At 36.3% G+C, this 143943-nt stretch overlaps 3 protein-coding genes across 3 annotated transcripts; 2 read left to right on the top strand and 1 right to left on the bottom strand.

The window, feature by feature from the left end:
* Positions 1-32968: 32968 nt before the first annotated feature.
* LOC129256729 (creatine kinase, flagellar) lies at positions 32969-41086 on the top strand. The gene is made up of 3 exons (XM_054894895.2): positions 32969-33033; positions 34250-34327; positions 35520-41086. The coding sequence occupies exons 1-3, from the start codon at positions 32993-32995 to the stop codon at positions 38926-38928; spliced, it is 3528 nt and encodes a 1175-aa protein (XP_054750870.1). The 5' UTR covers positions 32969-32992; the 3' UTR covers positions 38929-41086.
* Positions 41087-76410: 35324 nt separating this feature from the next.
* On the top strand, positions 76411-87145 carry LOC129255343 (creatine kinase, flagellar). Its single transcript, XM_054893706.2, has 2 exons — positions 76411-76422; positions 81042-87145. Exon 2 carries the CDS (start codon positions 81166-81168, stop codon positions 84397-84399), a length of 3234 nt encoding a protein of 1077 aa, XP_054749681.2. The 5' UTR covers positions 76411-76422; positions 81042-81165; the 3' UTR covers positions 84400-87145.
* Positions 87146-90304: 3159 nt separating this feature from the next.
* LOC129256730 (NUAK family SNF1-like kinase 1) lies at positions 90305-141460 on the bottom strand. Its single transcript, XM_064096076.1, has 5 exons — positions 140465-141460; positions 136027-136092; positions 97871-97990; positions 97264-97396; positions 90305-95558 (listed from the first exon to the last, which is right to left on the bottom strand). The coding sequence occupies exons 1-5, from the start codon at positions 141458-141460 to the stop codon at positions 94429-94431; spliced, it is 2445 nt and encodes an 814-aa protein (XP_063952146.1). The 3' UTR covers positions 90305-94428.
* Positions 141461-143943: the final 2483 nt, after the last annotated feature.

Here is a 143943-nt window from a genome sequence, read left to right as displayed (position 1 = left end):
TATGGCGAGACATGAATCCGTGTAAGATTCAATACACATGGCAGTCTAATTTTTCTCAAAGCAGAATAGATTTTTTTCTAATATCCAGCTCATTGAGAGACTTTATTGATGAATGTGATATTATGAAATATGGTTATCGGAGCGATCATTCGGCAATCAGTATCAAAATAAATAGATTGGTTTCAAGGAGAGGGCCTGGATTTTGGAAATTAAATAACTCACTGCTTATGAATGAAAGTATAAAAGACGACATAAAAACAACAATAACAACATTTTTAGAGGAAAATGACATATCTGATGTTACAAAAACATGGGAATTTTTTAAATATCATATTAAACAAAAAGTAATCACAATTTCCAAATATGACAAAAATGAAAGAAAACAGAAAATAGAAAAAAAAGACAAAAAACATTGATTTTTTTAGACGATTATTACAGCAAGATCCAAATAATGAAGAACTAAAAGAACGTATGAAATGTGAGGAAGCTGATTTGATAAATCTTCATGAAAGTTACATTAAAGGAGTAATGGTCCGCACCAGAGCATTATGGGTTGCGGAAGGTGAAAAGAATACTAAATATTTTTTTAACTTAGAAAAAAGAAACTTTAACAAAAAACTTATAACAAAACCTTTTGTTGATGGAAACCTGATAACGGAGCAAAAAGATATCCTTGAGGAAGAAAAAAAATTCTATGAAAATTTATTCAAGTCAAATGACACTGCTTTAAGTAACAATGAATTTTGGGACAAAGAACTGAACTTACCTATTTTAGAAGAAGACTTAGCTATGGTTTGTGAAGGCGCTATTACAGAAATTGAATGCTTTGAAGCTCTGATGTCAACGCCAAACGATAAGACCCCTGGGTCAGATGGACTTTCTGCTAACTTTTACAAATGCTATTGGAATGAGCTTAAGGGTATTTTATGTAAACTGTTTAACAAATGCTATAGCGATGGTGAACTTTGCTCTTCTATGAGACGAGGCATTATAACTTTGATCCCTAAGTCTGGGAAGGACACAACACAATTAAAAAATTGGCGACCCCTTTCTCTTTTAAATACTGACTACAAAATTTTAGCAAAAATAATAGCAAACAGACTAAAAAAAGTATTACCCTCGATAATTTCAGCAGACCAAACAGGATTTATGAAAGGGAGATATATAGGAGAAAATATTTGTTTATTATTAGATATGTTGGAATATTGTAAGGAAAATAAACGACCTGGATTAGCTTTTTCAATTGATTTTGAAAAAGCCTTTGACTCCATCGAATGGAATTTTTTATTTAAATGCCTCGAAAATTTTGGGTTTAAACAAGACTGTGTAAGATGGATTCGAACCTTATATAATAATATTGAAAGATGTGTTCTTAATAATGGATATTCTTCCCCGGTTTTTTATATTGAGAGAGGGGTAAGGCAGGGGTAGCCACTATCCCCATATCTTTTTCTAATAGGGGCCGAAATTTTAGGGGCATTGATAAAACAATCTAAAGAGATACAAGGGATTCAGGTTGGACATAAAGAAATACGATTAAGCCAATACGCAGATGATACAATCATATACTTATCAGCTACGGAGAAGAATCTTGAAAATTGTTGTTCTTTCCTAACTTATTTTGGAAATATATCAGGTTTAAACATAAACATAGAAAAGAGTAACGTAATACGGCTAGATAGTGCTAAAAATAATAATTTCAAAGAAAGTAAAGTTAAATGGGTAAAAGACGCATTCTCTTACTTAGGAATAAAAATACCTGTTTCTGATGAATTGGACATATACCATTTAAATTTTGATGATAAAATACAACAGGCTGACAATCTACTGAAAGTATGGAATATGAGAACGTTATCATTAGCTGGGAAGATAACTGTCATCAAATCTCTAATAATTCCAAAATTTGTATATTTATTTAGCATTATTCGAAATCCACCAAAACATTTTTTTGATTCTCTCCAAAGTAAACTTTTTCGATTTATTTGGAGTAATAAGAAAGATCGTATAAAAAGAAAAATATTGTATAACGATATAGGTGATGGTGGTTTGAAAATGATTCATACAGAAACTTTTTGTCAGGCACTGAAAATAGCTTGGGTCAAAAGAATTTTAGACAAAGAAAACGAAGGTAACTGGAAGATGTTATTTTATATAAATATGAATAAGATAGGCGGTGATTATATTTTACAATGTAACTTTACAGGTAAAGATTTGGATAAACGCTTGAATAATTTTTGGAAAGATGTTTTAACTTCATGGTCTCATTACAGATACTTCAACCCAGTTAAATATAAAGATATTTTTAATCAATCATTGTGGAATAATTCTTATATTAAAATAGACGGTAAAACGATATTTTTTTAACAATGGTTTGAAGCAGGTATTTTATATGTAAAAGATATTATAAAGAACAATGGACTATTTAAAACTTTTCATGAACTTCAAGACGACTTCAATCTGCCTAAAAGATGTTATTTTGAATATTTTTCATTGATTTCTTGTTTTAGAAAAGAATGGAAAAATACTTTAAGATCAAGTGTTACAAATGATGAATCTGACGATGTAAATAGTTCAAAGAGATTTATAAGTTATAAGAAGGTAACTAAATCCTGCTATTTAACGCTTATAAAAAAACATTGTTTAGATATATCAGATACCAACCAGTGTGAAAAATGGTCGAAAGATTTGAATGTAGATCTAAGTCTTCTGATCCAATGGCAAAATAGATTTTTGACTACTAATTGGGTTACTTTGGATTAAAAAATCAGAATGTTCCAGTATAAGTTTATTCACCGTCGTATATCAACTAATGAGTATTTATTTAAGATAGGTGTGAAGAATTCACCATTGTGTAATTTTTGTAAAACTGAACCACAAACGTTGTTACACTTATTCTGTTTATGCCCTATTGTTTCTAAGTTTTGGACGGAGGTAAATACTTGGTTGAATTTCCACAATATAAGTTTTCACAAATTTTCAAATATTGACATATGTTTTGGTGTTCCAAGTAAGTTTCAACATCTCTCAAACACAATAATTTTATTTGCAAAATACTTCATTTTCAGAACAAAATGTCAAGAAGGACAACTTTCGTTAGCTATATTCATAAATGAGTTGAAATTTGTTGAAAATGTTGAAAAGTTTATTGCTTTCAAAAAGGGCAAGGAGATGCTACATTATAAAAAATGGAGACCTTTTACTAATTTTGAACCAAGTTGAGACTTGCTTGTATTTGTTATGTATTTTATATTTTATCTTCATTACGATGAATATTGATGTATATTGATGTATCTTGTTGTACACGATGAATATTGTACATATATTTTGTTTTATTGAAGCAATAATGATTCCAAAAAGAAAAAATATATATATATTTTCCCCGATCGGCCGCTCGAACATGATTTTTGTTTGTTTCTTTAAAGGGGCAGTCCTAATAGTTACTTTTTAGCTTTATTCTTATAAATCAGCATAAATGTTTATCATAATCCTTATTCGCGCGCGCAATTTTTTTGGGGAAAGTTTATGTATTTTTTCCTAAACTTTGAACATTCTAGGCAATTTTGTTATCCTGAAAAAGATGTGTATGCAACTAAATAATTACTACGAACACGAAGCGCGAGCAGAAATTTGTGATACACGTTTTTAACTGATCGAAAAGGTCGGCCTACCTACTGCTTGCAGTTGGCCATGAAGACATTACAAATTTCAACAATCAAATAATGCGAGCGCGAAGCGCGAGCTGAATTTTTTTTGACATTTCTACATAAAGAATGGAAAATTTTATTCAATATTTGTAATCGTGAACAGGATAGCTATATAACTAAACAACTGATGGAACAATTTGAGATTTAAACCTAAAAACGTACACTCTATTCATGTTTTGCAAATCATGTATGGGTAATAGGGGATCTTCATACATTAATAATGCGAGCACAAAGCGCGAACAGAGATGCGCGCGTGTTTCAGACTTAATCCTAGAATCTATGCATTCTAAATACATCTTTTATCATGAAAATCAAAGCGAGCGTGAAGCGCGAGCATAAAATATTTGATATTCCGATCTAAAAAAGGGTCAATTTCAGCTGTAGTATTTTCAAGCATTTGTGTAGGAAAATTGTAAGGTGGATATGGGTCGCACCTAACAAAGAGCTGATATTTTTCATTATTATTACCCTTAAGCTTTGACATAGGACCGGGACATCCTTAGGACATGATGACTATCTTTCTATATCCTCTTGCTAAGCGCGAGATGAAACAAAAGGGACAATTTAGTTATTTAATGCATAATGAGGGCGCGGAATTAATGCGAGCGCAAATCGCGAACCGAATTTTTTATAAAAATGTCTAAAAAGTTTTGATAAACTGTCATGAAAAGGGAATTTTAAGTAGTTTGTTGTGTAAACAATATTGACATTACTCGATCGCCAATCAAAATGCGAGCGTGCAGCGCTAGTTGATACGTTTTGACAATGAGACCTGAAAAGGGATATTTTGAAAATGTTATGGAATACAAAAAAATAATAAGTACCTGGTAAATCAAAATTTGCGAGCGCGCAGCGCGAGCATAAAATGTTAATTTTCAGACCATAAAACTGACACTTTTACAGAGTACTAAAAAAAAAAACAATTTTTAAATCACACAAAATAATGAGAGTTCGATTTCCGAGGTGAAATATGTTTTGTATATTGACTTCCAAACTTGATATTTAAGCTCCATATTAAACAAGTTCTGTAAATCACCTAACAGGCATTGCGAGCGCGAAGCGCGAGCGAAAATTTTATGTAGGGACATGAAAATTTTTCTTTAATTTCCAAGTCTTCCCCTCATTCTAATCTTTATTTAAATTTAATCGCCTTCCTCCTCTTCTTTTTCTACTCTCTTTTCCTTTTTTTTCTCTTTCTTTCTTTCTTTCCCTTTTTTTCTTTTTTTTGCTCCGCCAATTGGGGGGCCCGGCCCGCGAAATTATTTTTCCCACCGAGTTCTGGACCAACATATGAATATTCATGACTTGCGTCTTCGGATTAAGAGTACGCATGCGCGTGGACTTTGCCTCGACCAGTGCCGGTCGTAAGCATTCACGTTCAGTTGCTCAGAATGAATTAGCATCGTCAACTTACCGGTACCCTTACATAGTTACATAGGCCTTACAGGCTTAGATCTATATATATATATATCCAATTCTTAAACACTTATCAATCTAGCTGCCATTAATGGCAAGACATGTGCTAGGCTAGGGCTAGCTTAGGCTAGCGCATTAACTTTACCTCAAATCTGGACCTGTCTAATGCCTAATACTAATAGTAATAGCCGACTAATGCCATGGTTAACTTCGGACCGTTAAATTCCGAAATTTACGTTTGATTTTATTTACCATGGTTTAATATGTCTAGTCCGTATACAGAACCAGTCCTAGCTCTAAAAAAAACAATATCTTAGTTCTAGTCTAGTCTCTAGATCTAGACTCTGATCTACGCTGTATCAGCATGGAACAACTAGTGTGCCAAGGGGGGGCAGACTGCCCCCTGACGATTTACAACTGATCCAGGGGACAGGCCCCCCCCCCCCCCGTTGAGAAGCCAAATTAATAATTTGTAATGTCAAAATGCAACCAAAAAAGACTTATGTGCCCTCTTTTGAACGTGAAGATCTTTTTTTTTTTTTTTTTTGCTTGTCAACATTTTTTCAGCTAAGAAATCCTTAATTTGGGGTGAAGACGGGGATCAAGATCACTGACGTTAGTTTGTGCCTGACGTTAGAATACGTTCCATGCACTGCAGTGGCGTAGCTAGGATTTTTTTCCCTGGGGGGGGGGGCACTGGGGGGTCCTTGCTTTTTCAGGGGGGGGGGCACCGGCCATTTTTTTCCGGTGTGTGTGTATGTGTCACAAGAGCGGATCGGACTTTCGCCAATAGGGGACGGGGCCCGAAATTATTTTCACCTATGTTTTCCCCGATCAGTCACTTCTTAGTTTTATTCTTATAAAACAACATAAACATGAAATAATCTCATTAGCCTTATAAAAAGTGTGAGCGCGAAGCGCGAGCGATTTTTTAAAAAATATTATGGGCAATGGTATGTGTGATCCTGAACAAGATTCGTATGTAACTAGATGGTTACTGCAAACGCCAAGCACGAGCAGAAATTTGTATTAACTGTTCTAGCATTATCGAAAAGGGACCTGTTAAGGACTGCTTTCAGTTACCCACGAAGACGGTATATATTTCAATAATGCGAGCGCGAAGCGCGAGCAATTTTTGACATTCCGACCTAAAAAAATTGTCATTCTAAGCACTTTTTGTATTAATAAATGGGATAGGTATGTAACTAAACAATTAATGCGAGCGCGGAGCGCGAGAGGAAGAAAATTGAGATTTTAGACCTAAAAGCAGGACACTCTATTCATTTTTGTAATCATAAATAGGATATAGTTAATTGGATATCATTAATAATGCAATCGTGAAGCGTGAGCAGACAATTATTGATATTCTGATGTGAAACTGGATAATTTAAGTACATTTTAAATAAAGAACATGCAGGCTATCGCGCATGTTTTAGATAATAGACCTAGAATCTGGGCATTCTAAATACATTTGTTTAATGGAACATTATGGAATACACGTAGACATTATGAACCTGGCAAATCAAACAATGTGACCACGCAGCGTGAGCTTAAAATGCTGATATGTTAGACCATAAAACGGACATTTTACAGAGCACTTAAATTTGTAAATGAAAAAAAAAATAATGAAAACTCGAACGAAGTCCGAGCTAAATTATGTTTTGTATATTGACTTGCTCCATATCAGCCTATTGAGCAAGATATGAATCTCATCGAACAGGCAATTCTGGCGCGAAGCGCAAGCAAAAATTTTATATAGTACTAACATGAAAGATTTTCTTTTCAAGTCTTCCCCTCACATTATTTCATTCACTCGCCTTCCTCCCCTTATTTTCCTCTTCTCAGGGGGGGGGGGGGGGGGCACGTGCCCCCCAGGCCCCCCCCCCCCGTAGCTACGCCACTGATGCACTGGCGTACCTAGGATTTTCCAAAAGGGGGGCAAATTTTCGAGGATATTTCTTCCGCGAAAAAATGTGACAAGCCCCCCCCAAAAAAAAAAAAAAAAAAATCTTCACGTTCATTATTAATTTGGCTTCTCAACCGGTGGGCACGTCCCCTGTATCAGTTGTGACTCGTCAGAGGGGCAGTCTGCACCCCCCCCCCTTTGATGCACTAGTGGTTCCATGCTTATACAGCGTAGATCAGAGTCTAGATCTAGAGACTAGACTCAAACTAAAATGATTTTTTTTAGATCTAGGACTGGTTTTGTATACGTACTAGACAAACCATGGCAAATAAGCTAACATCTGTCTAAACCTAATTAAACGTAAAGTTCGGAATTAACCAACTCGAAGCTAACCATGGCATTAGTCGGCTATTCAGTGTTGTAGCCAAGGCTCAAACCTCCAAGGCCAAGGCCAAGGCATGGAAACCCAAGGCCAAGGCCTGAAAACTTCAAGGCCAAGGCATTTCAAACTTACGATATACAGAACAATGAACTAACAATACTTAGGCGGCAGACATCACACATGGTAAAAAATGTATGTGAGCGAGGGGACTGAGCGAGAAAAAATTTAACCTTTGTACATTTAAAACAAAAATAATTTCATGATAGAGACATATTAAAATAATGATATAGTTACCTGTGTACACATAATCCATAATTTTTTTAGGCAATTTTCATTGCAATAATTATTATTACCACGGTCATCTGATCCTGGCATTCTCAACGTATGTTTTTCTCCACTCCCTGGGACAGGGGCAGCAGAAAATTATTATTGGGGGGGGGGGGGGTCAACGCCAAAAAGGCACTCATTTATCAAAATGAGTTTTTGGTGCAAACAAATACGTGTATTTTCAAAATGAGATTATGAACTGCGTGAAGTAATTGTGTGTTTTGTAGAAATTAAGTTGAGCAAAGGCTTTATAAAGTGATTTTTAATTATAAGATAGATATTTTGATTTAGGTTTTACTTCTCAGCGGCAAAGCATAGCGAGCAAGCGGTTTTGAAAAAAAAGTTGTAAGACTTGATTTATGGTCAATTATGGGGCTAATCATTGTTAAAAGGGCATCCTTGCGCAATGTTGCCAGCGCGAACCACCAGCTCAAACTTCTTGACATGTCGTGTAATAAGACATGGAAATTAAATATTCTGAGCTGGTTTTGTAATCATGAAAAAGATGTGTAACTATAAATAACTGTACGCTCGCTAATTTTTTTTTATATACTCACCAGTAAAGGAAGCAATTGTTTACTGCATTTTAAATAGGATACATAACTCACCAATAAATATAATGCGAACGCAAAGCGCGAGCTCAAAAGTTTGTGATATTTCAACCTGAAAACTGGACATTCTAAGCATTTTTTTTTGTGAACGGGAAGAGAACGAGTACAATAATTGATGCGAGTGCAGGAAGCGAGCCAAAATTTTTTGATATTCCAACCATAAAGCAACATTCTATACATTTTTGTAACCATGAGCAGGATTAGTACTGTACTAAACAAGAATTCATGCAAGCACGATTCAAAATCTGTGATTTTCGAGCCTAAAATGTATTATGTTTTATTATTAAAGAAGGTATATTTCTTTTTTAAAAAGGGCATATTTCATTTGGAAAAAAAAATCCTACAGGGATTTTTTTTTTTTGGGGGGGGGGGGCAAGAGAGCACAAAGCGCAAGCTAAAATTTTCAAATGCTTAAACTGAAAATGAGTCATTTTTAGGACTTGTCAGTTTTCATATTTTTTTCTGCTTACAACCACTTTTAAATTTCAATTCTCATTTCTTGTATCTTCTACACTTATTTTACCTTAAACAACAGAATAAAGAATACTAACAAAATAAAGTTATATTCAAAAGGATATAAAATAAACAGGGTGCACCCCATATCCTTAGTTGGGAGAGGGTAAATCTTAATTATTTCTTTAAACAGTTAATCAATCATTAATTATTAATACTTATTGATAATATTGATAATTATTAATTATTCAATTATTATTTTTCATCAATTATTATTTCTTGAAACCATATTGACACAAAACAAATACGTTGTTTATTTCCTTGAAACTGTAGAGACATGAAATTCACTGTTGAACGATATATTATTAAAAAGAAGTAAACATTTTTTCCCCTTTGTTTTGTCAATCTGACCCAAAACAAATATACAATTTAGAAAAGAGATAGAGAGAAGAAGTTCCACCACCAAGAATAAACTTATAGACAAGGGGAGAAAGGGAAAGGAAAAGATGGAGTAAATGTGAAATTATTTTTTAAACAATCTATCGCAAAATTAGCTTTTCCTATATAGAAAGAGGGGGACAAATTTTGTTCACTTGCTCGCTTCAATCGTTTTCTTCTTTTTTTTGACAGAAATTTTGCTCTATATGCCATGCTTGGCCCCTCAAAGTTTCTGGCTCATCATGCCATTGACATAACCTATTTGGATATGACAAAATTGAAGACTGTGTTCAAGTTTACCAAATCTTTTCAGAATATCATTCTTGTTGGCCAAAGAAAATAATACAAGGAAAATCCTAATGGAATATATATCAACCTTGTTATCGTTCTTTAGAATTAGCTATGTTTAAAGTATGAAAATTGTTGTCAAAATTGCAGTCAGATATCAAATTTATTCTTGTCATCAAAGCACTATTATCTTGATCATGATCATTATTATTTACTGTCATTATCATCATTAGTCATGATTACAACACATTATCAATACATAATGCTATTTTTCATAACTGATGTATTCTTTGTTTGACAATTCTTGATAATGGTGACAAAGTCCCCAAGGCCAAGGCCCTCTCAAGGCCAAGGCTTTGAAAAAGTAGTCCTTAAGGCGCCTTAAGGCCAAGGCCGAGCATCAAGGCACTACAACACTGATTAGTACTAGGCATTAAACACACTCTAAAAACAAATCAGTCAAAAATGACTGGTTAATAGGGTCAGCTGGGAGCAACTGTTATTCTAGTCATATTTGACTATTTTCTAGTCATATTTTACTAGAATAGAGTTATTTCTGACTAGAATATATGTCAGAAATGTGACTATCAGTGATTGCCATATCAGTTGCTCCCAGCTGACTACTGGTCTAGTCAATTTGACTGATCTGTTTTAAGAGTGCATGTCCAGATTTGAGGTAAAGTTAATGCGCTAGCCTAAGCGAGCCCTAGCCTAGCACATGTCTGATTGCCATTAATGGCAGCTAGTTTAATAAGTGTTTAAGAATTGGATATATATATGTATATGTATAGATCTAAGCCTGTAAGGCCTATATGTAACTATGTAAAGGTACCGGTAATTTGACGATGCTAATTCATTCTGAGCAACTGAACGTGAATGCTTACGACCGGCACTGGTCGAGGCAAAGTCCACGCGCATGCGTACTCTTAATCCGAAGACGCAAGTCATGTATATTCATATGTTGGTCCAGAACTCAGTGGGAAAAATAATTTCGCGCCCGGCGAGGTTCTGAACCAAAAGCAGATTAAGTGTAAACACGGTAAATAAATACAACGCTGGATCCGTGCGCTTACAATTACGTCACAACTGAGCCACCATGCCCGGACTGGCGTTGCGAGTAGGATCCACACACCCTGATAGCAAAGATTGACTTGCCTCAAGAGATTCAGAACTTTCCAAGGAATTCTGTAGAAACAATCTCAGTAGAAGAGGTGATGGTGCTCCAAGGCCATACCCCAGATATTCCCGATCTTTCGTTGGAAGAACGCGAACGCTTATTTACGACGTTAGTTGATTTTAGAAGAGACTTTTGGACCCGTCGTCATGGTCTTAAAACTCTGTCCTGCAATGCAAATTGTGTGGCATGAGATTTTTTTTCGTTTCGCATCTGGAACGGAAACATTCAATTTGCGTTTCGTGTGCAAAATTCTGGTTGCTACTATGGTAACAGCGATATATCCGATTTAGGACGACTTTCCAAATCCACATTTTGGTTCCTCCCAGAGCTCGAGAGGCCGCCCGGGGGCCCACTTTCATTGAAGAGTGGATACCAGGCGCAACAACGCGTAAAAAGGGAAAGAGTGGGTAAGTACGTTACGTATAGGCCTATGTAACGTTATAAAGGTGTCAAAAACGATGATTAAAATACTGAAAAAAGGGATATATTTCCAATACTTGTAGGGTTTCACAAGCCAAATAATTGTTAAAAGATGCATTTTCATAATCTGGAAAAGACTTGCTTCCCTTGTTTAGGGTACTTTTCGAAACCCCATGGTCGTGCCTGGTATCCACTCATCAATGGAAGTGTCCCCCCGGAATTTGAATCTAACCCCCCATTTCTGGGGAAAGTAAAACATAATACCCTTTACATCGTGTGCTAGAGGCGTATCGTTTGTGTAGAAGGAGTGAACAAAAGAAACAAAAGAAACCCGCATGCAAACGTATTGCATACGCTGTGTACATATGCGAAATGGGTTCGGCTAGAGAGGTGATCTGACCCATGGAATCAATTGCCAGTCATCCACCAATAATCCACATTAAATGCAATATCGATTCGATGGACTGTAATGATCTATATCTAAGCCTTAATTTAGTAAGTTTTTCCTCACTCAATATGTACTCGATTTGTTTGAAAACCCACTTTCTTATCCATGTCATATTCTATTTTAAGTCCTGCATTTCGAATATCTCCAGCCATCAGTCGCAATACATGCATGTATGGCGCGCGGGTGTCGCGGGAAAGAATTTTGCACACGTAAAGCAGATCTGTAGGGCCTGTAACCCCCCTGTAACACAAATCTTAGCATTGATTGTAGAACAGTTTTCTACGTTTGATTCTATTGACTATAATGTACAATCAATCTTAAAAATCAAGTGTATGATTAAGCGTCAACTTTTGTGTTAGGGGACCCTAATTATTAGCGTCCGTGATGATTGCGAAAGGTGGCAAGTGTCAAGTCCGAGGAGTCTAAAATCCAAGATGTATTTTCCAAACTGGACATTGGTGACATAAGTGTAGAGGAGAGAAGTAGGCTACAATCACTTATCACACAGCATGATGAAGTGTTCAGCAGGGGAGATCATGACATGGGGTACTGTGATAAGATCTTACATTCAATAAAGACAGTGGATGATACTCCAATCAAGTTGCCTTACAGACGGGTTCCACCAAGCCAGTGGGAGGCAGTTAGAGATTTCTTGGAAACGCAGTGTTCAATTGGTGTTATCCGTCCAAGTACTTCACCGTACGCTGTTGCCATGGTTTTGGTAAAGAAGCCTAATGGAAAGATCAGAGTTTGTGGTGATTTTCGACTGTTGAATGCAAAGACTATCAACGACGCACACCCACTCCCACGAGTTGATGAGTCATTAGAGGCATTGAAAGGAGCCAAGTACTTTGCATCCTTAGATCTGGCACATGAATTTTGGCAGTGTGCTATTGAGGAGACTGATACACCCAAAACTGCATTCCTAGCTGGTCCTTGAGTTCTCTTTGAATACACTCGAATGCCCATGGGTTTGTGCAATGCCCCTGCCACATTTTCCAGGTTAATGCAAGCTTGTCTGGAAGATGTCAACCTACAGAGTGTAATAGTCTACCTGGATGACATTCTGGTCTTCGGCAGCACTTTCGAAGAAACCTAGGATAGACTAGATATGGTCTTGCATCGCCTTCATGCATTTGGACTCAAGATCAAGCCAGAAAAATGCCACTTAATGAAGAAGGAGGTTAAGTACCTGGGCCATGTTGTTTCTGAAGCAGGAATTAGTACTGATCCAGAGAAGGTATCTGTTGTCAAGTCGTGGAAGATTCCTATGACGGAAAGTGAGCTGAGGTCATTTCTTGGGCTAGCCAGTTATTATCGCCGTTTCATACAGGGCTTTGCCTCGATAGCGAGGCCTCTTCATGCCCTCCTGGGACCCACCAACAGGCAATTGGCCAAGAAGAAAAAGAACAGTCATGACAGTCGGCCATTTCAAGACAAGTGGACGGATGATGCACCCAAGCCTTTGAGGAAATGAAACGATACCTTACATTTAGCCCACTGTTGGGATATCCGGACTTTAAATCTCCCTTCATTGTTGAAACTGATGCCAGTTTTAGTGGACTAGGTACTGTTCTGTCACAGAAACAGAAAAGCAGGACGGTAGTCATAGCCTATGCCAGCCGCTCCCTACGGCCAGCAGAACACAATGATGCCAATTACAGTGCTATGAAGTTAGAACTGTAGGGACTGAAATGGGCGGTTACAGAGAAATTCCGGGATTATCTACTTGGAAACACTTTCACAGTACTTACCGACAATAATCCTCTTGCCTACTTAGACACCGCCAAATTAGAAGCCACGGAAATGCGATGGGTTGCGCAGCTTGCTCAGTTCAACTTCAAGGTGCAATACCGTTCTGGACGAACCAATCGTCATTCCGTTGCCTTGAGTCGCAACCCTGCCCCATCTATTGGCAATACCCTGGAACAAGATGAGACAGATGTCTTGTCTCACTTGGTGACAAGCAGTGAACTACCTCAAGAGTTGAAGGTTAGGGTGGAGGAATTGATGAAAGAAGCTACATCCACACAGATTCACTCAACTGTGACAATTAACGAAGTGAGAACCCGATCTAGCAATATCAATCCTGTTGGATGCCAATCTACTCTTCCAGGTTTCACTCATACAGATATCTGTCGGCTCCAGGAAACAGACCCAGACATTGGTCACCTTCTTCGACTAAAGAAGTCACTGCAGAAACCTAGTGGAAACGTTCTTCACTCACTGCCAAAGAATGTAAGACTCTATGTTCGAGAGTGGGACCGCATTATCTGCATTGGCAAAGTGTGGGTCCGGGAAGTTCAGTTCCGAGATCAATTTGTTCAGCAACTTCTGCTCCCTACGTCTTTGAAAGGAAGAATCCTAGAAGAGTTACATGATAACCTTGGCCATCAGGGAGTAGACCATACGCTTTCTCTATGCAGGAGCGGCTTCTTCTGGCCAGGCATGTCAACAGATGTAGAGAGATATTGCCAAAACTGCCATCGCTGCCTGTTCGCCAAGGCCAAGCCCAAAGTCCGCCCACCTATGGGTAGTATCATTGCCAAGAAGCCACAAGAAGTAGTAGCAATTGACTTTACTGTATTGGAGCGCTCATCAAATAGCTTTGAGAATGTTCTAGTGAATACAGACGTCTTCACTAAGTTTACCCAAGCCATACCCACCAGAGATCAGAAGGCTTGGACAGTGGCTGAAGTCTTAGTGAAAGAATGGTTTGTGCGTTATGGTGTACCAAGAAGGCTCCATAGTGATCAAGGACGTTGTTTTGAGGCTGATATCATACAGGAACTTGGTCGTATGTATGGAATCAGAAAGAGTCGTACCACCCCATACCATCCAACTGGTAATGGGCAAGCGCAGCGATTCAACAGGACCATGCACAATCTTCTCAGAACCCTGGAAATTGATGAGAAACGGAGATGGAACCAACATATCGCTGAACTTGTCTTTGCTTATAATGCAACACCACATGCAAGCACAGGATATACTCCTTACTTCTTATTCTTTGGTAGAGAACCTCAACTTCCCACAGATCAGCTTTTCAAACCTCCAAGCCAAGGTGAGAAATCAGCTAATATAGATGAGTGGGTGTCTAAGCATCAGGGTCAGCTAATGGATGCTTGGGAGAGAGCTGCCGGGAACTTGGAGAAGGAAGCACGAAGACGTCAAGAGATCCAAAAGATTAGTGGAAGGGATGTCGAACTTGAGGTTGGCCAGAGAGTGTTGCTACGACAGCAAGCTTGGACGGGAAGGCACAAAATCCAAGACATTTGGCAAGGAAACCCATACATCATCCGAAAGAGACTAAACCCAACTGGACATGTATATGAAATTGAACCAGTCAATGGTTCTGAGAAAACCAAAGTGGTGAACAGAGCTGACTTATTGATAATTCCAGAATCAATCCCAGAATCAATTGAATTGGTCCCTCATTCCAAGCCTGGGACTCTTCCTACTTCAATGTCCAAGTCGAATAAACCGGATGATATCCCTATGTGCAATGGAATGTATAGGCGATATTGCCCAGGCTCTCAACCACTCACAAGCCCCACCCTCATTTCCAGAAAACGATCAGCCTGTAGAGGAGCCTGTTTTAGAAGATGGAAATGAGCAGTCACAGACCAAACCGTATGAGGCATTTCTGACTCCCATTCATGACCCGTTATAAGATGAAGAAACCGTCAATGAGGAGGAATCACCCTTGTCAGTGAGAATGAAGTGCCACAACCGGAACAAGAGAAGCCGAGGTCTCCCTGTCTTCGAAGGTCAACTCGCTCCACGGCGGGTAGAAATAATAGTAAGCTTTCGATTGTCTGCGACTGCAACGTAGTCCTAGTTCACCGGAAGTGGTGACACCGCTCGTTCAGTATCACGTTCGTACATTGATGAAAACAGTTTCGATTTAAGCCGACGTACCCGTACCAGGCCACAGCATATACCAGCGTGATAGCGAGCGGGCCGTGGGCCGATGCTCGGCAGGAGAATCAGGCGTAGCATCACGCTACGAACCAGTGGGGCGACTGTGGGTGCAACATTTGCACACTTGCGCAAAAAGCCGGAAAAAAAACAATTTGTTTGGAAATAGAACATCAATTACCTATCGGATATGTAGTGTCTGAAAACAGGACACGCTAAATGTAATGGAAAAGCTGGTAACAAGCAGTATTTTGCAGTTTACCAGCCCTGCTGAATCAACGAAACTCGAATGTTGATGCGGCTTCATTCATTTTTGCTAAGCTTGGATGATGTCATCATGTACGAACTGGCGCTCGTTCGAGCACTATGACACCGAACGTCAAAACCCTCAAATACGAGTCACAGATTTGGGCAGTGAACGAGAAGGCTCGTCACAGATTACTTCGCGCATGCGCAGCGCTCCCAAAATTCCTTAATCTCGTACGTCCACATGGCTCGTCACAGAAAGGTCTCTAATAACCCATATAATCTTCCGAGATCTGTTTTGAGCGAAGGGATTGACCTTACATCAAACATTTCAAGTCTATTCAATGTATTCTGGTAACTATATAGTAATGGATATTGGAATTTATATAAATAATTCATACTTTGTAATTATTAGGTGTTTAAAGGACAAGTCCACCCCAACGAAAAATTGATTTGAATAAAAAGAGAAAAATCCAACAAGCACAGTACTGAAAATTTCATCAAAATCGGATGTAAAATAAGAAAGTTATGACTTTTTAAAGTTTCGCTTAATTTCACAAAACGGTTATATGCACAGCCTGGTTGGTATGCAAATGAGGAGAGTGATGACGTCATCCACTCACCACCGTATTTCTTTTGTATTTTGTTATATGACATAGGAAATATTCTAATTATCTCCTATTTGTCAAGTAAAACAGTGATTAATTCCTCCCTGAATATGTGGAATTGGCATTGTTTAATACTATATGATTCAGTAAAGTCAGTCCCTATGGTCAAATCTGTAAAAAAATGAAATATTGTATAATTCAAACAATAAAAAACAAAAGAAATAGTGAGTGATGGACATCATCGACTGACTCATTTGCATGTCACTGAGTTGTGCATATCACTGTTTTGTGAAAAATAAGCGAAATTTTAAAATGCCATAACTTTCTTATTTTACATCCGATTTTGATGAAATTTTCAGTGTCATGCTAGTTTGATTTTTCTCTATTTATTCAAATCAACATTTTGCTGGGGTGGACTTGACCTTTAATTTTGTTGCTGGGACAGCAACCATTTAGCAGGGGAGAATGTAACAGGTCAGAAAAATATATGTACAAAAGAGAGAGAGATATATTTTCTGTGTGTGTAAAACTGATCTGTTGAGAAGGTCCCTGAATGCATTATTATACAAATAATGCATGCAGCCGAGTGCGTTAGTGGAAATGCAGAGCACGCGAAGTTTCTTTAGATAGGAGTCGCACTGTGCACGAGCCGCTTGCGGCGAGTGTCCAGTATGCTCCATCTGAAGAAACCGAGCTTTCTCTGCATTTACTTTTACGCACGACAGAGCAAGTGCATTATTTGTTTTATAAAATAGCAACACAGAAACAATTTTTTTAAAGTTACAGTACAGTTTTTTTGGACTTCTACCGCACTGGTTTGCTTGAGCGTGCAATGTCAATTTTCGTTGCACACCTTTTGCACTACCGTGCAGTGCACAAAAAAAGTTGGATGTCATGTGACGCGTATTGACCAATCGCGATGCTTGAAATAATACAGCTATTTTATAATTTGTTTTGTCCCTGAAAACATTGTATTGAAGTCATCCCTTTCAATCAGAAATACTTCTGAGGAGACCCCTTCAGGGAAGTTCTCCCGTGACCGTGCATGGGTCAGTGAGGGTGATCTTGGGATAGCTTTCTTGATAGCTTGCTTGAGATGACCAAATGATATGCTTTTCACACTGCATTTCCTTAACCCCATACTATCCTTAACCCCGGACTATCCTTAACCCCATACTATCTTTTTTTCGATTCACACTGTCTATCTTAACCCCATACTATTTGCTTAGCAGGGGTTAACGCCTTAACCCCGGGCAATCACACAGCTCATAAATATTGATGATTTTACCATACAGAGCGCGATTAACGTGCAATTTCGACTTCTGTGATTGGCTAATGCTTAGCCCCACTTTTGCTTAGCCCTGTTTTGTTTCACACTGCATCTCTTAGCACCGCAATTGTGGTGCTAGCACCACAATAAGCCGGCTAACCCTGCTTTTTTACAGGGCCAGATAGTACCGTACTATTTACCGTGCTAGCCCACTTTGCTAAAACGTAGTGTGAAAACGAAGTGGGCTAAGCTTAACCCCGGGAAATTGGTGGGGCTAAGACTCCCCCTTAGCCCCACCAATTTCCTGGGATTAAGGGGAAAAAGTGCAGTGTGAAAAAAGCATATGAGAGGGAAAGAGACTGACCACCCTCTTGCTTTGGGGAGGTCAAGATTTTAGTTACATTTTTGATGATCTATTTGACAATGTTTGAAGGTGGTTTGATTGGTCTTCAGACTGTCAAAAGCTGTGTATGGGTGGTCGAACCCTTGATTCGTCGACGATGCTATGTATGCCGTGACTTTCAATCTGCATGTAGTGTTGTCCTCCTTGAGAACTCGAGAGGGGGTTGATCTACCCCCAAATTAAATGCCACATAAACTTGTATATGACTGTATCATGCGTCATTTATACCTGCTGTCACAGTAAAGTAAATGAAATGCGCACCAATTGCCGATGCAGAATCGGCTTTCTGTTTACACGTAGTAAAAAAGCCGATTCTGCATCGGCTCGCGGTTCTGAACCTACTACTTTGGTGGTGCAAAATTGCCGGTTCTAAACCGCGAGCCGATGCAAGTTAATCGCGTTTACACGCTATGAAAGAGCCGATGCAAAAGCCGATTAAATGTAAACACGGTATAAGTGTAAACACGGTATAAATCACAAGTTCATCCATCGTGACCTCAGCGCGCAGAGTGTAAAATATGCGCAGATCATGCGGCCGGGCCGCGCGTTTCCGTTTTACACCCTGGCGAAGGCATTTTCCGGAAAAATAGCCACAAAGCGACCAGTGAAGAGTCTACGTCTACGTTTGTTTACATAATCAGCTGGGCGCGCGATCCAAATGCAGCTGAGCTTATAGACCAAAAGCTTCAGTCTCTGTATTTTGGTTGTTCCGCTGAACTATATACGTTGGCTTCATGATTTATTTTTTTTACATTATCGCACATGATCGTTTATATGAATGAAAACGAATAATAGCTAAAATATTGAAAAATAAAACTCATATAAGTACTTTTTTTCATATTATATCTATCCTTATATCTATCATTATCTGTCTATCCACTCTCTATGTTATAAATCAATATATGGAACTACATGATATATCTATCTGTTAATTTGTCTATCTACTCTGTCTCTCTCATTCTCTATCTACCTATCTATCTGTCTATCTATCTATCCATCTAACATCTATATATCAAATTCTCTATATATATCCATCTGTCTCTCTTTTATTTCTCTCTATCCATCTATTAATCAACTCATATGCAATATCAACACTGCTTCGACTTCCTTCGGGAGTCTATTTCGTCAGCTCTACTTTTCCCTTTTTTGTGCTCGATTCGATTCAATTACTACTTTATTTACTTTTTACCATTGTTAAATGTCTTGTATTGCATAATGAGTTTTTTTTCTGAAGGTTGCCTCCTATTCTCTTTCAAATTCCACCTCTTGTTTTCCCTTCTCTTTGTCTTATCCCAATTTCTTTCCCTTCTCTCACCTCTTTCTTCTTAATCTTTCATTCCGCTTTTTCTTCTTTGATGACACTTTGTAGTACTTTTGGCCTTTTGTATTTATTTATGATACATTTCTTTTTCATCTGTATGAATTTGTATTGTATTTGATATTTATTTATAATGTTTACTTTATATTTTGTTATGATTCTATTTGTATGTAAACATTCACTTATTTCAGTCTTTGACTGCTTGTGATTGTATTTTGATAGTTTTTATTGCAATAAAATCCAATATAGATATATATATATATCTCATATTCTCTCTATCTATCCATCTGTCTGTCTTTTTCTCTCTCTCTGTTTCTCTCTATCCGTCTATCTATCTCTCGAATTATCTCTATTCATCTGTCTGTCTGTCTCTCAAATTCTCTCTCTCTCTCTTTCTCTCTCTCTCTATCCATCTGTCTGTCTTTTTCTCTCGATCTCTATCTATCTATCTTCTATCTATCTATTTATTTATCTATCTCTCAAATTCTTTCTCTATCTATCTATGTAACTACAGTATCTATCTATCTGTTAATCTTCTCTGTCTCTCTCATTCTTTATCTATCTAACATTTATCTATCTCTCTCTATTTCTCTCTCCCTCCCTCTATCTATCTATCTATCTATCTATCTATCCATCTGTCTTGTTTTCTATCTTTCTCTTTTTCCGTCCATATATATATCTATCTATCTATAACATCTCTCCCTCTCTCAAGTTCTCTCCCCCATCTATCTATCTATCTATCTTCTATCTATTTATCTATGTAACTACAGTATCTATCTATCTGTTAATTTGTCTATCTTCTCTGTCTCTCTCATTCTGTATCTATCTATCCATCTAACATCTACCTATCTCTCAAATTCTCTATTTCTCTCTATCTATCTATCTTCTATCTATCTATCTATCTATCTATGTAACTACAGTATCTATCTATCTGTTAATTTGTCTATCTTCTCTGTCTCTCTCATTCTTTATCTATCTATCTAACATCTATCTATCTCTCAGATTTTCTATCTCTCTCTCTATCTATCCATCTGTCTGTCTTTTCTCTCTCTCTCTCTCTATTTCTCTTTATCCGTCCATATATCTATCTATCTATCTATAACATCTCTCCATCTCTGAGTTATCTCCCCCCATCTATCTATCTATCCATCTCTCTGTCTTTCTCTCTCTCTCTCTCTCTACTTCTATCTATCTATCTATCTATCTATCTATGTCTCTATCTATTTATTAGTCTCATATCTATCTTTCGGCATCTAAGTGTATCAATCCATCAGACTTCAATTTTCTTTCTATTATATATATTTGTTTATTTTGATTTTGTCTGTCATTCTATTCATTTAGTTAATAATTTATATTCAGAAAAAAAACTTTTTCATAACTTTTCATAAAAAAACGTAACTGCAAAAGCATGTTCTGATTTCTCATATGACTGCTCTCTGTACATGAAGTGCCGAGGAACTCTATGCTCTGATCAGTAACTGTGCAGATTGCATGCGGTGGTGTGGGACTCGCCTGTGTCGCACGCTGCAACGGTATACCCGCTGCAACCAGCGACGTGTGTAGACTCTTCACTAGTCGCTTCGTGGCTATTTTTGCGGAAAATGCCTTCGCCAGGGTGTAAAACGGAAACGCGCGGCCGGGCCGATCGGGGAAAACGTTATGTCCCCCTCAGGCCTCCCGCATTCGCAAAAAGCTAGATCAGCCCGGGGAGTAACGGAACTGATCATGAACTGAAAAAGGTTCACTCTTTTTAATTCGGATTCCCATCAGAGAAAATCCTGTCTACGGTCCTGGACTTGGAGTCTTGGGGCAAAATTCGTGAGGGAAGCGAGAGAGACAAAACTAGTTTACCCTTTTAATGGAAGAAAAGCTAATTATTTTGTGACAGATTTTGTCAAAATAATCATCCCCTGTTATTTCCCTTTCTTTCCTTTCTATTGTTTTTATCATTGAATATTTAATCCTATTGTAATCTATTCTTTTCAATGCCCATATTCTATATTATAAGTTGAGATATTTAATTCATGTATATGTGAAGTGCATAGAGACTTCGTGTATTATGCGCTATAGAAATGTAATTTTATTATTCTTATTATTATTATTATTGCGTGAATTCAAACATAATTTTTATACTCAATAACTTCAGACATCAATCTTTATACCGAAGCTGACTCAATAGTTCATGAACCAACTGGCACTACAACCTTCTGAAATTCAATAATAATTAATTCAGTAGACCTAGTCACCGGCTTAAATGTTTTACCTTGTTACTATGTCCCCAGGATCAGGAAAGAAACAGCAATAAATTTGAATAGGCTCTTTATATTTGCTGTTCGCTTCTGCACTTGCCCCAATTTCGTCATAAAAGATTTTATTGTGACGTTTTCACTCGTGATAATATCGTACGTGAAAAAAAGTTGAAAATATCAATAAGCTGAGCTGTCGATGTCACTGGGAAGCAGGGTAACGCGTATACAGCGCGTACCAGTATATATGTCACGTGCTTGTGTTGTGGTTGCCATGATAAACATCATCAGCAGCTGCAGTAAATTGACGATCAGGGAACAGGTCAGGGCTCTCATCACATTTATAATATATTGATCAAGGAACGGCGAAATTTTCACATAATTATCTCATTTTACGTATGGATTGTCAACAGTGAATGAACAATGGGATGTGCGGTATCTTCTCAACAAACCACAGCCACAGGTATGAAAATTACATAGGCCTAGGCCTAGTGTAGATCTAACGTTGATATAAATAATACGCCTAAGTTAACCAACCTATCGGTACGGTAACGGTACCGGTACCTAAGCTAAGACTAATGCCATATGGGGCTTTGCAAGAAACTTACGATCAATTGCAAGTCAATTTTGTTCCCGAAATCAAGCATATACCGTGCAATTAATTGCAAATTTGTGATTGATTGCTAATCTGCTCCATGAAACAAGGAGTGTAATCTGATTTGCTGTAGTTTAAAGTGATCAATCAATTGTAAAATTGCAACGGAATATTTGCGATTGATTGCAAATATTTTCTTGCAACACCCCCTAACCTAACTTAAGTCACCTAGGCTAGACTGTTTTCAGTTGTGTATAACGTTACTCGTTAGATCCTCTAACGTACGGTATACCCAGTGGTTGTGTGTCCGGACGGGTTGGGTGTCCGGACACATGACTTTTACTCTCAATTTTGAAAAGTTTACAAGCAATGTCTTTAATTCTTTTTAGCACAGAATATAAGAAAATATTATAAAGAACAAATATTGATGGTGAAAAAAAACTATTCAACCTATATTTTTGGTTTATTCCTGAGATAAAAACAAGGCTTCATTTCTGTTACGTGTCCGGACACCCAACCCCCCATCCTACTTAGATCTTCTAACGTTAGCCTTAGATCTAATAAAGTTAAATGTTCAACCAGTTAGTTGCATTAAAGTTGAAACTAACATTTGCTACCTTTGGAATTTGGCATTGTTTTATTGACATTCACAAAGACCGAAGTCGAAGACGGAAAAACAATGACGAGGCCAATTGTCAATGTTAATTTTGTTATTAAGATCCAGATTCCAGAATAAAAAACAACAACATTAAATGCTTGCCTGAAGAAACTGTGAAGCAGGGCAGGCCGGCGGAGCGAAGTTGAAAGTGGGGGGGGGGGGGGCACAGGGAAAAAAGGGCACTAGACCTTCGGATCTAGGCCCTATCTTAAATTTTTTAAACAAAGAAAAAATGACAAATCTAAAGCGGCGTAATGCCGTAATGGGCCATAATTTTGAGGGGGCTGACAAGAGAAAGGCCTAGATCTTTGTCGTATCATATGACTAGTACTAGGCCCCCTGTTCAGAAATTTGACATTTTTATAACGAAAATCAAATTTTGTGATAGATTTTGACAATGATACTAGATAGTTAAGGGAATTGTGTGATAAACGTCTGGAGCTTTTTAAGTAGATCTAGATAGATCTAATGACTTCATAATCACCCTTACCCATCATGCCCATACTTGTTTTCCACCTGAATAGGTGTTAGTCCGCTTAGGGCTTAGTATTATTGTTGTCATTATTGTTATTATTATATTACTTTTCTCTCCAAACTTCCCACGTTTAATCACTCTTTCTTTAATTGTCACATTATGAAATAATACTATGTCATTGTTCTCCCCTTCCTCACTATTCACTCTCGAGGCTCTCCTCTCCTGTCTCCAGTTTTATCCTTTCGATATTCCTTAAACTTCTGCCCTCTACACTTTCTTCTCTCGTATTCTGTTATGCATTCTTACGTATTTTTGCACGGTATAAATTGTGGTGTGTCCGGACAGGTTGTATGTCCGGACGATCAATTTTAGAAAGTCATTTGGAAAAATTTACAAGCGAAGTTTCATCAATTTTTAGTACAAAATGTTAGGAAATATCACAGAGAACAAAATATAAGATGATTACAACTATTGAATTCAATATTTTTAGTGTAATCCAAAGACAAAAAAGAAGGCTTCAAAAATATAAAGTGTCCGGACACCCGACCCCCCATCCTATATGTTTCACAGAATCACAGATGATCTATGTCTTACAAGCTGTGCTTTCTAATACTCACATCAGTTCTACATTTTATTTACGGTATTGTATTTCATCGTTACTTCATTGATGACATACATGTTTAATGGTTTGTAGAATTGAAATAAAAATATGAACTTGAACTAAACATTCAATTGTATAAACTTCCACTTTGGTTTTTGATAGATCTAGACAACATCATGTATCCTGTCGACTTAGACTGTACTGCTGTATGTAGATCTACTTCAGACAGATTGTCTAACTTAAATCTGGATAGAACTAGACGATTTAGCATCAATTAATTAATCTAGATCTAGACAATTTGATTTTGTTATGTCTATTTTATGAGATCTAGATCTAATATTTCTATTTTTTGAAATTATATATCTAACGTTAGATCTAACCTTAGCTTAAGGCCCAACATTAGACTGGGGTTTTCGTTTTGTGTAGAACGGAGAGTATATTACTAGGTCAATCGCTAGAATGTAAATATTCTATCAAATTGCTTGACTTTTAAAGGCTCTAAAGATCTAAATCTATAGGGTATAGATCTAGGCATAAGTATAAGCCTAAGATACTAAGCACATGGCTGATGGGGCACACAGCCGGCCCGTGCCCCTCCCCCTTTCAGAAGCAAAATCAAAATTTGTCATTTAAACTGCCGTTAAAACAGAAGTGCGCCCCCCCCCCCCCTTGAAAGTGAAGACATTTTTTATTTATTGTTATTTTTTTTGCTTGTCAAATTTTTCTTCGGAAAATGTGCCCCTTTTGGAAAATCCTTGATCCGCCCCTGATACTAAGTACGATTTTAGTGTAGATACATTGTACTAAAATGGTGAACAATCATTTTGTTCCCTTAAATCATCAACCAAAAACTTTCAGGAAATACAGATCATGTGTGGAAAATCAATAAACTATAAGTAAATGAGTAAAAGCACGGACATACCGATATCTCCATGGTTAAATCACGGAGGTACGCACAAATAAACTTTTTGAAGATTCTTAAATCGTAAACTGTTGCCCCCCCCCAAAAAAAAAAAGCATTGTGCGTCATAATGGTCTTGCAAATAATGTATTGGTTTGTTAGTATGAACGATGGACGTGATCAACAATATACATAGTCTATATTTACTGTATGGTAATGAAGAAGTACGAGGCATTCTTGAATTTAAAAAAAGTTGATATATACATTACAGGATTATGTTCTTTTAAACCGATTCTTACCATGTTGACTAATCAATATTAGTTTAATATCACTTTAATATTTAATGAAGAAGGAACTACTAACGGAAAGAGGAAATAACGTGACAGCTTCAAGTTTAAGGAATCTGTAAATCGACAAGAAGATCAAGATATAATTTTCTTCAAACTATAATAAATTCATCGTTCAGATCTGGACTGTTACTTTTATAGTTGATTGTGAATTATCTTCATGACATGAAAATTAAAGAGCATAAAAAGCGCCTTCTCCGCATAAATATAATTTGATTATTTTGTATTTAAACAATTGGAATAAAATGAACCAAGCCAATGAACAGAATTATTATATTATATAATATTGACGTTATCTATCTGATTTACCCCAACCTCTTTGACTAATTGGATCATTTTATTGTAAACATGATAATTTAAGGACGTTCCACAGTTAAAATGAAGTCCTTGTAATTTTAACAAAATTTTGCAGAGTTACTTTGGTACCGGTATCTATGCATTATGAAAATGCAAAAAATAATATAGGTCCATGTGCTTTTTTTTTTCTACGAGACTTCAAAGTCACCGTATTTGAATGATAAGAAATACTGCCCAATCAAGAGAATTATGCATCTCTTAGACACCACGAGAAATGAATTTAAATCATCTTTACTCTGTCGATATCTCGTCAAACTTTCAGGATACGTAACTAAGTGGATACCAAAGTAGAAGAATGTCTTTTAATTGGCAAAACTCATAGAGATATATCATTATTATACATCTCTATAGCAAAACTATATCTCTTTGGAGTTGGCAGCGCCCTCATTTGGCAAGAATGATGCATAAACTTAAAAAAAAATCTTCAAAAGACGTGAATCTACTCGATAATTAAAAAAGTATAGTTTAAGCAGCACTTTATTCAAAATCCAAGTCATTTTCATAAAATTCGGCAAAATTGTGGAGGAATGCATTGCTAAGGTGTAGGGAAGTGAAAAAAAAAAATGGGGTCCATGTGCTTATTTTACGCGAATTTCAAGCCAAATCGCAATACTTTGGACGCGTTGGCTTGAAATTCGCCTAAAATGCGCCGAAAACATGCAAAAGTCTGTTAATACCATCTAAAATGAGAATGGTTTCGTAGTTCTGCTCCCAAACATTAACAAATCTATGTCATTTTCGTCTTACTCTCTAGATTTTGAGAGTAGTTTATTCTGAAGACGTTAAATGATAAAAAATTTGGGGTCCATGACTGTGCTCGTTTTTAAACTATCCGTTTCTAAAGTGTTGCGAGTTGGCTTGAAACAGCAATGCGCCGAAAACCTGCAAAATTATGATAATACCGTCCAAAATGTCTAAAATACGCATGGTTCTGTATAGTTCTGATCTCAAACATTCAAAATCCATGCCATTTTCATCATACTCTCTAGATTTTTAGAGGAATATATTCTGAAGACGTTAAAACATTAAAAATAAGTGGTTCATGTGCTCGTTTTTAAACTATCAGTCTCCAAAGTGTTGCGAGTTGGCTTGAAACATTCTAAAATGCGCCTAAAATGGGTAATAGTCTAATACCGTCTAAAATGTCTAAGATACGAATGGTGGTTCCGTAGTTCTATTCCCAAATATTCAAAATCCATGCCACTTTCATTATACTTTCTATTTGTAGAGGAATACATTCTGAAGACATTAAAACATTAAAAATATGGGGTCCATGTGCTCGTTTTTAAACTACCAGTGTCCAAACTATTGCGTGTTGGCTTGAAACAGCCCAAAATGCGCCGAAAACAAGCAAAAGTCTGATAATACCGTCTAAAATGCGAATGGTTCCGTAGCTCTGCTCCCAAACATTGAAAACCCATGTCATGTTCATCATACTTTGCACCTAGATACTTTAGCACCTGATTACATGGGTCCTTGTGTTGATTTTTTGCTATAGAGTTTCAAAGTTCACCCAAGTAAATGTTCTTAAGAATTGCGCATTTAAAAGAATTTGGCATTTTTAGACCTCACGAGATCACAACAATGAGTTTAAAGCTCTATTACTCAGTCATAATCAATAAAACTTTCATCAAATTTCCCAATAAAATTAATAATTGTATCCTTAAGATGGATAATTTATTTGTATTGCTATTTGTTTGCTCTTTTAAGTCTAACAACACTCTCAGTTCTTAGAATTGCGCAAAAGATAACATAACTCAACCTCAAAATGTGAAATTTCTAATTTAATTCAAAATGACAGTGCATGTACTATGGAATCCATATATTTCATGCTACGTTAAACTGGATGAATAAATCAAATTAAGTAAAATGGACTGCAGTCCCCTACTACACCCAAACACAGAAAACGAACAATATGACAGTCCTTGTTCAGTTAAAATAATGTGGATATATTGGTCATCAGGAATCAACAGAAACATGATGAGTACATTGTTTTGTCACGGGTCAAGGTCAAACGTCATTTAATAATAATTTAACGATAAAAATCTATCTTGTGTTCATTCTAAAAGTATTCAATCTAATCAAATGCATTTTTTTTCATTTATTTTATTTTATTTCTCGACCAACTTATTACACCTCATGGCGTTTTCTTGTATGAAATTCAGCTCGATTGTGCCCAAGCTTGTATTCATTCATTAAAAAAATATAACATTACAGCCTAATCCAGGGTCAAGCTTGCACCAATGGAGGGAGGGGGGATTTAACCACATTTCCACCGATCCGCCGCTCGAAGAGCTAAATCTGGGGGGGGGGGGGTGATGGGAGCGTCCCGAAGACTGAAGTTTATGTATATTTAGCTTTAGTTTTACAAACAATATCATAAGACTTAGATGAATATTGCTAGCGTGAAACGTACGCTGATTTTTTTTTTCATTTTAAAATAGTGGCGTATTTTACCAGACAATACGAGCGCTAAAAATCCGAGCTGAAAATTTAGATATATAGTATACTGGCCTGGATTTTTGTTGTCAAGTACTGTTTGCAGGGACTGATGAAGAGGATATCTATCTCACTAATAAAAAAAAAATGCGTGTGCGTAGCACGAGCTGAACAATTTTCTTTTATTCAGAAATGAAAACAGGACACTTTTGGTACTCTTTGGTTTGGTTTAGCTGTTATCATGTCCATCATGTCCATGATCAGTATCTCACTAGATAAAAAATGCGAACGCGAAGCGCGAGGTATATTTTTTACTTTTCGAACCTGAAAATTAGATATTTTAAAAACTATAATTTCTACGCAGGAATTAATTAACAGGGTACCGTATGGGTACTAGTATTCAACCTGGCATAATTCAAAGATTTTGACATATTCCCCAAAATATTTAGAAATAGGGAATTTATCTTAATTTCATACCTTTGTTATTTCCAGGGTAATCTGTTGTCGATATTTTCTTTGTCAATCTGTTGACTTAATGCGCGGAGGATCGAATTATGCGGCGATGGCCTTTTGCACTGAATGGTACTAGTATTCAACCTAGTGAGGATTGATAGCAAATCTCAAAAGGGTTTAGATTGCTAAATTAGATCTAGATCTATGTAAGTCTCTGGCTTTGATTAATTCCCTGTTTGGTCTCATCTCAAATGGTCTAATCCATAGTCGGATGGGACAAGGGCAGATTGAGAGACAGGGCCATCTTTCATCGCTAGGTTGAATACTAGTACCGACAGGTTGAATACTAGTACCAAAATCCGTCGCTGTATAATTCGATCGCCCGCGCACACAGTCAACTGGTTGAAGAAAAAAATAACGGAAAAAGAATAACCAGCATTTGCTCTTGGAAATAAGAGGGGTCTGAAATTCAGGTAAATTCTATATTTCTATATATTTGAGGAAACTCTCCAAACGGGTTGAATACTAGTGCCCTTACGGTAGTATCTCACTGATCAAATAATGCAAACTCGCAGCGAGAGATTAATATTTAAGACCCCCAAAAGGCACATTTTAACCGTCTCTCCTAGTATTAAAATATCGTATTATCAAGTTTCAAGTTCGGTTTATTTCTCCTCAAGAGATCAGATAAAATACATAATACATAAAATAGACAATGCATGACAATGTATAAAATTACAATGTACATCAAATAAGTTATAGAAAATGAGTAGGGAGATGGCCGAAAAAAAAGGAAGATACCTTGTAATAGACCAACCCATTACAAAAAAAAGGAACTTAACATAAAATCACGGTTGCAGGTAACACTAGAGATCATATCCAATATCATATTCAATAGTTCCTGGATTTTTGTTTCTTCTATTAAATGAACATACATGTAAACATTAATGAAAAATAAGATAATTTTGTTATTTATGCTTTATGAAAATATACATGTACATATACGAAAAAGTCCCGCTTATACTCTACTTATTCCTACTATTTATACAGATACATGTACATTATATGTCTTAGCAACGTAGAGGTAGTGAGAGGGGCACACTATTATCCCTGATAGCATTGGTTATTCATGTAAGACACTTTTACTCCATGCCAATTCCATTGAAATGGGTCCAGCTTGTCACTTATTATACATATATCCATTGAGTTATTATCCATGTACTCTAATGGAGACACTCGGATGATGAAGTTCTCAAACTGTAACTTCATGATTGGATCATTAAACCTGTCTTTACTCAATGGAAGGGGGGTGGGTGGTTACTGGTTTGTTCAAATGAGTGTCGATGCTAATGTTTACGAGACTGAACTGAGAGATCTGAATAGGTCTCTTTTTATCTCCATTGACGACGGCACACCATTATTACTGTTTGTTCATTGTCGTTGCAATATGAATATTTTTATGAGAATAAACAACGTCGCTATGGACGCGTAGATAATGTCATGTAGCCCCACACGAATATCAATAACAATCATATCAGGTTAGGAATCTGCAGAGCAAAGAATAATGGTGAACAATTTACAGTAGTAGTTTCAATTGAAGATAATAAAATACTAATAAGCGACTGTGAGAGCGACTGTAACTGGCAGATCAATGGGGTGATTTACAGTCATGTTTAATAGTGACTTGTCTTTAAAAAAAGGAGATGACAAGCCGATATCATATGAATGTTCACACACCGGGTTTAGTTTTACCATGCACCTACATGTACTTGTTACAAAAAGGAAAAAATTGAGGGGGGGGGGGGGTTGGGCTTTAAAGGGAAAGTTTACCCTGACTTAAGTTTTAATTAAAATCAGGGGAAAATATTGTTTAAGGTTTGATGAAAATCCGCCAATTTATACTTCTATTACTATTTATCACTGCTACTACTACTACTACTACTCTACTCTACTACCACTCTACTACTACTACTACTACTACTACTACTACATGTACTACTACTACTACTACTACTACTACTATTACTACTACCACTACTACTACTACTACTACTACTACTACTACTACTACTACTACTACTACTGGTACTACTACTATACTACTACTACTACTACCACTAATACTACTACTACTACTACTACTACTACTACTACTACTACTACTACTACTACTACCACTATTACTACTACTACTACTACTACTACTACTACTACTACTACTACTACTACTACTAGTAGTAGTAGTAGTAGTAGTACTACTACTACTACATGTACGAGACAGACTGAAAATATTGATAAATGTATAGAGTTAAAAATTCTACAAGTAAAACACTAAGGCCCGTATTCTGAAGTCAGGTTTAACTTAAACTCAGGTTTAAAGTTGTGGTTTAAAGGACAAGTCCACCCCAACAAAAAGTTGATTTGAATAAAAAGGGAAAAATCCAACACGCATAACACTGAAAAGTTCATCAAAATGGGATGTAAAATAAGAAAGTTATGCCATTATAAAGTTTTGCTTCATTTTCACAAATTAGTTATAGTCACATCCTGGTCGGTATGCAAATGAGGGGACTGACGATGTCATCCACTCACTATTTCTTTTGTATCTTATTATACGAAATATGAAACAATGTATTCCAATTTTTTCCTCGTTGTCCTGTGAAAAAAAGTTTTATTCCTCCCTGAACATGTGGAATAAGCATTGTTTAATACTATATGATTCAGTCAAGTTGGTCCTTACTGTCAAATCTATACAAAATGAAATATTTTACAATTCAAACAAAGAAACACATAAGAAATAGTGAGTGATGGACATCATCGAGTGACTCACCTAGTTGTGCATATCACTGTTTTGTGAAAAATAAGCGAAACTTTAAAATGTCATACATAACTTTCTTATTTTACATCCGATTTTGATGAAATTTTCAGCACTATGCTAGTTTGATTTTTCTCTATTTATTCAAGTCAGCATTTTCCTGGGTTGGTATGGATAGCCAATTGTTACATAAATCACTAAAGGTAGAAATATCATATTTCAGCTCATTTGGCTCTCAAATCATTCATAATTGTCTAGGAAGAATAAATAGATTATTGTCTTCACCTTCGATGAATCAGGAAAGAGCACATTAAACATAAGAAACGTACAACTTTATAAGAAAATTTTGATACTTTTGGCTTCCCATACTTAAACCACAACTTTAAACCTGAGTTTAAGTTAAACCTGACTTCGGAATACGGGCCTAAAAGTTTTATCAAACTATGATGAAAAATAATGAGGTTAGTGAATCTTAAAATTCGACAATATTTAAAGTATATCATTTCAGTACGAGTTTGACAAAGTCAATATTTCCGACAGTTACCACAGTAGTCAGATATCTGTGCTTCTCGGTCAGGGAAATTTTATGATCTATCAACTTGCTGAGTGGTCATTAACGGCAGTATGAAGTTTCTTCTTCAAATTTACTTTGAATTTGATTCAAATAATTCCAAAATAACTTTATATTTTTATTGTCTTTTTGGTCAGAGATAGAAAATACTTAACTTGATATTTATTTATAAACTTAATGGGAAAACGAGCAGATTCTGAGAGGACTTTCTTTGTAAACACTGATTGACATACATGTATGCTTCCATTATTGTTCTACCATGTCTGCATTTACAGCACAGTGGCCCGAATTCCCAAAGGTGGTTTTGGAAACCATGTGCTGAATGGTTTATGCAGATTTCCTGTATAACTTTCTTTGCGGGGTAATAAGCTTAAATAATAATAATGATTTTCACATCTTTGTTATATCGAAAATAACGAGCAAAAGTTAGTATTTCCTATTTCAAACACCTTTAAAGGTCAAGTCCACCCCAGAAAAAATGTTGATTTTTATCAATAGAGAAAAATTAAACAAGCATATAACACTTCACATTTCTTCAAAATCAGATGTAAAATAAGAAAATTATGACATTTCAAAATTTCACTATTTTTCACAAAACAGCTATATGCACAACTCAGTGACATGCAGATGAGTCGATGATGTCCCACACTATTTCTTTTGTTTTTGAATTTTACAATATTTTAATTTTTACAGATTTGAAAACAAGGACCAAATTGTCTGAACCATAGAGTGTTGAAACAGTGTTCAGGGAGGAATAAAACTTTGTTTCACAGGACAACGAGGAGAAAATTGGAATACTGTATTTCATATTTCGTATAATAAAATACAAAAGAAATAGTGAGTGGGTGACATCGTCAGTCCCCTCATTTGCATACCGACCAGGATGTGAATATAACTAATTTGTGAAATTAAGCAAAAATTTATAATGTCATAACTTTCTTATTTTACATCCCATTTTGATTAAATTTTCAGTGTTATGCTTGTTGTATTTTTCTCTTTTTATTCAAATCAACTTTTTGTTGGGGTGGACTTTTCCTTTAAAATTATTTTAGTAGATAAAACATCCTACGTTACCATTGGGTCAATATAATATGTGTAAAAACATTCAATCCTATCACTCTCTTGATTTACTTATATTTCAATAATTGACGATAATTCTGATTAATTTTCTTCAGCACCAGGTGGTCAACCGGCTGCCGGAATGGAAAAGAAAAACTCAAAGTCAACACCCGCTAAGAACAAGTAAGCTAAAATATTTTATTATATATTTCCCGTATGACTACTAAATTATATTTTTGTAATGTGATGAGCGACAACTCCTGTATGTAAAACGATTTGATAGTATCATTCTTTCTCTCCTTCCCCTTTAATTTGATATACAAGTACTTAAAGGTGCACAAATGAGTAATTATACACAGCACCCCCTTGGGTGCTTCTATTGTACCAACCCTTTGCGTTCAAATTTGAACCCCCCCCCCCCCATTTCTTAGTGTGTACATCTTTAATGTATCTAGGTTAAGTTTTTGTTGAGGTTTTGAATATTATCAGAAATTATGTTGACATATTTCATGAAACTTGGACAAAAAAGTGTCCAAGTATCACGGATCATTTTACATGAGTTTCAGGTCACATGATCAAGGTCACAGGTCATTGAAATCTTAACCAAGGTTAAGTTTTTGAAGTATCATAACAGTGATAGTATAAAGGCCTATTTCATTAAAATCGGACTTAAGGGTAATCAAGTTTTACCGACCATCTGACTTGTCATGCAGATAACATGATCAAGGTCAAATGTCAGTTTGGTTCCACAAACTTTGACCATGCACGTGGAATCAACATCAAAAACTTATCTAACATAGGGTTTTGAATTTGTAAGATAATTTTGCAAATATAAGTCAGTATTCTATATTACTGTTATATAATGGTGATCATTTATCGGCAAATGGACGAGTGTAGTTTCAAGACACTGCGCAAAGATCAAAGGTAATTTGAGATCAGCGAACCTAGGATTTCATTATCAAATGAATAAGTTTTTTCTCTCTCTATTTGAAAAATTATTTATTTATGCTATTTTCAAAGTCAGCATCGCTGCTATATTAAACTGAAATACAGACGAGACTTCCGAAGGCGTTTCACTTTCTTTTTGTTGGGATTTATCAAAATGTTATAATATTTTAGTCATGCAATGTCTCCTCTTTTGTGCATGTATTGCAATTGATCAAATGTTGTTTCCCCACTTTTTTTAAGTTATATGATTTTAACAGATGTGGATATTTTTTTGAAGGATATAACAGAGAGTCCATGTTAACACAGAGAGAAATATGATATTGCGGAATTGTGAATTTATCACCATAACGTTAAATCTGAGCATTTTAATGTCACACATTCCAAGATGTGAAAACACTGATTTTTTTTTTAAAGAAAAGCGGATGATTAAAAATATCTTTTCTTTCTTCAGGCAAACACAAGAAAGCAAGAAAGATGAACTTGCAGGAGCAACCGAGGAACTTACCAAAGAAGCAGAAGTAGATGTAGTGTAAGTTTTCAGTTATCACGTGGCATCATAGTTTATCTACTTTTTAGGAAGAACCCATCCCCCCAAAAAAAAAAATTCATTAAATTAATTTAATAAAAGGAAAAGAAAGAAAAAAATGAAATAAAAGGGAAAAAGTAATAAGTAGCGTGTTATCCTTTTTGTTATTTCCCTTTATTTTATATCTTGTAATTGCCTGGACGAAAAGGTTAAATCCACCAATATGGACAAATCTATGTCCATTGACTTGCTAAGTTATAACAGTAATCATGTTAATATGCGTATACTGTAATAGATCACTCCGAGTGTATCGCAAGATGATTACTGAACCTCCTGTTTGGTTATGTTCAAAAGCGGCCTTGCTGTCCGGGCTAGCTGGGTATAGCTTTTCAGATGGAAATAATTCTGTACTATAAATATTGTGGAACCACCGCATTGACAATACATTTCTCGTTCAAACCTTCTATTTCATGTGGTAATTTAATTAGAACTGCATACATGTAGAATGTTCATGTAGAATATTCATGTTATCATCGCTTTATTCCTATTGGCTACCGATGGTCAGTCTCCTTGCAACTTGATGAAAACCAATATTCTCCTAAAGTTTTGAATTACCAATCAAAATTGTCAGGCTTGTTTTCCTCCAGTAAACCCATCCAACCCACAGTATCCAAATATAATGATTCAGTGTTTATATCTTATTATGCTCTTATATGCCAGTAACTAATTTATATATGTTGATTGTTATTAATGACATTTTTATTTCCGTTTGTCTTTGTAATGCCCTATATTCATTCATTCATTCGGATTGAAAATTAAGATCTGTTTAAACAAGGGTTATTACTTGTATTACTTATATGTAATATGTGCAACATCCCACTCTTTATCTTCTTTGCAATGTATTTCGACCCAACAGATTATACAAATAAAGCGTATGATGGACTAAAATACGTGCAGTCTTTAAGTATTGCAATACTGAAAATTAGGACTAAGAAATTAATTTTTCCCCTCAAGAGATCAGATAAAATACATAATGTAAATATTTCTACATACATAAGTTATTTTATCATCTAGTAAAGTAAAACTGATTCAAAGTAAGGAAGTAAATGTTACGTTGTTTCTGTATTTGTTTTATTTCTCTAATGCTTCTGGTGGCAAACCGATTTGATTGTAATCCCTTGTTTTTATTTAACAGACCGGATTCCAATTACCCCGACCTTAGCAAGCACAACAATTACTTGGCAGAGTCTTTGAGGCCTTCTATCTACAACAGAATATGTAACCTTCGGACTCTCTCTGGTTACTCTGTGGATGAATGCATGCAGACTGGTGTGGACAATCCAGGACATCCTTTCATCAAAACTGTAGGATTGGTGGCTGGAGATGAAGAATGTTACGATCTTTTTGCTGACCTCTTTGATCCAGTTATTAATAAAAGGCACAATGGTTATCCTCGAAACGCGAAACATACGACTGATCTTGACCCAGATCATCTCAAAGGAGGGGATGACTTTGATCCAAACTATGTACTTTCATGCAGAGTTCGAACTGGCCGCTGCATTAGAGGTTACGGCCTTCCACCACACTGCTCGAGAGCTGAACGACGAGACGTAGAGAAACTGGTGGTAGACGCACTGGCGACTCTAGACGGTCCTCTGAAAGGCACGTACTATCCACTTACAGGCATGACAGATGAACAGCAGGAAAAACTGATCGCGGACCATTTCTTATTTGATAAGCCAGTTTCTCCATTGCTTACATCGGCTCGCATGGCCCGTGATTGGCCTGATGCAAGAGGAATCTGGCACAATGCCGATAAGAACTTCCTGGTTTGGGTCAATGAGGAAGATCATACTCGAGTCATTTCCATGGAATCAAGCGGCAACATGAAGAATGTATTTGTACGATTCTGTAATGGTCTCAAGAAAGTTGAGAATGCGCTCAAATCAAAGGGCTATGAATTCATGTGGAATGAACATTTGGGATATGTATTGACCTGTCCATCCAATCTCGGTACAGGTGTACGTGCAGGAGTCCACATCAGGATTCCTTTTCTCAGCAAGCATCCTGGATTCGAATCCATTCTTAAGCATTATCGTCTTCAGAAACGGGGAACAGGAGGTGTAGATACAGCATCCACTGATGGTACATTTGACATCTCAAACCTTGACCGTCTTGGCACATCCGAAATACAACAGGTTCAATCGGTGATTGATGGTGTCACAAAGCTGATTGAGTTGGAAAAGGCCTTGGAAAAGAAGAAAGATATCGGTAGCAAGATTCCTCGCGACCCAGCGATGGTTCGTGCAGAGCAGGCAAAAGAAGGATATCCAGACTTATCAAAACACAGCAATCATCTCGCCCACTGTCTGACATATGATATTTGGAAAAATCTCAAGGACAAAAAGACACCGAGTGGCTTTACTCTAGATGGTTGCATTCGAACGGGAGTCATGAATCCCGGTCATCCCCACATCATGACTGTCGGAATGGTTGCAGGAGATGAAGAATCATATGACGTTTTCTCTGACATCTTTGACCCAGTGATTGATGCACGACACGGAGGTTACCCTAAAGATGCTGTCCATGTAACCAACATAAATCATGCAGATCTCAAAGGAGGAGAAAACCTGGATCCGAAGTATGTACTGTCTTGTCGAGTTCGCACAGGACGCAGTATTCGGGGATATGGTCTCCCTCCGCATTGCACTGTGGAAGAGAGAGCTGCCGTCGAGAAGATTACGACAGGAGCTCTAGATAAATTCGATGGCGAGTTGAAGGGCCAATACTATCCACTGGAAGGAATGTCCGATGAAACACAAACACAATTGATAGAAGACCATTTTCTCTTTGACAAACCAGTTTCTCCTCTTCTTACAGCCGCAAGAATGCATCGTGATTGGCCCCAAGGAAGAGGAATTTGGCATAACGACAACAAGAACTTCTTGGTGTGGGTCAATGAAGAAGATCATATTCGAGTAATCTCTATGGAGAAGGGAGGAAACATGAGAGCAGTCTTTAAGCGATTCTGTGAAGGCTTGCAAAAGTTTGAGCAGATGATCAAGACGGATGGCAAGGAGTTCATGTGGAACAAACATCTTGGCTATGTACTTACTTGCCCTTCTAACTTAGGAACCGGGCTACGTGGAGGCGTCCATGTCAAAATACCTCTTCTGAGCAAGTATCCAAGATTCAATCAAATCCTAAGAGCCCTACGTCTTCAGAAGAGAGGTACAGGTGGAGTTGATACTGCCTCAACTGATGGTACCTTTGACATCTCTAACCTCGATAGACTTGGTTCATCAGAAGTACAACAAGTTCAGTTCGTTGTTGATGGTGTTGAGCTTCTCATCAAAATGGAGAAACAACTAGAGAAGGGAGAGGACATCTTTGATCTCCTACCAGAGCAATGCCGCCCCAAGGCACCAATAAAGCCTTTCAGTTCTGACTACCCTGATTTCTCTCAGCATAACAATTGGATGGCCAAGTGCATGACGGAAGAAATTTACAACAAACTCTGCAACTTGAAGACAAAAGGTGGAGTTACCCTCAATGACTGCATCCAAACCGGAGTTGACAATCCTGGACACCCTTACATCATGACCGTTGGTTTGGTAGCAGGAGATGAAGAGTGCTATCAGCTATTCGCTCCTCTCTTCGACCCGGTTATACGTGCTAGGCATGGTGGATACGCTGTTGATGCCAAACACCCGACCAACCTCAATGCAACCGAACTTAAAGGTGGAGAAGATTTGGATCCTGACTTCGTTTTGTCATGTCGTGTACGTACTGGTCGTTGCATTCGTGGCTTAGCACTCCCACCATGTTGCACCAGAGCAGAGCGTGCAGAAGTAGAGAAGATTACAACTGAAGCATTAGCAACGCTGAGTGGACCCCTGAAAGGAAGGTACTACCCTCTCACCGGTATGACAGATGAAGAGCAAGAGAAGTTAATCGCTGACCACTTCCTTTTTGACAAACCCGTATCCCCACTATTGCTTTGTGCCAATATGGCACGTGATTGGCCACAAGGTCGCGGTATCTGGCACAATGATGAAAAGAATTTCCTTGTCTGGATCAACGAAGAAGATCATACTCGAGTCATCTCTATGGAAAAAGGAGGAAACATGAAGAGGGTGTTTGAGAGGTTCTGCGATGGCCTGAAAAAGGTTGAAGAATCCATCAAATCCAAGGGGTACCAATTCATGTGGAATGAGCATCTTGGTTATGTGCTGACCTGTCCATCCAACCTGGGCACAGGACTCCGTGCTGGTGTTCATGTGAAGATCCCTTTGTTGAGCCAACAGCAATGCTTTGATCAAATCCTTGATCACATGCGTCTACAGAAGAGAGGTACAGGAGGCGTAGACACTGCCTCAACTGACGGCACCTTTGACATTTCCAACTCGGATCGCATTGGTTACTCGGAAGTCCACCTTGTCCAACAACTCGTAGACGGTGTCAAGCTCCTCGTAAACCTCGAGAAGGCTCTCCTGAAAGGAGAAGACGTCAACGGTCTGTTGCCAGAGAAGCTAAGAGCAACATGTGAAACAAAGGAAGATCAAGCACTTCCGGAAACCCAAGAGCAACAGCAAGACGAATAGTGACTTATGTTTTTTAAACGTCATCCATAAACTAAATAGCATAAAAACTGATTTCCACAATGAAAACTAAAGATCGATTTGAATGTTTGGTGAAATTTTCACCCATTTTTTTTTTCATGTATATTTAATTACTTGATGTGAGAAACCAATAATGTTAGAAACTATGACTACTTGAATACATCAGGTTTATTGACCAATTTCTCGTAATACGAACCAATTAATAAATTCATCTTAATTACTACCTGTAAAAGCATCAAACTGTATGAAACCAAGTAAAGCTTACTCAAATACAGTTCAAAGTAAATGTATATTGACTATGTCATAAAAATTTAGCATTAGTCATTTCAGTCTCATAAGAAAAAGTTATGAATAAAGGAAGGGTCAAGTATAAGTAAACAAGCACTGGATTTTAGGGGAGAGGGAAAGAAAAAGAGGGAGATATATATTAGAAGAGAGGGGAGAAAGAAGAGGGGACATGACTACCTTACCATGTGCCTATGGATAAGCTGACATTAACTTACCAATTTAACCGGAACTTATTTTGCTTTCTACGATCCTGGTGTTTTATCATAAACAGCAGCTGCCTATTACTGGTTAAATAGGATGGTCTTATGAATAAGGATTTCTCGTGAGTTCTATGAATTCTGATGCTGGATTTTCTTCAGGGAGAAAAAAAAAACAGTTTGTTAACCGTACCTGGATTCTATATAGATATTTTATACTGCGATTTTAATACATATATTTCTTTTGAAAGATTTATCTAAATTTTAAGTTAAAATTAAAATTAAATTTTCTCCCTGAAGAAAATCCAGCATCAGACTTAAGGCATTGAAATATTCAGACATTTAAACTAACCAATAACTTACAGATCTAAAAAAAAAATTAACAGCAAATGAACACAGGGGAACGACAAATTTAGAAATATGACTGTTTGAGGCACTAGATGCTACTGACCCAACACACTCACCTGGATTAGCCATTTCGTTCAGCCTGTATAATATATTGGAGCGTTGTGGCCCTTTGGGCATGTTGGGTTAGTCTCCGGACTTTATAGAGGATTGTGGGTTTCGAATCCCTGCCATGGCGTAATTTCCTTCCGCAAGAAATTGATCCACAATGTACTACACTCAATCATGGACCTATCCACGACCCAATCCAGGTGAGGTAAATAGGTACCTGGCAGGAATTTATACGTTGAAAACGCAGTGCGCGTAACAGCTTCTCGACTAGAGAAAGGGCAATAATGCTGCATTACGGTAGAGCGCGTAGAGACCTCGTGTTGAGCGCTATATACACAAGTACCGGTATAATCATTGTTATATTCGAGATATGAGTGAAGTAGGATAGCCTCTGAGAAGGGAAGCTCTTGAAAATATGTATGTATGTTGGCCATCGCATCGTAAACAAATCTCCATCGAACATGTCGAGATTTTGGCCAATGATGGCAAATCTGGAGCTTGAAAGAATTCATTTAAGTGACAATTTTCGCGGTTATGAAAAATTAACTCATCAAAAGACGAGGACTAATCTCCCACAAGCATATCAAGAAACGAGTACATTGCCAATGTTACTGGTCAACATCTGCAATTTGGAGTCATTATAACCCTTGAATTGAATTTCATGGAGACGAATAGACCGCTTACCAAAGTATGGACATTTTCAAGATTGAGGCACAAACATTACAATCGCAAGCAGCTAGCCTAACAAACACCTGGAAAACGTCTTCATATGGTAAGTATCTGTATAAAGTGTGGAGACCACCCCCCCCCCCCCCGAAAAAACCCGGAAACACTCGTTCAAATTGACAAAAGAAAAACCCCAGTAATTACGCTTTCTTTGTGGAATATTTATAATGCGTTGCCCACAGACATGTATCAACGATTTGACTATGGAACATCTACATCATGTACATGTACGCTCTAAAAACACTGACAAATTTACCCAATATTAGTTAAAAAGGGAACATGCATGTTTGCTGGGTAATTTTGTTTTACCCCATATTGGTCAAAATGCATGTTTAAGGGTAAATTTCAACACGACATTGCGTAAAATTTACAAAATATATGGTATAAATATATCTTTTTACCTAACCAATGTTCCCATTTTACCCAATATTGGGTTAAACCTTTTTAGTGTGTACATGACATATACCAACTGTAATAAAAAAAAAAATAATAATAATAGTGTACAGTGATGCATAGACATAGATACCCAATAATTGTATCATCATTCAAGTCTGATAACTTCAAGTGATTTCATGTTTTATTGGGTCCATGACATTTGTTCCGGCAACAACTGTTCCTACTGAAAATACACACATTAAGCCAAATATAAACCCAAACTTAACTTCAAAGCTTATCCTAATCTAAAAAAAACACAAATGCCAGTTGTGGTAACGATTTAAATGAGTTGAACAGAAATGACTCCAAAGTGTTTATATTGTTTATCAATCACAATTGATTGAATAGAATGCATAAAAATCATAGATTTTAAAGAAAACGGAGCATAGCTCTAAGAAATGAACAAACTTGCTTTTCACAAAGTGTTTCAGAAACGAATTTTGAATTCTTTTTTTTCACACCATGGGCACTGACGAAGAGTGTGACTTTGCATTTGATTTATGAGAGCTATGCTCCGTTTTCTTAATATTGTTATTTCATAGCATTATATAGCATAGCATCATATATATATATATATATATATATATATATATATATATATATATATATATATATATATATATATATATATAAATATATATACAGTATATGTATATATATATACATGATATATGAAGATCGCCGAAAGCGTGAAACCGACGGTAGCAGACCGAACTGACCAAGGTATGAATATATATATTGCTCTGCCCCGGCATTGAGCACTTTTGGAAACCTCAACCAATCCCATACCAAGTGGATATATATATTATATATATGTATATATATATTGACAAAACTAGCATGGTATTGCATCCGATTTCGGGTCTTTTTACAGGAAATAATACATTGTCACCACTCAAATGTTTATCTTTGTAATCCCCAGTGTGATCACTTTTCATTTTAGATTTCATGATTTCATTCACAGTTGGGTTTATGTTTAATCGAACTTTGGTCCCGTCTTAAAAAAGAGTTGTGATTGATCCAATCAACCTCAAGTATATGGAAATTCATCAATGCCATAACTTTTCCTACGAGAAATTGTCAAGAAAAAGATATGAATATATAAATAAACATATGATCTAGAAAACAATTTTAACAAACATGCACTTTATATGTTGACGATGCTGGCTTTCCGTACCTGTGGTTAATGAGATCAATTGCAATTCTTTGTAAGAAGGGGCCCAGATCTATACCTACTATGATGTCAAGACAATTGACCTTGATATTTACAGACTTTCCCATGAAATCACTGTTTGCTGCAAATACATTAATTTACCTATAACTTGTTTAATCCAAATCCTCAAAGGATTCTGAACACAAAAAAACCAACACAACCCTAAATACAAGGGGCGGACCCAGGATTCTCTAAAAGGGGAGGGGCATGGGCCGGCTGTGCCCCTACCTGGATCCGCTAGTGTTAAATACCACCATTTAATTTTAGAGAATGTTGGAGGATGGGCGATTGTCTTAAGAGCAAATATCGCGCTTAACTGTTTTGGTTGTCGCTGATTTATTTAAAATCTTGAGAAATGCAGAAAATAATCGACTTATCTTATATTGTGAAAGAAATGGATGAAGAGAACAATGGTAGGCGTGGTGGGTTTTGAACAATGACAAGCCGCCATGCCATAAGGCCACCGCGCACCTTACGACCCGACTGGTCTGCGACTGAGTGAGGGGAGATGTGACGTCACAGCTCTTGTCAGCTTGAGAGTCGCAGACCGGTCAGAGACAAGTCGCAAGGAAAATCGTAAGAATTTGACATGTCGATTCCTTATGACTGGATCGCAAGCTCAATCCAACTTCCATCCAATCAGATAGCAAAGTTGCACGACGCGTATATGATAAACAACGCGCATACGCAGTAGTAAGCGCACTTTCTCAGTTGCCGCTATGCCAAAAAGCGCATGCGTGAGTCGCAGACAGCATGGTAGTCGGATCCTGGTCGGATCGCAAGGTGTGCGGTATCGAGGCTTACCTTGCGATTCATCTCCCCTCACTCAGTCGCAAGCCAGTCGGATACCAGTCGGGTCGTAAAGGTGTGCGGTGGCATTTAAGGCCACCGCACACCTTACGACCCGACCAGTCGCCGACTGGCTTGCGACTGAGTGAGGGGAGATGTGACGTCAGCGCATGTCAGCTTCAGAGTCGCAGACCGGTCAGAGACAAGTCGCAAGGAAAATCGGAAGGATTTGACATGTCGAATCCTTATGACTGGATCGCAAGCTCAATCCAAATTCCAGCCAATCAGACAGCAGAGTTGCACGACGCGTATATGATAAACAACGCGCATACGCAGTAGTAAACGCATTCTCTTTGTTGTTATGCCAAAAAGCGCATGCGTGAGTCGCAAATCGGATCGCAAGGTGTGCGGTGTCGTGGCTTTGGACTGCCTTGCGATTCATCTCCCCTCTCTCAGTCGCAAGCCAGTCGCCAACCAGTCGGGTCGTAAGGTGTGCGGTGGCCTTTAGACACAGTACACGTATGGGAAAAATTTACAAATGTGAGTAATTATACATGTACAACAGCTTTTTGTGAAAGAAATGGATGAAGAGAACATGTTCAAAATCCACCTACACCCGACAAAGGAAAGTATAATCGGTATAGTGTCAAATATCTGTTTATCTGACGGTCAATCTGATCGGGGTCGCCCTTGCCACTTACCAGTCTCTGTGTTCTAGTGGTTAAGGCACCGGGGCCGGCGGCGTTCAAAGCTGTGGGCCCAGGTTGGATTTCCGGCAAAGACATTTTTTGTCTGCATCACCAATTTTTCCAAAAGGGCAGATAGCTCTGGGGAACAGTTACGCCTCCCATTGTTCTCTTCATCCATTTCTTTCACAAAATATTTGAATAAAGGAGTTGCCAAAGCTGTTGTACATGTATAATTTTTCACATTTATATATATACATATATTATATAAACATATATATATATATATATATATATACAGTGCGTCCCAGAAAAAACGAAACAGAGATTAAACGATGATTTATCATAACTTATTCACAAATACAATAGACAAACGACCTACCATTTTAAAGCTCAGAATCTCTTCTTTCAGCTGATATCACTTAGATTATTCCTCATTCACGCATGAGTGAGCAAAAACAATTTGAAGAATGGATACCAAAAACTCATTTGGCGGGGGGTATCTGAATTTCAAAAAGAAAATCACATGCCTAAAAAGTTCAATATCTGCTCTTTTAATTGATACCTTAATCACAAAAAATGGTCAAGAAGTAAAAAAGTTATGGTCCCTCGAAACAATGCTTGTATTTCCATAATTTCATTAAATAACGTGTTTTCACCGGTTTCCCACAGAAGCTATCGCATGGTTAACAAAAGACTTAATGCATGGCTGATCGTCAACAAAACGGAGCGTCGAGTGAGTTTGAACGCTAGCCTGAAAAACCTCTTTATTTTATGAAATTATTGAAATTCAAGCCTTATTTCAAATAACCAGAACTTTGTTATTTTTTGACCATTTTCTGTAATTGAGGTATCAAATTAAAGAGCAGATATTGAACTTTTTAAAAATGTGGTTTTCTTTTTGAAACCCAGATACAGCCCGCCAAATGACTTTTTGGTATCCCCTCTTCAAATTGTTTTTGCTCACTCATGCGTGAATGAGAAATAATCTAAGTAATTTTAAATGAAAGAGGAGATTCTGAGCTTTAAAATGGTAGGTCATTTGTCTATTGTATTTATGATTAAGTTATGATAAATCATCGATAAATCTCGGTTTCGTTTTTTGTGGGACGCACTGTATATATATATTGTTCGAAACCCACCTTCACCCGACAAAGGAAATTATAATTGGTAAAGTGCCGAAAATCTGTCTATCTGACGGTCAATTGGATCGGGGTCGCCTTAGCCACTCACCCGTCTCTGTGGTCTAGCGGTTAAGGCACCGGCGTTCAAAGCTGGGGGCCCGGGTTCGATTCCCGGCAGGGACATTTTTTCGGCATCACCAATTTTTCCAAAGGGTAGACAGTTCTGGGGAACCTTGATTTAAGCTACGCCTACCATTGTTCTCTTCATCCATTTCTTTACAATATTTAGATAAAAGAGTTGCCAAAGCTGTTGTACATGTATAACTTTACACATATATATATATTTATATATATATATAAAATAAATTAAATATTAAACTAACTTTATATTTTAGTTTTCCTTTTCATTAAAAGTTCTCTACGGTATCAATAATCATGAAAGGAAGTGAATATTTGTTGGATTATTGTGGGTTTGTATTCTCCAATTTGCGACACTGTTGTCAATTGAATCGTGAAAACGTATTGGTATTATTGCCATAATAGAAACAGTCTCTTTTTTTTCAAGCATTCCATACTGTGTATGGATTTTGTTCAGATTAACTTTACAGTTTGTGTCAACAACATGCTTGGACGCCAACTAAATTATTATGGAGTCAAGGAAAGTGCTACCTTGTTATTAGAATGCTTACAACGATATGGATACATTTGAATATCATGAATGTTGGGGATTATGGATACATGATATTGTTCTGAAATATTTTGTCAAATTATCATTATATCTGACTGGTGCAATGAAATTAATCATTTTTTATAATGGAAGATTTATTTTCATCATAGACTGAAATTGTCCTGAAATTGAAAGCACAAATATGAAACAATTATCAACACATATAAAATATACAGTAGGCCTATGTATTTTCGAAATATTCGTATCATGAAAATGAATTCTATATCTAAATTTATGGGCAATTTACAATAATGATAATAACGATAGATTATTCTTTTTTATACAAGGTTAAGACGTCTCTCTTTTACGATAATCGGGTAGCACTGCTAGATTTATATGCCAAGGTTGAAGAAATGATATGCATTATATCATACTTACTGCTAGAAATTAATTTTGAAAAAGAATTATCTTTAAATCAATAATTAGGAAAGATTGTACATGTGTGGAAGCAATATCTTAAAATTTGGAAATTATACATGTACATGCATTTGTCATAGACCCTTTATCGTAAGCCTGATTAGACAACTACAGAATATAATACGAAAAAAAATCAAGGATTTCTTGAGTCAAAAGTAAGTCATCTAGATAATTTATCTTAAACAATGTAGTTATGATTTTTCAGTGAGCTCTTCACATGACTTGTGTATGACATGGATAAGATATATTTTATGTGTGGTATATGAATTCTTGTAGAACTAGTATTTCAATCAGCTATAGAGGCGCAAATCTAGGTTTTATCAGAAGGGCTGCATTTTGTCCCAACTATTTGACCACCCGCACCCCCCCCCCACAAAAAAGGTCATCACTGCGATTGAATGCTACTGTATTTTAATATAAATTGTATAAGATTTGATGTGCAGTTTCAAATTGTACATTGCCTCTGCTTCAGAATTGTCATTTGAACATGAATATGGAAATTGCTTTCAGTTTTTAGCATTCCAGTCATCAAATCAGAGAGAGGATTAAGTCGATTAAACTTGTCGCAGAGCCCTTTATTACAGAGTTTGGCCAATTCATTTTCATTTGCCGCTCTTTCACACGGTAAAAAAAATCGTAATTTGAATGATGATTCCAGTGAAAAATAAGGCTAATGGCGAATATTTAGCACGTGTGAAACCAAACTAGAACATGATGAGAATCATGAACGCTATCACAGTCAGGATTACAATAGCTATCATCCTTACAATGATGATTCAAGATTCACGTGTGAAAAGGCCCTTGGTTACCAACATGGCGCAATTTCTTTTTAAAATTGGGCTTGCCTAACAAAGCATTATGCGCCATGTTATTAACCCATTGAAATGGCCAAACTCTGGAATAAAGGTTTGTGCCTGTCGAGGGCCAGCTGTGAATGCTGAGACGTTACCGCGATTCTCGCATTAAAATAATTACCATCAACTTGTCAAGAGAGCGAGATATAAATCTGACCATCTCGACAAGTTGATCACGTTGATGGCACTTTAAAGCTTCCGTGTATCATAAGCAATATTCAGGATGTATAATTCGAAAGAATTGCATTTTGTAAAAACGTCCTGCAATTTCACAATATTCCAGCCGCAGCCAGTCGCACAGTGTGGGGCGAGTTTTACTGTTTGGATAATACTTTATATTTTCATTTTTATAGTGTGCGTGTTATTGTTTCATGATTGTGTTTGAGAGTTTAGTTTAATTTCTATGTTTTTTAAAGAGGAAATAATATGTTTGAAATGGTTTTAGAATCAAACTTTGTTTGAAAGATACAGGACATTGGTATTTTGTACTTTTTCATTAGTTTTGTTTTGCTCATTATCATTACTGAATGCAAAGTTTAGATGTTTTTATCTGTCCTTGTCATGACCTACTGAAAATGTGTCATCAGCAAACACTAGACAGATTTTCGCAAAAAATTGTCCGCATCTCTAGAGATGCATGATGAGGATGGTGCATTGATCCCACCACTCTCTTCTCATGTCTCCTCCCATCTAATCCGTTATAATATTTATCTTCCTTCAAAGGGGTACTCCAGGCTGAATTTTTTTTATTTTAACATAATATCACGTAAAATGAAACATTGATAATTTCATCAAAATTGGATGAGGAATAACAAACTTACTTATGACCATTCAAAGTTTTGCATTATTTTCTGTGAACCAGGGCTTTGTACCTCCTCGTGAATATGCAATGAGCGAGCTGATAAAATCACCTTCTAACTATTGAAATTTACTTTGTAACAGGAGTCATGCCTTTACAAAATATGTGTATAAAAAATGAAATAATTTGGATTCTATGTTTATAAAATAAGAAAACGGAAAGTGGGGACATGGTATCACCAGCCTATCTACTGCATATTCATGAAGGCCGGCATATAACTATTTTTACAAATTATTGACAAAACTGTTAATCAGATTTCAATGAAATTTGAAGAGTTCTGCTAGTTAAAGTCCAATATATTTCTTTAGATATATATTCAGCCTGGAATACCCCTTTAATTCGTTTATCTTACCCTCCCTTTTCTCAACCTTATTATTTGATTATATTCAACTATTACCTCGAACACCACATCCAATAATCACGATAATGGTATTAACTCAGTGTCTCGGTAAAATAATATATGTTAAAGGTGTTTTGTCTAATATATTCATCTTATCAATATATAGACCTATATGTTATGTTCTGTAAATATTAACCTTTCATATTAATATGTTGTATTTATACTCTAACCTTTCCAATACTTTTCATCCCATTTCTAATTGTGGTCGATTTGCTGTTTTTTTTTTTCATTTGAAGAAAAATATGCTATATGTCGGAGATGAAATATAATTTTCATTTGATGTGAGGTTTACTGTTTTGGTTTTCCTTCTGTAAAGAAAATATTCAATATATTTTTTTAATGTGAAAGTAGATGTATGATTTTAAAATAAAGCTAGTTCGGCTGTGATTACTGACCGGTCAAACACTCGAATTAATTTAAATCCTAAATTTTAAATGTCAAATTATTTGAAACTATATATAGGCTTTGAATTGTGATATTTCGGGTCTAATTACAGATTCAGTGTCTAGTCAGTAACCATACTAGCCAATCTGGATTTATTTGATTTTATTGATGAAAGGGGGCCTATAGCAAAAATGAAGAATATAATAGAACTACAGATGTGTTTTGTCGTTTTTTTAGTCTCGCCAAAGTTTCATGTTTACACAAAGATAACATGAAAAAAAAATCCTCGAGAAAACTTCACGTCTATGTTTATTATTTACATTTTGATACATGATTATATAATGATAACCCCGTTTTCCTCACATCCTCCTCGGATTTCTTCCTTTTCCTGTGTTTCTTTCATAAAATTTTGCTTTTTTTTTACATTTAGATAATTTGTGTCTCCCTCCTCTCCCTTCTCCTTCTTCCTGTTCTTTTTTTCTTTTTCACCTTCTTCTTTACCTTCTTCTTCTTATTCTTCCTCTTCTCTTATTCCTTCTATCTTGCAATTCTTAATGTCTCTATTCTCTTAGTTTATGCACTTTAATAGTGCAGCTGAGATAGACCAATAGAGGTCTACTTTTTCCCACTTATGTTATTGTGTTCTATTGTGTTTGAATTTTATACCACGTTCTTTTCTTTATCGTGTTTTACCTTTAAATGAATGAGTTGTTGAGATATCATTATGGTGATGGTTTGTAAGTAACTAAAATAAAACCACCAAAATTAGCATTTTCATATGATATCGATTTGTCGTTATTTGTGATTGAAAACTTTCAGAGTACTTCTTAAAGAAGTTCTTTCAGAGGAGACTCGATTGCGATACCGGCGTTACTGCAAGTAAATGTTGAAGTATTTCACGACGTAAAAAAAAAAGTGTAGTTATGTTTTTGATGCCTGGGGATGATTCCTTCGACCAACTGTATGATGTAGAGTTGCATGTGAGTGTGTAGTGGGTGGTAGGTTGCGTGTATCGTTAGGTGTGTGCAGTGACGTAAAGAGCCAAACATTTAGGGGGTACAGAATATGGCATGTGGGGCAACTTTTAAGAAAAGTTGCGATAGAAGCGAACGAGCAAAAAAATTGACCCTATGAAAAAAAAGGTGCCTTCGAATCCTCATCTATATGCCTGGGTGTATGTATGTGTGTCATATGATTATGTAAATAATGTGAGTATTAATGTACACATACCACCCTTCCTACTTTTCTATTTTAAAAATGTTGAGAGCGATAAAATTCTGACTTAATCTCATCATTTAATGTATAACTATAATGTTAATTGTTTACATATTGTTGTTTTACTGTCAAAATTGAAAGAAATACACCTTGTTTACATGCATGCATACAACACAAAGAAAATATACATAAGTCAACGTGCCACAAACACAAGTGGTGACATACTATTACTAATTCATCCATGATTATAAACAAACTAATTACAATACTATATGAGGTTATTAGAGAATAAGTATTCAGTATTATAATTACATTTTGGAGCGCCTTTAAAACTGCTAATTGAATAGAATTTTAATAATGATGAGGATGATGATTAAACTAACCATAAGTTTTTATATCATGTAAAGACTATCATCACTTTTTCTTTACCTGGAAACGGGTGGGGATGATTTTACACAACATCCTCACCTGGATAATTTGACTCAAATGATTGCATTATTTTGTTTGTATTTTTTAACCTCCCAGGAAGACACACACGATGCTAAATAAAAGATATATATATACATACATCCTGAACTCTTTGTACGCCAGGTCTGTAGGACAAAGTAGTTCCCCGGGCGATCAAAAACCTCTATTCAACATTCAGACTTATTTCATTGTTTGGAATATTGAGAAGCGATATTTTGATAATATGAGCTTTGTCAAACCATTTCAATGTTTATGACAACAAAATCATAACCATGGACGCGGGTCATTGTTGGGTCCCTGCATACGAAGTATAAGCACTCCCATAAGTCTCAACTTATATCTATATCTATATGCTGCCCACTCCCACTTCCCCCTCCGTCACCCTCTCCCTCTCTCTCTCCCCCCACCCCACCATCCTGGCTCTCTCTCTTGGTTTATGCCAATTTCATTTTATTAATTTGTTTATGATAATAATAATGGCTGGATATAATTATATTATAGATTTACCTCCCAACTGTTTCGAATGTTTGTTGTTCTCTTTTAAAAGAATATTTTTTATAATGCCTATTGATATGCTATCTCCTCCAACATACACTGTCCGCATGGGAGCAACTGAGAAAATCAACTCTTGGAAAATAATGAAGACTGGCTATATTTTTTAGTGAAATTCTTTTATGGTATATACAACCATCCTTTGATCGGTATGAAAATGTACTAAGTAATTTTATAAAAGAAAATTTTATAAAAATTAAAAACAAGAAGCAAATGGTAATGAATAGGTTATTATGCAACAAGACTGCGAAAAGGGTTTTATATATTTATTTATTTATTTATTTATTTATTTATTCATGTATTTATTTATAAATTATTTATCTATTTGGGTTAGAAACATAGATACATGATACAACGGACCAAAGCTTAGAGTTAACTATAATTACAACATATTCGTAGATGGAACTAAATAATTTCAACCAACACATTACCATGATTACTGATCATAGAAAAAATATCGAGCATCGAAATAGAAATACATTCAACAAGAAAATCATAATTAACGAAAATTGATATCAGAAATCACAAATATAGTAGCATTGTAGGTTATTCTTTAGCAGACAAAAACATCCAGAAGATAATGGAAGAAGATAAAGTAAATACGTTAAACGGTGTCACAAGATATAGTTCATAATCAACAACATTATTAAAATTTCGGCAAGCTATAATTACACATTGAATATGTTGATAAGAACAACAATGGGTCAAATTTCAAATTATCAATTCAGTTGAGGTGTTGGGACTTAGATTGATGAATAAACGTCAATAATTGTATCCGGTCTGCCAAGGCTCCCCCGATGATTCAATTTGTCAAAAGAAACCCAGTTCTTTATAGGCCATAGAGTTATGTGGGTTTTGTGTGTGTGTTGATTGATAGGTGTGTGCTCTCTCGATCTTCACTTACTCTCCATTCTCTTGATCATTTTCAATATTAGTAAAAAAAAAAAAAATGGATTGAATTATGAGATGTTAAAAGTGGGGGGCACCTTTCTCGGGACCTTTCTAATATCATAACAGCTCTTTGGTGGAAAAATTGTTTCTCTCTTAACCATGCATTATATACCACGCGCACACACACATACACACAAATTGAAATATGGTATTTATGCATCGACCAGTACAGTCAACGCGTGCTAGAGATGTATGGATCCATACTTGGATGTATAGAAGCATGGCGGTAGCGATCATAGAGAAGTGAAGGTTCTCCTCCTGCGAATACACGAATTCCTCATGGGATTTGGCTCCGCGAATATACACCAATGAATTACGTTTTGGAAGATGAAGTCATTGACACATCTTACAAATGGATATGATTCTATTCATAGGCTTGTTTGTAGCATGCTTTCCAATATGAAAAATATGTTATTATATTATTGTGTCTTTGATATCTTGGAAGGGCAATTTGATGCCTCCATGTTAATAGAGATGAAAGCGTTTGCACAATCATCGGCATGCCTACACATCCAAGGATATATAAGAGGTGGGTTTTTATTGACTTCATGGTGCATGATTTGAGATCTTTTCATCAGGTACATTCCATTTACATGTCAAGAATTTTTGTTTTTCAAGGCACCGAAATTACGGCGACACTAATATCAAAACGCCGCAACAATAACAACAAAGTTATTTTACCAATGATCAACGATTCTTGTAAATGGGACAATATGACAAGTAAGTGAATATATAGAAAATCCTTACACATAAAGCAACTTAGAAGACAAAAAGGTTTTGCGTCAGTGTTTTTTAAATCATTGGTTAAGTATTGTATGAAGAAAAAAATCTATCGATCCGTCAATGATTACTACATTTCCAATGATTGTCGTTACAATGCTCATCAGAGAGGATTTTGATACATAATTTTGACAAACTTGTTTTTGGTTTTTAATTGAGTTTTAGCAATCACCTATTGCTCGACCCCCGTACACTTAAGTTTTTACAATATTCATTGAGCTCCATTTTAAAATTTTAATCTTGTTACAGATTTTGAAATTTTGAAAATCGATGTTTTTTTTAAAATGAAATCAGGTATTTTTTCAGCAAAATATAGCTCAACAATGTAAAAACTTAAGAGGTTTAACAATTTAATAATTGTTGAGTGAACATTATTTTTTTAAAAACTTAAATGGCCCAAACATTAAGTTGAAATGTGATTTTTTTGAATGACAGTTTTACCTTGAATGCACATTAACCCCTGTATGAGTTGACATATCAACCAGATTTCCACACAAGCCATAGAGTGTATGAACATTCCGGCCAAATTTTGTTCAAACTAATTTAATTTGTAAAAATAAATGATACAGTAATTTCTTTTTGTGTTTTATGATTGCCTATTATAAAGGAAGACCATATAACACCACACTTACATGAAAGAACAATACGTATAGCATAATATCAATCTTTTGTGGAACTTCTTTATAATTTTAGTATCACCAATGTCATGACTACACACCAACTTAACCCTAATGTACACTGCAAACGATGATGCTTTTATGGATGATTTCAACTCTGATGGGTAATCTTAACTTCAGAAGCGGATTTTCTAAGTGGAGCAAGTAGACAGCAAAAGACAATGTGTGTGTGTGGGGGGAGATTACTTTGAAATTTCTGCCTCAATGTTTTAAAAAATTCTGGGGGGATGGCAACTGACTTAGGGGCAACGAATGTAGCTGGGAGGGAAATCACCCCACCCCTGGTCTCACCACTGCTAAGCGGACCCTTTCTAATGAATAAAATCCCTGTATAGTTCCTGCCTGCTCGGTCGTCGTATTATTCGTCAAGGGCTCTGTCACATTGCGTCCACAATTTGTAACTAGAAAAAAATTCACGTTGAATTGTGATATTTATATTGCAAAGGTCTTGATGTACGTTGGTATAACCCGACGAATAGATATGTGCTTCAACTAACCATGACATTGGCCTCACATCGAGCAGACCCGCCCACAAAGCTGTAACGCGCGATCATCTCATAGCCAAATTTGTTCATGAGGATTGTAACCGCACACACTCTTCTTCACACGAGAGGCAGCGCCCATCGCCGTTCATCGTTCTCATTGCCCACCTGCTTTATCAACAAAGCATCCGGGTTCATCTCAATTTCTCAAACATCTCACAAATTCAAGGCAGGCTCCACCAAGCTTTTCATACAACCGCTAAAACAGTTGGACGTATCAAAAATGGCGAAACCATCAGGTAAGAATGCATTCGATTTATACATTTCCCTTTTCATTATTTTTTTTTTTTAGAATAGTCCAAATATCTACCTCCACTTTGCATTTTACCTTTGCAAGGAGAATACTATTGCTTATGCAATTCAGATGGAAGTAATGAAAATTAATCCCTGTATCAATGTAATTTATAAACGTAAAATGGTGTATTCAGATATTCTTCAATTATCCATGTTTCAGACGGAAGACAAGGCGATACTAGGCTATTCCCTCGTATAGGTGACTGTATGCACAAGCATAAATTATGATTGTCGACATATCATTATTGGACTTGAACGTGCATAGCAGCGCTGTGCAATTTGCTGATCAGTGGTGCAATGAGCAAAAGAAAATTGAGAGGGCTGAACATAGCGTCTGTGTCTCTGTGACAATCATTTCTTAAAAGTTCCGAGCGATCAAGTGAACAAAAATTGTGTCGAAACTCAAGGTGGGAAGGTTGTGATTATTGATCGTAACATTTGCCCACCATATAGGACTATATACAGTATCATGATGATGCACGGAAAAGTATTTTAATGTTCCTTTCATTTTTATTGAGTTCAAGGACGGAATAATTTTTTTTTAATGGCGATTTAAATCAAATGTTCATTTATGTCAAGATTTTCAAATGGATGGATACATGAAGTGAATAGCCTCTGACACATTAACCTATACAACCTATAATAAATGAAAAGGTTCGCACTCTTATAATGTAGTATTGCCTACTCATGAATTTGTTTTATTGTACATTATACCATGAAAGGAGTGCGCGCTTATTATTATAGAATCGGCCGTTATTGATATTCAGCTTGGATAATAATACTTGATGGGAGCGTTAATAGCAGGAAATGGGTCTTATAATCATTCCCCTAAAACTGTATTAATTTAACATATTTATACATGATTGAAAAATAAACAATCGAATCGGCAAAGCTGCTTTGCATCGATGTCCTGTTAACATTATATATATATATATATATATATATATATATATATATATATATATATATATATATATATATATATATACATATCAACTACAAATACAGAACTAGAAATCTCTAAAAATAACGTATAGGCCAAATAAACCAAAGAAGAATCAGAGTGGGGTAATGCCATACCACCCATTTGCCAGATAAAAAATAAACACACCATTGTGTGTAACGCAATACAGTACATACCCAATGCAAGGCTTCGTAACGGTTTCATGACTCAAGCCAAAGTCACTCCCATGGAAAATCTGCACATATAGTCCAACGTAAACAAAAAAATCAGTGAAAACCAAACCAAAGCGAATCCCGATTGGTGGGAATAATCCCATGTAACATTTTGAATTGAAATTCATTCAGCAACTAATCAAAGTACATTTTCTTGGTCTGAGAATTTTTTCCCCCAATATAATCTCATAGACCAAGGTTCTTTTAGCTCATTAACTACAGAAGTAATCTGGAATAGAGAATAGTTCTATTTAACCTTTTTGAAACGAGTCTACTTATATGGACAATTTTAGCCCGACATAAACAATACAACTTTTCTCATATCTGATTACCTTTTCTTTTCTTCCACTAAATATATTTCCTTGTTTCAGCTGGGCGAAATTTTCTCAAATATATGTTGTTTGGGGTAATATTCTACATGACATGACACCTTTACTTGTGAAATATGCATCCGTTTCAGTTCTCCATCTTTATCTGCAATATGTTTTGAAATATACCTTTTGATATTAGATCTGCATGATAGAATGGAAAGCCTCGAAAACATATATTTGTTATTAAAATGACCTCATTACCTTTATAATTGCTACAGATTTGTCTCGAGTCTTCTGATTCCAATGGCGATAAAGACAGTTTTACCTGTCGAATATCGTACAGTATTTACAGATAAAAATGAATTTCTATTCAATATCTTGAGTAGAATCAATCACACATTCAATCACATTACCCCCCCCCCCTCTTTCCTCCGTTACACTACACTCCCAATCAGGGCCGCGGAACGGGGGGGGGGGGTTCGTTGTTAGGCATTTTCAATACATTTTCTATGTCCTTGAAAGCGTTTTGCGTCGGAGTGTGAAAACTCCTCATTAACATGATCTTTAAACGTTTCTCGTGAACAGGGGGAATATATCCATTTTATCTCAGCATTGAAATTTCACCCCCGTATAAAGATAAAGGCCTTATGAAATAGTCGTTATTTTGTACCCGAATATAAAAGAAAGGGCCGTGTTTATATGGGACACACAGGACTAATACTACTGCCCCTGCCATAATACAAGTTTTGTGTTTATATCCAACATTAATGAGCACGGGTCCTATAACATGTAACAAAATATCCAGTTTGATGAATAATCAAGTACTCAATACAGAAGCCTCCTTGTTGAAACAGGGAAGGATGGGGGTATGACGTGTTAGAGCCAAACACACCTATCATTGATCAAACAAAATCAATAAATTGATAATGAATGGACTTTAGGATATGGCAATTTTCATAAATTAAGCTTATCGTTCTATCAAGAATGTATTCATAAATGTCTGTTAATGATTTGTAGATATTCTAATCAGATGATATGAAACATGATTTCGCATAACCGGCAACCACCCCTCCCCACAAAATGCGCCAAATTTACTCTTGTAAAAAATTGAGTGAGTGAATTCATCTTCAGCTAAAGGCTTGTGCTATATCACGAGTGCATTGTCCGTAATTAACAGAGCTACAGTTTATTTTGAAAAAAAAAAGATTTCCTCGAAATATATTTTTCTACTGGCCCTATGGGAGACACAATCTGATAATCAACATGACAAATGTAGCTTAAAATTATGCATTAGCCACTGTTGACTCCAATCTCGTCATTATAACATGATATTATGTGCTGTTCTTTTATTTTATTTTTAAGAATTCAATACACAACGGATATTATTTTACCGATTTTAACAGATTTCTATCACCTAGAACTTGATATTTATTTGTAAATTCCTCGCTTAAAGATGCATTATTCATGATTTTTATTTACGATTGACTGAGCTGACGTATACATTGACAAAAGAACCCATGGCCAGGTTAACAGTTCATATTTCATGGTTTTGTTTTGAATTCGGGCTTCGGGCAGTTCTCTTTAAAGGGATGGTCCAGGCTGGAGATATTTACCTCTCAATAAATAGAGTAACGTTCAAAAGCTAAATGTTGAAAATTTGATCAAAATCGGATAACAAATAACGAAATTATTGTTTTTTTTTTAAATCTGCATTATTCCGGTGAAACAGTTCTAGACATGTCTTAATGAATATTCCTTAGGTGGGCTGATGATGATGTCATATCCCCACTTGTTCTTTTGCATTTTATTATATGAAATTAGGTTTATTCAAAAATTTTCTACCAAGAACTAAAACAATTGGTTTACAACTGATTGAGTGCATTAGTGCCGCAACTTATTTCATCATAATGGAGACACATCATTTACACATGTATGAAAAATTGAAACATTATTATTTCATGTAATAACATAAGAAAAAGGAAAGTGGGATGTAACATCATCAGCCCACCTATAATGAATATTCATGACGATGTGCATATAACTGTTTAGAAAAAATGTTGATAAACTTTAAAATTCAATAACTTCATTATTTGTTATCCGATTTTGATAAAATTTTCAGCATTTTGCTTTGTGAATCTTACTCTATTTATTTAGATATTAGATATAAATATTTTCAACCCGGACCATCCATTTAACCAATAAACAAATAATTTACGGTCATTGGTTTACATCCAGAGAATAATCTCTAGTATAGTTTTGAATGCGTCGCTTAGGTTTTCTTATGAAATTATTTTTAGGGTAACCCATAACTCTGAAATATTAATCGGTTTTTAATAATTATTTCATCTTATGAATCAAGCTTGGTTGATATTGGAGAATACATTCATCAGAAAAGTAATACACTCTATATTTTGACAAAGTAGTGGCTTCGCATCTTATATAGAGATAATATAAAACAATATAAGCACAAGATAGAAAGCTGTGATGACAAATATTATCATAACGCAGTACATTTCAATTAAAACGATATAGGTCGTATTTTGTGAAAATATAGACCTACTTCTTTCCCTTCATTTTTCAAGGCCTTTACGAGGTTTCACAATAAACAAGTGGACCTGACTTTCTTTCGTCATTATATTGAACAAAATTTGTTTGTTAACTATATTATAGTCAGCATTTGAATAACTGACCCCATTAGTGACTCAACAATGATCGATCTTGACGACGCATTTCAATAATACTAAAGATATTATTCACGTATTGAAATACTCATTTTGTATGAATAGACAGGGTATGAATATAAGCCAAGGCCTCATGGGTTCTAGGACTGACATGCCCCAGCACAGAGCCTTCTATGACGGTGAACCTATAGATGATTGAAATCATATACTCCAGTAGATATGCTTTTATTTGAAATAAAGTCAAGGATTGCCTGGGTCATTGATTTTGAACAGGCGCACTTTTAAGTTATGTTAAACTTATGGGTGTTTGTGTGTTATTTTCTTATAGATTCATTATCATTTTAAGTTCGGCATGCACACAATTTTAGACCTTTTTAAACGATTGCAATAATTATTTGTTTATTTATTCACGTCTTTGTAAAAACAGGCCTGTTTTACAAGGGAGCCCTGCTATCAAAACGAGTCACGTACATGAGCAAAATAATCTGAATGCTTAATAAGTATATGCTTAATATTTACCGTCACTAGTTATTATTCTAAAACAAACTCCATCAGATCAAAAGATTTTGTTCGTTTTTTTTTCATCAAAAGGATTGGTTTGGTTCGGAAATCGTTAAGGTACTGCTTCGGGGTTCTACACACCGCCACTGTTCAGTGCTAATTATGTGCAGTGGAACGCTCCAAGCATTTTCTAAAGTATGATCACAATAAAAAGAATAGAAAGTCAAAAAGGGGCCTAAGCTTTCGATCCTAGCAGAATCTTCGTCAGTAAGATAAGCAGTTGTCAGCAGCTTCTTTTTGCCAATAAAAAGAATAATGATAATAACAATGATGGTTATTATTGTTATCTATATCACAAATATTATAGTAATAATCACTAGCGTAAATCCGGTCGAGCAGTGAGGGGAATAAAAGAATATATTGACCTGAACATTTAAGATTTGGTGGCACCCCCACATCTAAGCCTAGGCTATGTATAAGGGGAATATAACTGTTTACATAATCCTTTTATCTTTCAGTTGAAGGCCTCTAAGGATTTGTTTCAATGGCTATAATAATGAATATGTTGTGTTATAAACTATAGGCCTGCTGAACTATAGTTAATATGCAAACACGAGCGAGCGAGCAAATTTTGAGAAGTTGGGAGCCATGATGACCAATATCGTCTTTCATGACATGCATGAGGTACGATTCTTGGATAATGCGGCGAGTGAGCATAGCGAGCGAGCAAATTCTCAGTAGGTGGGAGAAAGAATATTGCTCAAAAACCTCTTTCAAGTGGTGTGTAATTATGACATCACGGGCTATAATGTGCAGGGGTAAATAACTGCGTACATAATACTATCATCTTTCACTTTACGGACTATTACAATTATTGCTATATTATTTGTTGTGATCTAAAATACTGGATTTCAGTAAGTATCCAAATGCAAGCGAGCAATTTCCCCATATTTGGAAGACATAATATTACTAAATCGTCTTTTAAGGGAGTGTAATTATGGGAGACATTGCGGTGGTGAGCGTAGTTAGCGAGCCTTTATAAAGACTCAGTCGTTTGAAATAATAATGTATTAATTACAGAGGATGATAAGGGTATATTATCAATAACGAAAACTTTAGAAGAATGTGAACAAGACATTTATAAAAAGAGGAAATATGGATTTAAATAGTCTAGATTTTTTTTTTCAATGAAAACTCATTTGCACACTAGTTAAAGGTGAGATGAGAATGAAAACAGAAAAAGGATCATGATTATCCGGAATAAGTGTGCCATATGAAATGATAATATAGCCACCACATGCCACAATGTGAAATATTTGTATTGTTGTGTTAATCAATGTAATTTAAAATCCCCTATAAACATGATAAATGTATACTAATTGTACACTTTTTTTAAATATTTTTCGTACAAAATCCCCACTTCCCCCAAAGATACCAGATGACCCACTCCCATATTCACGAAAGTGTATTTAAAGGTAGTTTTAATTCGTTTATGATAAAAGTCACAATCATATTTAAAAGACATTGCAATCACATATTCATAAATTGACTTATAACTAAACTCCCATGATGCAGTGGATATAACCTTTGCAGTAAGCTAAACGTTTGGATTTGTCAAGGCCAATTTCTTGTAAGAATAGGTTGAGCGCGGGAGCGGAGCGACCGCGCGAGAAATTTTGCATTTTTAGAATACAAAATTAGGTCAATTTAAGCACTTTGAATGCATTTAAAGATGAATCCACACATTAACAGTAGTATTAAACCATCTTATGATTTTTTTTCTATCTTGAAAAGTGGGGGCGGGGATGATTGTACATGCCATCCCCCTCTCAGAAAAGTGGGGGGGGGGGATGTATTCCCCATCCGCGGGATTTACGCCCGTGGTAATAAAAATGATTATCATGGTGATGGTATAGTGATGGTATAGTGATGGTATAGTGATGGTATAGTGATGGTATAGTGATGGTATAGTGATGGTATAGTGATGGTATAGTGATGGTATAGTGATGGTATAGTGATGGTATAGTGATGGTATAGTGATGGTATAGTGATGGTTATCGTAATAACGCATGATGACCATTGCCATTGTTTTGTGGGTTTTTTCTCATCATTTTTTTTTTTTTTGCTATTGAATGAAAACTTTCCCTTCGGAAACTGGTACAAACAGATGGATGGAGAAAGGGGAAAATATAGAATGAGTAGAATAACATGTTTATGTTTTTATACATGACTTTTTCTTTTACTACCCGCAACCAAGGGCATGGGGGTGTTTCCTGTTACCACCCTTGTAGATATCACCTTATTTTTGTTAGTTTTCTTTTTTCAGGTTCATGATGTAAAACAAGTGGAGCGAGAAAATACAAAATAGATAAGAAAAAAAATTATAAAGGTTATAAAAGGGAAATAATCATGGAAAACGAAGAGTCCTCAAAATGTCTCATTTTCAGTTCATTTTTTTCCAAAAGTTTCATTTCGCACTTCGCGCTCGCATTATAGTTGATCACGTCCTTACAAAAACCATAGTCTTGTAGACATAAACAATATACTACACCCATATACAGACGCAGGCATTGGGGGCCTCCAAAACGACCAAAATTGAAGGAGAAATAAAGAAAGGAAATAAAAATGTTGAAATGTGGTATATATTTTAAAATATCGTTTCAAGATCTATAATAATCATTTTTCATTTATTAAAAATGATAAAATTCTTGCTTGCTTGTCCGCAGCTTTTTTTTAAATAGAATTTTGCCATTAATGCCATGTATACCCCAGAAATTTCAGACTCGTAGAGCCACTACCCCCACCCCTCTCTCAAATTAAAAGAAAAAATTCCTCACAGAAAATATTTGTATCAGTCATCCCCCAACAATGAACACCGATCGACAGTTCAGAACGAAAGGTTAAACATTATCAACAAATGACAATTTTACTGATAAAACTATTTTATGCTTTATTTGAAATCGTAGCCTGATCAATATTAACCTACATTGTTTTGTCATGATGTAACCGTACTCTTCTTTGTGTTCATATTCTTAATTGTTTACTTTGTACAAATCCACATTGTGCTTTCCCCTTAAAACTTAATTTATAAGGGATATTTTGTCCACACATCACGTCTGGGGAAGAGATAAAGTTGTTTGTAAAACTCATTTATGATAGACTATATTGAAAGTCAAGTTGCTCCTCAAGTCATTAGATATACATCATAAACTTAGATCATCGCTGATATTGATTAACAGCGAAAAGTGTAAAGTGCAAATTAAAAGTTCGAAGTGCCAGCACAGAATATATAGCCTTTCAGAATTCACTGATTAATATAGGATTCACGGTATATTTTGTTAGCCCCTTATATCTGACAATAACTCCCCATAGGCGGATCCACGGGGGAGCCCGATGGCCCCCCTTCCCCCCTACTGGCGGAGCAAAAAAGGGAAAGGGGGGGGGGAGAATAAAAAAGAAAAAGAAGGGGAAAGAGAGGAGGAAAGGGAAGATGGAAAAATAAGAAAAGGAAAACGAGTTGTGAGGGGGAGATTTTGAAAATAAAAAAAAATCTTTCATGGCACTATATAAAATTTTCTCTCGCTCTTCGCGCTCGCATTGGCTGTTCGATGAAATACATATCTTGCTCAATAGGCTGATATGGAGCTTAAAATATCAATTTTTGAAGTCAATATACAAAACACATTTCAGCTCGGACATTGAGCTTTCATTATTTTGTTTGATTTACAATTTTTTGCTCTGTAAAAAGCCAATTTTGTGGTCTGAATGCCGAAATTTTTAGCTCGCACTACGCGCTCGCATTATTTGAATTGACAAATACCTATTCCACAAAGTTACCAAAATATTATTTTCAGATCTGATTATCAAAACGTATCAGCTACCGCTGTGCGCTCGCATTTTATTACATAGAATTCTATTACAAACTACTTAAAATCCCCTTTTCATGACAGTTAATAAAACATTTTGGCTCGCGATTTGCCCTCGCATTAATTGTTAAAAATATATAAACAGAGACCGATCCACGGGGGGACTTAAAATCCCCTTTTCATGACAGTTAATAAAACATTTTGGCTCGCGATTTGCCCTCGCATTAATTGTTAAAAATATATAAACAGAGACCGATCCACGGGGGGACTTAGGAGCCCGCCCTCCCCCCTCCTTTATTGGCGGAGCAAAAAAAAAGAAAAAGGGGAAAAGAAAAAAAAGAAAAGATGGCGAAAGAGAGGAGGAAAAAAAGAAGAGGAAAAATAGGAGGAAGAATACGAGTGAATAAAATAAGATGAGGGGAAACACTTGGAAAATAAATTTAAAAAATCTTTCATGTCACATTGGAGGCGCGATAGCTCAGTCGGTAGAGCGGGGGTTTCGGATTCCGGTGACCCGGGTTCGATTCCCAAGTGGTGCGCTAGTGCCCTTTGGTAAGGCATTTATCCTCATTACCAGGTCCCTCGGAGAGGACCTTAAGCCGTTGGTCCCCTGGTTGCTTGTTCACAGGCATTCGTGCTTATTTAGCAGTCAGGTAAAAAACCTCGATATAAGATATAAGATAAAATTTTCGCTCGCGCTTGCTCAATAGGCTGATAATGGAACTTACAATATCACTTTTTTACGTCAATGTACATAACATATTTCAGCTCGGCCATCGAGCTTTCATATTTTGTTTGATTTACAAATTGATTTTAAAAAAGGGTTCTGTAAATGTCGTTTTAGGGGCTGAATATCAAAATTTTTAGCTTTCGCTGCACACTCGCATTATTTGATTTGCCAAGTACCTTATTGTCGTCGTGTAACGTTTCAAAAATATCCCTTTTCAGGTCTGAGTGTCAAAACGTATCAGCTAGCGCTGCGCGCTCGCATTTTGATTGGTAAGGTATTATACCTCTATATAGATATATAACAAACTACTTGAAATCCCATTTTCATGACAGTTCATCAAACATTTCGGTTCGCGATTTGCGCTCGCATTGTTTAAAAAGATGTATGAACTGACCAATGCATCCTATTCATAATTACAAAAGTGCTTAAATTGTCCAGTTTTCAAGCCTTAATAAATAAGATAATAACATTTTCAGGAATTCCTAATAGCTGTATTGTTCCCTTTTTCAGAATGGAATATCGACAAATTTTATCTCGCGCTTAGGAAGAGGAATAGGAAGATAGCCATCATTTTATCATATGATAACACAATATCCTTAGAATGTCCCGGTCATTGGTCAAAATAATGATCATAAAATCATGGAGCTATTACAGAAGGAGTAAAATAATAATAATAGCTCCATGATAAATTATATCAGCTCGCACTTCGCGCATGCATCGTTCATTATTAAGTGCAATCCACATCCACTTCACAATATTTATACACAGTGCTTGAAAAAAAGTGCTTAAATCGAACCATTTTCAGATCGGAAAATTACATACGCATATTGTTAAGGATCGCATACATTGCCCAGAATGTTCAATTTTCAGGACGAAATACATGAAATCTTAAAAAAAAATTAGCTCGAGCTTCGCGCTCATACTATTTGAATAGGGCTTATGAGATTATTACATGTTTATAAGAATAAAACTAAAAAGTGACTGTTCAAAGAAACCAACAAAAATCAACTGTGAACGACCGATCGGGCGAGATGTGGGTGAAAAAAAAGTTTTGGGTCCCCCTATTGGCGAAAGCTTTGCGCTCGCACTACTTAAATGGGACTTATTATGTTTTGTTGTTTTATAAGAATAAAGCTAAGAAGTGACTGTTAGGATTACCCTGTAAAGAAACAAACAAAAATCAACTTTGAGCGGCCGATCAGGGAAAATACGGTTGAACGTGTAATGGCAGATGAAGTAAATCTTTCTAGGTGTTTTCATCGATTTCATCATTGTCATCATCATCGTCATCATTAACCTTATCATTCTCATCGCAAAAACCATTTTGCTATATCATCATCATAATTATCACCATCAATTGGGTTGATTATTATTATTATTATTATTATTATCATCATTATTATTATTAACAATATTATTATCATTATTACTACAATTATTATTCATGTTTCGATTCCTAGTATTTTATTGTTCTTTGTTTACATTTTGGGGGTAATTCATTTATAAAAAGAAAGTCTCCACTGTAAGATACCCTTTTGTCATTTTCTGTTTTGCAATTGATATTCAGGATGTACTAAAACATTCTCACATATAAACTCAATCCTTATATGGCCTAGTGGAATTCATGGCATTCACCCTGGTCATATAGTAATGACCTTTTCAACGTCATGTCTCTCTCTGTCCAACCGCTCCCTGACATTTCGTTGGCATGCCGAACCCAACTAACACCCATCTATCATTATACTTCTATTAAAGCGACACCGTGCTGTGCTCAAACACAACCAAACTCATATACGGTTGTTGATTTACTTGTTATGATTAATGATTTAAAAGGGGGAACAGGAGAAAAAGGGATATGAGGTTTTCTATACTGCTGCGTTGTGGGAGCAGGTCGCGACCCGGATATTGATTGAAGCGCCACATAATTAAGGCTCCACGATTGGCGGGGATAACCTTTAAACGTGCCTGTCTAGAAAGGCATTATCACAATATAGCAAGAGCATCGATTCACTGTCTCCGTTCCTGGCTGGCAAAGCGTGCTTCCCCTATAGAACAGAATAATCATCTTTCCATCCAACCAATCAGAATATTGCTTTCTCTTTCCGTCAACCGTCCAGGAATAGATCGACACCCCTGGGACATATTATTAACAGACATGTACCCAGGCCAGTATTAGAGAAGCGTGCAATTATTTCAGCAAAGTGTATACCGTTTAGAATGGACTCTTGGGAATATGGCGAAAACTAAATATCATGCCTTTTAAATTCAGCTTGAATTGAAGAAAAAAAATAACTGCCGTATTTTACACATAATTGTTCCAACCAATGATTTCATAAAATTTTGTTTGATGATTCGTAATCAATACTGAGAGCGCATTTCTTTTATTTCACGTGTGAAAGATTTAATCAGGAATAGAGAGACTCAGAATGATTAAAAAACAGATAGTTCTGTTGCTTAAATCGTGGTTTATATATTTATACCTTAAGAAACAATATTTAATGATTCATTCTTGAAAAAGCCGGTAAAATTTTAAAGCCCCCCTCCCCCTCATCTTCATTACCACGTTACGATATAGCGCATAGTAGGCACATTTATTTGTAGTGGGTATTATGACGAAACAATTTTATTGTAGGGCTTAATAGTAAATTACATTTTTCTTTCATTCTATTTTTAAAAAGAATTTAAATATGAGCTATGTTTTCACATAATGATCATGATGACTATGTTCTTGTAGCATTCAAAATCAATACTGGTTTCTACAATGCATGTGTGTTTCATCATCAGCTGTACTCCAAAACTACACACGAACTCTCATAATTATAGGCCCTATATCATTAAATTTTTATACTAATATTTTTTATTTGAACATTTTTTTTTGCAAGAGTAGTAAGCGTAAAATCAAATGTTTCTCAGTCAAATATAGATTTGTTCAGTTCTCCTTCCCAAATGTTCAGGATGATTTCCATGGTGAGTGCTAGTTTATCACTATCACCTACTATTGAATATACTGTAGTGAGGCTATACGGATGTGATCGCCATACACACAGTCTGTTCACATCTAAGTGAGATATGTTATCCACCTCTATGGATAGTACATAGTTATTGCACTGTGTGTGTATAATGCGAGGACATGATGGTATAGTAATCGTTGCTGCTGCTGCTGCTGCAGTGCGACCAATAGAGAAGGAAACAGTGCAAGAATAAATTATTTCTCTTTGAATTAGTAAGAAACATTGTGAACATGTACTAGGGCCTATGTGTTTGAGTATGGGTGTGTGTTTACCACACATCTCCTCCCCACTGTGCCCAAGTATATTGTCGAATTGCTTACTGCTCAACACGATGCATCCAACCAAACTCGCATACATTGTAGATCAAAATTCAAATCACTCTGAACTTTTCCTGGAAATCGATCATATTAATCTTAGAATGACTTAAATAATAATAAAGAAATTGTGTCTGTATGCAGCTACCTTTTCATGTACGTTTTCCTTATCAACTTAATATATAGCCCTACCCTATAAAAATCGCTTCGCTGCACATTCCACTCATTCGCAGTTGGTAATAATTAAAGTATATAATAGAAATAATAATGATACACTGCAAAAACTCCGGTGTTGATTTAACACCAGCCCAGAATCTATACACAACAAAAAAAGTAAGTCCCCCCTAAATCAAAATGCTGTAATTTTCGAACGGAATAATTTTGAGACATAATATTTTGTAGGTGGTTTTTTACACTCATTAGGCTACTCCTGGGGGAAAATGAGATTGATCGGTTGGGTCATGCATGAGTAATCAAAGATTGAATTTTGAAAGTTACAAGAGTCATTTTTCAGATTGTGTAAATACAAAGTTGGGCAAAGATTGTTTTTTTGGTGAATTTTATGGCAATAATGTTGTTTTACTATCCATCATTTAGCCACTCCACACAAATTTTGATAACGTATGTTCATGGTTGCGTGAGCACATTGATTTTTGTGATGACGCATCCTCTCATATGGGTTTATGGTAGTATCCTCTGTAACTTGTTAAAACATGTTAAAATTGGAAGATGTTAGTGGCTGCCCTCCCCCAATTTCTCGACACCTCCCCACTTTCAAATTCTGGATCCACCACTTATTTGTCCATAAATTCAAATGATCCTGAAAAATTGTTAGGAAAAGAGTACATTTATGCAGTAAATTGAGTATTAATTCCCAAGTTTTCGAGTGTGCTGACTCAACCATGACAGTGTAAAAGTTCGGATTAGTTTGTGGTGATAAAAATGATGGATGGTAAAAACAACACCAACTAAGTTACATCTGAAACCGAATTTGCCCCCATTATTCACTTTATAACCCCTCAAAATGAGTCTGTGACATTAAAAATGCCCCTTTTCCCCCTTTGAGGCGTGCTCGCTCATCCATAAACAAACAAATCGATTTCATTTTTGCCTAGAATTCTGCCCATAGGTTGATAAACATTACTGCCAAATGATAGTGCTAAAGATAGCTTCGATAACAAGTTCCACCATATTGAATAGGGGTTACTTATTCTAAAAAATATGCACCCATAGTGTACACAATGTCTATGAAAGAGGAAGTCAAAATTTTAACAAAAGTGAAATAAGGGTTTGTTTCATAGACGGTTTTTGTTACTTCTGCCAATAATTTTCTCATGAAACTTCGCACATGGCTTCAGAGTGACACTATCCAAAGGGCTCGCACACTCAAATAACCATTCGATACGGCACAGAGCGGGGCCAAGGCCTAGAACTTTCTTCTCATTTGCATAATTTGTTAATATTGTGTGCTCACTGAAGCATTAAATATCGGGATTTTCATTAAAAATCCAATCAAATTAACTTTGCAAGAAAGTTTGTGACAGATATCCATAGTTAGCAATTTCATTTTTCCAATAATGTAAAAAAAGAACTTATCACATTCCACATGTTCATTCAAGCGTAAATGCTTAACTAAACGCCTTTGAATCATTGAAACATGTTAATTGGTCATGAACATCACGAAAAAGGTTGATAAAAAATAATTTCAGTTTACCAAATTGAAGCATTACTTGCCAATGATATTTTTGGAAATCGTATTTTTTGTTTTCATTACATGTTCATTGAGCCGTGAAATGATGAATATTGTTGAAGAAACTCTTCCCAAAAATAATTGTCATCATGTTCCATCATTTTTATCGATAGAAATGTGTAAAAATTCCATTAATGGCAAATTTTGACTGTGTTTATTCACCCGTGAAATTTTCCAAAAAAAGTTGTAACGTCTTTAAGAAAGTACCTTTTACAAGCCTTCTGACGATTTTTCATGATGAGAATGTGGAATTCGTTCCAATAAACTGGAATCAAAGTCATGATATTTAGATTGTGACTTTTAAAAACTGACAATTTTGCATTCTACCGGTGCTCACTGAAGCATAACATAAAATATGTGCGTAACATTCACTAAGAGGGTAGGAAAATTACCTACACGCTCATGTAAAAATATATGAACAACTCCCAGTGGTTCGGAAATTATGGATGTTTGTTTAAGGGGGGACTTACTTTTTTGTTGTGTATATATTTGTCCACACCAGAGAAGTGTTAAACAACACCAGTTTGGTTTTGGTCTAACACCAGATATGTGTTTATACAACACCAATTAGTATTAAAACAGCATCGGTTTGATTCCAAACTGGTGTTATTTCAATACTTCTCTGGTGTGGACAGATATAGATTCCGGGCTGGTGTTAAATAAACACCGGAGTTTTTGCAGTGTAATGACATATGATAATAATATAATAAAATAAGAGTAATAATAATAATAACAATGATAATGATAATAATAATAATGATGATGGTAATAATAATGATAATAATAATAATAATGATAATATTAATTACAACAATAATAATTAGTATTTTGGACGACTGAAACTTTTGTAAATGTTCCATCAATATTATGTCTGCTTAGTTTCTTTATATCTGTGTAACTTATTGTTTGTTTCTTCGTTTTGTTTTGTTGATGTATGGCTATTACTAGTATTCTTGAGTGGAAAACAAATTTCTTTGTAGTTGTCATAAAATATTGTATCTTGTATTGTGTATTTCCATTCATACATAATAAGAAGTAATATAGATCAGATACAAATATAATGATTTTATTTTCTAAGAAAAGCAGTATAAAAAATAAAGCATATTAAAATTAGGAGGGTTCCACTAAAAGCAATGCTTGTACAGTGTGGATCCGCTTATTGGCACTTTATAAAATTATGATACATGCGTATAAAATAATATAATAAGGAAAAAAAAGAGAGGAAGAAATGCAAAAGGTGGGGGTCAGACTGAGTTTAAGCCACACATATTTAGGCCCTATACAGTGCGTCCCAGAAAAAAACGAAACCGAGATTTATCGATGATTTATCATATCTTAATCACAAATACAATAGACAAGTGACCTACCATTGTAAAGCTTAGAATCTCATCTTTCATCTGAATTTACTTAGATTTTTCATTGACGCATGAGTGAGCAAAAACAATTTGAAGAGGGGATACAAAAAATTCACTTGGCGGGCTGTATCTGGGTTTCAAAAAGAAAACCACATATATATATATATATATATATATATATATATATATATATATATATATAGCAAAATACAAGGTGAATAAAACAACCGTAGATAGAAAAGTTGATCAAATTTTCGCCCATATATATATATATATATATATATATATACATATATATATATATATATATATATATATATGTATATATATATGTATGTATATATGTGTGTGTGTATGTATATATACAGAATCAGTCAAAAGTTTGGGTACACCTGTAATCAGAACTGACTTTTTACAATCATTTATAATTTATTCACTTATGCTCCTCAAACACAGTGACAATTTAGTATCAAAATAAAGGGTAATTATCAGGCTTCAAACTGACTTTATTTTGAAGATGAAAAAATCGTTTCAGAAAGCACACAGGCGTGTCCAAAGACCCCTCTCTCTCAAACTGTCAATTTAAGTCAAATCAGGATTTTTGTCCTTTAGCGTTTTTAGGGTTGACTCTGTGCGTATATTTTATTTGTTTTTATTGAAGAATCTTTCAATATGAATTGATCAGTAAACAACAAACATCACTTTTGAAGCATACCCTGGTGGTGAAATGATTGAACATTTTCATATTTTCAAACTTACCTGTCGAAGGTTTCGTGTCTCATTTTTCATTATTCTGATTGCATTTTATATTTTATCATTCAATAATACAATTCAAAATGTTCCTGAAGTTGAGCAAACCTTTTCGGTGTATATAAAATAATAAAAAAGAAAACAATTGTGATAATTGAAATCGAGATGAGACCAGACATAGAGTACAAGCACATTCCTTTGTAAACAAAAAATGTTATTCTTTGTATCTGCCATATCTGACTTTCTTGACAAGTTCCAAGGATACACTTTCCTTAAATCGTGGCATTCGGCTGAGTATAGGAAGTCTGGAAGTCACCCAATCTGAATGGTTTACAGACGGATGGTCTAATATCACTTGGTCTAATCATCAGATGGGCTAACAGCATTCGGGCTAAACCCACTTAGTCCAATTCTCTTTTGGTCCAATGACCACTTGGTCTAATAGCCAATTAGTCTAATGACCACTTGGTCTAATAGCCAATTAGTCTAATGACCACTTGGTCTAATAGCCAATTGGTCTAATGCCCAGTTGGGCTAATCGTCACTTGGTCTAATTTTCCTTTTTGTCTAATTGCCATTTCGTCTAATGTATTTTATTGTCACTTGGTCTAATTGCATTTGGTCTAATACCAGTTCGTCTAATAGTCGGTTGGTCTAATACTAGTTGTTCTAATACCAGTTGGTCTAATCCTCACTCATTTGGTCTATATTGCAGTTGGTCTAATATGCGGTTGGTCTAATCCTCACTAGGTCCATTATTCAGTTGGTCTAATTTCCATTTTGGCTAATTTCCACTGGGTCTAATTTCCACTTCGGCTAATTTTCAATTGGTCTAATTTCCAGATAGTCTAACATTCATTTCGTCTACATGCCACTTGGTCTAATTTGTAGAGTTTACATGGTGACTTGTTTTCAATTTTCTGATGAAATTTACTTTCCGCGCGCCGGCTTCGAATCTTCACACGCGCGCCCCTCGATTTGGAGTACAGTTAGAGCATAGGTCCATGGTTAGAGAGACTATATCTCCATCCCCAAATTTTTAAAAAATATTGGGATTTTCAAAAGCCTGTGGAGATGAAAAGAAATTGTTTGGGGATTAAACAAACCCTGGGGATTTTTTTGTCTGTTTCAGGGGATATTTGAAGGTTTTTGGGAAAAACAATAAATTTTGCTATTTTTCTGTAAAATAACGCTATTATACGATCATAGAGGTGGAAAAATTATGATGTTTATTTATCCACCACGATTATGATCTACTGTAGATAGTTAACGGCTGGTTTAACCCAATCAGGGTTCCCAGCTTTTCAAGAAAACAAAAATCCATGATTTTTCTCTGAAGAAGTTTAAAGATTCCCCGATAATTATTTAAACCCATTTCCAGTTTCTCATGTTTTCTAAGTTGTTGCAGTGAATTACATGTATTATTATTTTTTTATATACGTGTACACTGTTTGAAAATTTATCCTTATAAATAAAAGAAGTTCCTGCTGCAGAGTCTCGAGAACAGCTGTAATAATACCAGATTGCGTAATCTTACAGGAAATTGGTATTTGGTGTATGGAATCTTACCTGTAAAATCACGTTTTTTTTTACAGTGTAGGCATATTATTATTGTACGGTAGTAAAAGAGGCTACACCATAACATGTCATTCAATGAATGTTGTTTTAATATACAACAAAATATAACAGAGTCTCACTGACTATCGTGCTTTCGATTTTTGGGCTGATCAAAATTCCCTGATTTTACCCTGACTGGAAAAAACGTTAAAAAATCCCTGATTTCCTTGATGGGCTGGGAACCCTGCCAATCCATTTTAAGGAGGAGGGAGGAGGCGAAGAAGTAGAACAAAAACAGAATGAAAAGATATAAGATGAATGACTACTGTGGTGATAACTGATAAAGGTCTGCAAACGTAGACTATACTCTGTTATTAACACATATCGCTGCTACCAAGATGGTCACCGTGATGTTGTCGCATGCAGCTAACCCAAATAAACCTGTATAGTGTAATCAAATTATATCTAACTGGTCTGTTGTTTGCCTCCAAACTATCTATTGGAATAACTACACAAAATATTCATTAAAAAATTACATGATATAGCCCAGGGGGGGGGGGGGGATTGACGGGTGGATATATGTCACGTGATTGATGACTTTTTTTTACCCCTGTATACATAATACGTTCGGGGGAGCCACTTCCTTTCAAAGATGCACAACATGATCGTCCAAGAAAACTCGTAAAGCCGGTTTAAGTTTCATCGTCGGGCGATATATGTGCGTACAAAAGAATGGGTATCAGGAACTAATTTATTATTCTTTATTTTCATTGAATACTCAGGCGTTGTTGTTTTTAGTAGGTTTTCTCATAGTGTAAACAACGTCCCCCGGGTACAGAGGTTTTGTTGCTCTCGTGTACTTTCTGATTTGAGAATTATCTTGTTCGTTTTGATCATCGTACACGTTTTTTATTCGGAAATATTCGGAAAAGAAAACGCAGCTATATTTAGTGCAACACATATGTGCACACTGCATATCGCATATGTGGGTCATCATTGACAGTGTTCGCCGTATTATTCAGGGTGATGGGTAAGTGAAAAGTATGGTCGTGTGACCTTACTTCGCGCGTGACCATATTTCGTGGACGGTCGTATATCTCAGAAAGTACTTAATATCTTGAAAATCTTATATCACTACCAGAAAAAGCGGTCAAAAATTATCCTGTAGTGAAAGTTTCAAGTTGATAAGATTGGAATTTGTTTAAGCTAGGGCTAGGCGATTGGGCAGGCGCGCGCACCTGCCTCGACCGATCCTCGCCCATGCGCCCACTACTAACTTAACAGGCAGGGTAGGACCTCGGACACATCCACACATAAACATTTCCAACTAAAAAGAGTACACTAACTACCCCAACATTCACTTCCAATCTAAAAAACACAAGGTGAGAGGATTTATTCCCTGTATGGGCAATGCATCCTCTCACCACCCAATTTTTTTGATCAACAACTGTCCTTTTTCCAGCCAAACGTTCTCTGCTCTTTAATTAATGATTAACATGGGCAGTGGAACCTGATCTTATCCTCAGCATCCCAACATAGCTTCAAACCACTACCTCTCTCTAAAAAACGCCCATTATCAACCACAATACAATCCATGAAATAAGCACAATTTGAACACAAAACAAAACAAAAAAAGCCTGTGTACCCATTGACATCTTTTATGATTGATAAGATATTCACGCATAAAGGATTTGGACATGTTCAAAACCATCACCCCCACCCCATGTGCGCCACAAATTCTACACCCTACAATACTATAATAGCCCCCTTTCAGCTCACCAAACGCAACATAATGTTATTCATATCTGGTTCCAAAATACGCTGGATCAAATAAATAATAATGAATGATGATATAATAGAATAAATGGACATTAGACCAAGTGTGAATTAGACCAAGTGGAAATTAGACCATATGACAATTAGACGAAATGAAAATTAGACCAAGTGGAAATTAGCCATAGTGGAAATTAGACCAAGTCGTGTTAGACCAACTGGAAATTAAACTAAATTGTTTTAGCCCAACTGCTCATTAGACGAATTGGATATTAGACCAAGTGGGAATTAGACGAATTGGATATTAGACGAAATGAGTTTAGACTATGTGAAGTTGGACGAACTGATGGTTAGACCAAGTGGTATTAGACCATTAATTCACCATCTGAATCCTATCAAGATGGTTTGGGATGAACTTGACAGAATCGTAAAGGCAAAGCAACCAACTTCAGCTGAATATCTTTGGGAAGTCCTCCAAGAGGCCTAGAAGAACATCTCGCAGACTTCCTCAAGAAACTACTCAGCCGAATGCCACTCGTTTGCCATGCCATCATAAAAGCCAGAGGTGGCTTTTTTGAGAAATGAAAGATTTAATGAAGGTGTAACACTTGTGTAGTGTGTTGGATCTCGGTTTACAAGACATTTAGGCAGATTAATTTGTATTTTACTTACTTGTTTTGCTTTCCTTTTTGCGCCCCTGAAAGTGGCGCCCGGGGCAGTGACTAAACCAACTTCGAAACTTTCTGAAGCTCCCAGAATCCCCCTCAAAATTTTAAGTCTAGAACCGCCCCTGAAATGGTTGTGCATGGGTTGTAAGTATACAGAACGCTGCTTGTATAGGTCTGAACTGGCCCCTAAATACTTAACCCGTGAGAGATATAACAATGACCTATATGGAAAGCATCCATGATGTACCGTGGGTCATGACATGGGGGAGGGGGGGGGGGGGGTGGCACCTAGTCTGCTGGGCAAACCCTTCACTCGAGTTAAGGGTCTGAATGTGCAGCCTACTCATGCCTTGTGTACTGAAGGCTCTCTCGCTTTGGAACAGCAAGTTTTGTATGTGCTAGTCTTTGCGTGGAGGCACACTTATTGATCAAAGTTTCAATCAGGGTCTGTGCCTGCAGACTAGGTGGCACCATGCAGCAAAAAATTTGAGCCACTGATACCGTGTTTACACTTAATCGGCTTTTGGTTCAGAACCAAAAGCCGACGCAGAATCGGCTTTTGGTTTATCTTGCACTGCGTTTACACGCTGTTTCAGCTCGCGGTTCAGAACCGCGAGCCGATGCAAAAGCCGATTAAGTGTAAACGCGGTATAGTGAGTGTGCGAAGCGTGCTCGTGTGTACTGACCTAATAGAGGTCATTTATGACTGTGCCATTAAAACGATATGTATTTCACTGATCAAATAACACGAGCGCGAAGCGCGAGCTGAATTTTTTTTTTATTCAGACATTTCAGACCATTATAACCAATTTTGTTTTCCTCCTCTTAATCATGAATTGACTTAAATTACTATTTTTTAGGAATTCATAACTGACTAACGGGCATACATATCTCACCATAGTCATCTAATGCGAGCGCTAAGCGCGTGCTGATTTTTTTTTTTTTACAATTACACCTTAACACATGACGCACTTTTTGTAGTCATTGTAATCATGAACATGATACGTATTTCAGTAATCAAATATTGCGAGCGCGAATTTTTATATTCAGACCTGAAGACGGGCATTTCAAGGCTTTCTTTTAGGAATTCATTAAGACCATAGGTATTTTACTGACCAAAATTATACGAGCGCGAAGCGCGAGCTGAAAATTTCAATATTCAGACCAGAAAAAGAGACAATTTAAGGACTGTTTTTTTAGGAATTCATGAAGAGCATACATGTCTACATAATTCATTAATGCGAACGTAAGCACGGAATGGAAATGTTTCATATTCAAACCTCCAAAGAGGGCAATCACTTTAAGTGTGTAATGAAAAAAAAGCAAATGTCACTAAATAAAATAGTAAAGATAATATATTTCTTATGTAATATAACATATACATAATATAATGTAAAATAATACAATATATTATAATTTTTGTTTGTTGGGGGGGGGGGACACGTGCTCCTCCCCCATAGTTACGCCACTAGACAGCATCATTTAAAAAAAATAAAAAATTCTATATTGCCAATTCCATGCAGGATGGTAATCATCGCTACTGATCGTACTACAATTATTGTCTCAACGAGTTTCTTGGACTAATTCATATTATAAACGTGTACTTATCTAACTTGTCACAATCCTTGATCTTTATTATTTTTTTTTATAAGTTTAATTGTTAAATATCATGGATGTTCACTCTATACCAAAATATTATGACCCAGGTTTCAAGCATTCTCTCTTTACATTAGACCTTTACTCTTGGGTAAAGTGGGGGGGGGGGGGGGGGGGGCTAAAGCAAAGAATGAAACGAAATAAACCCGACATAATTTTTTGTGATATTTCCAAATGTATTTTATAAAACTCCATTTCATTCTTTAAAGGAATGGTTGAAATAAATTTTCACCTCTAATATCTACAAATTGTAGTGTTTGTTTATATTTTGTATATACTTACCAATCGTTTTCTTTTCTTTTCCTTATTGTCTTTTTGTCTTTATAGGTGGCAGAAAGGATGGGTAAGCAACTATCAATTTGAATAGTTTTCCTATTCCGTCATACTGTTTCACTAACGCATCGCACTTATTCTCTCAACACTTGCACATTTCTCTCTCTGTATTTCCCTCTGTTTCTTTCACTCTTTTTTTTTTCTTATTTCTCTCTCCCTTTCTTTCTACTTTGATCAATGATAATTAATCTCGAGTGATTAAATATCCGTTTACATGCCTTATACACCTCTCTCTCCTCTCTCTCTTTCTTTCTTTCTCTCTCTCTCTCTCTCTGTCTGTCTACTCGGAAAGAGGGGTACCATTCAACATCTTTTCAACCAACTTTATGTATTGTCTGAAGTGTCTAGTTAATGAATTTTATGTTCTCATTGCCAAACTATTTTTCCATTGGTAAAAATGGTAAAGTTTGGCGTACATCTTCATCTTTCATTTTGACCCAATGATGGGAATGGTGTACTTTTCCCCATCATAACCTTTATAGTAGAAGTAATTGATTACAGTCGTTATCTGAAATATTCGGGTGATAGTATTTAAAGGTTAAGTCCACCCAGAAAAATGTTGATCTAAATAAACAGAGAAAAATCAAACTAGCATAACGCTGAAAATTTCATCAAAATCGGATGTAAAATAAGAAAGTTATGGCATTCTAAAGTTTCGCTTATTTTTCACAAAACAGTGATATGCACAACTCAGTGACCTGCAAATGAGAGGGTCGATGATGTCCCTCACTCACTATTTTTTCTATTGTTTGAATTATACAATATTTCATTTTTTACAGCATTGACATTAAGGACCAACTTGACTAAAACATATTATGTAGTATTAAACAATCCTAATTTCACATGTTGAGGGAGGAATTAAAATTGTTTCCCTTGACAATGAGGAGAAATTAGAATATTTCATATGATAGGATACAAAAGAAATAGTGAGTGGATGACGTCATCAGTCTCCTCGTTTGCATACCGACAAGGATGTGCATATAACTGTTTTGTGAAATTAAGCAAAACTTTGAAAAGTCATAACTTTCTTATTTTGCATTAGATTTTGATGAAATTTTCAGTGTTATGCTTCTTGGATTTTTCTCTTTTTATTTAAATCAGCATTTTGTTTGGGTGGACTTGTCCTTTAAGAAATATTATGATTTATGCCAAAATTTGCATATTAATTAAAATCTTTCTATTTAATTCATTTCATCAATGATAATAATTATCTTGTTCATTGTTTCCTTGTCTCTTTGTTCGTTGTTTTTAATCCCTTTAACTTTCTGATGTATAATCGATGTTCTAAAATATTATTATGAATTATATATTTTTCGTGAGAACTTTTATTTTGCAAAGCCATATCAGGCTTTTCCAAAGGTTCTCGTTTTCAATTATCAATCTTTTGTAAATGAAGAACATTTTTTAAGCTATATTTTTTTTATATCTTGATATTTGTTTAAAAAGTACATGTGCATTGTTTGGCATAATTGTGTAAATATTTTTAAGTTAATGGAATGAATAAATGAATAATTCAGTTAGAATTCAATCAAAATTAACAACACTTAACAAACAATGTTAGCAATCAAAATCAAAGGATATACTTACGAGATTATTCTTCATGATGGTATCCATGTCTAATTTTGCATAAATCATGTAAATAGAGACAAAAAATATGTTGGCATGTAATAGTCGACATAAAGCAAAAACGTCGCAGTCACAAGCCGAAAATTAGACAAAATTAGACCGGTCTAATTTGAGACAAAATTAGACCGGATCGAAGATCATGATGATATGCCACTCAAAATGGCCCATCTTTGATCGGCTTGTATGCCTGGTATTGATATTATTAACGTGAGATGCACTGTGCATTATGCTTGTGGTGACCCGGTGGTGAACGTGCATCTCCCAAAATGAAATGAACCCCTTATGAAACATCTTGTAATGATTTTTGGAATATCAAAGATATTAAGAATATAGTTAATCTGCTCCGATGGGCCGGGCAAATAATTGGCTGATGTCATCAAGATGATTTATTCAATAAACTGTATAGTTTTTAACTTTATTTTTATTTACTACAATTTTGTTGTTTAGTAATTAGATGCTTCACGCTTGAATGCTCCAATTAATGATCTTCGTTAGTTTATTTTCGCTTATGCTCGCCCCGCTATCATTTGTTTTTGTTTCACTCATTTTGTATTCGATGCAGGATCTGATATGTCATAGCTTAGATGTCTGATAGATATTTCATGTTTTACTTCTTTAATTAAAGATACCCTGTTTAATGAACAGGGATAATGAATATTATCATGAATCCTGGTCAATATTCATGTAGGACAATATTAACCTGTTCTCAAATTGAATTAGACCTGATTTTTTCGCCTATGTAGTTCAAACCCCCTCTTCTAAATATGTTAAGGGAGATTTGATATAGATATACATTGTATCTGTATAGTGCGTTTCAATATAAGAGTATGATCCAAATTTTGATGAACTTCTGGCACTTTTGAACAAATCATCCACGTCTTCGAAGTTCAAAATAGTCCTTTTCTACAGTGCGTATAAAAAAAAAGTTTACACTTTGAAAAAGCCCTGGGAATTAGAAAATATACAACATGTGGGTAATTTTTTCACATATATTTTTGGCTTTGGGTCTCATCTATCCAATGAAAGTAAAAGTTTTGACAGAATGTTACACCTGAGTGAGCACTGTCCATCTTTGTAAAGCTCGCAGAAATCTGTTTGCGCAGAAATGCTCGTTTTCACGCTGTGTCAAGGGGAAAGGGCGAAATGAAACTTACCCTGCGAAACATTTCTCATACATTTCCCATGCACTTTTAGTCAATTGAAATAAACCGGATACATTCAAGCATTTTGTAACAATTTTGCCACCCAAATTGAAATTTTAACACTTAGTAACCTTAGTAACCTTTACCCTCTTTGTGCCAGCTGGATTTGAGGACATAACTGAATCTGATCAAAAGTTTATATCAGACATCTCCAGCATTTTTTCACTAATTTTTTATCATTTAAAGTGGGTTTACATTTCATTTTTCATTTAATACTTGTTTCTCCACACTTTTCCCAAGCTTGACAATGATTATCAAAATGAAAATCAAGCCTAAGCCATTTCATATAAAATCACAGCTCAGTGTAAAGCAAATATCGTCACGATGGCCTCGGTGTGTGGGGGAGTGGGGTGGGTCGCAATGCACACTTTGAAGTGTTTTGGGCAAGGAAACAAGTTAAAAAGATAAAAGATATCTTCAAATAAATTTTACTAGCTAAATTCCATGTGTTCTTCATGATTAAAGGTCAAGTCCACCACAGAAAAAAGTTGATTTAAATATGTAGAGAAAAATCAAACATGAATAACGCTGAAAACTTCATCAAAATCGGATGTAAAATAAGAAAGTTATGACATTTTAAAGTTTCGCTTATTTTTCACAAAACAGTTCTATGCTCAACTCAGTGATAGGCAAATGAAAGAGTTGATGATGTCACTCACTCACTATTTCTTTTGTTTTTTATTGTTTGAATTATACAATATTTCAATTTTCACGAGTTTGACCATTAGAGCCCCTTTGTTTGAACCACAAAATGTTAAAATAATGGAATTCCACGTGTTCAGGGAGGAATGAAACTTTGTTTCACATGACAATGACGAGAAAATCAAAATATTTCATATTTCATATAATAAAATACAAAAGAAATAGTGAGTGGGTGATGTCATCGGTCCCCTCATTTGCATACCGAACAGGATGTGCATATAACTGTTTTGAGAAATTAGGTGAAACTTTAAAATGTTATAACTTTCTTATTTTACATCCGATTTTGATGAAATTTTCAGTGTTATATTTGTTTGATTTTTCTCTTTCTATTCAAATCAGCTTTTTGTTGGGGTGGACTTGTCCTTTAAGGTCTACTTTTATTCGCATAACTATTTCAAAGTTCTGCGCAAATCATTTTTCACTAACTTTTCAAAAGTAAGTGGTGCTCGCTCAAGCGGAAATATTTTTCGACAGTTATATCGTCATTTGCTTAAATGGATCTGTACCAATGTTAAAATGTGGAAAAATCTTCAGGATATTACAAATGTATAATTTTACAGGATTTTTTCTAAGTGTAAACTTTTTTTTGATACGCACTAATGTTTCATACATACGTGGCTAACGAATCTAAACAATACTCTTTATTGAATGGTTATTCTACACAAGAGTGGGACAGTGCAATTATTTATATTTCTCTTGATCATGAGTGTGTGGTTTGTGATGAAATCATCGTCGCCAACCCTACTTTGTAATCTATTTAATTTAAAAAGATAACACCGGCAGTAAATATATGATTATTGCTAATGAGTGTAGCGATCCAAACTCTGATACAAACGACTTGTTAACAATTCTTTCCGAAACTATTAAATCTAGCTCTCGCCTGTTTAGACGTTGTCTGTGTAGGTGATTTTAATATTGGTTAATTCAGGGAATAGCTTTCTCATGAAATCTTAGTCTTGTCAGTCTCTTTCTTGCAAGTCATTTTTAAACTCGCTCGTGTAGCCAACAATACCGCTACACTAATAATCACTCACCCTCCAGATTTATCACACTAATATTCAAGTAGGCGGCCTATTTTGTTTCTTCTCTTTCTCCACAGGATCCATCCCAATTATCCTGACCTAAGCAAGCACAACAATTTCCTGGCTGAAGGTTTGACGCCCTCCAACTATAACAAACTTGTTGACCTTCGGACTCTCTCTGGTTACTCTGTGGATGAATGCATGCAGACTGGTGTGGACAATCCAGGACATCCTTTCATCAAAACTGTAGGATTGGTGGCTGGAGATGAAGAGTCTTTTGATCTGTTTTGCGACCTCTTCGATCCAGTTATTGATAAGAGGCATAACGGATATCCTCGCAACGCGAAGCACCGTACTGATCTCAACCCAGACAATCTAATCGGTGGAGACGACTTAGATCCGAAGTACGTCCTATCATCTCGAGTTCGCACTGGCCGCTGCATTAGAGGATACGGCCTTCCACCATACTGCTCGAGAGCTGAACGACGAGACGTAGAGAAACTTGTCACGGACGCACTTGCAACTCTAGATGGGCCACTAAAAGGCACATACTATCCGTTGAAGGGCATGACAAATGAACAACAGGATAAACTGATTGAAGATCATTTCTTATTCGACAAGCCTGTCTCTCCTCTGCTGACGGCATCGCGTATGGCTCGTGATTGGCCCGATGCAAGAGGAATTTGGCACAACGCTGACAAGAACTTCTTGGTTTGGGTTAACGAGGAAGATCATACTAGAGTTATTTCTATGGAAAAGGGGGGTAACTTGAGGAATGTCTTCGCACGGTTCTGCAATGGCCTCAACAAGGTCGAAAGCGCACTCAAATCAAAGGGTTATGAATTCATGTGGAATGAGCATTTGGGATATGTATTGACCTGTCCATCCAATCTTGGTACAGGTGTTCGTGCAGGTGTCCACATCAAGATTCCTAATTTCAGCAGGCATCCCGATTTTCAAGCCGTTCTGAAGCATTACAGATTACAGAAACGCGGGACAGGAGGCGTCGACACTGCATCAACTGATGGTACTTTCGACATATCAAACCTTGACCGTCTAGGCACTTCTGAAGTTCAACAAGTTCAGACTGTGGTTGACGGTGTCAAGAAGTTGATCGAATTGGAAAAGGCTCTTGAAAGTGTTAGTCTCCTAATTCCACGAGACCCAGCGGTTGTTCAAGCTGAACGTACGAAAGAAGGATATCCAGACTTCTCCAAGCACAATAATCACATGGCCAACTGTCTTACATACGACATCTGGAAGAATCTAAAGGATAAGAAGACACCAAGTGGCTTTACTCTCGAAGACTGCATTCGAACGGGAGTCATGAATCCCGGTCATCCTCACATCATGACTGTCGGAATGGTTGCAGGAGATGAAGAATCATATGAAGTTTTCGCTGACATCTTTGACCCAGTGATTGATGCACGACATGGAGGTTATCCGAAAGATGCAGTTCATGTCACCAACTTGAATTTTGCAGATCTTAAAGGAGGAGATAACCTGGATCCGAAGTATGTGCTGTCTTCTCGTGTGCGTACTGGACGTAGTATTCGTGGGTATTCTTTGCCCCCACATTGCACCGTGGAAGAAAGAGCTGCTGTAGAGAAGATAACAGTCGGAGTACTTGACAAATTTGACGGAGAGCTGAAGGGAAAGTACTATCCACTGGAAGGCATGTCGGAAGAAATGCAATCAAAGCTGATAGAGGACCATTTCCTTTTTGACAAGCCTGTATCACCACTTCTTACAGCTGCAAAAATGCATCGTGATTGGCCTCAAGGAAGAGGAATTTGGCATAACGACAACAAGAACTTCTTGGTGTGGGTCAATGAAGAAGATCACATCCGTGTCATCTCTATGCAGAAAGGTGGAAACATGCGTGCCGTCTTTAAGCGGTTCTGTGAAGGCTTGCAAAAATTCGAGCAGACAGTCAAGAAAGACGGCAAGGACATCATGTGGAATAAACATCTGGGTTACGTCCTTACCTGCCCCTCTAACCTGGGCACCGGCCTCCGTGGTGGCGTCCACGTGAAACTACCTCTTCTGAGCAAGTATCCAAGATTCGAACAGATTCTAAGAGCCCTCCGTCTTCAGAAGAGAGGTACAGGTGGAGTTGATACTGCCTCAACTGATGGTACCTTTGACATCTCTAACCTCGATAGACTTGGTTCGTCAGAAGTACTACAAGTTCAGTTCGTTGTTGATGGTGTTGAGCTTCTCATCAAATTGGAGAAAAAACTAGAGAAGGGAGAGGACATATTTGATCTTCTACCAGAGCAATGCCGCCCCAAGGCACCAATAAAGCCTTTTAGTTCTGACTACCCTGATTTCTCTCAACATAACAATTGGATGGCCAAGTGCATGACCGAAGAAATCTACAACAAACTCTGCAACTTGAAGACAAAAGGTGGAGTTACCCTTAATGACTGCATCCAAACCGGAGTTGACAATCCTGGACACCCTTACATCATGACCGTTGGTTTGGTAGCAGGAGATGAAGAGTGCTATCAGCTATTCGCTCCTCTCTTCGACCCGGTTATAAGTGCTAGGCATGGTGGATACACTGTTGATGCCAAACACCCTACCAACCTCAATGCAGCCGAACTCAAAGGCGGAGATGATTTGGATCCTGATTTCGTTCTGTCCAGTCGCGTCCGTACTGGCCGTTGCATCCGCGGCTTTGCACTTCCCCCGTGTTGCACAAGAGCAGAGCGTGCATCCGTTGAAAAGATAACAGCTGAAGCATTGGCGAGTTTAGAGGGACCATTGAAGGGAAGGTACTACCCTCTCACCGGTATGACAGATGAAGAGCAAGAGAAGTTAATCGCTGATCACTTCCTCTTTGACAAACCCGTATCCCCACTGTTGCTTTGTGCCAATATGGCACGCGATTGGCCACAAGGTCGTGGTATCTGGCACAATGATGAAAAGAATTTCCTTGTCTGGATCAACGAAGAAGATCATACTCGAGTCATCTCTATGGAAAAAGGAGGAAATATGAAGAGGGTGTTTGAGAGGTTCTGCGATGGCCTGAAAAAGGTTGAAGAATCCATCAAATCCAAGGGGTACCAATTCATGTGGAATGAGCATCTTGGTTATGTGCTGACCTGTCCATCCAACCTGGGCACAGGACTGCGTGCCGGTGTTCATGTAAAGCTCCCTTTGTTGAGCCAACAAAAATGCTTCGATCAAATCCTTGATCACATGCGTCTACAGAAGAGAGGTACAGGAGGCGTAGACACTGCCTCAACTGACGGCACCTTTGATATCTCCAACTCGGATCGCATTGGTTTCTCGGAAGTCCACCTTGTCCAACAACTCGTAGATGGTGTCAAGCTCCTCGTCAACCTGGAGAAGGCTCTCATGAAGGGAGAAGACATCAACAAGCTCCTACCAGAAAAGTTACGTGCAGGAGCAGCAGCTAAGAAATAAAGCTGACATAAAATCAAAGCATCACTGGTATTCTTAACTGAAAATCGGGTTCAAAGTCGTTAGTGTATCGCAAATAATACCCAAATATAATAACACGTGTATTTAACACATACATAAATCCCGAGTAAAATGTAATCAGCATGTATTTTGCTGTTTTTCCACTGAAAAAGCATTGTCTTTGGATTTCGAAAGTATTACCGTTAAATGACAAAACACTACCTGTTGCATTGTGACGGAGGAAAAGTACCCGCTCCCCGTTGGCTTTGTCATCACATCTTCGTAATCCAAAACACATAAACCTAGCAAACTGTAACATAAAGGAATCGTGCAGTGAATGCATATTGGCCTCTCTTGACTTTTTATATAATAAAATAACACTTTGGCATGTCAGCCAGGCATAACAAGGGGGTAGTTGTGAGATGTATATTGTTTTACGTGAAGATATCAAGAAACTTAGAATATGAAATACCTAGGAACATCACAGATGAAAGACAGTATCTTCGATGACCCGCTTCAAATATAATGCGGATTTGAACACTGAACTATATTGACCAAGATTGAAAGGAGCAATGCTCTCGTCCAAAATTATGATTGGTTTCGATGAAACTAAACACTACTGTTAACATCAAATTTCTTTGGCCACATGAAACATTCCCTCCATTCGTTACAGATATTTACAAAAACAGATCGAATATCAGGACCATCTTGACGGTGTAGGTACCACCAAGAAGCTGAATCATCGTTATTATAGAGATGTTAATAGAAGACTTCTGTGATAATGCGATTATAAATCTTCAAATATTAAAAGGAATTTGGAATAAAAAGAATATTAATTTGACGACATGCACGATAAGATGATTGAAAGGATGTTCGTTTGAAGGTTTTTTTTTTCAGTGTTACCGCTGGCTATCATGGCTAAAGCGCATACAAATACCACCATCAGTGGTTCCTAAACGAGTTGTTCCAATATCGTTTGTATAAATTCATGTACAATAATAATGTACCTTTCAACCAAAGGAAAGATGATATCACACACAAAAAATAATAATTATAATATTCCTTGTACATTTGGCTTTAGAAATATACGTATATTTATTTTATTTTTAAGTTCCGAAGTAAAACCAAGTGCGTAGTTACGTGATAATCATGACATAATGTATTCAAAGTAATGAGCAACAAACAAAATTATATTTGGTAGTTTGTGAAAGTCGGTCTAGGTTGATTATAAAGTGAAATTGATGTGAATTTACCCAACAGATCTATAGTCACAGGCGGCTCTTGTGTTTTATTTTGGTGTTATTTTCTAATGCCAAACATACTTAGCGGTAATGATGAAATTGTTCGTACCTTACAGTTTATTGTGTTCCACTTCTTTTATCTAGGTAGGTCTACTACCTGTCGTTAATGGTCCTTCTTCTCGTTCTACATTCTAGCGATTGAAAAGACGAAAACAATTTTGAATTTTAGCAACCATGCTCAGTTTGCTTCATATTGATAGATATTTGTATTTGTATTCTTATTGTGACCAACATAATATACACACATGGAGATGTAGAATCGAATATTAATGAGAATAATTATTTGATTTTTTTTTCCTGTGCAGTAGTAAGTCAGCTTGGTAAGCAAGGTCTTGATGTACATAATGTAAACAACTAAAAGTAACTCAACGAATTCACGGTATAATAATAATAATAATATATTAAAGAATATAGCCATAGTTATATAAGAAACGTTGTAGCAAATATATTTTATAACGGTTAATTGTATTATTGCACAACTCACAATTGGTTAACCTGCTGCAAAATACTTTTTTTTTTGGTAGTATAGCATGAAGATACATCTTCATTATAGTTTATCATGAATTTTTAAATCACTTATTACTTATTATTTCTATAAAAAAATCCCCACTTAATGATCAGATCGAATAATGGTTATTAATTTATGTTATGCATATGTGTGAATATCTACTTTCTATAGATTCAACTCTTGGTTTTAATGGATTAATATATTTCCAAATATATGTATTGGAATAGGGTGTCTTCTTAGCATAACGATTTTTTAACAGTCATGACTTTTATTTTGCTGTTCCTATTTTGATTGATTTGTTTGGTTTTTCTTCATTATTCATTCAATATTACGTAAACTCATCATAATAAATAGAAAATGTTTCAGTTTAAACATCTAACAAAGAATATTTATATAAAAGCACATGAAATCAAAGTTTGCAATCTGTTACAATCATATCCAGGAGAAAATAATGCATTTGGGGAAATAATGAAAAGCATTTTGCTTACGTTGCAGTGTAGTTACTTTATTAAATTTTATCTTCTTCAAAAATCTATATTGCTTGGGTCTTGCACATGGTTTTACCACTAGGTTACTCAATGACTTCATTTTGTGATTAGATTATTATTTGAATTTGTGATTTGGTTTGACGAGGCAATGGTTTGATTTACGCACGTCTAAAATATACCGTTTGTGTAAGAGGGTTTGCAATTTTAGACACTGCCATCAAAGATAAAAAAAAACGATCAAGAATTGATTCAAGAGCATCGATACGGAGAAATTGAATTACTCTGCTTATCAGGCACAGGTGAAAAGAGAGTCATTATCTCCTTCTGGTGATGAATACTCGTTAATACCCGAGTTGAAAGCTGGAGTTTGATATGAAATGAAAAAGAAATGGAAATGAAATACCCATGAAGAGATTCTGATCTGAATAAAAGAACTGAAATATGCAACCTCAGTCAACGGGCGTTATTAGAGATTTTGTGATCTGTCTTTCACGTGTGTTGTCAACCATGAACAGTCGATGCTGGCGTGTCAGAGCTGAAAGCAGTCGAATTGAGATAGGAAGAGAAAGAGAGTGAGTGGGTGTGTGTGCCGGTGTGAGGGCGTATGTTTGTGTGAAAGAAGAAAATATATAAAGGGAAAGGAGAGTAAGAAAGGAGAAAGAGAAAATAAAAAATAAAAGGGGAAAAGGAGTGATAGATGAAATGTGAGGGGAGAGGAAGACATGTCTTTATCTATCATGGGAAATTTCCTGCGGATATCAAATTACATGTAAAATTAAGAAAGCAGATGAGAGGGTGAGGGGTGTATGGGTGGTTGTGCGTGTGTAAAGATGTGTGCGATCGAGAGGTAGGGCCCTGGGAAGATTTTCAAATTGGAGTGCTGTGCTGGGGGGGGGGTGTTCAGGAGGTTGTCGGAAAAAAATGGCAAGCAATAAAATAAGATATTGCTGAAATTTGGGAGCAATAGCCCCTTCTTCTTGTCAACCCGACTTCCTGGGGGTTCTGCCCAGAGTAAACGGCATACACAGCACCCCCTGAAATATCTTGGGGGTACTTCAGCACAGTGGCGGATCCGGGGGGGGGGGAGGGCATTCAGGCACGTGCCCCCTCCCCCTTTGGAGAGTTAGGTGCCCCGTATTTTGTATATTTTGCTTCAGCACTCCCCGGCCAGCACCTCTTCTTCCCAGGGCCATACCGAGAAGAATAGAAATGTTGAGGGAGTAATAAGGAGCTAAATGGGAAATGGCCGAAGGATATTGAAGAAGAAGTAGAAAGAAAATAGAGATGGGTAGGTCAACTTGCTGCAGAGAGAGAAGGGGCAGGGAGATCAGTGAGGTATTAAAGTGGGTCTACTGTCTCTACATCTGTCTACATTCCGTTTGGTCTCATCCCACATGGTCTAATCCTAGTTTGTCGAAAACCACTTCATCAACCAACCATTTTATTCTTATTGTTATTTAATTCAAGCCATTTACCAATTTGTCTAATTTCCAATTAGGCGATACACATTCGCCTAATATCCACCGAATCTAAACGAACTATTTATGAATCAAATTTTCATTTGACAAAAAAAAAAAAATAAAACGAAAGTTGAATTTAGACCAAGTGTAGTGTAGACCAAATTACATTTATACGGAGTGAATATAAACGGATGAAAGCACGACTAGATGACACTGAAACACACTCGGGAGTTTTAGAACGTAGGATATAAAATGCCAAGATGAAAAAATACAAATTAGAGTTTATTCTCGGATTTTTTTTTTTTAAAGATGGCGCTCTTCAATTTGTCTGTAAGAATTTACATTGATTTGGACATGGACCTAGTAGGTCCACGTATTTGTGCACAATGCATTTATTGTTGTCGAGGTACAGTGGTCCAGTGTATTTGGACTGAAATTCAGGGGCCGCGTAACCGGGGGGGGGGGGGGAGGTCAGTTCAGCCCCCCTCCCCCACTTTGACATTCGTTTTGCGGCCCCTGTTATTCACAGTGTGTTGGGTTCAATTCCCATGCTGCATCAATTTCCTTTGGCAACAGTAGTCTATATTTTCCCTTTTTCTCACCAGGAAAGGCAAACCTCATTGTAATTGACAATATCTAGCAAACATCTCCAATCTTTCCTTACCTTAAGAGGAAGTTCACCCTGATGAAAAGTTTGCTGTAAAAATACCAGAAAAAATGAAATATATTGGTGAATGTTTCAGGAAATTCAATCAAAGATTAAGAAGGTTATTTGATTTGTGACGTCATATACTGCTGCCCCAAATGCTATGTAATATAACATGCATAAAATTCAATTTCCTAATGGTTTGTGTTGACTATCAGTAATATATTTCTTAATTATTATTTCAGAAACGGGTGTGTAATGATTGGTCTATACTGAATCTACAATAAAAAACATTTGTGGGAAAATGACCTTTCATTGATTTTTACCATCTGTGGAAAAGCTGGTTGCATATGACATTCTAAAAACATTTTTATCTTTGAAGATTTTTCCTCAATCATTCTCCAATAGTTTTAAATTTTCTGCTATTTTTACAAAAGAACCTTTTTCAGGGTGAACATCCCCTATAAAAAACCCAAACAAATATGAATCATGGTTAGATGTTTTTTTTCCTGAAATATTACCATTGGATATGAATGTACCATGTACCTATTAACTCTGTGGCTAACCACCCCACCTACGCCAATTACATCAACATCAAATGTGGCAGACATGAAAGTTATATGACTATCATATTCAGTAAACCTTTTATAAGTCAAATAGAAGCCTTTCGTCAATATCAGAACATGCAAAACATGCACTATTCATATCTTTTGAGTTGAATTTTGCCTAATACATAGATTCACATCTAATGTAAAATATCAAAGAATGTATACAATTAGAACAAAATACATACTGCATTGTTTCTTTTATAATTAAATGAGAAATTTTATTTCCTTATTATAATAGGCAGATTATCATACTGCTACAAAAAAAACAAGAGGTTTTTCTGGATTATCATAATCATAGTTCTTAAATACCGGTTAATTCATGCAGTAACATTTGTATAAAAAAAGTTAATGACAACATTCATCATAAATTGTATGGTTATTATTGTTGATATCAATCGGCTGATATTTCATCCTGTATATCTTTGGCAATTCTTTTACTATCCTTACTGATATTTTGTCAGAGTAAAATACATGGAGGGAAGACCTAATCATTCCTACAACAAATGCTCCTATCTTAATTCCTCTGAGGATTTCGTGTTAGAAATTTGATAGGCTTTTGGTTAAGAACAACATGATGGGATATAGTTCTATGTTTGCATTTGATGTGCTTCCAAAAGAGCAATCATTGCTGGTCATGAAATCCAATCAGCTTCCTAGTTTTTATTTGTTGCTTATAAAATACACTCCTCTTCTCCAATTAAATCACCAAAGACTTAATGTCACATTTGAACTTGATTTTCAGTTTCAGAACTCTAAGCCAAGATATCTTTGCACCAATACTGAGAACTATCAACTGAGAACAAGATAATATGTTGTCAATTGATGGAAAGTAAATATAGTGTTTGGGGAGGACTGTAAAGAGTTTTCTAAAAGGAAAGCATCAATTTAATGTGTGCCTAACTTAATGACACTTTTAATATCCTACTTAGAATTTGAAGAAAAAAAACAGCAAAGCACTTTAAGTCACTTTGCAAGAGTATTTCAAAGTGTTTATAGGCTGAACCTGCGAGTCTGGATCATATGTTATTTTAGCAAGAAAACTGAGTTATAAAATATTCACTGTATTTACACAACTAAAAAAGATAATATAATTTGGTGGGGAAACCCTTACAATATAAGAGGCATAGAAGAATTCCATATCACATACTATCATCATGATGGGGGAGTTTCGAACTCTGTTTATTACTTACATTGTAACACACATATGGTACGACATGATAAGTATAATCTGCAGTGATAATACTTGTAAAAAGATGGGCTAAAATCATTAAAATGTTGCACGATTTAGTAAAATAACGCACATAATATCCTATACAAGTTATTAAAGAATTAACAGCAATGTAAAACTATAATTAAAGAGAAGTAAGTGGTTATTGCACTCATTGGATCAAATTTGAGTTATAAAGATATTATGATTTTTAACTGCGTATCTAACTAGTTTCCTTACTTAAAAATCAATTAGAGGAAATATCAAAAAATTAATATATTACAGTCAATTTTAGGTTAATCAGTAAAGAAAAATATTACCAGATTTATTACTTTTTTAATAAGATTACCCTTTAGGAGTTGCTAAGTATTTATTTAGTATTATTGCTGAAATTATAAAACACATTAAAAAATAATAATATGAAGGTGAGTGAAAATATAATAAAGCGAATAATATATGAGAATCACATCACTTGGTTGCAGATATCACCTCAGCTTTCTCATGTTCTCACATCAACAAATCTCCTTATTAATCAATTCATTGTTAACATGGATTGTAGTATGATAATAAACATATAGACCCATATTCTCAAAGACGTTTCAATTGTACCATGGTCAAAACCCTGGACAATGCAGATTTTTTAACATAATTACGCTTCTTTCATCGTGTACACAAAGTTATATCCAATCAAATGCACGTTTTTGGCAAAGTGCACTTAAAATGAAGCGCGTTTATGAAATAAACATGCATAGTCAATGGTTTTGTACCATGGTACAATTGAAACCTCTTTTGAGAATATGGGCCAAAGTGGTGTTGTAATACATGTCTTAATTCATGTGACTCTTTGGAGAGACTTAGTATAATTTATGAAAATTTCCATCACTTCATCCACAATTTCTCTACTCAACCAGACAGGCCAAATATTGTGAAGATGTTAACTGAACTTTAGATTAGAAAGCAAAGAACAATATCCATCAATACATTCTTGCATCACTGTCAGGAAAGATGATTATGTTGACAAAATTGACAGAGCCTAAATATTAGGTAGCGCCCTCTATGTTCCATACTTCCCAAAGCTTATCTTTCACAAAAGGGTAGCTGGAGTATTTTCTTCCTTTCATTGAAAGAGAGATTGCAAGTCAAAGGCTCAAAAACAAAGAAATAGTTGCTTCATTGGATCTAAACTTTGTCAAAAGTGTGTATTAATTACACTATTATATGTGACATTTTCAAAAAGATAGAGAAAGACTTCAAAAGAGCACCAATTCAAATCAACAGGATGTTCATTACTTAGTTATTACAAAATATATATCACATGGCAAGATAATGAAAGTCAGTTGTTGAACATGTAACTTTTAAATCAAATCAAATCATGAGTGCAAACTACAACCTATTCGTTATAAAGGCAAAAAATAAAATGAAAGGGGAACTCAATGCTAAATAAATAGAGTAACATTTACCAAGCAAAATGCTGAAAATTTCATAAAAATCAGCTATTACAAAGTGATGGAGTTTTATTGTTTAGAAATATTTTGTGAAGACAGTTATATGCACGTCATCGTGAATATTAATTAGGATGGCTGATGTCATGTCCCCACTTTCCCTTTTCATGTTATTACATGAAATCATAACAAGTGTACCTCTGGCAGTCTCACCTCCATCGCACGATTCAATACAGCAGCAGTGCTGACTTTGAAAACTACTATAAAATAATTATTCACAAAAAACACCATTCATATAATGATACAATACTACGTTCATTGACAATAAATGACATTTGACCTTGTTCATGCGACCTAACACTTGTCAGTGATACTTGATTACCCCTATATCCCCATTTTATAAACTATATCTATAAACTTTGAAAGTTATGACAGCAATCTAATAATTACCTCCAAAATGGGCAAAATTAAATGACCTTAAATGACGTATGATTTTGGTCATGTGACCTGAAACTCGCATGAGATGTTCAGTGATACTTGATTACTCTTGTGTCCAAGTTTTATGAACTAGATCCTTACACTTTCAGAGTTATGATGGTTATTCAACAAATACCCATAACATGGCCAAAGTTTATTGACTTTAAATGACCTTTGACCTTGATCATGTGACCTGAAACTCTCATGAGATGTTCAGTGATACTTGATTACTCTTATGTCCAAGTTTTATGAACTAGACCAATACACTTACAGAGTTATGATGGTAATTCAAAAAATACCCCAAACATGGCCAAAGTTTATTAACTTTAAATGACCTTTGACCTTGATCATGTGACCTGAAACTCGCATGAGATGTTCAGTGATACTTGATTACTCTTATGTCCAAGTTTTATGAACCAGACCAATAAACATTCAATGTTATGATGGTAATTCAACAACTACCCCCAACTTGGCCAAAGTTCATTGACCTTAAATGACCTTTGACCTTGATCATATGACCTGAAACTGGTACAGGATGTTCAGTGATACTTGATTACTCTTGTGTTCAAGTTACATGAATCAGATCCATAAACTTTCAAAGTTATGATGGTAATTCAACTGATACCCCCAACTTGGCCGAAGTTCATTGACCCTAAATGACCTTGGTCATGTGACTTGTAACTCAGGCAGGATGTTCAGTAATACTTGATTAATCTTATGTCCAAGTTTCATGAACTAGGTCCATATATTTTTTAAGTCATGATGACATTTCAAATACGTAACCTTAGGTTAAGATTTTGAAGTTGATTCCCAAACATGGTCTAAGTTCATTGACCCTAAATGACCTTTGTCCTTGGTCATGTGACCTGAAACTCAGGCATGATGTTCAATAATACTTGATTAAACTTATGGCTAAGTTTCATGAACTACGTCCATATACTTTTTAAGTTATGCTGTCATTTCAAAAACTTAACCTTCGGTTAAGATTTGGTGTTGACGTCGCCGCTTCGCAGGTGAGACAATAAAATGGGTTGCAGCAATGAATATCTAACGCATTAAATCACTTGTCAATCCAATATATTCAATTTTTGGAGGACAAAATTTGAATAAACAAAGTTTAATATAATAAAATACAAAAGAACATGTGAGGATATAACATCATCAGTTTGTTAATTGAATATTCATGACGACATGCATTGAACTGTTTCACTAGGATAATGCAAATCTTTGAAATGTCAAACCTTTTGTTATTCCTTGACCGATTTTGATCAAATTTTCATTGTTTTGTTTGTCTGATTTCGCTTTATCTGTTCAACTTTATTATTCACAGCCTAGAGTACCATTTTAGAGATGGATTATTGTTTGTGGTGTAATTACCCGCAATACACTTATTTGAAATGAAAGCATATTGCATATGTGGCCACTATTTTGTTAAACCACAAGCCACTGATGTTTAACTTTGAAAAAATCCAAGATGATTTGCATTTTGCTTAACACTTTACCAAATGGAATGCATCTCTTCACTTTTTCCATACACATATCCCATTTCAATATTTCAAAAAATATGTATTTGTAACTTGAAAACATTTTTTCATGAAATAGGTTCTACCAGGAGAAAAAATGACTTGATTTTGTTTTCTCTCTTACTGATAGGGTTGATAGCCATCAGTTCATTCAAACAGTATGAAAAGAGCAGAGATGTAAAACATGAAGCTACAACAGTAAAACAATTTAACTGACCTTTGATGTTGTATGAACACGAAGGCTTGTATCTTGGAATAGACTAGATTGATAAATATTATTTGAAAAAAAGTTCACTATAGTTTCCTAAGTCTTAGTTTCCTTCAACCTACCAGACCAATTTCTATTGATAGTTTTAAGGAAAGACACTTAGATCAATTAACACTACTAGATATCTCTAATGCTTTCTGATAAACTTTTGCCAAGTTCTCCAAATCATCGCCAAGACCAGAATCTCGAGTTCCCTTACGAAATTCTGGTTTCTCAAAAAGAGACTCAGACCTCATCTGTAGTTGCTGGGCTTCCATGATGACCATTTCTTTATGCGTGCGCATTGACCGACGATGGTTAGAGAAGCGATGTCTGGTCAATTTAAAGGAGCTACTGTAACTTTTCTTGAGATGTTGAGAGTTCAAGATCTCCAGGAGGTCCTCACTAGAGCTGGATCCAGGGCTCTCATCAGATCCAGACTTTGGCGATTTTGAAGAAATCACTGCCTGTAAGTGTGATTCATTGAAAATGGATTCCCAAAGTTCTGTTATTTTAGAGTACTTGCCACAAGACATTCGCTTTGAGAGACGAGCACTTGCCCTTTTCTCTTCTGAACTACACTCAAATATGGTATCTTCTCCAATTAGTTGATTGACCAATGTCCTTGGAGATGGAAGATCACTGTAAAGAGCACCAACAGTAGCTGGTCTTTGGGCTCTGACAACCTTACCAGGCTCTGCTCTTCGCTTTACAACATCTATCACCGGAACATCTGCTCTTTTAAAGACATCATCATTGGTTATTGCTCTAGAGGCCTCAGAAGGAAGAGTTGCAGTTGAACTAGCTAAGCTCAAGAAGCTGTCTGTTTCATTCTGTATCACTCCCTTGACCTGTGGTAAACCTTTGGCCTTGAGTTCAAGAGGACTGCTTGGAGAATCACTACCTGAATCATTGCTAGAAACTGACACCTTTGGTTGTTCCTCAACCAAAATGGATTGTTCATTGACCCGTGTAGCTACCATAGAATCACTATCTTTGGAACTTGCCTTGAGAATACTGGTTGGTTTAACAGCTACGATAGGAGGCTTATTGTCACTCTCAGTATCACTAGATTCAGTGCTTTCTGTTTCCTTTGATGAGTCTGTGTTTTGTTCACCAATTGATGAAGCAAGCTCCATGGTAAGAATCTCATTAGCATCCTCACCAAACACCCAAGGATGATGAGCTACATCATAGATGGTTGCTCGGTAGCGTGGATCTATCGATAGAAGATGTCTGATAAGTTGGGATTGCACTGTAAAGACAAACAAAAAAAACATCATAACATTCATTTGATTCAAGTAGAATGAATGAATGAATGCAAGTAAACAAGTGGAATGCCTCTGGCTGTCTCGCCTGCATTACGCGATTCAATATAGCAACAGTGCTGACTTTGAAAACATTCACAAAATAAAACACTCATATGATAATAAAATGCTATGTCCATTGACCCAAATGTGACCTAAGACGTGTGCAAAACATACTTGATAACCCTTTTGTCTATGTTTCATGAATTACATGAGTAGAAACATAAACTTTCAGAGTTATGATGCAAATTCAACAAATACCCCCAATACGGCCAAAGTTCATTGACCTTAAATGACCTTTGATCTTGGTCATGTGACCTGAAATGCACACAGGATATTCAGGGATCCATGGTTACTCTTATGTCGAAGTTTGATGAACTAGATCCATAAACTTTAAGTTATAATGCCAATTGAACAAATACCCCCAAAATGGCCCAAGATCATTGACCTTAAATGACCTTTGATGTAGGTCATGTGACCTGAAATGCACACAGGATATTCAGGAATCCATGGTTACTCTTGTGTCGAAGTTTAATGACCTAGATCCATAAACTTTAAGTTATGATGACAATTCCACAAATACCCCCAACATTATCAAAGTTCACTGACCCTAGATGAGCCTTGACCTTGGTCATGTGACCTAAAATGCACACAGGATATTCAGGGATCCATGGTTACTCTTGTGTCTAAGTTTAATGAACTAGATCTATAAACCTTAAGTTATGATGACAATTCCACAAATACCCCCAACATTATCAAAGTTCACTGACCCTAGATGACCTTTGACCTTGGTCATGTAGGTTTGAAATTCAGAATGTTATTTCGATTTTATTCGATGGCATAAAAAGTGAAAACCGTCTAGATTTTGCAAGATTGTTTTCAAATACAATTAATATGAGAGATTTATATCATTTGTGGGTGTTTCAAATGCTAAAACAGCAGTCTTCACATCGAGTCTATAGTAGAGGGCAAGAAGTTCTGTCAGAAAATGGGGTTGAATCAACTGTCTTCACACCATTTAAGAAACATACTGTCTGGTGATGAACCGATCAACATTCAGCATTCACTCACTAATCGCATGCCCTTTTTGCACACAGATAACCACATTTACAATACAAGAAGCAGATGTTGAGATCTAAACATACACTGCCAGTACCTGAATTCTTACTTTTCTTGGATACCTCCATCCCAAAAACCTTTCAGTTCTTATCACATATAATTCACACAGTGTTTTTTAGAGTGTTGCTGAAAATGACTGAGCACTCTCAGTTGGTTTTGGAAACTTGTGCATTAGATCATAACAACAATGACTGATCATGGTCTGATGTATAGGTTTAAATTATTTGTCTTCTAGCATGGCTACTGTGGGGAAAACTTTATAGATATTTGCAAGTACATTCTAGGTCTAAAAATCAATTATAAATTATCACTCCGCCACACCTTATGCAGAGTTGTAAAAAATAAAACCAAACTCATTTGGGAATGACCTCATTTGCTTTCTCTATTTACTAAAAAAACGAGATCAGACTCTTGATTTTCACTGGTATCTATCAAGTTACAACTGTCCAATCACAAATGTGCAAGTGTTAATTTGAAATCAATTGCAAACAAATTTCTTGTAATGCCCCCTAAGTGAGCCTTTAAATAACCAACCTGTGCCAGGACATGGATCATAATACCGCCCTTCAATGATCTGTCTCTTAAGATTATTGAAATCATCTCCTCCAAAAGGCATCGTCTTATAAACCATAGCATACAGGATGACACCAAGGCTCCAACAATCAACCTATAAATGAAGATATACAGAGTAAAGTAAACTGTAGAAATCCACATCACGCAAGTTAATAAGTGATGGATGAAATCAAAAGTCAAATATGTGGTACTCAGGCAACAGTGAAAGACTTGAGTTTCCTTTTCTTGCATCTTCTCAAATAAATGTATATATAGAGTACATTGCTGGTAGAGAGCTACAGTTTCCAAAGTCAACAATTACAGATGAGGAGTAGACTGGCCCATGATAAAGCCAGGGTTATAACAAGCATATGCTGATACGTAGATTTGAGCATATTAACCAAAGGTCACACTTCCAACGGAATATTCTCACTGATTGAGATTAAAAGAGATGGCAAATTTCAGAAGATAAATCAATAATTATTGCGTTGATTAACAATTAATCAAGAGAAGCTTCTGTGTAACAATCAAATATTTCTCAATGTGGATACTGCCTTCCATCATAATATCTGAATTTGTTTGAACTCACCTCTGGACCATGGTATGGTTGACCATTGACTATTTCAGGAGAAGCATAGAGAGGACTTCCACAGAATGTATGTAGGAGATCATTGTCACTGTAGTAACTTGAAAGACCAAAATCAGCAATCTGTTTTCAAAACGGAAGATATGGGAAATAAAAAGAAAACTTATTAGAGCTGTTTGGCTATCCATCCATTGAAAATTATAGTAGGTGTAGGTGTGAGTTAAAGATACTCAATCATCTGGAACAGATCATCAAGTCACACTTCTGCTGAGATATTAAACCATTTTCACATATTCAAAGGAATATGGGGAGATGGGTAGTAACAGCAGACAGGTGCATTGATCATGAGTTCTTGGCCAGATCAATGTCCATAAAGATCCAGGATGCACATGTAAACTTTAATGTTGACCTCAAAATGACCTTTGACCTTACCATGTGACCTCTGAATGCGCCATGATATGCAGGTCTCCTCAGTACATCTACAACCCAAGTTTGGGTGCAAAGTGGCTTATGCTTGCGGATTTTTGTGTCATAAAAGAGTTTTACACATAAACTTTACCGTTGACCTGGAAATGACCTTTGACCTTACTGTGTGACCTCTGACTGCAGCATAACATGCAGGTCCCCAAAGTACATCTACCATCCAGGTTTGGTTGAAAAGTGACTTACGATTGCGGAGTTAGGCATCATAAGAGAGTCTTAACGTTGACCTGAAAATGACCTTTGACCTTACCATGTGACCTCCGACTGCAGCATAACATGCAGGTACCCCAAGTGCATCTACCATCCACGTTTGGTTGAAAAATTACTTACGGTTGCGGAGTAAGGTGTCATAAGAGTCTTGCATGTAAACTTTAACGTTGACCTGAAAATGACCTTTGGCCTTACCATGTGACCTCTGACTGCAGCATAAAATGCAGGTCCCCCAAGTCCATCTACCATCCTAGTTTGATTGAAAAGTGACTTACGGTTGCGGAGTTGTGTCATAAGGTTTGTGATGGACGGACGACAGATGACAATTGGATCCCTTATACCCCTTTCATAAACCCAATTATGCGGCTAATAGCAGCATAATTTGGTCGTAAAATCGGAGGAGGACCAGAGTTATCCGCATTATTTTGATGCTGCAATTATCCGCATAATAGCAGCATCGGGACCAGATTTTGACTTTATGAACGCATTTCAAATAATAATTGCCATGGTGCGGTCACAAGGTCACCCTTTTCCAACACAACCGCATCGGAGGGGGTGTGTAAGGTTGCCACGACGATTATCCGCCTTTTTCAGGACGGGCACTCGTAAAAATAGTGCAGATTATTTTCGGATTTTGTGAACGCAATTTTGATTGAATTATCCGCATTACTCTTAGGCGGCTAATTGGAGGATAGGTTTATGAAAGGGGTATAAGTCTCGCCTTCATCTCTGGTGGGCGAGACAAAAAGCACTTCTAACATTCCACTCTGAGTTTGTGATATCAGAGTTTCTTCTGTGTTTTAGATGTATCATATCTCATTGAGCTAAAATAGGCCAGGCCTATGAAAGGGCCACTTTTCAAAAGGCACATTTTTATATGTATTACAATTGTGACACAAATATAAAGACATTTTCATTATTATCATCACAATCATCATCATCATCACCATCACCATCATCATTACCACCATCATCATTATCATCACATTCCATGTCAAGATCATATGAAATATTCTCTAGAAAGCTTTATCCATTAACTGAGAGATCATCCCACATTGTTGTAATATCACAAATAGTACTCCAAATACAATGTAATTCAATCCATCATAATCCTGCAAAAACTTCTAGAAGTTACTGAAACTGTTTTTCATAAAACTGTCTTATTGCAGAAAAACAAGTCTGAATACTTGGCAGTATCACATGGAACTTAGCAGGTAACTATTCCCATCATGACATGATGTCAAACCAATCTATCAAAACATATATTTCAGCAGAAAACAAATTTCATTGCTCAACAGTAAATTCCTATATTTTTCACCTAACCCTGGAAGTGGCTCAGAAAAGTCCCTAGTCAATTGATTTTGCTACTAGAAGGTTATTTGAGAGAAATGTTGATAGTTTGACAAGTAACAGACCTAGAAAACTATAACAAATCTACCCAGAAATGAAGTAGCATTCCTTTCCTGATTGGATTTCCGTTCTAGGTCCCGTTCTAGGTCCCCTTCTTTTTACCACCTTTTTATTCGCAAACAGGTTATTCTGGCAGCAGCATGTATTTGTTTTCATTTCTTGAATGCAAACACTTTTCCCTCTGCAACCCCTACTCATAAGGCGGTTTCAAACCGCCTCGATCACAAGAATCCCCGTTAAATTAGGCTAAAAAATACCCATTAATTATTCCTGCATTCACACCGCCCCGAAATATTCCCTTCGGGATAAATTCCTGAAGTTAGGAGCAGGCAAGGCGCGAGATTCAAAACCACTAGCTCAGCAGCCACTCAAAGCGCCCGCGCCCAACGACACGCTGGGCTAAAAGTTCCTGTAAATTGCTTTCACATTTCCAAAATACCTGCGACCTTGGAAAATTCCCCGCGAAAGTTCTCGTAATTTCCCCAAGTACCTACTATTTAGCGGGTATTTTCTTTCGGGGAAATTACGCGTAGTTTGCTTTCACATTACCAAAATACCTGGTATTTTCTGATCGGGTAAATTTCCCGATCAGAGAATACCTGGAACTGACGAACTTCTAGGCGGTCTGAAACCACCTATAGAAAACAAAATGCTTGGTAGACCTTGAAATACTAACTTGAAATTGCATATGAGCAAAAGTCAAATAGAAAATGGAGGTATGGATACTGAACAAAGCCTTGCACAGCAGGTGCTGTTCATTTCAATCAACAATTCTTAGAAGAAGGTTGGTGTTAAAAAACTTTCTGATAGTGGTCTCCTTCAAAACAATTCACAATTTAGTTTCAATTGTGATATGTGCATGATTCCTTGTAAAACTTGGTATGGCTGATTGGTTGTCTACTTCTGAAATAATATTCTTCTATTTGAATTCATTGCAAGGGACACCGTAACTAAATGTAACTTATTGATTTGAATGTTACATGTTTGTGACCTACCTGGGAGGTGAAATACCCCCTGCCTTAAAACCAAGTATTATTAGGCCTATATTTGTAGCCTATATTATCTCTCTAAAACAGAAACTAAAGAAATGTTTCATGGAGTTTTCTTCTTTATTCATACACTGTGCACATGTAGGCCTGCACATGAAATCGAAAAAATTTCTATCAAAAGAACTAATGTCAGGGCAGTGGCTTTCACATCACAATGAATGATTATTTTATTTTGTTGAAAGAGAACACCATCTATCCTGCCATCAAACATGATAAAGACAGAATAATGAAAGAAACCTGGTTTTCAGTAAAAAAAACAGAGTTATGAATTTTTACATTTTTATCTTCATGTCACATGTGATGAGGAGACTCCTAATGACTGAATTTGTTGAAGTGTACACACAGGAAGAATTATTTTCAAATTTGAGATGTCATTTTATAGAATTCATATCAGGGTTAGGTTTAGGGTTGTGTTATTCACCTGGCGATGATAATTTATGTATTGCCAACTGCCCCTCCAATGGATTGTATGTGATATATATGTGCATACTTGAAGAAGTTGAAGCCTCTTTTGCAGGCCAAAGAACTCTGCGGGACCAAATCTTTGGCTTGACAATCATTAAATAAAAGCTGAGAACAGCATATATTTACTCAGCATATCATCTTTTTTTTTACCCCAGGGCAAAAATTTGAATTAATTGGTGTGGTGGTTATGGCAAAAGATGGGTTAATCTTATCTCTGCGTAAATTGTGCCAGTAATTTCATCAAAGCAGCGTCAAAGCTAAGTCAATCTTTATCCAATCAGACAAAACATCTAGATTTTTTTGGTGAAATTTCAGCTGCAAAACCTTTTGTCCAATGAGACAAAGTGTCCCAAGAAAGAGAAAATTTAAAATTCATTGTTTTGGGTCATCAAATAATCAGAAAACAGGAGCTGAATATGATTGAATTAAATAATTAGGCCTAAACTGTTACTACATTATCCTCCATTTAACATGGAGTTATATCTTTCTAAATAATTGTGTATTTTTACTTATTTTCAAAAAACACATTTGGCAGCCCTACCCCACTAACAGAAATGTCATCATGTTCTTATTTCTGCCCCTATGGAGTACAATTTCATGTCAAAAAGTAAGTCCCTTTGTATTAGATAGTTCAGGGAAATAGGGGTAGGCCTGCCTATCTTATTAATGGAATGGATTTGAAAAGAGTACTTTTCCAGAATTTACCCTCTAAAATTTAAACTAATATATCAACAGAAATTATGAAAAGGAGCATTTAGAATAAAATTTTTACTTTCATTTATGGTTTATTCATTCTGCATAGATATCAACAACTTTTTCAAAAACAAGTTGTGTTATTATTTGATTTAAAAAATATGTCAAAACAGTATGAGAGGATGAATAAAAGCCCAATCTAACTGGGAGTGGTGGCCCCTTTTACCATTTTAGTGTCTGTGTGAGGATTACACTAAATCAAATAATGGGTGTCAGTGAAATTAATCTTTTCATGTAATCCTCTCTCTATCCCAGTAGGTTCCTAATTCCATTCTGATATTTTCTGCAGCAGCATAAATAAATAAGTGGGATCCTTGTTGGGGTAAAATTCTATTATGCATGGATTAAATTTCCGAAGTTATCTCTATCATCACGACCAAGACTAGGCTATTTTGGGCATAAGAAGGATCGGAGAATAGGTCGGAATAGTACCCTCTGGACAGAGTTACTCCGGACCAAGATACTCCTAGAAACCAGGAGATAACATTTATACCAAAGACAAGAGACTATTGCTTACATGATGCCGTCATTGTGGAAACTCACATGTTATAACACACCTAACCCAAGGGTAAATGCAGACCTTGGTTCAAGTCCACAATTACTCTCCCTATTTGCATACTTTATTTTACATTTGTGCAACACTGTTGATTTTATTTCAATGAACAGTGAAAGACTTCCCCCCTGTATTAAGATACATGTGTAGAGTACCCAAGTAATGATGTCACAAAACAACTTTGTTTTGCATTTCATTGTTTTCTAGATACCATATTCTGGTAGAGCATGATAAGAAAACCCCAAAGAAGGTGGTTTCAGACCGCCTCGAAGTTCGTCAGTTCCAGGTATTCTCTGATCGGGAAATTTACCCCGATCAGAAAATACCAGGTATTTTGGTAATGTGAAAGCAAACTACGCGTAATTTCCCCGAAAGAAAATACCCGCTAAATAGTAGGTACTTAATTATGAGAACTTTCGCGGGGATTTTTCCAAGGTCGCAGGTATTTTGGCAGTGTGAAAGCAATTTACGGGAACTTTAAGCCCAGCGTGTCATTGGGCGTGGGCGCCGTGGGTGGCTGCTGGGCTAGTGATTTTGAATCTCCCGCCTTGCCTGCTTATACAGACCATACTGCGCATGCTCGTAACTTCAGGAACTTATCCCGAATGGTATGTTTTGGGGCGGTGTGAATGCAGGAATAATTAATGGGTATTTTTTAGCCTAAAATAGTTCTCGTAATTTAACGGGGATTCTTATGATCGAGGCGGTTTGAAACCACCTATAGTGAGAATCGGTCCATGGGGGCCTGAGATATGACCTCATGAATACATAATTAGCCCCACTGAAGTCAATGTATCATTGGCCTGGTTCCTAACATTTTGAACCAAGCCAAATACATTGACTTCAATGGAGCTAATTGACTTCAATGGAGCTAATGATGAATTCATGATGTCATATCTTGGGGCCCCATGGACTGATTCCCATCATATATTAGGTTGTGGAGGTTTTTCATCATGCTCTACCAGAATATGGTATAAAAAACACTGAAATGCAAAAGTGAAAATGGATGATGTCACACTTTGATACTATATTCATCATTAAAGAAAATAAGGAACAAAAATAAATGAGATGGGATAACAACCTAACAGAGTAAAGCTAAGCCAAAAGCATAATGATCACTTTTAAATCCCTAAATGACAGTAAAAGCAGATGGCTTAAAGTGAGATATTTGAGAAAATTAGGATCATTATAATTTTCGAAATCCAACATTGGAAACACCAATATCCCTTCACTTTCCGGTTGTTGTTATTAATAATAATAATAATAACTAGATATTTAATTCGTCATTGGGACGAATTAGGTGGTCTGTCAGTCAACTTGTCAATCATGATCATGAATATCATCATTATCATCATGGTCATCAACAGCATTATCATGATCATTATCATTATCCTTTTCCTAAAAGAAAAGAGCATAGGAAATGGAAATAATCTGTGATAATGATAATCATGATTATAATAGTGAAGTATTAAATGAAGTAATAAAATTTGGTTGATGTTTGAATTGATAATAATTAAGATGATAATGGTGATGATAATGATAATGTTGATGATGATGATGATGGTGATAGTGATGATGATCATGATCATTATCATGATCCTTTTGCTAAAAAAAAGTGCATAGGAAATGGAAATAATCTGTGATAATGATAATCATGATTATAATAGTGAAGTATTAAATGAAGTAATAAAATTCAGTTGATGTTTGAATTGATAATTAAGAAGATAATGGTGATGATAATGATAATGATGGTGATGATGATGATGATGATGGTGATAGTGATGATGATGATAATGATTATGATGATGATAATGATTATGATGATAATGATTATGATGATGATAATGATAATTTAGAAATTTTATTTTATTGACAACTTTGATCATGAGAACTAAATAAGCACTCTTGAAATTTAAATAATTGAACATGTGTCAAAGCTATGTAAAGCTCCCTCCCCAATTTAGTCTTTGATGTCAAGTTTATCATCACTCTAAACAAAAGACTTCCAAGAATTGAGTGACTCCTCACCACTCGTGCACTTATTTGAAAGAGAAAGGTTTATGAACCATTGCCTGTCAGTCTCATTGTCTACCACGCAAATCCCTGCCCATGAATGCTTCAGACCCTTTAATTTGTTGACTGTGAATCAGTACCTTTGTCAGAGAAGAGACCACCTGGAGGACATTAGCACCCGTAAATAATGTAATTAAAGTCTGCCCTGGGTCACTTTGAATAAAGTTGTTTATTATCATCCGAACAATTTTATTGTTATCATGGCAAATCATTTGAATGATAGAAAAAATATGGAAAAAATCCAAGGATAATTTAAAAAAAAAAAAAAGTGGGGAAGGTCGAGACTTAATACAATGAGGGACAAAATGATGTCAAAAATGGGAAAAATGAAGTACTTGTCCTTTAACGCACCTCTTTTACGTTTCCTTTTTCCCCGCTTTTATTGGGGGGGGGGGGGCGGAGGAGTACTTTCTTTTTTTATCACTAAAGTGTAAAGGCGGTGCTCCCTTGCCTTTAATCACTTATAATGATGATCATGATAATGACAGCGATGACAATTATTTTAGACCATGTACCTGATCCTCTGTTCCCCTTTCCCCCTTTTTTTCCTTTCTTTTCCAAAAAAAATCTACTGTTGTTTTACAACTGATGGAACAACATAAAGTATGAATTTTTCTTTAAAAAGCAACGAACAATTCCATTGTGATTAGTGGTATACCGCCATCTTGAGACGTCATCACCACTTATATCAGAAGTTAATTGCATGGGCGTTGTGACGTGCGCCTGTAATCTAAGCTACATTGAGGAAGTTATAAATTGCTGCAGATGTTCGAGGTTCGGGCCCTAGTCACGTCTATCGGACGTTGACGTTAAAGGTCGGTCTCGGGCGTAAATAATCATATCTGATTGATACACGTCTGTATAAACTTAATTACACACGCACACACATAATGATAAGCTGGAATGTTGAGATATTTGTGCTACCTTGATAAACATACTTGGAAAATGAGAACCATATTAAAGACAATTATGATGATGAATATGTTGATAATCATGGCAATAATGAAAAAAGGGATTGTGATGATGATAAAAATACAGAAGATATGCTGAAAGAGGAAAGTCGACCATGATCTATCATTTCTATTTTCCTCTTTTATTTGTTTCTTTTCTCTCTTTTTCAACGGACTTCATTGGTGGTTGGTAGGAGGCTTTTGCCCCAAACCTTTGATGATGGCAAAAATATCATAAAATGATACGGCGATGATAATTTTCGGGAAAAATTGATAGTGACAGATCAGAATAAACTAAGATTAATGATAAATACAACGCAGCTTGTGACCATGATAAAATTGGTAATGATGGTGATGATGGTAATGTTAAAAACAAAGAGAAACAGAGAAAGAAAAATCTTTCCTCTTTTAACCTCTCTCTCCCTCTCTCTCTGTCTGTCTGTCTCTCTTTCTCTCTCTCTGTCTCTCTGTCTCTCTCTCTCTCTCTCTCTGTAATATGTTTATTATGATGATCATGATCATTAATATGCTCATGACCATTTGATATTACCAGAGATAAGCAACATAACGATCATCATTATGATCATACATAACATCATTATTATCACCATGGTCATCAACAGCATCATCAGGATCACTATCATAATCCATGTGATTAAAATGAACATAGGAAATGAACATAATCAAGAAAGATGGTGGTATAGGCATTAGATACGTAAAAAAGGCTTGATACTGAGAAATTATATGAAAAACATGGAAAATGACCTTTAAAATGGTTATTTATTGCAATATGTGTACCTATATACATTCCAATGGACATAAGAAATAAGGTGAAAAAAAGAATAACAAAGAAAAAAAAAGTTGCAGGAGTCGGACTCGAACCCCTGCCTGCATGATCGAATGAGAAGTAAGTCTGACGCCTAACCGATTGAGCTAGAATATTTCCCATAGACTTAACACGTAAGCAAAACACCAGAATCTCAAATCCAATCTTGCAAGTGAATTACGGGCATGATCCCGACATCTGATCGGAAAATGAAGGAAACGCAACCGAAAGCTTAGAATCTCAGCTACAACATACTAAAAGCTCAGGGATAACTAGCAACAAAAATTGGAGATATGGCTTACGAAATAGAAGAATGTAGAATCTAGTTTTGAGAAAAAGTCATGTCCCATAGAGATTACACGCAAAATGAGTAAAAATGACATGCCATTATTATTTGCAATTTTTTAGGATGATATGTCTATCAAAATGAAAAATAAAGGCAATAACTCAGAAAGAGTAAGAACTAAGCTACAACATATCAAAAATTGGGTGAAAATTGACCAATATTCACGGAGTTAGAGCAAGATTTGCATAATTATAATGACGTCATAATAGGCAAAATGGATTTTTTGAATTCCGACGCCATTTTGATGACGTCATAATATAATTGAGGGTCAAATGAGACATGAAATTATATCTCTAGTTCATACTCTATCAAAATATGAAAAAAAAATTGGGGGTCCCCATGCGTTCTGAAGAGCTACAGCGGATTTTCTATAGGCATGTTTTTGCCCATATATGGCCTATAGTGAGAGCTCGCGCGCACACGTGCTGCAAACTTTAACGGGTGTTAATTTCCTTATTAATGGTCGTAGAAGGTTGATCAAGGTATCAAATTGCTCAAAATTATATGATCAATGCAATGAAATAAAAAAAACGGTGTTTCTGAGTTGCATTCAAGGCATTACGCGCGGAAACGCGCGCGCATACGTTTGCGCGCGCAATTTTTTGAAATGCTTAAAATGACCTAAAACGTACTCTGTTTTGGTCAAAAAGTGATTTTTAGCATTTTAAAATTTTGACGCGCGCGTACGCGCGCGTCGTGACCTTCAGGTGACCTTTGATGACATGACCTGATGACCCTTGATCTGAAGTTTATGTCATGTGAATTTGATTTATTTTTGATAATTGATAATGGAGATATGATTGATAATGTGATTTTACAAAATGGCGTCTAGATGACGTCATGATGACGTCTTGACATTAAGATTCTTGCAGAATTGAGGTCTTATTGATGTTGATATGTGGTGATATTTTGATGATTATTGAATATGAACTTTCTGAGATTTGCTGTCCACAAGAAATGGAGGAAATAAAAATAAGAAATAAAAATAAATAATAAACTAGATTTTAATTCGTCATGCGGACGAATTAGGTGGTCTGTCGTATAGATAGATAAACAGGAAAAAAATATTTAAACAGATATTAGATTGAAAAATAGATAGACAAACAGATTTACATAATCAAACAGATACATACAAGAAAGATAATTATATTAGATGGATGGAGTGATGGATGGAGAGATAAATTATAGGTGGTTATATTAATAAAACATAGACATATATAGATAGATATAGAGAGACAGACATATAGATAGAGAGACAGACATATAGATAGATAGAGAGACAGACTTATAGATAGAGAGATAGATTGATAGATATATAGATATATAGATAGATAGAGAGATGATTGGTGGTTATATTAATAAAACATATATAAACATATAGATAGAAAGAGAGACAGACAGATAGATAGATAGACAGATAGATAGACAGACATATATATAGATAGAGAGACAGACATATCATGAAGCTATTACGAGCTATCTCGTAATAGCTTCATGCTGCGTGGTCCTATCGCGTTATGTAAGCGGGCTCTAACTTTCGCCTGGCGGCTCGCCAATTGATGTTAGATATCGTTCCTTCGCCCGAAGGAAGCGATAACAAAGGATTAAGAGAGAAATTGGAAGATGGTTCTCCTTCTCGTGATAGCTTCATGGATAGATAGACAGACATATAGATAGACAAACATATAGATAGACAGAGAGACAGAAATATAGATAGATAGAGAGACAGACATATAGATAGATATATAGATAGATAGATAGATAGATAGATAGATAGATAGACATATAGATAGATACAGAGACAGACATATAGATTGATAGAGATCGAGACAGAGATAGATAGAGAGACAGACATATAGATGAATAGAGAGACAGACATATAGATAGATAGATAGATAGATAGACAGATAGATAGATAGATAGATAGAGAGACAGACAGACAGATAGATAGATAGATATATAGATAGATAGATAGATAGAGACAGGCAGATGGATGGATAGATAGATAGACATATCTAAACAGATAGATACATATATATTAGACAGAGAGAGAGAGAGAGAGATAAACAGACAGATAGATATACAATGTAGGTAGATAGACAGACAGACATATGGATAGATAGAGAGAGAGGGACGTATTCAAACAGAAAGATATATATTAGACAGAGAGATAGATATGTCATGTAGGTAGATAGACAGACAGATAAATAGATATGATATAAAAAAGTAATTATAATCTGTTTTATTTTGCAATATTTTAGCTATTATTTGTTAGAATTCTTATAATTGATCGTGGGCAAGATAGCTAAAAAAAAAAAAAAAAAAAAAAAAATCATGTTCACCCGCGGACTCGAACCCCTGCCTGCATGATGGAATGAGAAGTAAGTCTGACGCCTAACCGATTGAGCTAGAATATTTCCCATAGACTTAACACGTAAGCAAAACACCAGAATCTCAAATCCAATCTTGCAAGTGAATTACGGGCATGATCCCGACATCTGATCGGAAAATGAAGGAAACGCAACCGAAAGCTTAGAATCTCAGCTACAACATATTAAAAGCTCAGGGATAACTAGCAACAAAAATTGGAGATATGGCTTACGAAATAGAAGAATGTAGAATCTAGTTTTGAGAAAAAGTCATGTCCCATAGAGATTACACGCAAAATGAGTAAAAATGACATGCCATTATTATTTGCAATTTTTGAGGATGATTTGTCTATCAAAATGAAAAATAAAGGCAATAACTCAGAAAGAGTAAGAACTAAGCTACAACATATCAAAAATTGGGTGAAAATTGACCAATATTCACGGAGTTAGAGCAAGATTTGCATAATTATAATGACGTCATAATAGGCAAAATGGATTTTTTGAATTCCGACGCCATTTTGATGACGTCATAATATAATTGAGGGTCAAATGAGACATGAAATTATATCTCTAGTTCATACTCTATCAAAATATGAAAAAAAAATTGGGGGTCCCCATGCGTTCTGAAGAGCTACAGCGGATTTTCTATAGGCATGTTTTTGCCCATATATGGCCTATAGTGAGAGCTCGCGCGCACACGTGCTGCAAACTTTAACGGGTGTTAATTTCCTTATTAATGGTCGTAGAAGGTTGATCAAGGTATCAAATTGCTCAAAATTATATGATCAATGCAATGAAATAAAAAAAACCGGTGTTTCTGAGTTGCATTGAGGCGTTACGCGCGGAAACGCGCGCGCATACGTTTGCGCGCGCAATTTTTTGAAATGCTTAAAATGACCTAAAACGTACTCTGTTTTGGTCAAAAAGTGATTTTTAGCATTTTAAAATTTTGACGCGCGCGTACGCGCGCGTCGTGACCTTCAGGTGACCTTTGATGACATGACCTGATGACCCTTGATCTGAAGTTTATGTCATGTGAATTTGATTTATTTTTGATAATTGATAATGGAGATATGATTGATAATGTGATTTTACAAAATGGCGTCTAGATGACGTCATGATAACGTCATGACATTAAGATTCTTGCAGAATTGAGGTCTTATTGATGTTGATATGTGCTGATATTTTGATGATTATTGAATATGAACTTTCTGAGATTTGCTGTCCACAAGAAATGGAGGAAATAAAAATAAGAAATAAAAATAAATAAAGAAAGAAAATTCGGACAAACATAAGAGGTGATCTGTCATAGACAGACCACCTAATAATAGGCATTTATGTAGCACCATCTATCTAGAAATATTCTATTCCGAGGTGCACAAGAAAAGAAATGAGAAAGTTTGGATGAGTGTCAAAGTGCCAATAACTAACACTGTTAGAAAAGATAAGACTTCAGTTTAGATTTGAAGGTCTCCAGTGATGGTATAATTCTTAAATTTAACGGCAAATTATTCCAGAGAGAAGGTGCTGAGGCAGAGAAAGCTCGCGCACCATATGCTACATGTGTCTTGGAAGTCTTAAGAAGTTGCTGGTGTGATGATCTCAGGCTACAGCTGGTGTATAAGGCATGACAAGGTCTTGTCAAGGTCTCAATACTCAACATCTTTAGTGGATCATATGACAAGCACAGAAGAATAAATGTGAGTGGGTGTACTTCAGGTTGAATTGCACCTAGTTCATAACTTAAGGGGGAAAAAAAAAAAAAGGATGAAGCAGTTTTCTATTCACAACAAATGTTTTGTAAAGGAGGTGCTTGAATTAATATCCCAATGAAATTATTTTCAGGAAATAAAACCACATACAGCATTACCAAATAATCTGAATATTGCAGACATATTTCTTCATCTATTCATTTTATGTCTAATGCTGACCAGTATTTAAAGAAAGAGTAGTTATGAAAACAGGTAAATATATATATAGGCCTACTAATTGTCAATGTATATGAGTGGGCCTCTTGAAATGCAAACCCTTTCCAAGAAAGACGCTATGATATATGAAACTCCCATTGAACAACCTATTGAGTGAGAGAGCTATCAAATTCAATGAATACAATATATTAGTATAGAAATAGCAATTAGGCATGAGTACAATGGTACAAGAATCCCCACATGCAAAATTATAAGAATAATTGCTATTTGTGTTGCAAAACGGCTCAGAAATCAGTGAAAATACAAAGAATAATACAACTTTTCCCAGGTAAATCAATGAATATGAGGAGAGAATTATTAAAGCAAAATCCCTGAGCAGCATGCATAGTTAGCTAGCAGTGATATAAGAGCACGCAGCAATTAATGCATATTCAGCTAGTTGGCCCTACTGAATTGCACCTGCATTTTATTTTTACCTAATGCAATGAACTGGAATGTATTGTAACACCACCTAGTAATCATTTAATGCAACATATTGGACCAGTACAGTGTGAATAATGGTGCAAAATATACCCATTCAGCATCATTGATTGTATGATGCACACAAAATAATATTTTTTGTTCAATGTCAGACTATTGATACGATGGTCGATGGCCATATGAAATGAGAGAGATTTATTCATTTGACTTAACTTCCATTGTTATATCATATATTCTCATGATACTCAATACTACTCTAGTAGGTCCACTCATATTTCCAAGAGCTATCCTATTTCCCTACAGTAAACACTGATTCACCAGCATTTGATATCAAATAAGAGTGATTCATCATTTCACCAAGATGAAATCAGAGGAGAAAGCATGACCTATTTGGTTTAAATCACAATTTCCTGTGCTCTGTTTTGTCCCTCCTTTTCCCTCTTGTTGAAACATGGCAAGCAGACAACATAGATTGTTCTGACATTCATACAGTAACATCAGCTGTTCTCTGATGTCTTCTTTACTAGACAGTCAAGTCTCATGGCAAGAAACAGGGCGTAAGGAAAGTATGTTGTTCTCATACAATCCATAACCTCCATTTAGCGCATGTATCCACCTTCCAAGGTGCTCAAGGCGCTCCTATATAACCCCCGCCAAACTAGTCTACTGATTCCGGGCACAGCTTTTTGAGGAATGACTTTCTGTTGGTACCCATTTACCTCACCTGGGTTGAGTGCAGCTCAATGTGGGTTAATTTCTTGCTGAAGGAAAACACACTATGGCTTGGAATCGAACCCAAGTCCTTCAGATTGAAAGACGGGAGTCTTAACCACTAGACCACGCCGCCCCCATATAACAACAGCTGAAATTAAATTTTGACTCATTAAATGTAAGAAAGTCATGTTTCTTCTTTTTGCAGATACTCAACGTTCTGACAAAACCAAAATTAAAATTAAAACTATTTGCAATTAATCACACACACTTGGCACTTTGTGAAACATTTAATCATCATATTAATCAGAATATTTTATTTTGAAATTAAGTTGCTTTTTTTCTTTTATTGGGGAGGCAGGGGATGGGAGCATTTTTTATGCTGCCCCAAAACAACTGTTACTGCTACCATTCTCTTAATTTGTCTCTGTTTACAATCTGTACAAAGTACTGTTAATGACTGCTCTAACTGTATCAAAGACATTCCAAGTATTACAATTTGGCTTCATCTAAAAGGTCAAAAGTTGAGAGTCCTGTAGAGAAACTACATCATCATCTTACCAACCAGGTCAGACATCTTTCACAGAACATTTCACATCATTTTAAAACAAACCACATACAGTCACTATCAATCAAACCTTATGATCCCATAACCAATGCAATTAAGCTTGTGTCATCGTCTCAATTACTCACTCTTAATTAATCAGGGAGATTATGGTCTGTTATGCTACTCTGAGTACTCTCTCTTGCTTCAGGGAGGGGGGCAAAGATGGGTGAAGATTTCTAAGATTAAGAATAACATGACATGAATAATATTTTGAACATAGTAATATATCATCACACAGTGATTTGGGGTCCCATTCAACATTTCTGAGAGAAAATAACTTGATTTTTTTTGGGGGGGGGGGTGAGGAGGATTGTAACCTCTTTTAAACTACATCTTCAATATTGGGGGAGGGGGCATGGGGAGTCGTAACACTGGCAAAATATAAAATGACATTATGCCTACTTTTAATTCATATCAATGCCAAAATTGAATACACTTAGGTGCATACTTGAAAAATAAAAAATAAGTGCCACTCATAATGAAATGTATTTGACATTAACAAGTGTGAAAATGTGACTCTAAAAGTTTGTGGTCAGTAACATTTAATTAATTTTTTTCCCATCTGTCACCAATATGTCAAGGCCCATTTGGTGTAGATTGAAAAACTGTGGTTGGAAACACACTTCATTTCTGTGTGTGACTTTGATAGACAGCTGTCAAGTTAATACCTTATACCTATATGTAATAGCCATAATCACAAAAATATAACAGATGAATCGATCTACACCAGTTTCATTTCATATATTGTTTTTTGGCAACATTTCCATGAACAAAATCTAAACAAGAAAATAAAATTGACATCAAGATAATAGAAAACAATTTTGTTTTCAATTTATGACTAGAAATTAAAGAGTTTAAGAGGAAATCTTAACTGAGTGACATTGATGACTTGCAACATTAAGTATATTCCACCAGTCTTGTCAAGAAAACACTACACCTCATTTAGTAAAAAAAAAAAGACGAGCAGATCTCAATATCAGTTATATCATTAAAGGACAAGTCCACCCCAGCAAAAGGTTGATTTGAATAAATAGAGAAAAATCCAACAAGCATAACACCGAAAATTTCATCATTTTTAAGTTTCGCTTAATTTCACAAAACAGTTGTATGCACATCCTGATCGGTATGCAAATGAGGGGACTGATGACATCACTCACTCACTATTTCTTTTGTATTTTATTATATGAAATATGAATTATTCTAATTTTCTCATTGTCCTGTGAGACAAAGTTTTATTCCTCCCTGAACATGTGGTATTACCATTGTTATAACATCTTATGGATCAGTTAAGTTGGTCCTTAATGTCATATTGGTAAAAATTATTGTAAAATTCAAACAATAAAAACAAAGAAATAGTGAGTGATGGACATCATCAACTCTCTCACTCGCATGTCACTGAGTTGTGCATATAACTGTTTTGTGAAAAATAAGCAAAACTTTAAAATGTCATAACTTTCTTATTTTACATCCGATTTCGATGAAATTTTCAGCATTATGCTTGTTTGATTTTTCTCTATTGATTCAAATCAACATTTTTCTGGGGTGGACTTGACCTTTAAATATTATCACACAATAAGATGAAGGGGGGGGGGGTCCTTGAAACTTTTGATTGTCTTTTGTCATTTTGTGGTCATTTACTAACAAAGTCATGAAATAATTTCTCAAGCAATTATCAGATATCACCAACTTCAGATGAAAAGTATAGCATCCATCATGACCTTTGAAACAAGATTGAATTTAAACTGAAAGTGTCACTCTAGCACAGGAAAGCTAATGAGTGTGATGCATTTTGAGAATGCACCCGCCAGGAATGCATCAATCAGGGTGATACTGCTAAAGAGCCAAGCATCTGTGACCATCAGACACAATCATTACTTGGACTGTGTGACGTCTTGTAAAAACACACTGCTGTATCTTCATCAATGACCTCACTAATGGACACCTGGTCAACGGCTTCCCAGAATTTCGATTGCGCAGTCTGAGGGAGGATGAATTGAGTTAGCATCTAAACCTTGCCAGCCTAGCCAAGAATAAGTGTTAATGCAGCAGCATACAATTTTAAATATAGCTGCCTTTACTATGAAAGCATGTCAATGACATATTAGATGCATACCTCATAATGCATACTGATTACAATGTAGTGTTATTTACAAAATGTGATGTTTAGCAACTACATGTACTAATTTCAAGCAGTTACTTTTGAATGATTTTGAATACTATAGATTATGATTAATTTAGCTATTACACTTAGGCATAAGAAACCCCAGCACACATATTTCATAAAATGAATTAGGTTAGTAACCAAAGAAACTTCGAAAATATACACTATATAACTTTCATGAAGAGATCAATGATACTTGTTAAACATCTTCAGTAGAAAGCACATTAAGTTTTCTACCATAATTGTTTTATCTTGATTGTATTATGAGTGTCTCAATAAAACAAAGTTTTTCACAGTATGATTTCTTTCAGACATGTTGGAATTGATAAATACAGCTAATAAACTGCAGAGCAAGCATTGAAAATGAGTTATCTTATGAAGATGTTGAACAAGAAAAACAGTGGAATATTGCTACTAAATGGAAATACTGCTTGATTTGTGTGGATACACTGATAGTGCTGCTTAACAAGACCTTTCTTACAATTGGATCTATGTAATATCCAAGCAAAGAAAAATAATTGAAAATATTTTAGGGCTACTTTCCACATCTTACTTCCTGAATCTGCAACATTGGATATGCTTTAACATTGCAACAAATTGAGATTTTCCAGGGCTCAAAATTTCGGGGGTGAAATGTGAAATCACCCAAAACACCTGTGTATTTTTTCCCTGACCAGGAACATCCTATAATTTCATTTTCCTCCTGTTTTTTACAAAGTTTCTGCTCTTAAAAAGTTTTACCTCTTTATAGGACAACAATCTTCTGCACTCTGCTCACTCCCTCACTCTCCTTATTTCTCTCTTCTCTTACCCCCCTCTCTTTGATTTCCTCTTTCACCACCCAAACAATATTCCTACCTCCACAATGAATCAATCTTCTTTCATCATAACTCCCCTCTCACAATGCCATCCACTCACGGTTTCCTCTCTATTACTTCCCCTCTTTCATTTTCCTTTGACAACTCATCTGTTTATCTCTGCCTTATCTCATCGTCATGACAGTGCATTCTGGGTAACACACACTCTCTCCCTGGTTTCCTGTCATCCATCATCTCTCCATCCTCCAAGGAATGCATCATTGGTCTAACCAAATACACACAGCTGTTGTATAATAACATCTCAACCCCAATCAAGTGGATATATACCACTAATCATAGAGCACTAATCAAGGAATGGATTCCCTATATCACTATTCTTCATCATCAAATTCCTTTATCACTTGTTTTGATGTTAAACTCATAGAAATAAGACTGTTAATGAGACAAAGAAGACATCTTTATCGCTTGGCTTAAGGAGGATCAACATGAAATTGAAAGAGGATTTGAAATTCAAAGATGATGAATGAGTGCTCTATCATAAATTGTCACAGAGAGAAGGGGTTTTAAACATTATATTTTCATATTATCTCAATACATCTTTCACAGAAACTTCTAATGATGCACTAATCAAACAAGATTTAGTTTGAGAACATGATATCAGCATTACATAACACTATTATTGATGCTATGTTCTTAATTTCAAGTTTCAACCAAAATTCATGAAGATTATAAACAATAGGGCCTACTTGAATAACTAGCACATCAATTATGTGGAGTTCATCCGGCATCTCGCAACAAAATTTAACACAATTTTTCATTTCAGCCCTGTTGACACTGTAGTGAATTATACAGGTGATATACATGTAAATTGAGGAAACAGAATTGAAATTGATGAAGAAACGACATGGAAGAAGCATTTTTTGTGATTTATGAATAAATTTCATATAAATTAGCATAAATAATTTTCTAGTCAAAATGTCTTAATTCTGTGTACAACCTTGGTGAACCTCATGAAATTCTTAGATGGAACCAAAAAAAAACAGTCAATATATAAGAATTTTTTGTGAGTTTTGAAAAATATGCATAAATTAGCATATTTAATAAGTTTCTAAATTCTGTGTTGAAATTTTGTATCCCCACCTAGAGCTATCACATAAGGCAAACAAAATTGAAATCGATCAATAAATAAAGGAGAAAAAGCAATTTTTGTGATTTTTGAATGAATTTTGCATAAATAAGCATACATAATTTTCTAATCAAAATTTCAAAGTTCTGTGTGGAAATTTGGTAACCCTCATGTAGCTCTACCAGATGGATGAAAAAAAATCAAAATTGGTCAACAAATAAAATGAAGCATTTTTGGGGTGATTATGAATAAATTTTGCATAAATTAGCATAAATAATTTTCTACACAAAATTTCAAATTTCCTGTGTACAAGTTTGGTGAACCTCATGCAGCACTACCAGATGGAAGAACAAAAAATCAAAATCATTCAACAAATAAAGAAGAAGAGGCATTTTCTGTGATTTATTAATAAATTTTGCATAAATTAGCACAAATAATCTTCTACTAAAAATGTCAAAATTCTGTGTACAAGTTTCGTGAACCTCATGACGCTCTACCAGATAGAAGCAAAAAAAAATCAAAATCGATCAACAAATACAAAAGTAGAAGCATTTTTGTAAATTCTGAAAAATTTGCATAAATTAGCATATTTAATGAGTTTCAAAATTCTGTGTAGAAGTTTTGAATCCCCTACCTAATGCTATCATATAAAGCAAACAGAATAGAAATCGGACTTGAAATGATAAAGAAGAAACATTTTGAAATTCAGTCAACAAATAAAGAAGAGGCATTTTCTGTGATTTATGAATTTTGCATAAATTAGCATAAATAATTTTCTACTCAAAATTTCAAAATTCTGTGTACAAGTTTGGTGAACCTCATGAGGCTCTACCAGATGGAAGAAAAAAATATCAAAATCGGTCAACAAAGAAGAACAAGCATTCTATGTGAAATTTAAATAAGCATAAATTAGCATTAAAAAATTCCCAGTCAATATGTCAAAATTCGGTGTAGAAGTTTTGTGAACCTCATGAAGCTCTACCAGATGGAAGCAAAAAAATCAAAATCGGTCGAAAATAAAGAAGCATTTTTTGTGGATTTTTAAAAATGCGTATAAATTAGCATATTTAATGAATTTCAAAATTCTATGTAGAAGTTTAGAATGCCCCACCTAGTGCTATCATATAAAGCAAACAGAATTGAAATCGGACTTGAAATGACAAAGAAGAAGCAATTTGAAATTGTGGACAGACGACGGACGCCACGGCATCAAAATTTGGATGAGATTTCAAAGATTATCAGGAATTCAGGATGGTTTAGCTTTACTTTGTAGTTCTGGGAGTGCTGTTTATGCTTCATTTTTCAGAGGCGAAACCGCAATCTGCAGCTGGCTTCTCATCATGATTTTTGTTGAGCAAGAAAGCAAGTTCAAATTGGGTGTGCCCTTTTTCGAAAGTTTTTTTTCTGAGTGTTGTTACGGTCGACTATTTATTTTACTTCGAACAATATCCGATCTTTTAGTAATTACATTGAGCTTCTTGACATAGCCTTAGAATTTCTACCATGGTGAGGATAATAGTAAGACAAAATAAAGTATACATGTATGTATACATAAGAAAATAATAAGACATCAATTTGTTTCTGCTACTGCAGGGCTTCTGGCTGGCGATGTCTCCTCATCATAACTCATGTTCCGTTTTTTTTAATCCCTCAATATTCATTGTGATAGTACTTAGGTTAATATTCACACATGGAAATGTATGTACATTGGTCATTATTAACACACGGGATGTAACTCCCTGTACTAAAACCGTGCAACTGTATTTGCCTGCAGATTTTCATCTCACCAGGAGTATGTAGTGACATCATTTAAACACGTTTACGATCGTGGTTCTGTTTATACTTCCCCAGAAACCCTGATTCTGGTCAAACGACTTTTAGAAACGAACCTTTCTGTAAGTTTAAGATCGGCGTTCTGAAACGTCGTTTAAATGAAAGTAAGCATGAATGCAACCGTGTTTTGGACTAATCATGTATATTCATATGTGATTCTGGCCTGAAAAATGGAAGCATAAACATGCCCATAGAAGGATTGTTTCCAGCAGCAATAAATCATTTCATGCTCCCAAGCACTGTTTCAGATTTCATATCTTGTAGGCACATTCATTTAAGGTGTACAATGTTGTCACAGATCAGGATGTACCCACTTGAGGCCTGAGATTTACAATCCTTGTAAAAACATGACATATTTTCTATATTTTCAGTATAGATTTATACGTTGGAATGACTGCACTATAATGATATATTGTTATATCTCTACTTCAAAGGGTGGCTTGTTCTCAAATAATGTAGCTTGCTAAGCTCTAGTAGCCATTAGCTTGAGAACCATGACATGTATATTTCTTATAGTGTTTTCTGAGGGCAAAAATATGTTGCAAAAGTAGAGACATTTCCTTCCCTTATGATCTGGAAATGACATCCCTATTCATGTCTCAGAAATTTCAATGTTTGGCCTCATTAAAAATTTTGTTAAAATGAAATACAAAGGCAAATAATATATATATACATCGAAAATCCTAAAAGCTTTACCCAAAAACCAAATAGTATCTGAATGTGATTTGAAATTTGAATCTAATGGCTTCCAAAGTTTTATCATTGTATAGTATGATTATAGTAAGATAAAGACTGTAGGTGAACTGCTACTTCAATTATTTATAATAGTACTATATAGGACTACATGTAAGTAGTGGGTTTTTTAATTGGCAGGGCCTCAAACATTCAAAGTGAGATTTCTCCATACCTCTAACGAGTCCCCCAATCTTCATGCATGAGTCATGTTATATTGTGCAAGGCATTTTGATGACATCATCTAGATCCTGTCATCAACAGGTTAGCAATCATGTCATAGAAAATCAGCATACCACCAAGGACGTTCCCCTCAGTCATACCCCTTTAACCCCCTTGCACCCCTCTTCAATCTTCCTCTGGTATTTCCTGTGGACATATTTCAGCCATATTCTGCTTTTACAGTGATCGCCCCCACAGAGCTCAGGTTCTATTCAATGTATCATAAATGCACATATTATGAGACAAGGTTTTTCACTTAAATGCATTTCTGTCTTTGTGGAATGGTTATGAAGGAACATCTTTAATGTGAAAAATCAAGTATTATTCGGTAAAAAAAAAAAAGAATACTTGATTTTTCACATTAAAGATGTTCCTTCATAACCATTCCACAAAGACAGAAATGCATTAATATTCCCCACCTGAAATACCGGAATCATTCCTATACTTTATTAACTAGAGGCTACAGCATGGTGGGTGTGGATACAGTGCTAAATATTGACATTGAACACTCTTCTGAAATAACTCTTGTTGGTGTTTCTGTTTATACAGCATTCTCATTTGTGGTAGTAGCTGAAGATTGAACACAACCAGAGCCGCTGACAAATTGTTAACTTTGCCAAGAATGGAAAAGAGTAGGATTCTGGTTTGTTAACAGGGAGGGGCAACATTTCATTTGAAAGTATCATAAAAAAGAGCTCGAGATAAATCCCATTATACGAACTGGATCATCATTTTTTTCATTGGTAAAAGAAAATTAATACCTAGAAGAGACCCCTTGATCATGTGAGGGAGGTACCACAATGATTATAAGGATGGATACGTTCCAAGCTGGATCATTGGTTAGCTTTAGTAGATTCCCAGGTCAGTATGAGTAATAAATGTCATCATATAGGACTAGCTAACCATCATGCCCTTTCCAGGGGCAGAACCAGCTTTCGCCAATAAGGGGGGCTCTGAATTTTTTTCAGCCACATTTTCCCTGATCGGCCGCTCGAAGTTGATTTTCGTTTGTTTCTTTGAAGGGGTAGTCCTAATAGTCACTTTTAAGATTTATTCTTATAAATCAACATAAATATATAATAATCTCATAAGCCTTCCTGAATAATGCGAGCGCGAAGCGCGAGCTATTTCTTATTTATGTCATGTATTTTGTCCTAAAATTCAAACATTCTGGGCAATGTTTGTGATCCTAAATGAGTTGTGTATCCAACTAAATAATTACTGCGAATGCGTAGCGCGAGCAGAAATTATTAACAAAGGTTTAGATCTTTTTGCAGTTAGCCATGAAAATTTTGGCATTTCTACCTGGAGAATGGAAATTCTGAGCACTTTTTGTAATCGAAAAAAGGATAAGTATATAACTAAATAATTGATGCGAGCGAGCGCAAGTGCAAGAGGAAAAATTTGAGATTTACACCTAAAAATGGGACACTCTATGAAAGATTTTTTTATTATATTTCAAGTCTTTTCCTCATCTTATTTTATTAACTTGTCTTCCTCCTCTTACAACTGTATGTTTCCCCTTCTTTTTTCCCCCTCTATTTTCCTTTTTTTTTTGCTCCGCCATAGGGGGGGGGGGGGGCGAGCCCCTCCCCCTGGATCTGCCTATGCTTTCCTCAATAGTGCCTAAACCAGCAGCAAAATCTTACCTAACTTTGGGGGGGGGAGGGGGAGGAGGCACCTGAGGGGTATAATCAAGGTACATACATACGGATAAGTCGTTTTTCTGTTTCAGTCATGAAAAAGGAAAAACAAAATTCAACTCTGTGGTTCTGTTTTCAATAACGCGAAAAGCAATTCTTAACACTCTTTCTGCTCTGTCATTTTGTTTTCACACTGCAAACATCAAAATTGACATCGACTCTCTGATTTGGTTTTCGTTCATCAATATCAAAGAGCGCCATCTACACCAACAAAATGTTCACAAAAATTTGATTTATGTATTAAAAAGGCAATTTTTGGCTTGCTAGCTCACAGCAATTTAAAATTAATTTTGCCCTTTACGCCATGTCTTGCCCCTAAAACTTTTAGACTCATTACGCCACTGACCCTCCCCACCATGAATACCGAATTACATCCATGGCTTGCATCCAATCTTAACAGTCTTACACAGAAAAGGGTACCCATAATATTTGTTACATTGGAGAGTGTGAGCTTCAGCAAACAATACAAGCAAATATGTAGGCCCATTTCTAAATAATCAAATTTACAAAACAATGTACATGATGCTTTAGGAAAACAGTACAAGAGTACACCTATTATCAGCACTATCAAATACAATTTGCAATTCAATATGGTATTTTAAAAAGATTTTTGTGAGTATCATATTGAGTGTTTAACAAATACATAAATTTGAGAAAGAGAAAGGGGGATGGGAGATGTGGGTGAGAGAGTCTCTGTATTTCAAATATTACAAGATATTAGGACTGCTAATTTGATGGGCAAGTGCCCAGGTGCACTATGTGAGAATGCTAATGAGTAAAATATCTGTAAAATATGTCAATAACACTTCTCACTACCAGACAAACATACATGCAGATGGAACGATCACTTTTTTTCTCCTGCCAGGATTACATGAAGCTTTTAATTGCAGACCCACCCATTAGAACAAATGTTTATTTTCAAACTGTTTTCATTTTAATATAATTACACAGTGAATTTAGGGGACTTTCACCATTCAGGGAGATGTAAATATGTCTTCAATATCAGACATTACAAATAACTTGCAATTATAAGAATAGATTTCCTTGATCTTTAATTTCCTCCCCGAAATGAGAAGTAATTTACATTTATGTAAAAAGTACTTTAAAATGAATCTACATGCTAATACCTTTCTACCTCGTTCTGTAAACAAACCATAAACCTGTCTACAAAATGAAGAGACCTTTAAACCCAGGAAATAAATGCACACATTACCAGTACCCATTAAGTGGAATTAGAATGACTTACATTTCTGTTTCTTATGAGATCAAAGATCACAGAAGTTTTAATGAGGCCACTAGGCGGTGCTGCACCATCCCGAGTTTGCTCAATCTCGAGATTTTAGCCCGATCGGCCCTCTTCGCGATTTATCTCGAGATTTAAGAAACCCCGTCTCCACCATCGCAAGAAGAGCAATTCCTGCTCGAGCGAGGCATCGATGCATTATGGTCTGACGCCATGAATAAATAATCCCGAGTGCGTCTGCACCTATGAATTAGCGCGATTTTGCTATTAATCCCAAGTTTACTTGGGATTGCAATCTCGAGATTAATCCTACGAACTAGCACGATAATTGCGTCTCCATTGCAAATAATCTCGAGATTGTTCAGATCGGGATAATTTGCCGGATCAGAAATAGCGCACTAATTTGAAAACTCGGGATGGTGCAGATGGCCCTACTGAGCCAAAAATCACCAACCAATATATCTATTGAAAACCGAATTAACTCTATAAAATTGAAGGCTTAAGATTTACAAGAGGAGGGGGTTATCATATGCTTTTCACACTGCACATATTTCCCTTAACCCTGGGAAATTGGTGAGGCTAAGGGGGGGGGGGGGGGGCTTAGCCCCACCAGTTAAGGATAGTCCGGGTTAAGGATAGTATGGGGTTAAGTAAATGCAGTGTGAAAAGCATAATAGGGTAGATCATTGATGGTGGGGATGGGAGTCAGTGTATGAAATATACTAACACACAATTGTGAAATTTTGATGATGATCTGAGAGATTTTTTCTATATTTTCCACTGACCTAATACAATTTTGATTAAAATGAAAGAATGAATATGATCATTATACAGTAAACTGTAATGCTTTTATTACTGATAGTGATACCCTGAATAGAAAATTCTAATAGTAAATGAATAGATAGATCCATCTATGCCACTTGCATGGTTTGAAATCTGAACATGTCGGTCAGTTTGAACTCTTTCAACCCTAACCCTAATCCTATGCCATCAAAACTAAAAGTTGTCTCTACTTACATCTCACCTTGTTCAAGAACGTATGCTTCAAAGAAACAAGGCCAGAGGCATACAAACTCAAACCAGTCCTACATTATATTTCCATGAACTTGAAGCTTTAACAAAAGGTAATTTGAGGTGCACTTTCTTAGAGACCCAAGCAGAAAACAAGGGCAGGGCCAGGATAGGTTTTTAGGAGTTCTTCTGGTATTATAGCAAGTGTAAATGATGTATTAATAGGCCAAGAAATGTGTGTCCCTCGAATACCGTCTTCACGCTGGCCACAAACACCGCTACAGTACCAGGACTGTCCCGAGACTGTAGCGGTATGTGTTGCCTTCAGTGTGAATTCTCGGACCAGCAATAAACTACCCAAGGATAACATCACCTCCCTATAACTCCACAACAAACTATCGCTAGGCAAGCCATAATAGCAGCGGACAGTCCAGCGACTGTCACGGTGTTCCTTCAGTGTGTAGGCACATCACTACAACACCGGGATAAACTACTAATGATATCTTTACTATAATGTAGGGGCGTTGTGGTCTAGTGGTTATGACTCTCATCTTTCAATTTGAAGGATGTGGGTTTGATTCCCTGCCCTCAATTATTTCCGGTGTATCAGAGTCGGGTCACTCAAGGGTCACGAGCCTGCGTGTGTTTTGTTACGGAGGTCAAAAAATTACTTGCTGCAGTGTGAATGGATACATGAAATTTATGCCGGGACTGTGCCAGGATAACTTTTCTACTATGAATACATTTATAGCGGGTTTACAGCGGTGTCGCTGTCTCGCGACAGCACCGGGATAAATTTGAAAACCAGTGTGAAGACGGTAAAAGGCTATTGCATGAAATAAAGTGAAATACATGTACACATGAACTGTAAAGTCATGGGCCCAAAATTTACAAAGGTGGTTATGAATCTGTATGTAGAATTTTTACTTTTGTTATGCATGATTCAGAAAGAAAGTGTCCAGAAAAGAATTGAGTGCACTCATCACAGTAAACTAAGAATAATTTACATGAATTGTGTAGTAACAAGCTTCCTGTGGCAATATAGTGTGCATTCATTACTGGACACTTTCTAAATAAGCTGAATCATAATCAAGAATGAAATCTGCATAAAACAATGGTTTGAAATCACAGACTTAAAACCAACTTGGTGAATTCGGGCCATAGAGATGTTCCACTGTGAATCTGGGACAGGTCGAGAAAGATTACAGGTAGTTTTATTTGAGGGAAAATAAACACTACCGATGGTAGGATCTATTCAAGTTGTCCGCAATCCACTATATAGGCTGTACAGAATGGTGAAATAGAGTGATAATACACACAGGCTATACATGAATAGTAGGCCTAATGTAATTTTTCACGATTCTTTGGTTACAATAATATATCTTGCAACTGAAGATATATACAATATTGCCATTTATTCTAAAATTTTGATTTGTAACATACTATGAGGATTGTGGGTTCTGCTATTGATAATTGTTAAACATCTATTTTATCTTCCCTCCCTCTATCATATTGTCACAAGGGTGTGGAGCCCCTGGACACAAACAGATATCTACATGTAGCATTGTTACACCAAGTCCTCTATCTAACAATACATTTACTATTGTCATGGTAACAGAGCCCCTCCCATGTCTGATGAAGGTCTATGATATTAGAAGACTTCCTGTCCGTAACTAACAGGGCCAGTCTTCAAATATGAGAAAGTACTTGAAAGAGACATTTCAACAGACACAATACTTAGGTACACCTGTACTTGTATACACCATTGAAAATACACAGTATTGTATTAACTTCCTAATACCCCTTTCATAAACCCAATTATGCGGCTAATAGCAGCATAATTTGGTCGTAAAATCGGAGGAGGACCAGAGTTATCCGCATTATTTTGATGCTGCAATTATCCGCATAATAGCGGCATCGGGACCAGATTTTGACTTTATGAACGCATTTCCAAATAATGCGGATAATTGCCATGGTGCGGTCACAAGGTCACCCTTTTCCAACACAACCGCATCGGAGGGGGCGTGTGCAGTTGTCATGACGATTATCCGCCTTTTTCAGGACGGGCGCTCGTAAAAATAGTGCGGATTATTTTCGGAGTTTGTGAACGCAATTTTTATTGAATTATCCGCATTACTCTTAGGCGGCTAATTGGAGGATGGGTTTATGAAAGGGGTATAAAACTGCCAAGTACTGAGCGACTCCCAACATGAGAATCATTCCTGTCCTGTCTCCCACACGCAGCTGCATAGCTGTAGTAGCCTGGCAGCTAGTGCAGGCCTACATGTATATTCTGTATCGAGTCTTGAAGTTGAAAGTAAAAACAATTTTTATTGATTGGCTAAAAATTATGAATAATTCTATGAGATGGGGTCCCGGGGGGGGGGCACTCAGTATATAATGCATAGTGGGTATGTGCCGCAGAGGGGACCCCCATTTTTACACTCAAATTTCCGATCCAAGGCATAGCATTTTTGTCTTATTGAGAAAAAGAACAAAGAAAGCCGTTCCAAGGCATAGCATTTTCTTCTAATCAAGAAAAAAGGAAGAAAGAAATCCGCTCCAAAGCGTCGCATATTTTTTGTTACGCCGTTCCGGTCGCATTGAAGCTGCAATTTTGGTGAAAAGCGGCCGAGAGCGCTGTCCGACCATCGCCTCTGCGCGAGCGCACTCGGCGGCCGTGCCTCCGGGCTAGCTGCATCATGCACGCATGCCCGTTCCATAGGGATGCATACAAACTCACACGCTGGCGATCCGTTCCAAGGACCCCCGTTTTTACAAACATTTGTCGTTCCGAAGCCCGTTCCGAGGACCCTCCTTTTTACAATAAGCCCGCTCCAAGGCCCCCGTTTTTTGTCTCGCCCGCGGCACACCCCTACCACTTTTTTGGTCGAGTGCCCCCCCCCCCCCCCCCCGGGGATGGGGTCCATGAGCTGATGAGGAAGACCTCACTTACAGTGCAGGGCCAGGCCAAGCCTCGACTCTACCCCTTTACAAACCCCATTACTCGAATTAAGGGTCTGAATGCACAGCTTATAATGACTTGTGTACTGAGGCCAGCAAGTTTTAAAGTGCCAGTCTTGTGTGAAAAGTGAAAACCCACTTAATCAAAGCAAGGAGCTTCCTTGATCAAAGTTTCCATCAGGATCTGTGCCTGAAGGCTAGTACCAAATTGGCCACGCATTCAACCCAGCTCTAGAGGTTGTCTCGGCCCTAGCTTTGCCCATCTTTTTTTTTTTACTTTAAACAGGCGCAGACCTACATGTAAATGCGGTACCAAATGTGACACCACCTAGTGCTAAACGGTGACCTTGTTACATGTAGAGTGCAACTATGATATAATATTGAAAGTTTGAAATTTAGGTCTGGCCGAGCCCGCCACTGTAAGCACACAAAATACATGAAGGGAGGCCGAGAACCGCAATTGGGTCCAAAGTATTCTACTGATAGTTGGTCTGAATAGCAACAGTCATAAGGGAGATCTTAACGCTGAAAAGTTGAGTTAAATTTGGTGTCCATTAACATTTCTAAATAAAGAGTAGAATAATCGCTAGAGGGTATTCATTTGTCTCGCAATCTACTATGGTCAACAAGGAAATTCGTGATCACTCTCGCAAAAAGTGTTCACTGGCTTTCTAGGAAATTCGTGATCACTCTCGCAAAAAGTGTTCACTAGCTTACAAGTTCACGAGCTTTCGAGTGCCGCTGCAACTCTTTATCAACTGACGAAAATTATCTGGTAACGTACTCTATTTATACTAATCTCCAGGACCGTACGCACGAACGCGAGAACAATAGGTGGGCATTGATCCGTTAAGTCGGATGCGGTGCGGCCGGTAATCCGTATATGCAAATAAGCCGGGGGTATATGCAAATACGCCGTGGGTCGGCAATATGCAAATTAGACAAAATTGGCGGGCTCGCTAGTTTCCCGTGGGCGGGGGCTGACTAGCTGAGCGGTCCCTCGTTCGGGGCCGGGAACGATCGGGTCGGCGTGCACTGCCAGGTAAGGGGGTATTGTGCTGTCGGATGGTTCGCATCCAGAAGTCGGGGATGTCGATCCCGCTGTCTCTGTTGAAGTTGTTAGGACAAAGACGTATACTAATAGCCTCCTTAATCCTGCGTGTATACCAATGTCTCTCTTTGGCAATGCAATGTACACCCTCCCAGATTGAGGGACCGCTCAGCTAGTCAGCCCCCGCCCACGGGAAACTAGCGAGCCCGCCAATTTTGTATAATTTGCATATTGCCGACCCACGGCGTATTTGCATATACCCCCGGCTTATTTGCATATACGGATTACCGGCCGCACCGCATCCGACGCAACGGATCAATGCCCACCTATTGTTCTCGCGTTCGTGCGTACGGTCCTGGAGATTAGTATAAATAGAGTACGTTACCAGATAATTTTCGTCACTTGATAAAGAGTTGCAGCGGCACTCGAAAGCTCGTGAACTTGTAAGCTAGTGAACACTTTTTGCGAGAGTGATCACGAATTTCCTAGAAAGCCAGTGAACACTTTTTGCGAGAGTGATCACGAATTTCCTTGTTGACCATAGTAGATTGCAAGACAAATGAATACCCTCTAGCGATTATTTCAATCCGCAATAATGAACCTATTTAGTATTAAAGAGTAGAATGTTTGTTTGAAACTTCACAGCCTTAATTGACTCTTTTTTTCTGAAAAGGAGTTCTGGGTCCCATCTTTCGAAGAGTTACGCATGATCCAATCAACCTCAGTATATAGAAATCCATCAATGTCAATTTTTTTCTTCAGGAAATTTGCTCAATGTCCTTTGAAAACAAAGAAAAGCAAACTGAATTGTCAAGAAAACAGTGACTGTATGAATATACATCATATTCAGAAAATATTTTGAACAAACATGCATTTTAGATGTTGACGTTGCTGGCTTTCCATTGTTGAGAGTGATTGGATCAATCGCAACTCTTTGTAAGACAGGTCCCTGGTTATGGCCCTGCTTGTCAAATTCAAACCAGCACCCCCTGTTAAAAAATTGTTTCGAGGGCCCTGCTGGTTCAAAGAAATGCAATAAAATTTTATTAAGATGATTTATCCACTTGTATTGTGAGGATTTTATAAAGGCCTTACCATGATTCATACACTACACATGGCAGGTTTTTTTTTCAAATGATCTTAATATTGATGAAAGGTGTATGAGTGTAAATATTTGACAACTTAGCTCAAAGTGTATAGTATTGCTGATAAAAGAGTAAGAGGGGGAGATCTCCATGCATTTTCTGCAAGATATTTTACTGAACCTTCAATTGTATGACTAAATAAATAAACCTGAATATACACATTATTAACAAGCACATTACGATCATGATCACCCTTATGACACGAAGAAGTATAAAGGTCAAGCATCAAAAGGTACATGTAAGCATTAGGAAACACTCTAGGCGGTGCTGCACCAGCCCGAGTTGGCTCAATCTCAATATTTTAGCCCGATCAGCCCTCTTCGCGATTAATCTTTAGATTCAAGAAACCCCGTCTCCACTATCGCAAGAAGAGCGATTCCTGCTCGAGTGAGGCATCAAAGCATTATGGCCTGAATGGCCAAGTGCGTCTGCACCTGAGAATTAGCAGGATAATTCACAAAATAGCGCGCTATTTTGTAAATAATCCCAAGTTGACTTGGGATTGCAAGCTCGAGATTAATCCAGCGAACTAGCGAGATAATTGCATCTCCATTACAAATTATCTCGAGATTGTTCAGATTGGGATAATTTGTCGGATCAGAAATAGCGCGCTAATTTGTAAACTCAGGCTGAAAAACAGAGGGCCCTTCTGACTCACACAATCAAATCGCTAAACCACCTCATCGATGATCAAATATGATCACAAAAACACATTTACTTACACACACGTCATATTTTTAGTTTTGAGGGGCTTAAAAAATGAATGGAAATCACGTTATTTCCCAATTGTGATCACATATTGTCAAAATTTTTCTAATGTTGACGTTGTTGATGTTATAAGAAGCCTATGATTCAGATCTGAAGATGACTTTCAAAATGGTCCGATGATACTGATATTTATTTGAATTTCATCTTTTGTCTGCAAGAAAAGAGTCAATTTGCTAAAGATGAACCCAAACAAGCTGATTTATTAAATAACACAAATATGAATCACAAAAAGCATTCCTTATATGACTGACAAGTATACTTAAACAACTGCCACACTGTTTGGCAAATTCACATCGCCATGCTGATGACACATCAATCATACACATTTACCTCACATGCAATATGTCAAGCAGGAAAAGAGGGATTTTGTGGCCAGTCAGTACTAACATTTCAAATCTCTTCATCTGTATTTTGGCAAGTATTTCCAATTGAAGTACACCAAAATATTGTGAAGAAAATGGTATCTCCCAATGAACCATATAGAAATAGACCCTACTATTAACTGATTCTGGCATTGGAAGAAGAAGCATACAGAATACACAACTATTTTGTAAAATATCTATCCAATAAACAATTTCAAGGATTTGAGCATAATAATTTTTGATGGTCATAAACATGTACATTTGAAGACTAAAGGCTTAAAGTTGAATTAAGAAGGGGGTGAGTTTCCATAAATATGGGTTCCACACACAATATATAGTATATATCAGTTGTTCAAACAGATAGCATGTCACAAAAATCCTCTGCCTTCTCGATATTTTGCTTTGAAAGTCTATGAAATTAGCCACCTGTCAGAGCCCGAGAGACGAGTGTACAGAAAAATCACTCTGAGTGTGACGTCACCGGGGGGGGGGGGGGGGGGGGGGAATTTAGTATAAGAGGTGTCCGGGTGTAATACAGAAATGCTATGCACAGAGAGAAAGATGATTTCACCAATTTTTTTCAAAGCAACTCAAATCAAACAAATAGGAACCATATGTACAAATCTTTACTTTCCCTGTATAAAAAACAGTATGAATAACTATCATGAACTCTTAAATCATGATGTAAGATTGCAAACAGTGAGTTATTGAATGATATTTTCACTATTTCTCATTTATTTTATCACGATGTTCCATCAAGTGAGTAGCTGGAAAGTAATTCCGGCGGCTAGCTCAGCTCTGCGCGCGCTGCACGCCTATACAATATACACAACACCCAGGCATTGAGTGTACTATACTGTATTGGTCTGGTACCGGTACGTCGACGCCCGCAGTTCATGACCATGCAGCGATCCCCTGGTGTCTTTTTCTTCTTTCCTTTTGTCTTTGACTCCATTTTTATATCCTCTGGATCATTTCCATTGGTAGCTCATTCCACAGAACAATCTTGAATCAAACGTACTATTCTTCTCGGCCTTCCGAGTTGTTTTCTATATTTAATTACGCTAGAGGTCATCGTCACACATACAAACGCAATTCGCAAGTGAGTTGAAGACAGCAAGAAAGGTATGCGATGCGGTACGGTAGCTCGACAGCTAGCTGAGCCGGAGCAGGCGGCCGGTCGGCACAAAGCACAATTCCGCAACCAACTGTGTTTTTTGCAAGAGCCACGTCACACGTGGATAAATATGTCATAATAACACGTCTGCTACGTTATCGACTGGTGAGAAGATCTCGATCGAATTTCATATTATTCGCCTTGAAATTATTCCTTTAGTGTCTATGGTATCATTCTGAGGGAATTTACATATTTGGAAAAATAGTACGGCCATAAATATACTTTTAATCATTTCCTCTTTGCAAGTTCTCCGGCTCGCAGATACAACTTCAAATGCAGTTTATTCCATTATGACTTGTTTCGCCACGGACAGTCCTGATCGAAAACAAGGCATTAAATTCGTCTAAAATCGCTACAAAGAAGAACACTTTTAACAATGTAGGGATATATTATTGACTATATGTCTTTGAATAATTATTCCTTCCTTTCAGCATCGTTCACATAAAATCAATAGCGATAAAATGAAGTTTTGACAGAAAAGTAAATATGAAGGCGTACGTGCATAGTACACAAAACGGCACTGCCTTGTTTACTACACCGGGACCGAATACCCCCCGGTGACTTCACAGTCAAAGATCACCCGTCTCGGTAGGCATTGCAGGAGCGAACTCAGGGAAAATGGGTAGGGATAAATCGTTCAAAATCACTATTTTGAAAAAAGAAAATGGGGGGTCGAATCACCTCTTAGTGTTTGGGGGGTTGTAAGGTTGCTATAAATGTGAATATCTCAATATTTGGAATCGTCTTCTTAATTAGGTGATCTGTCAATCGACAGATCAACTATTAATTTCGTACGAATTTTTCTTTTTTATTTATTTTTTATTTATTTTTATTCTTCCGCCCTTTTCTTGTTGCCATAAAATCTCCAAATCTACATCTTCAATTTTCTTCAAAGTATCATCAGTTATGGGGACCTACCATGTCATCTGGATGAAACAAGTTCAAGGTCAAAAGGTCATCATGCCGTCATCTAGACGCCATTTTGTAAAATCACATAATCAATCATATCTTCATTATCAATTATCAAAAATTTATCATATTTACATCACATTATCTTCAGGTTAAGGGTCAACTGTCCATGTCATCAAAGGTCATGTAAAGGTCACGACGTGCGCGTATGCGCGCGTCAAAATTTTAAAATGCTCAAAATCACTTTTTGACCAAAATAGAGTATGAATCAGGCCATTTTAAGCATTTCAAAAATTTGCGCGCGCACACGGTTACGCGCGCGTTCTCGCGCGTAACGGCATTATGCAACATAGGATCGCCATTTTTTTTTATATCAATGCACCGATAATATAATTCTGAACAATTTGATACCTTGATCAACCTTCTACGACAAGTAATAACGGAATTAGCCTCCATCAAAGTTTACAGCACGTGCGCGCGCGCGCACTCACCATAGACAATATATGTGCAAAAACATGCCTATACAAAATTCATTATAGCTCTTCAGGAAGTCCGTTGACCCCCAATTTTTTTTTCATATTCGAATAGAGTATGAATGGGAGATATTTCATGTCACATTTGACCCGAAATTTTATCATGACGTCATCAAAATGGCGTCGGAACACAAAATTCCCATTTTGCTACTTATGACGTCATCATAATTATGCATATTTGACTCTAACTCCATAAATATTGGCCAATTTTTGCTCAGTTTTCAATATGTTGTAGCTGAGGACATACTCTTTCTAATTTGATGGCTATATTTACATTTAAAGGAACTGATCATCCTGAAAAATGGCAAGTTATAGAGACATGTCATTTTCGCTCATTTTGTGTGCAATCTCTATGGGAAATGACTTTTTCTCAAAACTGGATTTTACATTCCTCTATTTCGCGAGCCATATCTCCATTTCTTTTTGTCTGTTTTCTCTGAGCTTGGAGTATGTTGTAGCTGAGATTGTAAGCTATCGTTAAGGTGGTCTCTATTTTCCGATCAGATGCCGGGATCATGCCCGTATTTCACTCGCAAAATTGGATTTGAGATCCTCCTAATTTGCTTATGTGTAAAGTCTATGGGAAACAGTGTAGCTCAATTGGTAAGGCATCAGACTTGCGTCCTCAGGGTCCAGGGTTCGAGCCCAGGGGTGAACATGAGAATTTTTTTTTCCTTTTTTTTTCTTTTCAACATTTCACAAATGGTCCTTTATGACCATTACAATGTATATAAAATAAAACATTGGACAATAAAAGAGATTAAAATCCCTTTTAATGTTGAATATGTACATGACCTACACTTTTTCGCACAACTTTCTCATTTCCCTCTTTTTCAAGAGTATTCAACACATTCTTTTCGTAAGAGAAGTTCAGTTTTCATCATGATGATTATATTGATCTCAATAAACATGCTGATTGTCTTCCTGATCATGAAATCAGAGACAGATCACCTAATTCGTCCTCATGACGAATTAAAATTCTAGTTCAACTTTAATATTCAAATACACACCTTTCATCTGCATACCTTGGCATCCTATGCATGAACAGAACACATAGAATCTTGAGCATTGAAAGACACAGATTATCCAGAAAGAAGTTATAAACTAGATTTTAATTCGTCATGTGGACGAATTAGGTGGTCTGTCCTTATTCTCGCCATCATGATCACTATTACCATGTTAGTGCAGATCAATATGATCTTCATGATGACAACGGAATGTTCATTATGGATGGAATACTTGTGAAAGACGGGAGATGATAAAGCACTGTGAAAAGGGTCTCTTTGATATATCAAAATACATGTGATATAAAAAAAAGTAATTATAATCTGTTAAATCTTGCTAAATTTTAACTTTCATACCTTTTAATTATCATAAAGGATCATGTGCGAGGTGGTAAAAAGAAAAAAAAAAGGGAAAAAAAATCATCTTGTTCACCCCAGGACTCGAACCTGCGCCCCCGAGAACTCAAGTCAAGTGCGTTATCCATTCAGCTACGATTTCCCCCATAGAGATTACACGTAAGAAAATTTGAGAATTACAAATCCAATTTTGCAAGCGAAAAATGGGCATGATCTCGGCATCTGATCGAAAAATGAAGGCAACACTTCCGAAAGCTAAGAATCTCAGCTACAACATACTAAAAGCTCAGGGAAAACTGACAAGAGAAAATGGAGATATGGCTCACGAAATAGAGGAATGTAGAATCTAGTTTGGAGAAAAAGTCATGTCCCATAGAGATTACACGCAAAATGAGGAAAAATTACATGCCTCTTTTCATCGCTGTTTTACGCCATGATGCGTTTCTCAAAATGAAAATTCATGTTTCCTCAGGAGAAAGAGTACATTCTAAACTAAAACATATCGAAATCTGGGCGAAAAACGATCAACATTTACGGAGTTATATTCAAATGTGCATAAATTTGATGACGTCATTTTCGAAAAAAGATGAAATTTTCAGTTTAGGCGCAATTTTGATGACGTCGTGATCAAATTGAGGGACAATGATAACATGAAATCAAATCTACAACTCATACTCTATCGATATATGAAAAAAAAAATTGGGGTCAACGGACTTTTTAAAGAGCTACAGTGAATTTTCAATAGGCATGTTTTTGCCCGTATATGGCCTGTAGTGAGAGCTTGCGCGCACACGTGCTGCAAACTTTAACGGGTGTTAATTTCGTTATTAATGGTTTTAGAAGGTTGATCAAGGTATCAAATTGCTCAGAATTATATTATCAATGCAATGGTATAAAAAAAACTGTGTTTCTGCGTTGCTTTAAGGAGTTACGCGCGGAAACGCGCGCGCATACGTGCGCGCGCGCAAAATTTTGAAATGCTTAAAATGACCTGAAACGTACCCAAAAATTTTTATAGGTCATTTAGAGACTTTTTTTGGCTTTGACGCGTGCGACATGACCTTTACATGACCTTTGATGACCTTGACAGATGACATTTGACGTAAAGTTTATTTGATGTGAATATAGTTGATTATTGATGATCCGTTATGTTAATATGATCAAATTGAGAATTTTATAAAATGGCGCGTAGATGACGTCATCATGACCAGATGACCTTGAAAAGCTTAGTATGCCGTCTCTATGATAAACTCTATATATGACATAAAAATCAGCCAAATTGATTCAGCCAATTCGGAGAAAAGTTGGCGACAAACATAGGTGCTAAAAATAAATAAATAAAGAAAATTCTGACGAAATTAAGAGGTGATCTGTCATAGACAGACCACCTAATGAGAAATCAGACTAAGACACTATGCGACGCGATTGCACTAAGATCTGATTGCAACAAAATCACAGAGTGTGCGCCAACCTGCAACATGCTGCAACTGCAAACCGCTTTGTTGCAGAAGAATCGCAGACCAAATCGGACATTTTTTACATATCAAATCTTTCGGTCAATTTTTCTATGATTTTGCTAATTTCAGTATTTTCAGCCAATCATATTTGTCCTTGACGTTGATGTCATGGCCAATTTGATGTGCTGCAGCGCAGACACCATACGCGCGAAAGAGAGGCGCAATGAGATGTGGCGCGCTGCAGAGCTGTTGCATTTTGTTGCAATATGTGCGCTGGCCTGAGATTCACTTGGCAACTTAGTGCAATGGCATTGCATAATGTGCACTGGGTTTTAATCTAACTGGGATAGAAAACCTACTGCATTCTTACCTTTGCATCACCATCCTCATCTAGTAGAACATTCTCAAGTTTCAGATCTCGATGCACTATATTATTCTGTTTAATACAAAGAGAATAAAATGAATTAAATGATTTTAAAAATTCATAAATCTAATTATCACGATTAATTTCCTTATCATAAAAGGTAAACAAAGCTTCATTTTGTATTCACCCTACATTTAAACTTGAGTAATTAAGAGTTGTCATTGATTTTGTTACCATAAAGCTGACTTGCCTTGACTTGAGTGCTGGCATTGCTGCCTGGCATATTGACAGGATTGATGTAACTACATCATAAAGATCCTCAAGTTTACCAGTAAGAAAAATAAAAAATGTTAGAAATTCTAAGAAAGGTCTGTAAGAAAGAACAAAAGAACTCATTCTCAAATTCAGAAATTGTATGCAAGACTCTGCGTTCTGAATAGATCATAAATTTATAAGTCAATTAAGTGAAATTATAAGCAATAAAGCAATGCCCTGCACAAGAGATTGATCATAAACATTATCATGGGATGTTTCGGGGGGGGGGGGAACCCTCTTATCTGGTCTAGTTGGTTTATCTTGTAGTACATGTATCATAGGTGAACTTTCAAACATAAGAATATACAAACATACTACATGATCCTGACTATATATGACAAAGCTTGCAGCCTCACGAGGAAAGCTTACAAAAATCATATATTTTCATGACTGTGGATGAAAGAACATTTTTTCATGATTGAAACCTCTTTGAGGTCAACATGTATGTATGTGCACCTCTATGAAACTTGGAAGGGTCAATCTAATATAATAAAGACATACATGTATCTAGGCAACTGCCTTCATTTAATATGTCATTCTGATTTTTGTTTGTATAAATATTTTAACTGAAATTGTGAGTGCTTTGGGCCATGTGGGAAAAGCGCGTTATAAATATTGAGTATTATTATTATTATTATTATTACCGTTTTCAGTAACTCATGATTGTTTGGTCTGCCCCAGGCCCGCACTAAAATAGTCCAAACCACAAAAGTTCAGTAACTACATAGCAGAGCCGCGATAATTTTACGATCACCCAATCAAATACTTGGGCAGATAAGAGATGGCACTCATCTGGTGCTACTAAAATAGCACCGGTCTGTTTTAGCATGCGCCGTTCATAAACTAAAAAATTTAGGACTTGGCCCAGAGCTGGTCTGCACCAGCAAGATACTGAAAGCGTTATTTATTAACCAATTGCTTAAAGGACAAGTCCACCCAATAAAAAGTTTATTTGAATAAAAGGAGAAAAATTCAACAAGGATAAAAATCCAACAAGCACAACATTGAAAATTTCATCAAAATTAGACGTAAATTAAGAAAGTTAATAGTCTCGCCTAATTTTGCAAAACAGTTATATGCACATCCTGATCGGTATGCAAATGAGCAGACTGATGATGTCACCCACTCACAGACTCACTATGTCTTTTGTATTTTATTGTATGAAATATGAAGAATCCAAATTTTATCCTCGTTGTTGTCATGTGAAACAAATTTTATTCCTCCCTGAACATGTGGAAAGACCATTATTTTAACAGCTTATGTCAAGTTGGTCAAGTTGGTCCTTGTTGTCAAATATGTAAAAATTTAAATATTGTATATTTCAAACAATAAAAAACAAAAGAAATAGTGAGTGAGGGACATCATTGACTCTCTCATTTGCATATCACTGAGTTGTGCATATACATGTAACTGTTTTGTGAAAAATAAGCGTACTTAAAAAATGTCATAACTTTCTTATTTTACATCCAATTTTGATGAAATTTTCAGCGTTATGCTTGTTTGATTTTTCTCTATCATTTCCAATCAACAATTTTCTTTGGTGGACTTGACCTTTAATAGAACCAGGTAGTTCTTGAAGAATGGAATTATAGCATATGGTCGTGTTAACTGGTACATTGTGTAGAAATCAAGGTCAAGTCTAAACCAGAAAAATTTTGATTTTAATCAATATAGAAAAATCAAACAAGCACAACAATGAAAATTTCATCACTCTCAGATGTAGAATAAGAAAGTTAGGACTACGCCATTTCTAAATTTTGCTTATTTTTCACAAAACTGTACAGCTATATCATATGCACAACTCCGTGACATGCAAATGAGAGAGTTGATGACGTCCCTTACTCACCATTTTGTTTTTTTATTGTTTGAATTATACAATATTTCAATTTTAACAGTTTTGAAATTAAGGACCAACTTGACTGAACTATAAAATGTTAATGAGAATATTAGAATATTCTATATCATAAAATACCAAACAAAAATAATAAGTGACATCATAAGTCCCTCACTTGCAGACTGACCAGGATGCATTAAACTGTTTTGTGAAATTGAGCGCAACTTAAAAATATCATAACTTTCTAATTTTACATCTGATTTTGATAAAATTTTCATTGTTATGCTTGTTGGATTTTTTTATTTTTAATTAAAATCAACTTTTTGTTGGGGGTAAACTTGTCCTTTAAGTCAACCATGTAGGCCTACATGTACATGTAATCAAATACAACCTATACTCCCACAGTGTACATGTACTTGATTTCATGTCCCAATCCAGTTTTCAAAAATAGGGAAAACAAACAAAAAAACTTCACAAAAGAGAGAAAATTATGAGAATCCAAGTAAAGTCCAATAATAGAAAACTGTGCATTATAAGTGAAAAATCTACCCATGAAACCTGTTTGCACTGTTTTTCATGTCATGTTTGCCAAGCTTAATCAGCATTTAAACTTACAGTTTTGTAAGATTTTCACTATATAGTAAACTGCTCTATAGAGTTTTGTACATGTCACCTAAGTGCACAGAACATGATGTTGAGAATACAGAACAATATATTGGCATTTTAGGAAACTTGTCTATCCCTACTCTCTAAAACTGCATACATGTACATAATGAATTCAGAATCATGAACACGTACATGTATACCCGCTGAAAATGCATAGGGGACTTGGCCCTTTCAGACAACACAATGTATGAATCATGATGAAAACTATAAATCTTTGAGGTTACTAGGCCAATGGGCTATTTTGTGGTCTCACAGAAGGTAAGAGTCATCAAGACAAATTAAAGAACTCCTTGGTGCTTTGTTTGGTTCCAATTCAGTCCTATTTAATAACACTTCTTTGTCTTAGAGTTTTTATTTGGCTTGTTTGAAATGTTTGCAGATACTTACTATGATCGCCCTCAGATCTTCAACCAAACCTCTATTTAGTAACACATATCTGTAGATGAGTCAATTTTGGGCTTGTATGTTGATACTTTGTCCATCATCCTCTAGTTCAGTCTCTTGTAACTTATGGGTAAAATCATGAAAATATGTCACATGTGACCTAGTGACTCCATGTCACCTTTCTTTCAAACGATAAAAATATGAATTCTATATTGTTTTCTCTCTATGTATATGACTGTGGGCTACAAATACCAGGAATAAATTCAAGATTCATTGCTTCTAATGCGTAGTGTTCTTTGTACTACTATATGAAGTCTGAATGGAAATAGTACACTTCACATAGTTCAAAAATCACGATTCATTGTAACTCTTCTATGCTTAAGATATCTCTCTACTGAAGAAAGTCGAAGATTAGAACTCATGCCTAAAGGGAGAATGCAATAAAAGTATACCTGAAATCTGATAACATTCATAACAAAAAGCAGAATCAGAGAAAATGATATGATGGTCAGCTCGGAATTCAATTTGATATTTAAAAAAGAATTCTTGAAATATTTGGAGTGAATAGTGCCAATTTTTTGTGATATTTCTTAAAAAGTAAGAGTAAAATGATAAAGAATGAGTTTCAAATAGCCTAGCTCAAGTCTAAGAATAGGATCATGGATACTGGTCAGATCAGGGCCAAGGTTTACTACCAAGACTGCTGCATGTAGTATTTGAATGATGAATTATGACAGATTCCATGGACAGGAATCATGAAATCACTAATATTTTTTCTCCATTTCTTCATAAAACTGTTTCAATTTTCAAATAACTGTGTCATCATTGAGAGGAGCTGGATCAAGTTTTCTATCAAACACATCTTATCATAATCTTATCATCTACACTGTTGGTCATAAAGGTGGAATATTTTTTTTCACCAAATTTTCACAGCGTAATTATTACAACATGATTTGAATATGGCATTTATGGTGCATGATAACCACTTTACTTTATTATTCTGCCTTTTACACACGTTTGACAGTGATATTTTACAAGTTTATGTCCTAAGCGATGGATGTCATGAGCATAGAACAATGACGACAATATACAGTAAATTAAAGGATCATGAGATATTTATTTTCAATCTCTCTCAGTTTTCCAGATGACTTCTTTTTTGTGATTTCATGGACGAATTTGCATCAAACTTGAGTCATTGTTCTTACTCAGTCACTAGTATCGGGTATGTCCACCCCTGGCACGAACCAGCGCATGCAGACGTCGTTGCATGCTGTCCACTAGCTTGTTGATGACGTCAACAGGCATAGCGTCCCATTCTTCCCTCGGAGCATCTGCCAACTCCTGCAGATTTTGAGGAATGACCTCTCTGTCGTTGATGGCTCGGCCTAGGGCATCCCATGCATGCTCTATGGGGTTCATATCCGGCGAACAAGCTGGCCATGGCAACTGTACGACGCCCTCTGCCTCCAGGAATTCCCTTACTGCAGCGGCCCTGTGCGGTCTAGCGTTGTCATCCTGCAGTCGGAAATTGTGCCCATACACTCGTCTTGCATATGGAAGACAGTGGAACTCCATAATATCCCTGTAGGCGGCGGCGTTGACGTTTCCGTCCAGAACCAGCAGTGGCGTTTTCCCTCCATAATGGATGCCAGCCCATAAGCCCCATATCATCACTGAGCCGCCTCCGCCTTGAGTCGTCTCGTGGATACATTCATCGCGAAAGTTTTCCCCGGCTACTCGACGAACTCGTTGTCTCCCATCCTTTCGGTCAAGGATGAACCGGCTCTTGTCCGTGAAGACCACATGTTGCCAATGTCCTGGATGAAGCCTTCTGTGCTCCCTAGCCCAAAGAAGACGAGCTACTCTGTGGCGAACAGACAGGCGTGGACATTTGGTCAACCGTCGTGCTCGGTAACCATGTTGGAGCAATCTGCGATTAACGGTTGACCGGGAAACGTTGATCCCATGATATCTCCTCCACAAGCGACGAAGACGGCTCGTGGGCAATTTCCGGTTTCTGCGGCTGAAATTCAACAGTTGGCGATCATCTCTTCTTGTGGTCAATTTGGGACGTCCTGGAGATTTCCGTGGCCGCACATTCCCCGCCTCATGTTGACGTTTCAGGATCTTAGAGACTGCACTCTGTGATATCCCTAGGACTTCTGCGATATCAGTCTGCTTGTAGCCCTCCTGTCGCAGTGCTACCCTCTCGCGTGTTGCTGTTGCCGTTGGACCAGGCATAGTCCAGGGAACGTCTCTACCGATTTTTATTTCAAACGGTACAAGGAACTCGAAAAAATGCAACCTTCTTATACACAGTGCTAAATCAGGGAAAGGGACAGAATATCATATGCATAGGCTTTTATAGTCTACAACAAAATAATTTATGACGTAATCCAAATTTATCATGTTATAATGTCACCTGTGTAATGGGGAAACATTATGTAATCACTCAATTACCATTTTGTCTACGCGTAGCCTTTCAAATACCAACAAAACTGTCGATTTTTATTCAAAAATATTTTATTCCACCTTTATGACCAACAGTGTATATCAGTATAAGCCTGTGCAGCACTGTTCACTGCAAACAGAAAACACCAGCAATTTATCATATTTCTGTAATTTAAAGGATAGCAATCTCTTTTCATCAAAATATGACACTGTTCTCATTACGCTTTCTAAAACTAATTTACTAGAAACTGGTTCGGAAAAACCAGTTTGGAAGATCGCTTTGCTAGCGTTTGATCAAACGAAAGTGGTTTTCAAAATCACTTCACATAAAGTGATCTTGTTGCAATGGAAACGCTCTCAGTGGAGTGACACGTTTCGCATTTGACACCTGTCGTGTGGAGTAGCATGCTCAAAATGTGCGAAGATCGCTTCCTGAAGAACGGTTGTGTCCCCAATTATGATAAAACCAGTTTAACAAGGCAAAGCGATCTTGAAAACTTCATCGCGAGGTGGTTTCTGAACCGGTTTGGAAGATCGCTTCAACGGTTCTCATTACACGTTAAACTAGTTTCCAGTATTAGTTTTAGGAAGGTAGTGAGAACAATGTCTTAGTCATTTGAATAAAAAACAGAATATCTAAAACTATGTGTATTCCGTCCTTTGCAAAAAGAGATCACAAGAATGAAAGATGTAGGCCTGTTGATGTGTAAAACAAATTGCTGACAGTATAACATTATTGTTGACCATGAAAATACCACAAACAACACAACCTTTGTGCCATATCCATGTACAATTATTGCTTTGTATCCATATAATGTATGCATTGTACAGTTTATGTGATCTTGAACCTGTCATATGTTAGTTCCCCAACCTTTAGAGACAAAGGAGAGAATGGTTTTCCTCCAGGGACCACAAGTTTACTGGCAGCGGAAACCACTAGATTACATTGGACTTTTCATGGTCATCTTCAAATCTAGGCTTTGATCCAGGCAGAACAGCTATGGTTTTGATTCATTTGTACATGTATTGTAGGTCATCAGAATCTCTTCCAGAGAAGACACCCTATGGCAGCAATCTACCCTGGAATATGTCAAGATGAGCCTTTTCTCTCAATCATTCCCCTCCCCCTTTGTAATTTTGTTTGTCAATATATCAACACTGATTAGGAGGTCAGCTTGATGATGACATCATAACATTTCTATGACTAATACCAGGTGTCCCACAGCACAGGGAATACCATATAACTGAAGAAAATCATGATTTTAATAGCGTCATGGCATGCTTCAATTAATCAGTTTTAAAAAGCAAAACCATTTTACCTTGTTGCCTCATTTTTCAGGAAAGCAATGATGGCTTATCAAAGTTAACAAACCTCACATTCTTGTGAAAAATTCTGAATCTTAAAAAATCATTGCAATTAATCTATACATCATTCAGAGCTTTCTCATTAGGAAATTTCAAATAAGAGCTTTGAAAATAATACCCTGTCTTAACAGACACTTTTCTGACTGCCCTACCCCGATAACAGCAGGGCAAAAAATCACCCCTTCCTATTAAGATGCTCCACTGGGAGAAAAGCAGGACAGTGTCGGGAAGGATTTATCAAGCTCCGAGGGTGGAAGCGGGGTAGAAAAACAACTCCACCCCGCTAATACCCCGCTGCACGTTCTGTCCGTCCGAAAAGCTTGATATTATGCAATGACTTGTACAAAGAGCGCGCCCTATATACAGCATCGTAGTGCATGGTCAAAGAGAGAGATCGCACAGAGGATGCCACCCGTGGTTTTATTGCCTCGTTGAGGAATTCTACCCCACTTTTCTATCAGCCCTCTGCCCGGGCACTGTCTATTAAAACGGGCCTAGGTATCCAGAAAGTGCCCAGCAGAGTGTAAAAAATAATTTCTCTCATCATTTTTAATTGTTTTCCCAGGTCAGAATAAGTCACTATTTGATTGATTTAATATGTTAATGTGTACTAAAACAATATCAAATTATCTCATAAATTCTTAGGCCATAATTCCAGGGAAGTGGGAGTTTACTTCCCTGATAAAATGATATCATGAAATACATCAAGCCTCAAAATTGACAGGACTGAATCAAGGCTAGTCAATAAGAGACCAGATAACTTCCAGAGATCTACAGGGAACCATTTTCTGTCCAGACACAGTTCAACTCCAAGGCCACATATCTGGCATACTGTAGCTCATCTTCTGAGGCCCTCAACACATCTTCACTAGATATTTTGTGAAAATGTCAACAACAAAAAACACACA

This window comes from Lytechinus pictus, chromosome 3 (genome assembly GCF_037042905.1).
Source record: "Lytechinus pictus isolate F3 Inbred chromosome 3, Lp3.0, whole genome shotgun sequence".
Lineage (NCBI taxonomy): Eukaryota > Metazoa > Echinodermata > Echinoidea > Temnopleuroida > Toxopneustidae > Lytechinus > Lytechinus pictus.
The sequence above is the reverse complement of the archived record's forward strand: the minus strand, read 5'-3'. Positions and strand labels throughout refer to the sequence as shown.

Bases quoted from the DNA above. Each gene is read 5' to 3' on its own strand.
- LOC129256729 (XM_054894895.2), top strand. From the start codon at position 32,993: ATGGAAAAGAAAAACTCAAAGTCAACACCCGCTAAGAACAA. The intron at 33,034-34,249 runs GTAAGCTAAAAT...TTCTTTCTTCAG, and splicing joins TCAACACCCGCTAAGAACAA to GCAAACACAAGAAAGCAAGA. The intron at 34,328-35,519 runs GTAAGTTTTCAG...TTTATTTAACAG, and splicing joins GAAGCAGAAGTAGATGTAGT to ACCGGATTCCAATTACCCCG.
- LOC129255343 (XM_054893706.2), top strand. From the start codon at position 81,166: ATGCAGACTGGTGTGGACAATCCAGGACATCCTTTCATCAAAACTGTA.
- LOC129256730 (XM_064096076.1), bottom strand. From the start codon at position 141,460: ATGCCTGGTCCAACGGCAACAGCAACACGCGAGAGGGTAGCACTGCGA. The intron at 97,991-136,026 runs GTAAGAATGCAG...TTTTGAAAACAG, and splicing joins ATGAGGATGGTGATGCAAAG to ATTGCTGATTTTGGTCTTTC. The intron at 97,397-97,870 runs GTGAGTTCAAAC...CTTCATTTATAG, and splicing joins AACCATACCATGGTCCAGAG to GTTGATTGTTGGAGCCTTGG.